At 45.2% G+C, this 103,772-nt stretch overlaps 2 protein-coding genes and 1 pseudogene across 6 annotated transcripts; 1 reads left to right on the top strand and 2 right to left on the bottom strand.

The window, feature by feature from the left end:
* Positions 1 to 4,163: 4,163 nt before the first annotated feature.
* iqsec3a (IQ motif and Sec7 domain ArfGEF 3a) lies at positions 4,164 to 92,956 on the top strand. 3 transcript variants are annotated; one of them, XM_028953730.1, is made up of 15 exons: positions 4,164 to 4,731; positions 22,785 to 22,862; positions 47,656 to 48,088; positions 56,314 to 56,625; positions 56,698 to 57,572; positions 64,810 to 64,971; positions 68,885 to 69,007; positions 73,175 to 73,341; positions 76,334 to 76,473; positions 79,603 to 79,728; positions 81,817 to 81,916; positions 83,457 to 83,618; positions 85,407 to 85,499; positions 86,417 to 86,460; positions 89,990 to 92,956. In XM_028953730.1, exons 1-15 carry the CDS (start codon positions 4,232 to 4,234, stop codon positions 90,467 to 90,469), a joined length of 3,795 nt encoding a protein of 1,264 aa, XP_028809563.1. In that variant the 5' UTR covers positions 4,164 to 4,231; the 3' UTR covers positions 90,470 to 92,956. The 3 variants fall into 3 exon arrangements, with proteins under 3 accessions (XP_028809563.1, XP_028809562.1, XP_028809564.1); XM_028953729.1 differs by having other exon boundaries at positions 56,314 to 57,572; XM_028953731.1 differs by having other exon boundaries at positions 56,314 to 57,572; positions 90,007 to 90,209.
* On the bottom strand, positions 15,463 to 15,581 carry LOC114765493 (uncharacterized; annotated as a pseudogene).
* A 1,013-nt stretch (positions 92,957 to 93,969) lies between the features above and the next one.
* Positions 93,970 to 102,609, bottom strand: LOC114764258 (sodium- and chloride-dependent GABA transporter 1-like). 3 transcript variants are annotated; one of them, XM_028953735.1, is made up of 15 exons: positions 102,275 to 102,609; positions 100,542 to 100,903; positions 99,844 to 99,975; positions 99,396 to 99,619; positions 99,086 to 99,195; positions 98,868 to 99,000; positions 98,309 to 98,443; positions 97,797 to 97,900; positions 97,585 to 97,709; positions 96,981 to 97,093; positions 96,403 to 96,534; positions 96,217 to 96,319; positions 96,037 to 96,137; positions 95,171 to 95,338; positions 93,970 to 94,889 (listed from the first exon to the last, which is right to left on the bottom strand). In XM_028953735.1, exons 2-15 carry the CDS (start codon positions 100,777 to 100,779, stop codon positions 94,785 to 94,787), a joined length of 1,923 nt encoding a protein of 640 aa, XP_028809568.1. In that variant the 5' UTR covers positions 100,780 to 100,903; positions 102,275 to 102,609; the 3' UTR covers positions 93,970 to 94,784. The 3 variants fall into 3 exon arrangements, with proteins under 3 accessions (XP_028809568.1, XP_028809569.1, XP_028809570.1); XM_028953736.1 differs by lacking the exon at positions 102,275 to 102,609 and adding an exon at positions 101,038 to 101,168; XM_028953737.1 differs by having other exon boundaries at positions 94,327 to 94,889; positions 99,519 to 99,619; positions 102,275 to 102,608.
* Positions 102,610 to 103,772: the final 1,163 nt, after the last annotated feature.

Raw genomic sequence — 103,772 nt, 5'->3', positions numbered from 1 at the left:
AACCCTTTGATCCTCAGACCAATGGACGCTTGCAAGCTGAACCTCAAATAAAATGTCATACGTGGTTTGTACACACGCGGCTCAATGTGTTTTCGATATGCTTGGGTATGAGCAGACAGGACGTGACTCCACATACAGACACATACGTGCTTGGATATTGTGAATTTTATGAACACAAAAATGTGCCTTGTTTTTTGTACAAGTTTTTTTTTTTTTTTTAAGACAAATGCATTTTTGAAGGATGTTTATATATAAACATATTAATGAGAGCCGTGCCATCCTTGGTATCATCGATTCGTGCCCTGAAATCCATCTCTAGTGCACATTCTTCTTCTTCTTCTGACACCCCACCTCAGGCATCCCTGGTTACCTTGCAGTTCTTTGTTCTTGGAAAGCTTTGCTGTGTGTCGATGATTTTCTTCTTGTCCTTAGCTTGTCAAGTCAAGTCAAGTCAAGTTTTATTTATAGAGCGCATTTAGACACCAGCAGCTGGCCCAAAGTGCCTAACAAGCAGAAACAATAAAAACAAGGATTTTCTTTTTTTTTAAAACTGCTTATGTGCTTGGTTCACGTTTCTCTGATTTTTCTCCTGTCTAATCTGTAGGTTTTGTGGTCTTTGCTTGTTGTGTTACCTGCTAAATTAACTGTGCTATTGTTTTGCCATTGAATTTAGAGATGAACTTCATATATAATGAATATCATGCAGCCCACATTCATGCACAAAGAGTTCAAGGAATTCAATGCTGAAAAGACTAAAGTGTCTGAAAAGACTAAAGCATCTGGCATAGCAGTGCGCTGAAAATGAATGATTTAATCAATGATACTCTGTACTTTACCTTACTTTACTTAGCAGACTTACAAGACTCCAGCAACCAATGACACCAGATACTCTGAGGTCATTAGACAATAACAAGACAGACAGTTTTTTAAATCTGATGTTTCTTTCAATATTGGCGTCCACTTTTGACTTTAAGCTTCACTGTAAAAATGCCAACTTGCAAAAAGTACATTTGGGAAATCAACAAAGACCATTTTGTTTGTTCAACAAAACCAGATAAAATGGTTATCAAAAAAGCAATGTTTTGCTGATTTTACTTAAACGTTTTAGTGCAAAGTTATAGCGAGCCATTTTAAGGCATTTTGTACACTTTACAAAAGAAAACAATTTAGAGGCCTGTAGCATGTGGGGGTGGAGCTTCACAGAATGATCCGGGTCGATACTACACAATTTAAAATCGGGGAAACCAGGGGTTGTTCTGATGGTGAATTGCCCGTGTGCTCAGTTCTGGAGGATAAAGGTACACTTTATATTTATCTGTTTGTAAATTAGTAATTGTTAGACATCAATGAGTTTGTTGGACGTTTGCTATGTTATAAGAATTAAGTTAACAGAATTTATGACATTGGTGCACTGGTGGCCACTAGTGGTGGCTTATGTGCATTTCCTGTCTTACATTCTGGATTGTTCTCTTTTACACTTAGTGTTGGTTTGTTCTACATTTACATTGTACATTTACAGCATTTATCAGACGCCCTAATCCAGAGCGATTTACAATCAGTAGCAAGTTCTCCAAAGGCCTTGATTTTTGTGTGGATTCTGCCTGTTTCTTCATCGTCTTAGACATTAATGTTGGTTAAAGTTGTCTTCTGTCCTCTTAGTTTTCTTGATGCTCTGAATTTGCCGAGTTTTGCATTGCGTTGTTCACATGTCTTGAGGGACCATAATAGTTGAAATGATCGCTTTAGCTTCCAGGTGAGAAAATCTGGTCTAAGGAGAAATAATTAACGACGTAATGTGTGGCGTGACTGTTCAAGGCCATTTTTGTGGAAAAAGAACCTCATATGAAGCTGCGAAGAGTGTTTTCTTTCTCACATCTTTTCTGCACTTGTCAGAAAAGGTAAAACATCAAGGACAGCCTCGAGGATTAAGCCCCACTGGTGCTAAAGGTGACCTTGTCACATGTATTAGAGGCAGCAGGATCAGAGTCGGGGGTCATAAGCTTTATCTGTGGCTGAGGTGACCAGGGTGGAGTGCAGGAGAGGAACGACGAGAACCAGGACTGTGTTCTCAGACACCAGCTGAGAAGTGTGTGTGTGTTTGTGTGTGTGTGTATGTGTTAAAGTGGTCTGTGTAGAAGATTTTTGGATGTCTTAATGAAAAACAAAAAGAGCAGCTCAGCCCCGTGAGTCATGTTCCCACAGATTAAGAGTTAAGCATTATTTATATCTTTCTTTTCACTTTCAAAAGTCACTGAGAACAAAGGCGACGCCTAATGGAGTTCCGGTCCTCCGCTCATGAATTTTCTATTATTTCAACATATCTGAATTCCATTTCATCAGCACATTAGCAGTGGCTGCGGCCACGTAGGGCTGTGCGCCTGCGATAGGATTGTGTCGCTCTTATTGTTGACTGACATCAATTAACGGCAGTTCAGCCATGTGAGAGGAGCGGACCCTCCAGGTTCAAACACAGCGTGCTTGGAATGAGTAAAGCCAAGGCAGATGGAGTAGAGTGCAATGCCGCGAAGATGCGAAGGCGGGATGCTGCGTCATTCTTCTGTGTATGTGTGCGTGAGTGAGTGAACTGTGATAGTCAGATTTCCCTGTGGTGGCCTAGCGGTTAGGGAAGCGGACTCGTAAATCAAATCCCAAACTGCCAAGGTGCCTCTGAGGTCCCCGTCCCCACACACTGATCCGAGGATATGTTTTTTTTTGTGTCCAGGCTATTTTGCACAATAATGAATTGTGTGCATGGTCTAGCTCTGCTAGTGGAGGACTTGGCATCATACTGGATGCTGAGCAGCAACGTGAGAATTAAGAGAAATCACTCCAGGGCCCTTATTCGTTTATTGATGAGGTTCTCAGCTATATCTTCTGAAGGACCCTTTTTTTTTGCAAACACACTGCATATCTTTAACAAAAAAGTTTGACAGATTTTTTATTTTTTTTGTCAGGGCTGGTGCTTTTGGTATGGAAGTGACAGTGGACCCTGACAGCCCTGTGTCAACTCATGAGGCTTTCAAGTTCTTGGGCAGCACCCCTTCCCAGCTCTTGAAATGGAAGAGGAAGAGTAAAGGCTGCAGAAAGAATCACTGTTCCATGAAAAAAAAAATCTATCTTTTCGAACCCCTCCATTCTGCCAGATGATACAGAGGTTTGCACAGCAGGACCATCTGACACAGGAACACAGTTTTTTCACCCTCGAGGATCGCTGACCAGATTATAAATTGATTAAAGTGAAGGGATTGTCATTGTGATACACAGCACAGCACACAGTGACACAACGAAATGTGTCCTCTGGTATTAACCATCACCCTTGGTGAGCAGTCGGCAGCCATGACAGGCAGTGTGTGGGGACGGTGCTTTGCTCAGTGGCACCTTGGCGGATTGGGATTCGAACCGGCAACCTTCTGATTATGGGGCTGCTTCCTTAACCACTAGGCCACCACTACAACAATTGGTTCTACAGGCTGTTATTGCACCCTGCTCCATATCCATTCCATACTGTATAGATATTATACACAGTACTGTTCAAAACACCAATACAGTGAAAATAAAACCACTTTACATCTAAATTGCAAGGCATTTTGTTATTAATCATTTATCAATCATTAGTATTTGTATATAATCATTTTTAATCATTATTAATCTTTAGTATTTATTAATCATTAGTATTTGTCTGTTTTACACTTTTCAATAGTCGCTTCCTGATCAATTTCACAGTTACTGTGGGGAAGATGATAAAACGTTTTTTATTAAACCTGTAATTCTACTGCCTTTTTCACAGTACAGTATATCGTGCTGACTAGTTTATTAAATTGTTTAATGCACAACGTCTCTAAATAAGATCTTAATTGTATGTTATGTGATTACCTTCTACGTTATGTATTTCATTGTGGACACCAAGGCCAGAACCAAATTCGCTAATAATAATAATAATAATAATATGAATAATAAATTGCATACATTATTGTTTACTCCTAAATCCCACACGCCCTGTAGTAAAAATTTAAGCGGGCTTTGCGCCGGAGAGGCGGGGCGCTCGGGGATTCGTTGCGCACACGTTGCCGTTGTTGCCTATGCGCTGACGTCACCCTCCTACTACCGCGCCTCGGCCAATCGGCGGCCGTGGGCGGGGCCGCCCCCGACGCTCCGCGCACCGCGCCGCCAGACCAGAGAAGCGCCGAGCCCGAGGTGAAGACGCAGCCCGGTCCGGTCGAGGAATTGCGGCATGGAGAGCCTCCTGGACAACCCCATGAAGGCGGTGCTGTACCTGAAGGAGCTCACCACCATCGTGCAGAACCAGCAGAGCCTCATCCAGACGCAGCGGCAGCGCATCGACGAGCTCGAGCGCAAGGTGGAGGAGCTGATCGGCGAGAACCGGCAGCTGCGGGAGCCGCATCCCTACCACCACCACCACCACCACCACCACCACAGCCCCTCCAGCCCGCAGGCGCCGGCGCACCAGCACCAGCACCCGCACCCGCCCTCCGGCAAGCCCGGCACGCAGCCGCCGCCGCAGCATCCTCCGCCGCCGCCGCCGCCTCAGCAGCAGCCGAGCCACCATCCGCAGCAGCTGCAGCTGGTGCCCGCCTCTCCGCCCTCGCCCAGGGCGGCTGGGTCCAGCCCCGAGTCGGGGACAAGCGAGGACAAGCGGAGCCCCTGCTGCAAGTCCCTGGTTCCGCAGACGCCCACGACCCTGTGCCGCTCGGTGGGACTCCGGAAAGCGGAGTGAGTGAAGCGCGCTCATTAACATTCATGTCGCCTGCAGGACGTTTTAATTACAGCGTAACAGTCATCTATAACGGTGATAATAATCATTATTATTATAACGATACGAACATTTTATTCAAAGGTGGAGCTTGTTTTTTTTTTTTTTTTTTTTTTTTGTGCTACCAAAACTCTAAAAGTGTCCCGCTTGGTGAAGTTCTATATCACCCCGGTGTCTGATCTCTGCGTTTAGGGATGTGGGAGCATCCGAGTGTGTCAGGGTGGCAGATCAGCAGTCGTGGGGATCAGATTAACAGCAGGCCTTTCACGTACATCTCATTCATTTGATGGAAGTCTGATAGGACCAGGGTCAGGTGCGATGCTGCTGTCGTCGATGCCCAGAGTCAGCCGGTATACCTGTTGGTTAAGTTTAAACAGGAAATCCAGACCTTCAGAGGTAACCTACTGACACGGATGACAGACATAATAAGTGCTGAATGGACCTATTTTATCTGTTTGAAAACGTGTCTTTTTAGAGACCAAGAGAAGGTCGTCCGGTGCGCATCTGGAGTCAGCGCCTGGCAGCGAAGCCGGTTTATAGCCCAGGAAAGAAATGGAGGGCATGGGTCGGATTAACCTGCCCGCAAAGGCTCTGATGAATAGTCAATGATAAATAACCATAATACACCTCGTTCACAGGTCAAAGCATGGCAGCAAGGAATCGCAATGCTGGAAATATAGATTTACTTTTTATTAGATCGAGAGGTGGACAGGTATATAGGAGGGTTGATTGATTGTTGCCTTATTTCTGAGTCACGGCCGTATTAAAAGTGTCCGTCTGCAGACGTTTTTGTTCATTCGCTTGACCTTCCAGTCTTAGATATTAGCTTTTGGAGACCACAAGGGGGCGATATAAAATCTAAGAGGCCTTGCATGGTCATGTGCACAGACTGTGCACAACTCGAGCACAGACTCTTCCATCTAATTATGCTTCTTTAGAACAGCCCAACAGATAGATTTCAGAAGTTTAGGTGGAGTCCCATCATCCCGTCCTTTCTCAGGGGATTTCTCAGGGGCGTCCGTGATTGGACGTTAATTTGTCTTGAGGCGTCAGGTCGCATCCCCGACTCTGCCACTCACTGGATTTGGGTTAGGGTGAAACAGGGCTTCCTGCGTCCATGGCAACACCGTAGCTGTGCGCATGAATATCTGAAAACAACCAGAATCAGTGCCGGGAAGAGATCTTCGCGACCCTGACATGACCCCAAACTCGAATGACACATGCATCAACATTCCTCGATGGATTTCTCATTCCCACCAACCCACTATACATCTTTCTTCCCACCAATCTCGCGGCGATTTAAGCGCTCGTTAATGAACAGCGTGCCGACAGCGGACAAGCGAATACGCCGATGCAGACGCGGCGGCCCTGCACGGCACACTTTCTGACAGATGGCGCGCGCATGGCTGTCCATGCATGGCTTGCCAGCAAACCCGACGGAGGCGCGAGATGCAATGTTTAATATCAAGGCGTTGGGTGACAATTAATTTATTCTCACGCTTCGTTTATGCGTCCCGTGGTCTTCAGAGATCTGAATTCAAGCGAAGTGATTGTCACATGTGATACACGGCAGCACAGCACACGGTGCACACAGCGAAATTTGTCCTCTGCATTTAACCCATCGCCCTTAGTGAGCAGTGGGCAGCCACGACAGGCGCCAGGGGATCGGCCCCTCACCGGTCCGCTCCGGAGAACGTTGACCACACGTTGGTGCATTCTAATGTCATGGTTATAACCTTTTTTAAATTTTTGTACGCGTTCTGTAAACGCTTCCCACGTTTAGCAGGTTTGAGGGGTTACGTTGGGTGCAAGGTGATCATGACGCAGACCCTTTATACTGAGTCCAGTTCTAGACCAGGACCTGAAAGCACACAAAGAGTAGAATGCGTTCTGTTCCAGAGGTGAGACCACAGTGGCCCGGAATCCGTGGTATTTGTCGCCACAACCCCGAGCTTTTGAGGACTAGGGCCTCCCGATTGTTCCTGAGAGCTGTCCATGAAGTGCCTGGCAGTGAAATCCAGTTGCAGGACTAAGCCGGCGTAGCTGCCGCCAGGGAGCGGGCAGATCTGCAGCGCCTCCTTCCCTCTGCTTAAGAATACAGAGAGATTTACTACTTCGCCACTCTCCATGAAAAGGACGAGTAATACACCTGCATGTCTGGTTTGGGGTTTGAGATTCGGTTTGTAATGTCCACCAACGCCGCTGTGAACAAGTTGTATTATGAGCACGGAAAACCGATGCTTATATAATGCTCATATTTTACTTTTTTTCGCTTCAATCTTTTTTGAAAAAAATTTGAACGATAGATAATTTAAACTATCCATCTATCTGTTAAAGCGCAATGAAAAGTGGGCCTGTGGTATAAAAGCTATTCATAAGTTTCACTCAGTTGTAGCTAAAGATCAGGTTTTGGTTGTCACGTCCATGCGGGCATGACGCGGCGGGTGAACAGAGAGGAGGACGAGGAGTGACGAGGAACTAAGAATGAAGGACGCTTTCACCTGACATCACGAAACCGGGGTTTAATTGGTGAAGCACAAGACAGGGGAGACATCCGAGACGTAGACACTGGTGAACATGGAACATAACGTTAAAGACCTGACGGCGAACAGAAACGAACAGGGCAGCTTTATACAATCAACACAGGTGAAAACGATTAGGGAACATTACACATGACAACAATGAAACTCCGGTCCGGATCCCAGACCGGAGTAACCCCATTTCGGACCGGATCGTGACATTGGTTTCCTTGACGGAATGAAACTATTTAAATTCCCCCCAAAAAACCTCGTTACCTCGCATCTTGTTAGCATCCAGATGTCTGGCCCCTGGAACTTTTTTTATTAGATCGAGAGGTGGACAGATATATAGGAGGGTTGATTGATTGTTGCCTTATTTCTGAGTCACGGCCGTATTAAAAGTGTCCGTCTGCAGACGTTTTTGTTCATTCGCTTGACCTTCCAGTCTTAGACATTAGCTTTTGTAGACCACAAGGGGGCGATCTAAAATCTAAGAGGAAGACCTGCAATGGAAACCCAGAGAGACGAGCTGACCGTTATCAGGAAATAAGCACGCGATGCACGAGGTTGGTGTGGAGTGACGCTAAGACTTGGCTCCTGCATGCTGGAAGGCAGGCCGGAGAACGACGGACGTACCTGACAGTAGGGGGCTGTGATCCTCTCAACACGAAAAGATCCTCGCGCTTGACGGGCTTCTTGAACTCATTATCCCCTCATCAGCCTTGGGAATTTCTATTTTATCGTCAGTGAGCAGTAACTAACCCGTGGCACCGCGACACACGTACACACTCCCATTTTCAGAAGGTTGTGGTGTTTGTTGCAGCCAGCTGCTCCAAACTGTGCATGAACACAATGGTATCATGTAACAAAATGTAATACATAAAATCATTTAAGGTGCATCATCAATTGTGTTAAAATTAGCCAATGTGGTGACTTTCCAATTCATTTCGTGGCAGCCCCATCTAGTGGTGCTTCCCTATATTACACAGAAGACAGAAAGCTGACAATCAGAGGCCTGTTATTTTTTTTATATTATATGTCTATAATAATCTGGAATGGTTTCTCATTATGGATGTGTGAAATTCCAAGCCCACTGGCAATTTACTAATGTTGCAGTCTGAAACTTGATAAGGAAACAATGAAATTAAATGAAAAAACCTAAAAGGGATTAAGTCGCTGAAATTACAGCTGCAGATGAAATATTTTATGGCGTTGTGAGTACCAATACGCATTTTCTTGGTTATTCAATATTTATTTAAGGTTCATGAGCCTGTTATCACATCGTTTGCTTCCCCCTAGTTGTAGATGCTCAGATGCTGTTGTAGAAACACACACTCGCACAGATGCACGCCACCTGGAAGTCAGTGTGTGTTTACCCTCTGCTGGCGCGACTCCGGCCCGTCCCCGCGTCCACCTCGGGCCGCTGCCAGGACAGAAGGACGGCGCAGGCGGCGGGGAGAGGGGGACGCAGCGCTGCTCTAATCAACGAGGAGATCCCCTGCCGGCGTCTCCCCATGCTCCGGCCCCCTACTCCTCCTCTTCCTCGAACCCCGGATTAACGTGGGCCCGGTCTGCAGGGCCGAGAGGCTGAAACGTTAGGGGCTAAAGTGGCATGCGGTGTGGACGCGGCGCCTCACCCTTTTACTGGCAGCCGGTGCGGACGCCATGCTTATCCTCCTCTAAGCAGGCATGAGTGAGGCGCCCGAGTCTGTCAGCTATTCAGAGCACGAGGGGGCTTTATCTGCACCGGCGTGGCGTGGCGCGTCTGTCTGCTGATGCCACGGCCGAGGCGCCACAGAAACTCGAATCCGCCCGGCTGCTGCACGTACGGTTTTAACGGCCGTGGACGGACGCGGGTTGCAATTGGCGAGAGGGAGTGAAGGGGAAGTGGTCAGTAACCACGGGGCAGGCGATGGACCCTCTGCGTCCATCTACAAAGGGACAGAGGGGGAAGAGCGTGAGGTAGCGACACAATCTGAAGGGGCCAGACGAATGTTTTTTCACCCCCCCTACCTGCCGTCATTAGAACGCATTATAATTCTGCGTTAAGCACGTCGTGAATAAGTAGTTGCTGATTAATGCACGGGGGCTGATTTTTAATTTTGATGATGAGAGCCACCGGGGCATACGTTCACAATCAGTCAGGAGTTGCGGCAATTCCGTACAAGCAGAAATTCTGATCTGTACGATGCAACAAAGCATTGTTCCATCATGCAACAACAATGCATGAGCTATTAAAAAATATATATATATATTTTAAATATCTGGGTCAATTAAGCATCATAAGAAGTCCACAAAAGGTTAAGTGTCACTTACCATCCATTTCATTAGTACCAATTTCTTGATGCAATCATCAGCAATTACCCATCTACGAGTGTATTCTAATGTAATCAGATTATTAGCATCATAGTTATTCATTCGAACTTGTCTGTCTGTATGACCAACACATCTGTAGTTGTGCATCATATACATTCCAAATGCAATTCAGTCGAATGTGTTTTTTTAAGTGTAAGGAGGAGTACTCATTACGAAACTTGTCTAGCCGTCGTTTATGTCAGTACTAGTTTATTCATGACGTTGGGCAAAATTGCGATTACAATATGTTATGAATGCAAGAGGATTTGCACATTGTATTGTACCAATACAGGCTTTTCTTGCACAACCACGACTACATAACATCTGCTGATGTGTGGTGAATTAATTAGAACAGCAGCTCTCCACGACAAGACCCTTTTTCATTCCACCAGGACGCCGTTCTCTTGAGAGATTGGCTCGATTTTTGCCCCTCAGTGGCCCCAGTGCAACATGTAGCCGCACCGTGTCTGTTTAGAGGCAATATCGGCTGATTGCATCAAAGCCGTTCTGCGAATACAAATGGACTGCAGCTTTGTTGTTATTCATATTTCCAAATTAAAATGCTAATTTGCTTTCTCCATGGCCGACGTTGAAATAAATGCACGTCTTATCGACTGACTCCAGTTCGAGTATGCAAATCAACGGGTAGGCATAATCAGCGCCTTGTCACCACGGCAAGAACACAGTCATTTTGCCGGGAGAGCCGCGATGCTCTAGACAGAAATCCCCGTCTTTTAAAAGAGACACAAATGTGTCTTCAAAAAAAAAAAAAAAAAAACCCTGAGACATGAATATCGTAATCTCCCCGGAGCACTTCAGAATTCCTTTAAGATGTTAGTGTCAGTGCACCGTATCTTCCGTAAACACTTCACTTGTCCAGTCGGGAGTCAGAACAGCTTGGGAGAGAGCGAGAACGTTGGAGAAAAACCTCAGACCGTTCATCGATTACGGGTGGTAGGCACTCAAGTCTTACCCCACAGCTTACTTTTCTTTTTATTACAGGTAAAGCTTTCTTCTAGAAATAAAACTACTCCATAAATTGTTGGGGTACACTCCCGCCTTCCAGCCAGACATGTGTCTTTGTTCAAACCCTAACGTTAAAAGTTTTTTTTTTTTTTTTTTTTTGCTTTTATATTGGTCTTAGTTTGGTCTGAATATCGGTCTTAGTTTTTTGAATACTGATTCTGATTCTTTTCCGAAAATCAGGCATGACTTGCAAAATAACAGCCACTTTTCGGCATCTGTAGCTTTAAATGATAATGATGAAGAGAAGAGGTGAGCGTGCGTTCACGGGAATGAAGTCATCAACGCTTCCTGTTTGGTGCAAACACAAAGTCATGTGTGCGTTTTTCCAGATAAAGAGTAAAAATTAACCCACTTGCATGATGGAACTAAAAAATGACATCCAATCACTGAGCAGATGCAACGCTTCGCACATTTTCAAGCCACGATGGTCGGAGGAGTTTCATTTTGTAGGGGAGGGGTGGTAAACGTGAGAAACGGGAGGTAACCTTTCCCTTAATGACGTCATAGGGGGACAAATTCCAAATCCGACCATCTGAACTGCCGCTCTCTGAACGGCAAAGTAGAATGACCAAAGCGCTCTTTGTACATATCGCCATTTCTAGCCACTGCTATTAATGTTAAATTATCTCACAAGTGACATTTCATGATAGGGGATGTTTAAGCTACAAAGAGCTGTCAATAGTCACTGTCATATAAAGAAGCACCACTAGATAGGAGGTAGCAAACTGTAATAATGCGAACGAGTCTATAGATTTCACCTTTTTGTTGTGTCATTTTAATATATTTAATATAAGTTTCAAACCCTTTTTAAGCCATGTACGGTGTAGTTTATACTCTGTGGAACATTTCTGGTGTGAATGCCACACTACTATGATGGTTCCAGAAGTCTGATGCTTTGGCAAATATTTTTTCCTCTCTGGCCTGCTGCAAGTGGAAAAAAAATCTGTGCTTTAGGGGCCGAAGGTCACATATGTACATAAATTTCAGCCTTAGTGGCATAAGTGAAAATCCCTCCGCCTGCAAATCCTGCCAGGCATTCTGTCCACTGGTCAACATTACATCACTCAGGCATTTCATAATGTATTTCTGAAGTGTAAAACATGCAGACTGACCTCATTTGTCTTAGCTCACCGCGCCATTCGGGCCGATCCACGCGTCGTGAGGCAGCGGCCGCAACCCTGGCAAAGTACATTTTCTCTCGGCAGCCCCAAGTGTCTCCGAGGAAATGTCAGGTAATATTATATTCCTGAGCGGGCCCAGTGGTGAAACCTATCCCCTGGGTCCTGTAGGCCACGGCACAGGTGATCAGAGCAGACAGAACACATCCCGACGCTTTTGTGTTCCTCACTGCAATGCACAGCCTCCAGCCAGATTAGAGGAATTTATTTATTTATTTATCCATTCGGCACGCTGTGTTCGGCCACAAACTCCTATTCACATATCAAGTCATCTATACAGCAATACGTTCTGACATACAGATATTAAAAAAAATAAATAAAAAAAAAAAAAAAAAAAAAAAAAATATATATATATATATATATAAACATTTTTAATTTTAATTATTTTTTTATGGCTCTTTTTCTCTTTTCTTTAAACATTGTAAAAAAACTCATTTGCACACCTTCACCCTACCAGTTACACATATTTTATGTTAAAGACGTAAAAGTGTAATATATGTTTGCAATATTTGCATATTGGTTCATTATTTACTTGCAACATTTGCAATACTGTGGTCTGTAGCAGTCGCAAAAAACATTTCATTGCACATCATACCGTGTATGACTGTGTATGTGACAAATAAAATTTGAATTTGAGATATGGTTTCACCAACATTAATGAGTTATTATTCCAATTTTAGAATTCATTAATAAATATACTTATATTTAGTATAATAATAGGCCATATATTGCATTGGACAAAAATGCTCTTATACATTTGTTGGTTGGTTGATCTGATCATATAATCAGCAGCACATCCTGTTGAAGAGGGGCTGCTGGGGACAAAAATTCCACTATTAACAGGCCTGAACCGGAACTCTTTTAGGCTTTTCATTAAAACACTGCGTTTATTGCGTCACATCTTTTCTAAGAATCACCCTTCTTGCTCAGACACCCATCTGCTGCAAAACCAATAAAATCTTCACGTCTGTTTAACTGCATAGATGGTGGTCATTAATGCGGAAACTATGCTGAATCTGCCATTTTTGACTGCAGGGAAAACCGCTCTCCTCCTTTTTCAAGACCGTTCCTGCCATCCTGCCATTTTCTTCCACGTGCATCTGATTTAAGACTAGAAACGAAAAAGCGCTAGATGTTGCCTTTTCTCTCTTACTCTCTCTTTTGTGAGAAGCACACGTTTATTGTGCCCGGTTGAGCCGAAACACTGGGCAGTAAATTCAATCCGAGGGCCGCACTAAACAATTTCACAGCAGGCAGACCATTTCAGAACCACACCTGGCTGCTAAATGTAACAAATTCGACCAATTTCGCACCATCGCCTGACCACTAAGTATTCTATTTAGCGACAATAAAAACATACTAAATGCCGAAGCGCAGAAACTCAGTAGAGCGTCATCTGGCTGGCGTTACAAAGAGGTTGCAGCAACTGCCCACCCCATTGCCACACTATTAGCCGTCAAGTTGTGTAAAAATGTCATTGTTAAAGCTTGCTCAAACTCCGCCCCTTCATGCTTGCATGTCTGTTCACATGGTAACGTTTCATCTGCAGAAAACACTGGAAATTTTATTTCATTTGTGTGGAGAAAGCACTGCTTGATCAGTTAAGTACGTGATCACCATACCTATTTTGCCGTGGAGCTATTGTTGAATTGCATTGTTTGTTAAAAATACAGCATTAATACAGTAGAGGCCAAAAGTTTGGACATTCAATGTGTTTTCTTTATTTTCATGACCATTTACGTTGGTAGATTCTCACTGAAGGCATCAAAACTATGAATGAAGACAAAAAAAAAAGAAATAAATGAAAACGTGTTTTATATTCTAGTTTCTTCAAAACCGCCACCCTTTGCTCTGATTACTGCTTTGAACACTCTTGGCATTCTCTCAATGAGCTTCAAGAGGTCGTCACCTGAAATGCTTTTCCAACAGTCTTGAAGGAGTTCCCAGAGGTGTTTAGAACTTGTTGGTCCAGCTCACCCCAAACCACCTGGATTGGGTTCAGGTCCGGTGACTGTGGAGGTCAGGTCTCCACTTTTTGTTAAGTACAGAACTCCACATGTGTTCATTCATAGTTTTGATGCCTTCAGTGAGAATCTACCAACGTAAATGGTCATGAAAATAAAGAAAACACATTGAATGAGAAGGTGTGTCCAAACGTTTGACCTGTACTGTACATTAAATGATTATTTAAACAATTAAAAATCCTAGGATGTATTTGTTCTTCAAATACTGCTGTCCGTGGTGCTGATTCCTCGAGTTATGAAAATTCTCAGACTCTTCCCCCTGTGGTCTCCTGCTCATTTATCTCATTCCGCCCCTTTCTGTGTCCCTCCCTCCTCTTGCCTAAATTCAAAGTCAGCTCTATTTAGCATCATCTGTGCTGTCCTGTCCTGGCTCACCTCAGCCTCTTCTGTCTAGCAGATGCTCACTCTGCTCAGATCCTGCTGAATCATTGCGAGCATATTTTCGTGCGTGAGGCTCTGCACGTTCGCTTTATTCACTTTCCCGTCGTCTCTTCCTGGAGAGTCGGGGAAGCTTATGCAATGAAAGTCATCTCGGATTCTCATGTCCCACCGCCATTCATCAAAAACCGAAAGGACCCTGTGTGCTCAGCAGTGGTGACTTTGCAGGTCACCGCGCCGGCTGACGTGCCTGTTCCGGTAGCTTAGCCAGGACGTCATCCTGCATGAGGAAAGATGCTTGGATGTGAGTCCGGCTTTGGAACTGGGTGGTTTGACAAATCACCTTTTCAATGTCAAGGTCAGGACACGGTAAATGAGTGAAAGCAGGTGGGAGGGGTCTGCCTGAGTGACCTGACATTGTAAGCGTGGTAATAACATTAAATAATATGTTACAATAGCTTTGATGGGAAGTACATTCATAACAGATCATCAAGACAAATGATGGGATGTAACTTGTCATTTTGGGCAAAATTGCATTTCAATGAAATCTGAAATATATACTGTGGTCATTTTGAGGTTGAGGCCTATAGAAATCATAGCATTTATATGTTTTACATTCAGCACATTCATTCCACTTAGCTGACAGTGGAATTTGATGGAATTCGGTGTGAATGCTACAGTTCAGAAAACACTAAAGCCTAACTAAACAGATTTAATTTGGAGCAAGTTGTAAAAGCACACACACACACATCTAAATATATAATGTTAAATAGAAAAAATATATACTATTCTATTTTTTTTTTATTTATGCCTTTTTCTGTCTTTAACTAGATGCCTCACTGAGTCAACTGCTCCTTAAACTTCATTGTTCCTTGAAAAGTGACAATGACAATAAAAATTTATTTTATATTATCTTTACATATATTACACACAAGGCAGACATATTTGCATGTTAACATAGGTGGACACAATCAGGATCAAAATTAATTGGGTCGTAGTCAGGCTCCCTTGTTACGTGGGCGGAGCACTCACCAGGCAAGGACAGAAAATGGCCGTAAGCAAGCCTTGCTTGAAAATGTTTGACCTTTAAAGGAAAAAAAAAAGGGCGGGAAAACAAATCAAAGATTGAAAATACCCCCAGACTTACTTAAGGAAAAAACTAACAAGGCGATTTAAAAAAGTAAAATTTAAAAAAGTTTTTCAATAGTTAAAGCTTATAGCACCTGGTATTCCCAGGCAATCTCCCATCCAAGTACTGACCAGGCCCAACCCTCCTTAGCGTCCGAGATCAGACGAGATCGAGCGTTCTTCGGCTGGGATGGCCGTAAGCAAGGCTCGCTCGAAACTGTTTGACTTTTAACAGAGAAAAAAAGAAAAAGAAAAAGGGCGGGAAAACAAATCAAAGATGGAAAATACCTCAAAGCTACAAATTTAGCTTCAGCAACGACAAATAGTTCCATCTGCGATCCAGCTGCTGGCGTGAGTCAGGTTGGTAGCAGATGCTTTCCGCTTCATGTTTTATAACAAAAAAAAAACAGGACAAACTGTGCGAAACGATATTTAATGAGAGGTGGTGTTTCGACATGTTGTTGTGATTGGATCTGTTTAACCAACTCAACTCCAAAGCAAATGATATGTGTTCTACGGCCTTTAAGTAGCGCAGGTACCGCACTCCCCTGCTGGTGTGGTTTAAGGTGCAATAAATGTGTTTAGGTAAGGGGCAGTTTGGGCAAATAAAAGCTACATCCCATTACGATGGCGATGAATAGAAATCCATTGACTGCAGATAGAGCAGTCAGTTAAAAACAGCCCAAGGATGGGTGTGCCTCACAATCCCTCTAAGTCACATATGTCAAAGTCAAGGCCCGCGGGAGGGGTTTTTCTGGCCCCCGGGATTATATAAATGTATTATTAGAACTGGCCCGCAGGTCACTGCACGCCAGCAGGATCCAGGTACTTTAAACGCACCAACAAACTACATTTGCCACAATTCATCATGAGACAAAACACGCGGACAAAGACAAGGATATGGACATAAAGCTTTTGTCCCTGTTGAAAATTAAAATTCACTGACAGCCATTAGAAATTATTTATTTATTTATTTGATCATATAGTAATAGATTTTTAGGTTTTCAGACTGTTTAATGGGGATCACTAGACTATATTTTCAATGAACATTTGATCAGTCCAAGCCCTTGGCTTGTTCCTAAATTTTTCATTTGGCCCCCTGTCCATTTGACTTTGACACCCCTGCTCTAAGTGAATCCCTGAAAGTGAAGTGATTGTGAAACACTGCAGCACAGCACATGGTGACACAACGAAATGCATCCTCTGCTTTTAACCATCACTCTTGGTGAGCAGTGGGCAGCCATGACAGCTGCTTTGCTCAGTGGCACCTTGTCGGTTCGGGATTCGAACCGGCCCATATCTGCAGCATGAATTGACTGTAATAACTGTAAGTATTGCAGCGGCGTTGGCCTCTTGACATTCACCTTGATTTACCGTCTTCGCTCCATGCGGGGTCATCAGTTTTGGAGGGATTCCTGGTGGTGGTCTTTTGCAGTGGCGCAGAGTAGCGTGACATTTTTAATGACTTTGCAGTTGTTTATATCCCTGATTTCATCTGCTCCTTTCAACGGTAAGATCCAATTTGGTTCTCTCTGCACTGTTCTACCACGAAACAGTTTCAATTATGTCAAGAAGGGATCATTTGTAATGAGAACCTAAATGGTGAAGAACTGTCTTTTAGCATTACGTTGTACACTTCAAGATTTCTACTCAAAGACTGACATTGTTTTGTCTAACCCAGCAGAATTAGGATGCATAAATGAGCCAACTTCACACAGTATAAATCATGGATATGGGAGGTAGTAGCCTAGTGGGGTAACACACTCGCCTATGAACCAGAAGACCCAGGTTCAAACCCCACTTACTACCACTGTGTCCCTGAGAAAGACACTTAACCCTGAGTGTCTCCAGGGGGAAACTGTCCCTGTAAGTACTGATTGAATGTCACTTTGGATAAGGGCGTCTGGTAAATGCTGTAAATGGATCGCCAACCCTGGTCCTGGTGGATCCATGTTCCACAAGTCAGAATATGAATTGAGCGTATGTTTATTACAATTCACTGAATTGTACATTTTGTAAAACATATTTTTGCATTTTAAGACAATTACGGAGATTAAGATGGTAGATACGAAGCAATTTGCTAAAAAGCATTCAACAAGCAGAGGAAGTTCTGAAGAGAAGTGTTATGTCCCATCACCGTAACATATTCTAAATGTATGAAGAAATGAAGAAAATGGAATTTTCATAGACGAGTGGCAAAGACAATAGATAAATCAAGGTTGTTCGATAACATTTCACTGTTGTAGGCAAACCGTACCATTTGTTTTGGTGGTAAGTTGTAGGCAAGTTTAATAAAGCAGATTTGCTCATCGCTCGCGGTTCTGAACCTTTGACCTTATCCAGAAATTGGATCTGGACCACCACCCCGGCTTTATAGCCAAACCGTGAACCGCTAATTGGTACATGAAATTCTGGTGTTGGGTAAATAAAATCTGTGCATTGCACGGCTATGCTAAGCTAGGCTCGCACTCTGTCCCCCGCTTGTGTGTCGGTCTCACATCTCACCTTGTCACCGTCAGGGTCATCCGCTGGTTACGCTGTTGCTATGGAAACTCTGCTCTTTGCTCATTTTTTATGCTGGACAGGAGGGTACAGGACCGAGCTGCTCATCAGAATCCATGAGGAAGTGTGCGATCAATCATACACTAAAATGCATCACCGCCCCCTTGCCGGCGCGGCCCTCGTGTCCTCATACGGCAAGGTCACGCGCGTGGGCCGAGAGCTATCCGAGAGTGGCGTTATGTAATGATGAGAAGGTAATACTGCCGCGATTTTAGTGCCAAAACGAATATATCTGGACCGTCCATTAAGGGAAATGCATTCTTTCGGTTATTTATTTGCTGCTTTCTTTCCAGCCTGGACACGTCTGTAGGAAGAGGACATTTTGGAAGACCTCACGACATGAAACTCTGTGCGGCAGATAACAGCTCCGAGAAAACAGTGTTTGGGGACGCCGGCGCTTACAGATTAGCGGCTCGGTTCCATCTCGACCGCCCACCACGACACAGATTACCCGGGACGCCGCGCCGTTAAGGAACGGGAGGGGCGGACGGCCTTGACCCCAGTGTCCATTCGGGGAGGTCAGGGGAGGACTGACTCATATACCGCGCAGTCCGCGCAGGAGCTGGATTTATATGCACGTGTCGGTTTGTCCCGCGGAGCGCGTTGGGATGTGTTTTAGGAGCGGACATTACTGCAGTTCAAAGATCCTACAAGTAAAACGCCAAACGTCCGTAGACATCACGCAGTATGAGTATTTAAATGATGTTTCGCTGGGGCTCGCATAGCATATGATCTGGTGTGACTCTTTTTCTTTTTTTTTTTCGAAGGAATAAGAGCTGACAGCCCTCGACCTAATCCTGTCTGAGAAGCCCTAAATATACTTTCACAGCAGCACTTTCCCCATCAAAATTCTCTGTGCGCTTCGGTAAGCTTCTGTCACTTAACAAGAAGCAAACAAGAAGTAGAAAAGCACGCTTATTATAAAATACTCAGTCGCTCATTCACATAAAACTTTCGTTATTTCATAACTTTTTGTTTTTTGAGGTTAATCGACAAAAATGTACTCATCACTAGTTTAGTTTTAGTCTAGTCTTTTTGTCCAGCTTTAGGCCATGAATGTTCATCCATTCCAGACACAGAACACTCTCGGATTAGTTCAGTTTTCCGACCACGCGTTCTGTTTCTTTTCACACGTTATTGTAAAGAAGATTGTGGCCAAAGATTGCTTCGTCATTTTCTCCCAGCCATCTGCTAAACCATCTGAGGATTGAATGAAACAGAATTAATGCCTCGATTGCGTATTGCGAAGGTGACATCATCTGTGCAACTGGATGGAGATACAAGAAACAGAAACCATGATTTAATAGCACAGTTAAACGAGAGGAAATAATATATTGTCTTGTTTTCGTCAACAAAAAAAGAAGAGACATTTTAGTATAGTTTTTTATCTTGTAAACCTTATTAAGTCTCATTTTTATTCAACAGTCTTACATGGTATATTTTGTTATAGTTATCGTCACATGACCAGCATTTATAGCTCGCCTTTATCACGTCAAAAAGGTTCGTTGACAAAGATATTTCGGCATAAATTTCTTGACGAAAACAACACTATACATTACTTAACTTAACGTGGTGCCAGTGAAGTTACTTCAATACAAATATTTTTGCCCTTGAATACAAATTGCGTTGGTGTTGGAAATTTTTACATCTTCAATACATAAAGTGGAAAAGAAAAAAATTCCTAATAAGCTCTGATCCATTGTTGGACTACACTTGCTGAACTGACCAGCGCTTTCATTTAGTTTAAATGTGTGTACGTTAGAAATCACTCAATCCAGTAACCGGTTCCAGTGTGGACACCAGTGACAAAAGCAGGTCATAGGGTGCAACACCAGCTCACCCAGGGCACACCACACACCCCCACAACCAATAAAGAGCAGCCAAAATAACCTTGCATGGACATGGACCCCAAACCTGAGACAGTATTACAGAAGAACGTTGTAGCACTGCTTGTTTCGTCGGCTCTATAAGCATCTTCAGAGCTTTAGTGTGCCGTTGCGAGATAGTGAGCACGCTCGGTGGCCTTTGGCCTTGGGTCCTGAAGCTTTTGTGCTCACTGACACACAGCGGCAGCAGATGCCAGTGTGCTGTCCTCATGAACACTAATAATGAGTCACTGGAACGTGGCGTTGTTCCTCCCTGTTATTCTGCCCACTGGTGAGGCTCAACGGTTGCCCTTCTTCGGCAGGAGCCGTGACTGGCGACTCCGGTCCCGGTCGATGGCATTAATTAAAACCAAACGAGTCATGTCGCACTTCGCAGGCAAGGCGAAAGGCATTGCGCCCAGAATTGAGTGTGCAACGACAGAAGGCGATGGGGGACGGCCAGGCGATGGGAGCAGATTCCAGGCACAGACGAGCTTTAAAGTGATAAAGACATTTTCAATTACTTTACCTCGGACACTGACGTTGCTCCTCCTCACGTTTCTAAAAGACAGGAATATGCTGGAATAACCATGCGTCCGAGGTCCTACACTGCCGAGGCTCGGTTTTGACTGGGTAGCCAAGTGAGTAAGAGACTCACCTATGAACGCAGGTTCAAACCCCACTTACTACCATTGTGTCCCTGAGCAGGACACAAACCCCTGAGTGACTCCAGGGGGGGACTGTCCCTGTAACTACTGATTGTAAGTCGCTCTGGATAAGGGCGTCTGGTAAATGCTGTGAATGTAAACGACTGCCTTTGGTAAGATTAAGCCAAAAAAGATCGACCTCTTCTACGTCTGTGAGGAACCACAACCTCTTAAAAGCTCTCTGTTGTGACGCGGCTATTAAAAAAAACATACAAAAATTTCAACAGCCACTAACAGGGAGGTAATTAATGAGGTGTTGTCCTCTAATGGGCTTCTTTCCCCGTCTCTCGCTCTCTCTGTTTGGTCCTGATGTAGTGCCGTGGGTTCCCGATCTGCAGTCTGGGGAGAGACAATGGGATGCGAACTCTGCTGAGTCGGCCTCTTGTTTACCCCCTTTGGACTTTTGCAATCTATCTCCTGTCTTTCAGCGTGCGAGGAACGGATGAGCCGCCGAAAAACAGGCACAGGGTGTCAAGCGAGATGGTGCCGAGTCTTCTGATATTGTCCATTTAATGGCTTCATTCTGGCCCTTTAACCCGAAAAGACTTTTTTATTTATTTATTTCCAGCGTAATAAAAGTGTGCCGCATCCATTAGGGGCGATGCAAGGTGTAGGCAAATAATGCAGCGGTGGTGAGAGGGGAGCGAAAGAACCAACTCCCGTATTAGCATATTGGAAATGCTTGTCTAATGCAAACACTGACAGCAATTGATTGATTGATTGAGGAAATATAGATTCCATGTTTAAATCGAACAAGTTTCTTTAAAAACTATCCAAATTCCCTGCTGTCGCTCATAATCCACGACCATCGAACACAGATCTGGGTGGTGGCCGGACACTGGGCCGGTCAGTGTGTCATGCGAGGTGTCATATAATGTCCTGTGAAATGGCAGTAATATAACAAGCTGAGCAGTAATCAGTGTTTCATTTCATCTTTAATCATGAACCTATCGGGGGACTCAAACAGCCGGATAAAAAGTGGGGATTGTTTTAAGCATTGTCTCAGCGCTGACTTCCATTGCACATAGATAGTGAGCCGTCTTTGCCGGAGAAATAAAATTTTGGCCTGATGAGTTCTGCCATGTTTCAGCCAATCTGTGTTTGGTGTCTTGTGTCCAACGCTTATTGATAAATGATTTTAATCTTGGCAAGAGTCGGGTGCTTCGTGATTTGTGTCAGAACTCGAGTCATCAGATAACTATACCAGGGGCTGACAGGGAGAATAAAATTTTAGAGCAACAGACTGTGTGTGTGTGTGTGTGTGTGTGTGTGTGTGTGTGTTGTTTGTAACAGCATATGGAGGTTTATGGTTAGCTGCACCCCAGCCGAAAGAGCCGCGCGACAACTCCACGTTTGAAGCTTTCAATTTCAGCTTCTCTCATTCTTACTCACACACACACACACACACACACACACACACACACACACACACACCGACACATATGTCTCTCGTTGCTAATAGATGCTGGCAATGCCATCTGCGGTCTCCGTCCAGACTGTGAAATCACGGAGAACCTCCAGCACACACACACACTCGCAGGAACACAAGCTCACGTCACACACCGTGTCGTCACCATCATTTTCCTCCCCCCGTCGCAGCCGTCGGGTAAAAAGGATTGGACTTCTGTTGAATTTGGGATTTTGGCCGTTGATGCTGTGCCAAAGTAAACTGGCTCAGAGAAGAAATAAAAGACTGACTTCAGATTTAAAATGCACAAGGCATCTGCCAGCACGCCGATGCAGATGTAAATAATAAATGCGATCGATGTAGGCTCCTTGCAACATGCAAACTGCACGCTTGCTTCGAAACACCCAACCAAAAAGATTTCAGCATTTTTCAGTACTGATAACTGAAAATCAAATAAAAAAATTATGTTCAAGCTGGTTTCTGAAAAACTTCTCTTTTGTGCCACGAAGTGGGTTAAATTAAATGCAACTTGCTAGGCTGCTTTGTGCACAAGGCCTAATTAATTTGGTAGGTCAACCGTGTTAGGCTAATGTTATCATCTAATGCGCATTTTGAAATGAAATGAATAACACAATTTATGCATTCAAAAGTTCAGCCATCCTTACATAGGCAGAAGCAAATTATTATTATAAAAACCCTCTTACTTCAAGCTTTTACACCTGTGTCCCTTTTGAAAACCTTTGAGATTTGATAATGAAAATTATTTTTTTTGCTCCAGTGGTATCGGGTACTATTATTTATGGTTTCTTTCTGCCGTGTGCCACGCCTGCATTCTGTAAATTCCCATGATTCTCTGCCCCCAGGAACCAGACGGTGCTGCACCAGTTCTGCTGCCCGGCCCCAGATGCTCCCGAGGCCGACTCCCAGGCCTGCGTGCCCAGGTAGGAGCGCTGCCTACTGACACCTTCGCCATTGCCGTGACAGCGAGTGTCCTCGCCTTCTCTGTAGCGGCGCAAGGCAACACAACTGCCCTCAACTGTCATGTCTGTGCTGAAGTGGTTGTAAGCCTTTTGTGTGAACAAGCAGAACTACTGCAAAACTCAAAAGTCCCCAATAAGCGCCATATTCCTCCTTGTGCCAAACAGGAGGGACACAGGAGCTCAGCACTCATATCTAAATTGAGTAAAATGGATGGCATATGTACAGGGTGGGCCATTTCTATGGATGCACCTTAATAAAATGGGAATGGTTGGTGATATTAACGTCCTGTTTGTGGCACATTAGTATATGTGAGGGGGAAAACATTTCAAGATGGGTAGTGACCATAGTGGCCATTTTGAAGTCGGTCATCTTGGATCCAACTTTTGTTTTTTCAATAGGAAGAGGGTCATGTGACACATCAAATTTATTGGTAATTTCACAAGAGAAACATTGGTGCACTTGGTTTTAACATAACTTTATTCTTTCATGAGTTATTTAGAACACTTATAAAGTGTGTTCAATGTCACCAACCATTCCCATTTTATTAAGGTGTATCCATATAAATGGCCCACCCTGTATATTGAGTCAATATTTTGTGGACATTGGCTATTAGTTTCGTCAAATTGCCCAAAAATGCATCACTACTGTGATGTTGTGAGTTATTAGAAGATAATTGCACTGCAAACCCCTATGGCCACGGCTGCAGGACACTGTGAATCCGACTGCTTGGATAACGTCGATAGCAATTAAGCCGACCGTCCGCAGTGTTTGCGCTGGGCCTTTGTGTTTGGAGAGGACCTGCTGCACAGCCGAAGATTCACACACATACGCACACACACACCCTACAGCAACACCAAGCGAGAAAAGCAAACTGATATTGATGCGGCTCTGCCCCAATGGAGCTGGTCACAGCAAGTGCTGATGGACCAAAACAGAAACACAATGAGCGGCCGCTCGGCCTCTCCGCACACTGCAGAGGCGTGCTGGTGTGCGATTCCCTGCATCGCGATACCGTACCATACCATGATACGCCGTATGTAATATTATATTACCATGATTATATTACATCTTCATGTAATATTACTGCGGGTGCGGTAGAGCGGCTCGCCGAGGGGGATTTCCCCAGTACCCACGCTGCTAAAACCTTCCTCAATCAGGTTGCAGTTACCATAGTCACAGGTTCGCTACAGGGACGTGACGAACGAAGTGATTAAGCATGGGGAAATTGCAAGACTAAACTCATTTCGTGATGATAATGCGGTAACGGCGCGTCTAATTGAACCCGGCCCGGGTTAAATTGGACGGCACGGAATCCAGCAGCCTCGCAAAAGCCAACCACTTCAGACGGATTCCCCCAAAAGCAGTGTGTCGGTTGCCGGGTTGTAGTTTCTTTCTTGCTTTTCTTTTATGGCTAAGTGTTACGTTCTTTTTCTTTCGGCTTTGATTTACATTTTTTTTTTTTTGGTTTGGTGTTTGCCAAAGTGAACAGTGAACTGTTGACCCCACCCACATTCACATCGCCATCCAAGCCGAACTCATCCGACCACCTCACATCCACAGCCAGCGAAGGCAGGATAATTTTTGTACCTGTTCCGTTAAACGAGGGGTCCCCAGACCACCGTAACTAACCTGATCCAAAGTGGAATATGGACGCAGGGGGGTCATTGTGTATTTTCACACAAGATTTTAACTTTTACATGGACAGCATTACCCAGAGTCAGTCCCAATCAGTAGTCCCCTCAGGGACAGTCCCCCTGGAGACACTGGAGGCACCATCGACCATCATCCACGCTTCCGACCCCTGCCTTTGTTTGAAATTTGGTCCAGAACCAGCGCTCCGCTGAAGGCCTCGGAGAGTAGCAGCGAGTGGGCACTGTCTTTCATGATGCAAGCGCGGCCAGCCACCCGCCCACCATAAACAAGCTCTTGTTAGCATATGAATAGAAGGCCTCTGCTGTTGTCCATACCCTGCGCTCTGTTCTTAGAGCTTATTGAAGGGCCATATTAAACACACACACACACACTCACAACGTTTTAAAGCAGCATATTAGTCTCACTGATGGCAAATGAGCTGGCTAATTCAAATGGCGCTAGGTGGGAATTGGATGAAAAGGGTGTGAGAGTTCTGTACTCGGTTCTTCTTGGAAGCCCACCCAGGCCCGTTTTAGATCTGAAATGAAAGTTTCTGCCTCTCTGAGGCTTCTAGCCTTCTTACTAGCTTCTTCCTACCTTTCAGACAAATGAGTGGAATTGCTCTGTGACTGACAGGGTCTCAAAAAGCCTCAATGGCCTTTTGAGACCCTCAGTGAAGGTGCATTATAGCCTGAGTGGCTATGTCCTGCTCTCTAGTTGTCCTCCCTGTCTGTCTGTCTGTCCTTTTTCAAGTTCCATAACTTGAGCATTAAATGGATTATGGGATATGTATTTTTGTGTACTATACTAGATCTAAATGCTTAGGCAGGCTTCCAGTCTTAGAGCAACATACTAGAGCCACACCAAATTTTGATTTGAAAAGAAAAGAAAAAAAAAAAAAAATATATATATATATATATATATATATATATATATATATATATATATATAAGAGAAAAAATATATATATATATATATCTTTTTTTCTTTTCAAATCAAAATTTGGTGTGGCTCTAGTATGTTGCTCTAAGACTGGAAGCCTGCCTAAGCATTTAGATCTAGTATGTATGCTTGTATGTATGCTTGTATGTATGTATGTATGTATGTATGTATGTATATATATAGTATGTGAATATTAATGTACAGGTAATACAAGTAATTACAAGTGTAATTGTATAGTAATACAATTATTATAGTCATAATTAATTAATGTCATAAAATAAAATAAAAAAATGTCAGAGACACAGACATTGTACTGGAAGTTCGCACTGCCGACAGTGAAGCGCACTCCTGTTGGCGGGACCGTAGAAAAGGAAAAGCCTTGCATAGGCGGGTGAGAAGCTGTTGAGGAGCCATTGTTAGCGCAGTATCTGTCGGGGTGTCAGAAGTGACGCAAAAGCAAAAAAAAAAAAATGAATACAAGGGATGAATCTGGGGGGAAGGGGGACAGGGCCAGGGGGCATAGAACAGATGGGTCTTTTTGGAAATAGAGTGACAAAAATAAATCATATATTTGCCGAGAGCACCAGAGGTTGTCAGTCATCTTTTAGTATGAAGGCAGATGTTCATGTTGTGCTTGTTTTTCTTGACCAAATATTAACACAAATGTTTGCCATGATGCAAAAATTTGTAGAGGCGCTGATATCTGCCCATGGGTTCCATGACCTATGAAATGTATTGAGTTATGAGGTGAAGAGCATGCAATGCATTGTGAAAATGTATTTTTGTTTACTTAAACTCTGCAAAAGGAGCAAACGGCACACATGCAATATTTATTAGGTATAAACTGAAACACTTTTGTTTTATGTTGACAATAATGGCATGAAATTAAAAACAATCCAATATCACAGATTACTACAGTACTACCACGATCCCACAGAAATGGATTCACAATACAGAAATGTCCAACTTTTATGGCAAATGTGGTTCACATTTGGACCTATTGATTGATATACAGTAGCATACTGTATTTAGATTTTTATTTTTTTGCTTGGGTGGTGTATTTGGTGCACTTACTGTCCTTTTAGGTTGTTGTGAGAATTCAGCTAAATTCAGCTCAATCGACCTAAAATGGTCAGATATGTAACCTAGATTTGGTTTTAACATATTTCATCAAATGTTGGCCCAGGCAGTCAGATGAAAAAAAATAATAAAATCCTGGACAATTTCAGGAAATGTATTAATCCTGCCAGACCAACATTTTAAGCCTCAAAATAAGGGCATATCTGAGGGAGAATGTCGGGTCATCCTGGTTTTATACCTGCTTTATACCAGGCTGCCAAACAGTGATTAGATTTCAGGAAAAAAAAAAAGAAGAAAAAATCAATGAGAGGAATTTTAACCCAGAGCTATTTTTTGGGGGGGGCTGAGAGCAAACACTGAATGAATAAGCAGTTCACGCCTCTTACATAATGACTGGAAGGAAGTCGGCTCTCTCTCCCTGGAGGGCCCGGGCGTGAAACTGTCTCTAGTTCCTCTCTTTTGGGATGCTCCTTTATCCTTTTTTTAAAAGACTCTCGCTCAGTCTAGCCATCATTTCTGCTGAACGTTATGGGCATTTAACAAGGTGCCATGTGCCAGTTTGCAGCGTGGACCAACTTTGTCTAGTGCATTTACATTTACATTTACAGCATTTATCAGATGCCCTTATCCAGAGCGACTTACAATCAGTAGTTATAGGGACAGTCCCACTAGGACACTAGGCTACTACCATCCTATTCGGACCTCCCTCATGTAGCACTGAGTAAAGGCACTATGGGGGTGCTAGTAGCCTAGTGGGTAACACACTCGCCTGTGAACCAGAAGACCCAGGTTCAAATCCCACTTACTACCATCGTGTCCCTGAGCAAGACACTTAACCCTAAGTTGTTCCAGGGGGGGACTGTCCCTGTATCTACTTACTGTAAGACGCTCTGGATAAGGGTGTCTGATAAATGCTGTAAATGTAAATGTAAATGTCTTTCACAGTGGACACGGTGCACTCTTGTTTGTGGCGCGGAAGTGAGCCCTGGACTATTTTCGTACGTTGCTGGCGTCATGAGTTTGCAGATGGGTCTGCGAGGCCTGCAGCGTCACACAGATTACTGTACACCTCATTTTTTATGTTTTTTTTTAAACACTTCACTTGGAGCAGCGACCCCTGTGCTTTCATTACGTGCCTAGCAGGCCTCGGACTGTTGACTCAAGGTTTTAAATAGCCTTCAAACCAGAGATGGGTCGAGGGCAGGAAGGCAGCGGAGAAGCTGAGAGGCCGTGCAATGACATATCGCTATCTGAATTTAAACCAAGGTTAATGACTATTTGAGGAAATCACTCCCACACAGTACCACATTAGTCTGGTAGAAGACCAAAAATTCACAGGTTCAAACCCCACTTACTACCACTGTAAGTGTCTGAGCAAGACTGATTGTAGGTTCCTGTAGATAATGGGTCTGATAAATGCTGTAAATGTCAATTAGCACATTTGTAGCATGTGATATTTATAAAAATCTAAAATTTGACGTATAAATAATCGCATGTCATTAAAGACTTGTATTAGCTTAAATTGGTAAAAAAATATAAGAAACAAGTTTAAAACCTCTATTAAATAAGTTAATCTGTCGAAACTGTGTCAGAACTAAAGCATATGAATAATATTTATTAAAGAAACAAAAACACTGAACACACAGAAGTAGTTGGTGATAAGAAGGAACCTCTGACATTTTTTGAGGTTTAAAAATAGTAGAAATCCACAAAAATGTAGTACAACACTGTCCTCCATGTCTTTAAAAAATCTGCTTTTATAAAAAAAGACAATCAACACACAAAATTAGACCAAAATATGGTGTGGGCTTTTTTGCGCTCCTGCATACCCCTCAATATTATTTGCTGGTAGACCTTGGAAGCCAATGTATGATGAGAGATGGTGGTCTGGGCTTCCAGTGATTCACCTGCACGATATCAGATTTTAGTTAATAATCTCCAGTTGTAAGCAGTGGGTTTTACTGCCTCACTTTGACAAACTTTGATTCTCTCCTTACCTTGTCCGCGCTGTGAAGTTTTGCCTATAATGAGGACTTATGATTCATAACTTGGCCATGTCCTATTTCAGGAAGGATCCCAAATATAAATCTCACCTCTGTCTCCGGCGCAGCCACCACTGCTGAAGACAGCTGTCAAAACTTGGTGAAGAGCCATTCGCTGCTCTTAACATCCAAAATTAATAAGGCCGGGAATTAAGCAGATCTTGCTGACTGACATGAGCAGATAAGGTGACCTCAGGAGGTTTTGGATGTGTCTTAAACACATTTTTAATTAAGTGCCGTATACGTCTTACACTTGCAGCCATTGCCAAAAAAAAAAGTTGAAAACTGAACAAGAAATTTTATCAAAGTTTTTAGTAAAAATTGCATGAACACATTTAAGTTTAGTTTGTCAGTTTGAATACATTATTTGTTCTTGTTCATAATTAGATATCGCATCCATGTCATACATTTTTTTTTTTTAAATAAGTAAGCTCAATATAAAGAAAGGCTTTTGTCAATTTAATGCATATTGTCAAATTAAAGCGTATTTAAAGGAGAATTGATCTGAAGTGAAAGTGATTGTCATTGTGATACACAGTAAGCACAGCACATGGTGAAACACAACGAAATGTTCTTTTAACCCATCAACCTTGGTGAGCAGCGGGCAGCCATGAAATGCACCCGCAGAGCAGTGTGTGGGGACGGTAGTGGCACCTCAGTGGCACCTTTATGGTTCGGGAATTGAACAACCTTCCGGTTACAAGTCTGCTCCCTTACCCGCTAGGCTATGGAATCAGATTTGTGACAGAGAATATAATACATGCTGGCCAATGAGGCGAAGCCCCGCCCACATGAGAACATAGTGCGTAGAATGGGGCGTAAAACGGGGTGGAGTGACTGAAAAGCCAGGAGTGAAACTGTAAAGACGAGCAGCGTAACTGAAAGTCTCCCAAACAAAATGAAAAAGAGCGAGATGTAAGCAAAAATGCATGTTTTATTTTACATTTCAACGTCGTATTTTCATTTGATTTTAGGAAAGTTTTGTTTCCAAATTTTGGCACAAATCTGATTCTATACTAGGCTACCACTGCTCCATCTGCATGTGACGGAGGCTTTTGTAGAAATAATCATTTAACTTTTAGAATGTATTGGTATTTTATGACATCCCCCAGTGGTGAGTGTATAAATGAAGATAAAGGACAGAGGCTTGTTTGTTTTCTGCTTTGTCTATAAGGGACACAAATCCTGTCCTTTACAGCATGTAAAGTTGTGAAAGGGAGAATTTAAAGGTCATCCTCAGCAGCACCAGACCCTTCTGGTAATGGAGATCCACCCTCTCTCTCTCTCTCTCTCTCTCGCTTGTTATCTGTGACTCTGTATTGCCTTTGTCTGGGGAAAGTGACCTTGGCAGTCGTCATGGGAACAGAGGCCGAAGCAGACAGACAGTAGAGAAGTCCCTTCTGCTGTATGAATCTGTACTTTTAACTTTTCCAGACGGAGGGATATTCGGAAGGGTGCGATTAAACACATCACACGTCGGACTTCTATTTTCAGGTTCTTGTGTGTGTGTGTGTGTGTGTGTGTGAGAGAGAGAGAGAGAGAGAGAGAGAGAGAGGAGAGAGTATGTGTTGCTGAAGACGACTGCGAGGAAGTGACCTTTTAAATTTGGAGTCTGAGTCACAGAGGAAGGCATCTGTTTACATTTCACCCTTCATTTCTGGTTTCACCTCAAACAAGCCCAGACTTTGGCCAATCCCCAGCGCGCGCGCTCAACCTACTCCCCTGACCAATCAAATAGCTGGGACTGTCTGCTGGGCTTTATGATTGACAGAATTAAACAGGGAGGGACCCGCCTATCTTTGCATTTTTCAATAAACATGCATTAAACATATTTCATATTTTTTGCATCAGGAGAAAGTGAAGTATGTTTGAGGAATCTGTCTTTCCAGAGTCGCCTCTTATTACCATAATTACCTTTGTTCACTATCGTCATCATCAAAAGTCGCTTCAAGAGATGCTCACTAACATGAGTGAATGATAAGAAGGTGTTCAGCATAAACCTTCAGGACAGTTGGAAACCGTCCCCGTTGTCCAACTTGATGGTGGAGAGAAGACAAGAGTGTGAAGTGCTGCTGTCACAGCAAGAGCTCCCTGATATGGAGAGACGCAAAACCTTCAACTTTTTGCCTTGCTTGCAATTTTTGGTTTATTACATAACCACACTTGTGATACTTCAAGGTCCTGCGTCTTCGGTTTTGTTCTGAAATGGGTAGGTATGAGAACACTTTTAACTGGTAGTGTAAATGTAATCAATAAGCACCAGTGATAGTCACCGGTTAGGGTCGTGGTAAGGTAGCGGTGGGTGGGTGGGTTCTCATGAAGACTTTGGGTCACCTCTCTGTAATATGATTGGTTCCTGATGCCGTGAGAACGGCTGATTGAATCGTGCTGCGTCCATAAACTCATTTCCGAACGGCTGCTGAATGCTAACAAGCCGTTTTTGCCCCCGAGGAGCATGAGGGAGAGAACGTATGGCGCCCGTGACAAGCATTGTGATACTCATGTATCACGTCTGAGTTGGAAGATGAACGCCCGGTCAGGACAAAAGGATCCTACGCAAACGCAGCAACTCGAGAGGTTCCCCACAGCCGGCAAGATGTTGTAAATGTTATCCGCGGGGCAGCGAGTCTTTCCCCGCCGCCGACTTTCTTTTTTTCCCCATAAAGGAAACGATGGCGGTGCACCATCCAGATCTCCTGCTTCTGCATATCTCAGATCCATCGACGCACTTTGAGGGGAGAGTGGATGAAAGGGAGAGAGAGACTGCCTGGTTTTGATGGGCCTGCCAACGTCCTCGCCTCGCGTGTTGGATTGAAGCGCCCTAGCTGGGATTTTTGAGGAGCTTCTCTCCTACTTCTTCTCCTTTGCTGTTTCTGTTGGGTCTTTACTCCCTGCGTCCTGTCGAGTGAATAAATCTTTCATCTCCGCGCGTCCTTTCATCTTGCCTCAGGATCTAAAAGCGCACCAGAAGTGGAATGACTTCCCAGCTTTATTTAAACTCTCCAGGTATGATGCGTGTTGAACGAGGGTTAACAACAAGGCTGGTCTAGTAATAGGTGAACTATCTAGATATTTGGCTAAGTCATTCAACTGGGGAAGTCGATCTTCTCATTATTTTGGATTTGCGAACGTCAGCTGTAGCTATGGCACGTTCTTCCAAAGTTGGTTCTGTCACTGCCATCTCACTGGCCCCAACAGTCCCCAAATTAAAGAGACAACCATGTTCCCAGAGCCGCCCATGGCTGAGAGATGGCTGTTTTGGTGCTAGTAGCCTAGTGGGTAACCCACACGCCTATGAACCAGAAGACCACAAAGTCACAGGTTCAAAGCCCATTTACACTTAACCCCGAGTGTCTCCAGGGGGGGACTGTCCCTTTAACTACCGATTGTAAGTCACTCTGAATAAGGCCGTCTGATAAATGCTGTGTATGGACCATCAGTGTATGGACCATCAGTGTATCCTACAGATGGGCACTGACCTTTGGCTTCATTGATTAATAAACAAATGAACCATGGGGATACCTGGAAAGTTCTTCCAACCTTCACTTTAGTTTGTTACCTTCAGTATATAATTTAATCAGCTTTGTCTCCTTATGAATGATGCACATCAGTGTATATCACATATTTCATAAGGTGAAAGTGTTGCAGACATGGTTGGTGAGTGAAGCTCAAGCTGCGGCTGTGCGGCAATCCAAAAAGCGGTTAAGGAAGCGGCCCCGTAATCAGAAGGTTGCCGGTTCGAATACTGACCTGCCAAGGTGCCACTGAGGTGCCACTGTGAAAAGCTGCTCCCCGGGCGCCTGTCATGGCTGCCCACTGCTCACCAAGGGTGGTGGTTAAAAGCAGAGGACACATTTCATTGTGTCACCATGTGCTGTGCTGCAGCGTTTCACAATGACAATCACTTCACTTTCACTGACCTCTGCCCTGTCAACTTCCGGGTCGGCATCAGCGGGGCCACGCGCTCTCTGCGGGCGGGAACCGTGACAGAAAGACACTATTTCACAGGCTTTCACATCAGAATGCAGACGGCAAGGCAGCTTGGTGCGGGGAAAAGGCTTTTATTGCAATGCAGAAATAAAAATGTGACATTAAAATTAAATGTCAGATTTATATAAAAGTTTTTTTTGTGGCACCAAGCTGCCTTGACCTCTGCAATATGAAAACTAAAGAACAGCTTTTCCAGGAAGCTCTCTGCACCACTTCCCACTTGTTCAAATTAATGGTCTTCTTCAAAAGATCCTGACGATTGTGGCCAAATAGAAAACAGAAATTATAAAAGTGATTTAACAATTAAGAAGGACGTTGGAGTCAATGTGGTCAAGTAGGCCAGCCTGATTTAATTTACCCATAGTTACTCAGTACATTTAATTCCTTTTTTACTGTGTTAGGTAAGTGTTTTAACAGTTTAAGTGCTTATTATTCCCTCATGATTTAGGCTCTGAAATTTTCATTCATGTGAATGATTCACGCAGCCCTGCATTAAAACAAAGGTAAGCTGGGTTAGTCAGTAACTGGCTTGTCGATAAGCGGCACCTTATGGGAAGGGGCGTGTTATTGTACACGAGCTTTAGCATTCTGTTGACAATATTGAGTGTTGTTGTACACTGTTACATTATGATCTGTGTCCCCCCCCAGTGACATTTCTTTGTGTTTCTTGATAGAAAAAATGGGCAAAAATCGACTCGGCCCCCGAGGTGTGGGAGTACAGTGGATGGTCCATTTACCACAACATCTTATTACTGATTCACATGGCCACAAGAGGGGGGAAGAAGAGGAACCCCCCTCTTTTTAAATTGGGTCCGTTGGTACAGTTCGTGACAGGAGCTGGAACGAGCGAGTCGGGAGTCATTACCATGCCCCGGTGTTCTTTGAATGTGTTCTCCCGCCTCCGTTTTTGAGCCAGAACCCTGCCGCAGTCCCTATCGCTTCATCTGCCTGAGTAGTAGATCTCTCAGACCCGGGCCAATCAATAGTCAATAAACTGCTGCCGCAGATGATGTCCCTAGACTCGTTCAGGTTGCACTAGTGCTGCAGAGATGTCGGAGTTTTGTTTTTATTATGGCTGTCAGTCGATTACGAATCAGTTCTTAAGACTAAAGCTTGCAATAAGATTTTTAATTATTTCAGGACGTAGAGGTGCGCCTGCATACCTGCTGCTTTAACAGCATTATTTTAAATATGAATTTTACAATATTAATTAAATATTTGACAGCCCTAGTTTTATTTTCATATAATTGTTCTTTCTAGATGTATTCTGCTTGATGAGTACATAAATATTTTTTTCTATTCACTAGTTTATTAACAGAGTCAACAGTCTGACTAATATTATGCCTTCTCGCTGTGACATATGCCATTATTATGCCACATTAAGATTTGCTTTTTCACATATTTCTCAGTTGATGTTCTTTACATTCTTTTAATCTTCTTAAAACATTTCCACATTTATAGAAACCAAAATGATTGAATATCGAATTATACAACAACAATACTAAAATAGGAAGGGTTTCCATTCCAACCATGAAGAAATTGAAGGGTTAAGTCCACAGCAGCGGTTCTTTCTTGGTTTGATTACATTTTGGTTGACACGGTCATGTGGTCTTAAGATAATGGACATAAAATGACTGACAAAAGCATTTTAAAAAGTGATTTCTATATATTGCAATATATAAATATATGAATATATATTTCATTCCAGAGTCTAAATTTACCTTGGTTTTGCGAGGGGAGCAGAATTACATGTGTGAGGTGTCGGCTGGCCCTGCCCATTGAGGCTCGAGCGTAATTATGATCAGTTAGAACATTGTTCCCCGATCGTAAATGCTTCTGTCTCGGGCTCCTTTGTGCTCCTTCCTCGGCCGCGGCGTGGAACGGGAAACACCTCGGCCCCGTCTCAGCTGTGCGGCGTTGCCGGCTGGCGCCGGGCCACACGAGGGGCAGAAATAATGAGGGCTGAGGGCAGATAGGCGACAGCTGCAAAGGGCAGTGTGGCAGAGCCGGGGAGGGTGGAGTTAAACAGGGGACAGGGGGGGGGACCATGTGCTCACATTTTTTCAAGACTTTATATATTAGCATGTACGCCGACCCCCTTGTTTGGCGGAACGTTTGTCCGTTCTATGGCACCAAATCGTCTCAACAAATGCTGTTTGCCCAAGATGGCTAGTTAAATTCATTTTTCTCACAATCCTGAGATATTAATGCAATTATCTGGGATATTCTACAAGGATAATGGTACCATTATAGCAAAACAATGAGAAGTAATGAAATGAGCTATATGAGTATTAGAGAACGATCAGTCAGGCCAGTGCACAGCATTGCATATAAAACGGGCATCAGTGCATCCAGCATGCAACGGCAGATCAAGCACAATGCATATAATGGCTTGGGCTAAGTATATAAAATGCATATAGCTCAATGCTTCCTTCTGCCGGTTGGCTACATATTTATAAGATGCATTCGGAGGGTAATACGTCCCTGTTTTTCACCGGACAGCCTTTTTAAAGACTTCTAAAGATTAGTAATATCACAGCAGAGATGCAAAGAGAATGACATTTTCTTGGGACTTTTTAAACCTTTTTAAAAGGTTTCTTGATTCTTTGAGTAATTTTTCATAAAAACACCACACCAGAAGGGTGGTTATGGGTGGATGAAACAGGCAGACGAGAGGATTCTCTTTTCGAAACGGCCAGGTACGCAGACAGGTACGGGTCGGCACGTTCCCTCCGAACAAAGTCACCCTGCTGACGTGCGAAATCACGCGTGACCTCGGACGGGCAGGCGCCTCCTTGGGGACGTGCCACTCGAGAGGAGGACGGAGTATGGAGAGGATGGAGACGGGCCACTTTCGGAGGAGCGGCCGTGGCTGACAGAAACAATTTGCTGCATTTTGCCATGTGCTGTTTCAGTAGGACTGTTGTTTCTGTCAGATATGGCTGATGGATTGATGGCTTATTTTATTAAAACTTTCATTATTTTAAATAAGTGCAGGTTTACGTTCACAAAAGACAACCATCCAATAACATTTGCTTTGATTATATTGCTTTTTTGGGGGAAGAAAAAAACCACTCTGTAATACCCACAACCCACCCTGCTCTCTAAATAGCAGCAACAGCCAGCAGCGGGATGGTGCAGTGTGAGGTTTTGGGGTGTTGTAGAGCCATGCCTAGGCGACCCCAGTTCTGTCACCACAGTGGAGCATGTTGATTTGGACCGTCGCTTTCTTCTTTCCCACCAGAATAATGAAAATGTTTCCCCATCTGTTAATATTCTGAGCAGGTGACATCTGCGGCGATCTGAGCGTCGCACTTTGCAGTCTGCTTCTCTCTCTCTCTCTCTTTCATTACGGACTGTCTGCTTCCGAACAGCTGGATTAAATGTAAAATGATGAATATTAACAGGTAAACTGCAGTATAATTGTGTTAATTGTGAAATATGGGTTCTTGTTGCACGGGAAATGGGTTCTTGTTCGGAACCCGAAATCTTTGCTACAGGAAAAGGCTCCAGTTCCCGTTTCTGTTGTGACCAGGGTTTGGGTGCATGCTGGGATATGCACGGCTGTCACATCAATGTCTCCCTATGCGTCGGCAGGTTTTTTGACGTGCTTTACGTGTGGCCGTGTTATTGCAGCCGTGTCATTTCCTGTCCTGTCACCGGGTGAGGTTTTGTCACCGGCGTGAGCTCAGACGCGCCAGTCACCATGGATCAGATCACTGCTGAAGGTCACGGAGACGGATTTTGGGTAAATGAGAGCGTTTGAAGTGTAATCGCCGGGTCAGACCGGGAATATTGTATATGTCAAGCATCCACTTTACTCTCTGGCACACAGACACACACACTCTCACACACACACGCATACCGATTTAATGTGTTTTCTTCTTCCTCATTCAGTATAAAAAAAGAAATTCCAAAATATTCCCATTTTAAAGGCCCCCTTACATGAAATTTCACTTTGTGAGACGATTTAGCATTAATACGCCTGTCTATGGTCCTGCAGTGGCCAGAAATAGAGATATGTATAAAGAGCACTTTGGCCGTTGTGTAACGTTGTTCAGAGAGCGGCAGCTCAGACGGTCCCCTTTCCCACCCCTCCCTTAAAATGATCTCCATCCACCGTCATGCAAAGCATTGCAGTTGCTCGGTGATTGGATGTAAAAATGAGCACAAATGTATTTTTTTTTTTTTAGTAACAAAACACGCGAGACGCTGAGGAAGCAGCGGGTTAATTACATTTTTTCTGTAAAAAAGGCGTCCTGCGAAGGTCCGCTTTCTGGAAACGAGGCCTGTTGTGGCTTTAACTCTTCTCACTGGTTGAAATTGCCAATGTATGAAATGATGACCAGATGCCACCTACAGCTTCCCAACGATCAGCAACGTCATTCCTCCTGGACTTCCAGCTCTGTAACATTAGCATTCCCTGTCTTTTTTTAACTATAATAAAATTGATGGATTCTGGGTATCATTTCCTCAGAAAGCAAGATAATGGTGTTTCCCAAGACGGAACCGAAAACCGCCTCCATGTTCTGGCCCTTGCTGATAAAACTCAAACTTTCTGGATGGTTCCTTCACAGCCACAGCCGGAAAAAAAAAAAAAAAAAAAAAGGACAGATTGTTCGAAAAAGTAAACGAGTGAAGAAAATGGAGGCACATTGAGGCGCCCTCCGGAGAACGGAAGATCGAGGAGGAGATAAAAGTGGCGAGGACTGAGAGAATGCATCAAGGCCCGACTCCTCTCTCGTGACAAATCAGGCATGAGATCATGAGCCATTGTGCGCACGAGGCTCCGCGTCTCCGTGCCGGCGCGCACTATTTATTTATGTGATGTATAGCGGCGGAGCGGCGGAGAGGGAGAAAGACGTTCTGTCTATATAGCGCGCCGGTGCCCGCCATGTTTCCAGACACCCGCCTCCCTCTATCCGTCTTTATGATTTCTTTTTATCAATCTCCGTCCGGCGTCCCCACCCCTCGTTTAGCACTGATTACAGTTTCTCTCGAACGCCGTGTCCCCCTCCACGTCTCACCCGGGGTGTCGACGTTGTTGTTCGCACATAGCAGGTATTCAAACCATAATTCAAAAGATCATTCGCTTTCAGAATATTATTCAAATCAGTGAATGTGAATTTATTAACCTTTTTACCTTATTCTACATTCTGTGGGGGTACTTTAGGTACAAATTCTGAATGTAAGGACGTTCTGGGAGCCAACTGTAAACCAGTAGTAACAAACAATCTAGACGATACAACAGTGTAAAACACGTCTGAGTACAGAACCTCTGATCTTCTCTTGACGGATGTTATTAAGCTCAACCCCCGCCACCCATCACACCCATACGTCACCTGAATCCTTGGTTACCAGAGCTCTTCTGGTGTAAAAACGAAACTCAGGCCACGCCTTCTGCCGGGTGTGTTGTAATGTGGCTGTGGGCGGAAGGTGAAGGACGTTGTCTTCCTCTATCCTGCCCCTGATGGGGTTCGACCTCCATGCCAATCTCAATTGCACGGGCGGCTTTTATCGGGGTGTAGAGTATGGGGTGAGGAAAGGAGCCCACGACTGACTGTTGAACCCGTGGCCGAGTGTAAAACCCACCAGGCTACTACCACACTACTGGATGAACCAATATGGACGAAATAAATATAACTGGCTAACTCTGTCCCTGAGAAGTTCTTTCTGCCAGAAGTTTAAAGTGATTTTTAAAGTGAGTTTAAAGTGAAGTGATACACAGCATCACAGCACATGGTGCACACAGTGAAATTTGTCCTCTGCATTTAACCCATCACCCTGAGTGAGCAGTGGGCAGCCATGACAGGCGCCCGGGGAGCAGTGTGTGGGGAAGGTGCTTTGCTCAGTGGCACCTCAGTGGCACCTTGGCGGATCGGGATTCGAACCTTCTGATTACGGCAACCTTCTGATTACGGGGCCGCTTCCTTAACCGCTAGGCCACCACTGCCCCTAACATAAGAGTTAGAGTTTTAAATATTAAAGCAAGCTTTAGTGTTTCTTAATACTAATAACAAATAAGTGAATTAAATGTAACTAATGTAAACCTATGGACAGTAATAGCAAAATGCACATAAATAAATGTTTTTATTGTAAGGAAATTTTTTTGGTCATCAGTCACCTGAATGGCCAGTAATGAAGATCCCTTGATTCGCTAGTTATTAGACCAGGCGATGGTGATTACCTGATCGATGAACTTTTAGCAGATGCTAGTTGGAGAGAAGGGCGCAGTGCATCATGGATGTTCGTGGGAAGAAAAAAAAAATTGCAGCTGAACCGCCTCTTCCTTGGGGCTGGCGATTTGTCGAGCGTGATTTAATCTGACAAATGCTGGCAGAATGCGCCGTGAAATCAAGACGGGCTTTTTTCCCCCCCTTTTTGAGCATGGTCCCGGCGTCCCCCTCCTCGTTTTTTCCCGAACTAACCAGCTATCCAGCACGCGAAATCTTCCCCTCTGCTGGCACGGCTGCTGCAGCTCGCTCCGCGTGTTGCGTGTCAATGCTGGGCTTGTTCAGATGTGAATTAATTGGAGACAGCGTGCCACGCAAGGTCCAAACTGCCGTCAAATTAACATTTAAAAGTAGGATCTTGCTACGTAGTAGTTACTAAGAAAACATCGGAAATTATACAATGTTAATAGGTTGGCGGCTTGGAGAAGTCGGATGCATTGATGAACTGGGTGGGAATCGATTTTTGCTTGTAATGCACGTCTTTGCCGTAGGCGCAGGGGATTTGCTCTGGTTTCATGCTTTCACGCATGCAGGTCACAGTGCTGCCGACCGAGCCTGTATTTTATCACCAGCCTCACCACTGTTCATGTGCCACCGCCCTGTTACACCACCTTTCTACACCGGAACCTGCAGCTATTCATGGCGGAAGTTCGTAGCATTAGTTCCTGCTATTTTCTATTAGCAGGTGAAAACTGAAGTGGTTGGTGAGACACACACACACACACACACACATACACGCAGAGAGCTGTGTGTGACCTTCACTCAGCTTCCGCTTAAGTGGCTTCAGGTTTCTGTCCCGTCCCCCCCGTCTTGAGAAGTGGTACGTATCAGCATTCATCAGGGGTGTCTCCCATCTTGCCCTCAGCAGGGGGGCGGGGACTTATTTATTGATAGACGCTAGATTGCTGTCCAAGCATCAATCAGTGCCGGCGTCCCTGCCTTAACTGGAAAGTGTAATCCATAAAGACGGGAAAAGGAGTAAAAAGGCGATTCCCTCCGGGCCAGGGAACCGTACTCTGCAGCGCCGGAGAGGTTCCTCGCAATCTGCACCTTATGATTTAAACATACGCCGCGGCTATATTTGTTTCTGTTTCGTGTCAGAGGCTTCTTTTTTTTCTCCTTTCATTTTGACCCTCGAGAATGGCATCTGGGTTACTGGAACGTTATATAATCCCCAACGCTGAGAGATGAGGCAAGGTGCAGAAAGAGACGTTGGGCCCACCCAGTGCAGGAATGAACAGGTGGAGGAGTGGAATGAGGGATCGGGAGACCCGTCTGGAGTCCTGGTGCGAATGTTCTGTATGAATGAGGGCGTCTGCGTGAACAGAGGTGCCCGTGTGTGTGTGATATTTACCGATTTACGCTCCCTTTACGTACAAAAATAGGGCCGTCTGTTTCAAACATCCGCTCGAGGTCAGTTCACCGCCCAAAGTGACAATAACAAACATAGTGACATTTCTTAACTCTCTTGATCCTTTCCCATTTGGGTACTAGCTGTACAGTATGAGATTTATGGGTTTCTTTCATTCTTTCTTTCTTTTCTTCTTCTGTGCCTGGCCTCTTGCCATAGCCATCCATCTCCATAACGCCGACCCTCACACTCAGCTCATTCTCACGTCGTCTCCCTCTCATCTAGGGCTTCACCGTCCGACTCCGCAGTCCAGGCCAGGAGGTCGGCAGGAATATTCCTCTCCGTCCTCTCTCCCCTTGGTTCTTGTCGTAAAGGCCTTGGAGGGAGTGAACAAAGGTGGGGGCGCGGCGTACGAGCCGTAGCGCGTCCCGCGGGGAGGGACTTTTCTCCTGCAGCACACAAGATCAGCGGAGAGCGTGAGGATGGCGCCGTTGCCATCAAAGGGAAAGAAACAAGCAAAAGGCATATTTTTTACACTTTTTTTTGAACCCCTGGTATCGCCACCTCTACTCTTGGCCCCACTGCTGGGTTTCTAACCCCAACCACGCGGGTTCGTTCGATACCACGCAGAATTCCGCAGAGTCCTTTTGTTTCTGTGTGCAGCGGATGAGAGCTGCGTACAGAACTCTGACGACGGTGCGCTGGGCCTCGGAATCCGTCGCTTCTGAAGAGCGGGAGGGTGTTTCGGCAGCGAGGACCAGAGGTCCGCTTCACGAGATGCAACGGCTCACTCTCCATCTCTCTCACGGTGTCTCTCTCCCGCTTCTCACTCCCAGAGCAGCCAAATGCACAGAAGAGATCTGCACACGCCTCCGCCACTAACTGCGTTCCGCCCGATGAACTGATTAACGCTCATCTCTTTAGCCGCGGGAGGATCACAAGGGCACAAAGGGAACGGGGGGACAGGGGATGAGCGAGGGATCGGCCTTTCGTCTCCAGAAATGCTGCGGAACGTACTGAAATTCTGCTGCCGTTCTCCCGACTCCCCCATGCGGCCCAGCGTTTGGAACCCAGATGTCCTGTGCCGCAGCAGCGATGGTGACACATCTGCTGAGCGCAGCCTCCCGTCACTTCCAGACTTTCGTCACAGGCAGCAATTATCCCGCCGCGCTGTGCCACCCTGACCTCTGTCCTCCAAGGAATCTGCAGGGTGATTAGCAAAAGGGATTGAAAAAAAAAAAAAAAAAATTCAAACAAGATGAATATCAGAAGATGAAAGGTAATTTGTAATTCAGTAAAAATACATATAAACGCTATATTCACTACATATAATGTGAAATATTCTTTACTTATTTTAATATTCATTATTTATAAAGAAGCCACCTTTTACACCATATTGAACATTTTCAGATGCAGTATTATAATGCTGATTACAGAACAACATACATTTGTAATTTCTGAATGGCTCTACACTACAGTCAAGTGCAGATGACAGCTACCTTTACATTTACAGCATTTACCAGACGCCAGAGCGTATCCAGAGCGACTTACAGTTACAGGGACAGTCCCCCACTGGAGACACTCAGGGTTAAGTGTCTTGCTCAGGGACACGATGGTAGTAAGTGGGGTTTGAACCTGGGTCTTCTGGTTCATAGGCGAGTGTGTTACCCACTAGGCTACTACCACCCTTAGATATCCTCCACAATCTAGAAGGTTTTTCTCCATCATACACTGGTGGGTTGGACCTAAACCTTACACTACACACACCAGTAATTGTAGAAAAAGACACAATCTGCATAATTTATTGCTATCATCTCAAAAAGCGCACTGTGTTGCTTACGGCGTCCACCAACTGGAATGCACCTACGGTTGCCAAGGTAACTGGCGCATCAGCGAAACACCAAACTCACCTCTGCGCGCCCCACAGAGCGCGAACACAAACCTGCGAACCCCAACACACACCCGAGGTGTGTTGGATCAGGCCGCGGCAGTCCCGTGTCACGAGGGGGAATTTAACCGAGGAACATGGCTGACAGGCTCGCGAACATCGGCAGAACGCGGCCGCTCGGAGAGCGATGGCGCCGAGGAGACCCGCTGGGTTCTGCCCTCTTTCCGCACAAAACAAGAATAAGAAGAAGAAGGAGAAGAAAAAAAGGGATTCTGGAATATCCGTCCCATTAATGCTGATTATTACGGCAGCTCCCGACGCCGGGAGCAGGGGAGCGGTTGATGTGTGCTCTTCCGTGGGTGGGAAGGCTGAATCATTAAAGAAATCTCTCCTTCTCTGGCTCTGGCGGCCGGGGGAACTGCGTTTGTGACAGTGTGGGGGAGGCAGAAGTGGCACATGCATGCGCACATGCATTCTAACACGATTTAACACACACTTACGCTGAGTGCAAAACACAACACACACACACACACACACACACACACACTGTCAGCGGGTGCTGCCTGATCAGGGATGATTTAAGCCTATGCCAGAACGTAAATGACCAAAGAAGAAGCCCCTTGAGCCAAATCTGCGCCATATAAGGCAAGATTATCACCCTGGTCACATTAACTATGTCACCTATCAGACCCTTTGAATTAAAGTGGCGATAATCTGCACATTGGTAGTGGGCGTGGTCCTGTTTGTCTGCAAGGAGTGTAGAGAATGGAGGGAAGTGGAGGCTTTAAATCATCCAGAAAGAGGAAGCATGGCATGTGACACTTGTCAGTCTTGTCTGTCATGGCAGTTTAACACGTGGTCAGGACAGAGCGTTCGCGCCGTGGCCTGGACCTGACGTCCCCAGCTTAGCGCGAGCCGTCCATCCATCAGCCGTAAGTCGGAGGAAAAGGGGTGTCGGTGTTGTAGCGTTGATGGCACTTTTAATGCTCATCGGGGTCCCTGAGCGGCAAGTGCGGGCCAACCTGCCTCTCTCCATCAGCCTGCGGAGCGAGGGAGAGATGGAGGGGGTGTTGTAGAACAGCTCTTCAGTCTCCATGTGGCCGAGTGGCAGTGCGAGACGGGCGGAGAGCAGAGAGAAGGGGCTGATGGGGGCAGATGGGGGACGACGGATGAATAGACACCAAAGCACTCTGGGATAAAGCAAGCAGAAGTCATCAATAATACACGGTTAGAAAACATGGTTCCATGTGGAACCGGAAATGGTGCTATAGCAGCAGTACATATTTTCCCACTTTCTTCTTATTTTAAGGTTCTTTGAAGAACCCTTCATACTGTGCTTTTTGCACATTGTGTCCTTTAACCTTTCACACTCAGCGGGCAGTGAGCAGTGTGTGGGGACGGTTCCTTGCTCAGTGGCACCTCAGCTGTGGAGCTGAGGAGCATTTTTGCTGCTATTATTATTTGCAGCTACAGAACCTGATTTTAGTTCCATTTAGTTTAGTTCCACATTTTCTTAGGATTTTCTATAAATCTGCGTTCCTGGGCTTTTATACTTTTTTTACAGAAATTAGTTTTTTTTACATTTACAACATTTATCAGACGCCCTGATCCAGAGCGACTTACAGTAGTTACAGGGAGAGTCCCTGAAATATCTTCCTCAATAAACCTTTACATATATTTTCTATACTGATCTGTAAACTGTGCATCATTGTTTTCCATAACTTTTTCTAGTGTCTCCCAGATATCCTGGTTTTTACATTTACAGCATTTACCAGACGCCCTGATCCAGAGCGACTTACAGTCAGTAGTTACAGGGACAGTCCCCCCCTGGAGCAACTCAGGGTTAAGTGTCTTGCACAGGGACACAATGGTAGTAAGTGGGGTTTGAACCTGGGTCTTCTGCTTCATAGGCGAGTGTGTTACCCACTAGGCTACTACCACCCCACCACAGTATACAAAAATATAGGCTCCCTTCTACCATGCCACCCTCTCCTCTCTGTCCCCACTGCCATTTTAGCTCTAATTGAACCTCTTGCCTTGGCTCTGGCTGAGTTGGAATCTGAGAGTGCCAGATCCAAGGAACTACAAGAGCGACAAGAAGAAAAAAAACGGCAGCAGCGGCAGTACGACCCTCTCAGCAGATGAGAGCCAGAGCACGTCCTGCTGCAACAGAAACGTGCGTCTCCGGCACACCTATTTTTACGGAGAAACACAGCGAAACACCTGCTGAGCCGAGCGGAGAGCTGCATTACTGCGCCATTCATTATTAACACCGTCTCCACTTTGGCGGAAGTCTGAAGGAGCAGCGCATCCTTTCCAAGGCTCGGATCTTTTATCGTTATCTCATGGGAATGAAAATCCAAATATTCACACACACACACACACTCACACGCGCATATATATATATATATATATATCAATGGGCTTTGACCGGCCCTACAGTTGACACCCCCCACACTTGACCCTTCTGCACACAAGGAAAAACTCCACACAAAAAAACCTCTAGGAGAGAGAAAAAAAGAAAGGAAGAAACGTTGGGAAGGAGTGATACAGAGAGGGACGCCCTTCCAGGGTAGAGTGAGCCTGCAAATGGTGTCAGTGCAGGGTTGGGGATGATATAATAATAAGTCCTACAGTTGTAGGGTTGGAGGAGTCCAGGATGTAGTCAGTGTCATGGTCTAGATTACGTGTCCATAATGATGTTACTGGTCCACTTGAAGATCCCTGGATCTGTAGTTGTAACGGTGGTGGTGGCTGTGGTGACCCTCTGGTTTGTTTCATGGTATGTCCTTGTTTTTATATATAAACACACACACACACACACACATACAGAAACAATACGAGGAAACTAATATATTCAGATGCACCAGGTTCTCCAGTCTTCTTTCATAAAAGCCCTGTGTTGCTTTTGTGGATGTGTAGATTGATGTGGCCCCAGAGTAACACAGAAATTGTGTTGTGTTGAGATCCGGTAATCACACAATATTACACCACTTGCATCATTTTCATACACATGAACCAATCTGCCCTCCCGGGTCAGGAAGTGATAAAGGGGATCTTTCATTGTCATATTTCACGTTGTTCTGCAACGACCCTTCACCCCTAATCCTGAGCACTATGGTCGGAACCTGTGGGGTTTGAACCTGTGTCTGGGCATTGGTGGGCATTTAAGGCTTAAGACGTATCATGTTGCTCTTGTCGAGAATGGAAGTGGTTTTTGTTTTGATGCTTTGGCTGAGATTCCATTGATATTCGTTTTGCCTTTGCGCTTTTGGCCATTTCTGCATTTATAACAACTTTTTTCTTTGCATATGTTTGTCTGTGACGCTGTAAATTTCACACCCGCCCGCTCCATGCTTATCACCTCGTCCATCTCAGTGGGAGCTGATCTTAATCTCGCTCTCGTCCTCGGGGCAGCAATCAGAGCGGTTGTCAGAGCGGAATACGGGAGAATCCGTTTCTGGCCTCACGTTAGAAGCACTCCTCGCACGTGTCTTGTCAGGGCTCGCTTCGATCCATATGTTCCCTCACACACACACACACGTACAGTAAAAAAGAAGATCTAGTCCGCCCTGGCCCAGTAAATATTGAATATCCTGAGGCCCATTAAAACAGCTTGGGCCCACGGTGTGAGTCAGGAGCTGCTTCTTTTGCCAACAGAAAGCCACAGACAGATTATGTCTTGGTGGAAACAAATAAACAAAATAATGTTTAAAAAAAAAAAAAAAGTGATGGAAAACCTGACAGCACAGCCGGAATTAGCGAGCAGTCAGCAGTGATGTCCTGCGCTCGGCTGGTGTCTCTTAATCACCGCATCACAGATGCATTAGTGAACATTAGCAGAGTGCAGAGATGCCATATTAATTAAAAATAAGTGCATTTTGCCTGATAAGAAAGTAATACAGCTTAAAACTTTAAATCCACTGGAATCAGCACTATAGGCCCTTCATTATTACTCGTTTAAAATGACATTACGCCTATGCATGATCACTACCAGGGTTGGGCGAAGTACTTCCATTTTGCACTGAAGTTGAATACACAGCAGTTGAATGTATTTTGTAATGTGCATCATTAGAGGATATGTTTTACAATGCATATACAATGCATTTTTGAGATGCATGCATAAAATGAATACATAATATGCCATTTTGTATTATATTTATTCAGTTACAGCCCAACCACGATTATTACTAAATTATACATGTATTGTTATAATGCGGTAATATGTATTTGTATGATATGGCGATATTAACAAGTCAGGATTTTCAAATTTCACCTGCCTCCAACCTGAGTTGGAGAGGAAAACACTCCGGCACTCTATAAATAGAGAGAATTTTCTCTAAAAAGAGAGAAAGATTGAGGCCCAGCAGTCCCACACCAATAACACCGTGGCACTGGAGAGGTAAACAAAGGCTCCACCAAGGGACAACCCAGGAGAGAAGCCATTGCCGGCTCGAGAAAATCACAGAGCCGGGTCCTGCTGAGCAGCGTACCCTCAGGACAAAGACTCAGTCCTGACCGAACGCTAAACATGCTGTATATTATAGGTCAAGATAAGTGAAAATTCTAATTATACCACATGACTTTCATGTATGAATGTTCTATATTTACATATGGCATCTTACACGATAAAGGAGTTTTATGGACAATACTTAGACAAAAGGGCATGGGCCCCAAAAAGGCAATTAAGCCTAAGCAAGCAATTAAGCCTAAGACTCATGTCGAAGCAATGAGCACCTTGACACATCACACATCTGACCCCATTCCCATTCATTCCAAAGGACAGAAAGAAATAGCGTGGAAAGCCAGTGTCACCGTGGAGATGGGTGTTTCCAGTCCTCAAAGCAAATTCCCTCAAACGCTCAAGGGTTTCGCGAAGCCATCCGTTACACATCAGTATGGAAATTCGTGACACAAAGACAGGGGCAACTAATAAACACAATAAAAAAAAGAAGCTCAGTGTCAATTGACAAGAGGGATGTGGTGGTCTCTAGTGGCGGGGTGCTGCTAGGGATGAAAATCAGTTGCAACGTCATTCCGGTTGGTAGCTTGAAAAATAAGGAATATTTAAGATTCTGCATTTATATGCCACACGGGCTATTAAAACGTTCTAATGAACACAAATGAAAAAGCCAATTGTCCATGTGACCAGTGGCAGGTGGCGGCCCCTAGTGGAAACGGTTGCACTTTGGTTTGAGCAACATCATTAATTCCGATGACAAAGAAAATAAGATATTTGACAAAAATATTTAAAAAAAAAAAGGGAATCACTACTGTAGATGTAGGTCCACGGCGCACCTCCCTGTCCACGTGTCGCTGCATGATTGTGTCCATCACTATTTTATGTTTTCTTCTTATTTAAGTCCCTGTGTTTTGCCTCTTGGTTAGTGTGTGTGTGTGTGTGTGTGTGTGCGTCTTTGCCCTGTCCGCTTGTGGCGTCCGCTCACCGTCTTCCGAGGAAGAGCACTGCCTGTTGTGTGTGAGAAGTAGAGACGCGCCCCCCCCGTCCTCCACCCACTCCGCCCGAGGAAGAGCTCACTGAGAGGGCAGCAGGATGCAGCCTTGACACTCTGCGTTTTCTCCTCCTTTCTGCAGCGAGGCCCCGCCTCCTGAGGACGCCGTCGAGGAGGTGAGCGCGGTGGAGGAGGCTCGGCTCGACGGAGGGAGCTCCGTGCCCGCCCCCGCACCTGATGAAGGTGGAGATGGAGGAGGAGGAGGAGGAGGAGGAGGGGAAGCAGTAGTTAAGCAGCAGGAGCAGGCCAAGCCAGAGGAGGAGGCCGAACTGAAGGAGGCGAAGGTTGAAGAAGAGACGGCTGAGGTGGAGGAAGTGGCAGTGCAGGAGGAGAAGACGAAGCCGCCGCAGCTGGAGGAAGATGAGGAGGAGGAGGAGGGCGGAGAAGGGCGGGGTGGAACGGGCAGGAGGGCCAGCCTCCACCACACGGCGTCTCCCATACGGGTGCAGCGGAACGGCGCCTGCTCCCACGCCACAGCAGACTACGAGCTCTCGCTCGACCTCAAAAACAAACAGGTAGGGGGCGCTGCGCACAGCAAACACTGCGGCCTGCTTGCGTCTGGGTGTGTGTGGCGTCTCCTCTGGTTGGCGTGTGGGAGTGTGTGATTGGCCGCAAGTTGTTCGGTGGTTGAGGCGGTTCTCGATCGGTTGTTTCGGGCCTTACCTTCAGTTGTTAAATATTCATTATCATCATTGACCATCCTCATCTTCATCGTCATGTCCATCGCATCACTCGACAGGGAGACATGGACGTCTCCAGACATTGGAGACATGTTGGGCCGTTCTCCCGCACCTCCGCAGTTATCCGCAACTTATCCAGAGAAGAAACTCTCAGAGGGAGAGATCTTGAGACGCTGGCAGTGCATAAAAGACTACGGCAACTCTGCATTGTCATGGTAACGGACAGGTAGTAGTAGGTAAGGGGTGGTAGTAGCCACTCACCTATGAACCAGAAGACCCAGGTTCAAATCCCACTTACTACCATTGTGTCCCTGAGCAAGAAACCTAACCCTGAGTGTCTCCAGGGGGGGGACTGTCCCTGTAACTACTGATTGTAAGTCACTCTGGATCAGGGTGTCTGATAAATGCTGTTTAGAATCTTTACCATTAGCATTCCGTCTTTTTACGTGCAGTCTGGGTTCTCAGAAACTAAGCCAGTCTGTGTGTAAGGTGAGAGGAAGGTTCTCACTCATTTCATCCTCCATCCATTGACCACTCGGCCTTGTTTCAATCCTCGAATGAATCCTTCTTTCAATACGTCTGTATTTTTTTTCACAGCAAAGAGTTCCTTAGGCGTTGGCAAGCAGGGAGTTCAAATGCCGCCGAATGTGTTACAGTCGATCTGGAGACGATTGGTCCAATTGCGAAATGTATTTTTTATTCATTCCATCTGCCACCAGCAACATTTCGAATAGAAATGTCATTGGCAGGGCTGGAAAGGGCCAAAACCCCATGGTGAGTGTGGTGATGATAATGTGCGTTTGACCGCCCCTGCGATCCCTCTGTGTGCGCGGGCGACTGGCGGGCCTGGGTCCTATCTGGTGTCCACGATTGATCTTCTGTCTGCGGAGACTCGCGGTGCCCGCCGTCAGGTGCCAGCGGGTCTGCGGGCACTGACAGCTCTGTGGATTACTGGCAGCGAGACGAAGTCGGGGGGACGACCTCACAGATTAATGCGCTGATTATTTTAACTCCCTGCAAGACATCCACGGGGGGCGCACTTTTTAACAGCGCCGCCCTTTCAAATTCTAATGCTGCTCCCGATTTAGCGACGGGTTCCGACCACAATGTTCTCGGCCCGGGATTAAAACCTGTTGTTTTCACCAACCCAATCTAGGACAGAATATCTTCTTTATGTTTGTCATGAAATGATAACTATAACAATATATATATACAAAATATATTGTTGTTTTGGGTTTTTGGCCATTATATACAGTCCAAAAGTTTGAACACACCTTCTCATTCAATGTGTTTTCTTTATTTTCATGACCATTTACGTTGGTAGATTCTCACTGAAGGCATCAAAACTATGAATGAACACATGTGGAGTTATGTACTTAACCAAAAGTGGAGACCTGACCTCCACAGTCACCGGACCTGAACCCAATCCAGATGGTTTGGGGTGAGCTGGACCAACAAGTGCTAAACACCTCTGGGAACTCCTTCAAGACTGTTGGAGAAGCATTTCAGGTGACGACCTCTTGAAGCTCATCGAGAGAATGCCAAGAGTGTTCAAAGCAGTAATCAGAGCAAAGAAACTAGAATATAAAACATGTTTTCAGTTTCAATTTCACCTTTTTTTGTTAAGTACATAACTCCACATGTATAGTCCACATTCATAGTTTTGATGCCTTCGGTGAGAATCTACCAATGTAAATGGTCATGAAAATAAAGAAAACACATTGAATGAGAAGGTGTGTCCAAACTTTTGGCCTGTGTGTGTGTCTGTGTGTGTGTGTGTGTGTGTGTATATATTTAATAAAAACTATACCAAAATGTACAATATTCTTATAAGGTAACAATAATATAATATGCATATAATATATGTGCTTGTACTTTATTGACAGGGTTAAATAGAATTGCATTACTAAAACTAAAACTAGACTAAAATGTCATTAGTTTGGGTTGACTAAACCAAGACCAAATACAAACTAAAATGACAGCTTGACGCAAAGACTAGACAGGCCGTCAAAGACAATTATACCTTCTACATTGGTCACATTGAGGTTAATTGAGTGTGTGTGGTTAATTCAGCTTATTAACCTTAGCTGTCATTTCCTACCCTAGCGAGGACTTGCACCAGTGGTGGTAAAACCACAGTCTCAAGGAAATATTACGATTCACACTTCATTTCTCAATCGACTCAAAAATAAACCGAACAAACTTGCCACTGTCTTCCTCTTCCTTCTTCCTTTCCACCAAGAAATACACATTGTCACCTACATGGCTGGGTTAAAAAACAACAAACTTTACAGTTCGCTTTCAACTCGTCCTCCCTCATGCTTTCGTGCCATGGTTCCTCATCTTCCCACTCACGTCTGCATGTTTGCAACCACATAGATGTCTCTTACCGACTCTCCACCCTCCACTAAGAGATTGATCAGGCTTCTGATTGGCTCAGCGCCTGCGTGTCTTACCCAATCACTGGCACCTAAGACTCCAACAAATCAATGCATTTAAGTGAAATGTGGAAGGGATGATGCTGCATTCATCACAAACCCCTGGTAAAGATTTAAAAATGGTCCGCAAATTTTGTGAAACATGGGTGATGTTGTATTTTAATAGTAAAATAGTGCAGTCTGGGCAAATGTCCGACCTGTGGAAGCCTCTGAAATACAGCCAATGTATTTATTTATGGTTTTGATTTAGAACCATAATCAATAATTTCATTAAGCCACCAGGGGAGGTACAATGAATGTGAAACGTAAAGGTAAAAAATGTCCATTCGTCTTGTCTCGTCACGCCAACCCATCGATCTAAATAAGTCAGGTGACCAAGTCACGGCTGTAAATATGTGATTTAGCTAATGAAAAAAGGTTATTTTAATCACAAACCGTAAGCAGAAGCACATTTGCACCTTAGTAGGGACTAAGAACAAACATAATTTTTCCTAGATTTTGTGAATATAAAAATGTCCTTATGTCTCTTTATGAACCCATAAAAGAGCTGGATTTAGAAGCACTTGTCACTTTCAACTCTGAAATATGCAGATCAGCACTAATGCAGTAGAAACCAGCACCCCATGAATGCTCTGTATAGATTTATAGCATTGCATGTTTTAATAAAACAAAATGATCTACATTCTGTTGTCTGTTCTCTGCATGATATTTACCATTATTTTAGTGAGTCTGATTGTGTGGTTGTGGCCTGTTTTCCATATATATTAACACGCATTGAATTGCCTTTATTCGGCAGATGAGTTTATCCAGACAAGCTGATTAAGTGAGCAAACTTCACTTCAGTCGCTTCAGTATCTGCAAAGTCAGCAGGTTGGAAGTAAAATGAATTTGAACAATGTGTTCTAATTGACCAATCCAGACTCCACCCGTCACTCTGCAAAAGGCACAAAAAAGTTGTCTTTGCACCCAGAGTTCCAGCATCACCCAGCCATATATATATATATATATCGACTGACCAATCACTTGCTTTGCTGAAAGCCTGCGGCTGCAGATTGGAGCGGCTGGAGCCAAATTTCCTCGTGCCGTCTATGATCAGCTCGTTCCAGTGAGCAGCCAATGAATACCATTTTTGTACCTTTCTCTCTCTCTGTAATTGCCTTTTTCCCAGCACCGTTGGGCTGTGCAGGCGGGACGTGAAGGCACTTGACTCCGTTAAATCAAACTCCGTTTATATATTTTTTTTATGTGGCTTGCCTGTTTTTTTTCCTTTCCCCGTGATAATCATAGAGAGGTACCTTATCTATTAAAATGAGGCTATTTTCACCAAAACCACATCCCAGAATATCTTTATGTAAATGGATACAGCGTAATCTGCATTCGCCCGAGATCTCCGAGCAGGGACTCTCAGAGGCCTGGCACCGCTCCGACAAAAAAAAAAAAAAAAAAAAAAAACGGTTCAATATATTTACTACAAACTGCTGATATTTAAAAGTGAAGATTAGTAAATTTGATGACTGAGTTTACCACATGTGCTGACAGCAGGGTTTTATGCAGTGCATCCAAAACGGAATTCCTTTGGCATTTTTGCAGACCCCAAGATTACCGTTCCTAAAAAGCGAGTTAATAAAGGCATTTGTGGCGTGACAGTTTTGCACCAGGAGCCACTCCTAATATGGCAGCAGGGATATAGTTTAATTTCTATAAACAACGTAGAAAAAAAATACAAAATGATGTAAAATTTGGCCCCTGTGCTTATCATGCCGCATTTCTGTTGCAATGTGGCATAAGACAGAGACAGGATGCACGATTAAATTACCTTAAATAACCGAAACTTTTGAACAATAGTGTACATAAACTATGCAAAATATAATTAGCTCCTCTTTTATCAACCCTTTTATCAACGCTACTACATTACATTTACGGCATTTATCTGATGCCCATTTCCAATCTTACAATCGGTATTTATAACAAAAAAGGAACTGAAAATGATAAAAATGGCAGTTTTGATATAAAGTGACTAATCATTACCAATGCTAATCATTTTTCATAATTGAAAAGCATTTTATTCAGATTATTTGTATGTCTATTTATAATAAAGTACTTCAGGTATTAAGTGTGAATCATAACACTTCCCTGCGATCCCCTCCAAGCCATAAAGCCTCGAACATTTCCAGATCATGTCGGCTAATTCAATCCCTGCTGAAATTACCGCTGCCCTTTCGATCGGCTCCTTTGGTGACTGGAGGCTGAAGTTTGGTAGGGGTCTGCGGGTCTGGCACCATCGGGGGCATATCTGCACCATGTGCAATTGCCACATCCTGATGGGTGCTTTTGATTGGGTGTTTCATTAGCTGGAGTGTTCTGGATTTGTGTGTGTGTGTGTGTCTTGGATTGGTTACTTGTCAGTGTGTTTCTTTTGTAAATTGGTGTTGTCTCCACAGCAGAGTGATGAAGGCTTTCCGCAGTACCCTTGTAGAATGAAATGCAGTTCTGGACCCCGACGATCACAATGGGGACCACAGCGAGTAATATCTGAAATGGCGAACCCCCTCCAAAATGGAGCACGAGCGGACTATGACCTTTGCATCTGTGAGGCAGAGGACTTTTTTGTGTTCAGGATGAAAACACCATTAGTTTTTTTTTTTTTTCTTGAGTGTGTGTGTGTTTCTCTCTGAACACTCAGTGGATGTAACCCGTCTCTGAAAGCCTTGGTGGGTAAATATGGTGGAAAAATAAATGGTTTAGGGTCTGGTGTAGGGTCTACACATCATTATTATTCCATGAGCCCCGCCGCAAGCATACGCCGTTGGCCCAGGCTGATAAAAAGGACACATTTTGCACCGAGGGGTGGTGGACAGGACCCCGATCTCGTTTATCTGTTGTACTAAGTAGGATTGTGCAATGACTATAAAGTCTTTAAATGAAACATCTTCTTCTGTGACCTTTAACTTATTAGCACATGTCCACCTTCACATCTGGCTCAAGTCTGTGTCCGCGGATGTTACTCAGGCCCTGATCCTTGGGGAGGGAGGGCGTGGACGTGCGGGGATGGGACTGTCAGTCTCGATTTGGTAGGCCGAGTGGAACAGTGCGGTGTCATCGCCGCTCCCTCCGGTGCCGGCGACTCCGGAATGATCTCCCTGCGTTGGCGCTTAGTGAAGTGATGAGGAGCAGAAGTGGCAGGCGGCTAATGGGAGAATTCGCAGCAGGACACTGGTCTCCCTCTGTCCCGTCTCCATTTCTCCTCTCCTTCACTGTTGTTCTCTTTGCTAAACGTTACCTTTCATCCTCACTTCAGCTCTCTTTCCTTCAAAAAAACAAAATTCACCGTCCGTTCCACCGTCTACTCCGTCTTTCTCTAAATCTCTTCCAACGCTACCTTTTCAGACTTTTCAGCTCTTTTCAATCTTTTTCTTTGCATAGTTCTCGATTATTTGTTTCTTGCTAAAGCTCCTTTCACAGTGAGGCTTTGAGTTTCTGAGGCAATCGCCAGGAGTGTGAGAGAGAGAGTTTGAAAAATGTATTGGTTTATTTTGCTGCTGTACATGCAAAAGACAAAATGCGACAATGCGACACCCACCAAAAAAAAAACTAAACTCACACACAGCAAATCTTAGAGCGTGTTTGACATGCCTGCCTACATTTCCCATAATTCATACAGGTTTATAAGTATACGTTTTTTTTCTCTGTGCTAATCTAAGGTTGCACAGCCAACATTCTGGATATAAGGACAGAAGGTAAATCAGTAGTTGCCATGGGTTTCTACAAAGACTGATTTTTTGGCATAAGGGATGTCCCTCGGAAGGTACCGTAAAGTTGAGGCTCAGTTTAGTATTCTGAGGATGCCTCGCTTTACTGTTCCAGGAACAAAAATGAAATGTAAATGGGGAAGATCGACCGCCTGATTTAGTCTTTTTGTGCTGCTTTAAGGAGCTATTTGTGTGATGGTCTGGTCCAGATGGCTGCAGCCATGCACTTACTGCTTGATTCGAAGGATGCTGGGCATTATGGCTGAACCCCAAAACACCAGGGGACGCCATGGCCAATGCTGATGGTCTATGAAGATAACAAGGCTGGTGAAAAGGTTGTTACCCTAAATAGGCCTGAAAAGCCTGTTTTTGCTCATATAGAATTTCATCACACCCCATTTTCCAGTAATAAGCACATTCATTTTGGGACACAAAAGTCGGTGAACCTTTAAATCCCCCCTCATATGCACTCTATGGTGCCTTTTTAGGCCCAGGTGTAAAACTGTGCACCAATTACAGCTTTTGTATGCCAGCATGTGGCTAATTTTCCTTAAAAACCTGCCAAACTGGGATCTATCGAACCTAATTAGCTACCTGCACCAATGTGCTCTTTGGGCTAATTGGCATGAGTGGTGGAGCTTCTTCAAAATCATGGTTCCTCCTCGATTTATCTTACCTTGCCTTCTACCATTCTTCCATTAAATTAGCTACCTAGGCAAGGTTCTCAAAGGTGATAAGGCGAGGCCCAAGTGTTCCTGTTGTCATTTGTTGAAAAGGTACTAATTAGTAAGACCGTCATATGGAGCCCTTTGCTCAGTGAAATTGCTTGGTCCTTGATGGAAACGTGGAGAAAATGAACAAAATGTGTTCCGACAACAGATGTCAAGGATAAAGTGAAGTGATTGTCATTGTGATACACAGCCGTAAAGGCACACGGTGCACACAGTGAAATGTGTCCTCTGCTTTTAACCCATCACCCTTGGTGAGCAGTGGGCAGCCATGACAGGCGCCCGGGGAGCAGTGTGTGGGGACGGTGCTTCGCTCAGTGGCAACCTTCTGATTACGGGGCCACTCCCTTAACTGATAGGCCACTACTGCCCCAAGCTAGGCCACCACGGCACCACTCCACCAGCACGAACCTCGCAACGTCACAAAGGCGTCACAAAGGAATAGCAATGCTGCAATGTAAAACCCTATTGTCACGAAATAAACAACAACTGTACACAATCTGAACCCAATCTGGTCACAGAATGGGGAACATTGGTGGGAAAACACAGACAATAGCTGTGACCTTCACATGTAGGTTTCTACGTGAAATAGGAGAATATTATCCCCTTCCATTAAGATATGAAGCTTTAACGAGACTGCGGGAGGGAACAAAGACGGTTTTGTGGTTCCCCCTTTCTCTCATCAGCCCAGGAGCAGACTCGAGGACGAGAGTTTCATCTAGTTTTTGAATTATGGCCAAAATCAGAGGGACTGTGTTATTTTGTTCACAGCAGAGTGTACGAGGAGAGTGTACCGCAGTGATTTATGGCTTTGCGAGGTGGAGCACCGTTTGGAGGAAAGCCTTAATGTTTTGATGTCTCCTTTCGGCCCTGTCATATATCACTGAGAAATATATCTGCCTGTCCTACAACCGGGATTGGCACTTTGATGCTCTCTTTCCCATCACACACGCTCACACCGTGCCATTTAATGTAGTTGCCGTCTAAATGTTATGCACTGAACCTGCCGAACGTTTTACGCGCTTCTGTTGCCTCGGCATAATTATGCAATCTTAGCTCTTGCAAGTCTCTTTTGTTTCAGGACTGTGCATAATTCTGTAATTGCATTTCACTAACCCACTCTCGCCTTCTCCTCTCCTCTGCAGATCGAAATGTTAGAACACAAGTACGGGGGCCACCTGATATCGCGCCGCGCCGCCTGTAAGATCCAGACAGCCTTCCGCCAGTACCAGCTCAGCAAGAACTTCGAGAAGATCCGCAACTCGCTGCTCGAGTGCCGCCTGCCCCGGCGCATCTCCCTGCGCAAGGTGCGCGTGCAGAACACGGAGGGCTTCTCCGCCGAGCGGGCCCTGGCGGAGGGCTGCGGCATGGCGGCCATCCCCCTGGTACGCTCCCCGTCCCTGCCCGCCACTGTCGGGGGCTCCTTGACTGACCTAGAGGACACCTTCACTGAACAGGTACAGTCGCTGGCCAAGTCCATAGATGATGCCCTCAGCAACTGGAGCCTGAAGACCATGTGCTCTTTGCAGGAAGGGGGTACGTACCAGTTCGAGAGCTTCGGTACGACTCCTGTAGGTCAGGCGGGAGAGGGGGGAGTCCTCGACTCGCCGGTCCTCCAGGGCGGCATGGCCGAGAGCCCCGACAGCGTTCCACGGAGTGCCAGCAAGCTAATGATGGCGTTCCGTGATGTGACGGTGCAGATTGACAGCCAGAATTTCCGCGTGTCCTCCTCCGTCATGGAATCCTCCACCTCCGTGTCCCTGGGGAACTGCGCCCAGCAGGGCGGCGCAGGCGAAGCTTCCGTGGAGCCCCCACTCCTGCCCAACAAGGATCGGGGAGCCACGGAGGAGGAGAGGCAGACCCCGCCTGCTCCTCCCCAGGAACCAGCTCCCCCAGCTCCAGAGCTGGAGTCTGGAGAGATCTCAGACGGAGATTTTCCCGCCCCCCCACCCAGCGAAGAGGAGCTGGGGGTGGAGCAGGAGCAGCTGCAGCAACAGCAGCCGGAGCACCAGCCTCCACCGCCTCCACCTCTGGCCCTGGAGAAGGTGGGAGTCCCTGCCCCAGAAACCACAGTGCTGGAGGAGACGCCCGCGGCCCCACCCCCTCCGGAATCTCCCCCAGAAGGGACGTCGGGAGTCCCCCCGGACCCCACTGCGGAGGAGCTGGAGGCCAAGCGCAGCGAGTCGGAGGCGGCCGACAACAGCTCGGAGCAGATGAGCAGCAGCAGCACCTCCACCTCGGCGCGGTCCGCCTCCGAGGCCTCGTCCAAGGAGGCCCTGCAGGCCATGATCCTCAGCCTGCCGCGGTACCACTGCGAGAACCCCGCCAGCTGCAAGTCCCCGACGTTGTCCACCGACATCATGCGCAAGCGCCTCTACCGCATCGGCCTGAACCTCTTCAACCTGTGAGTACGCTTGGGGATCTGGGACAAACGCTTCGTCTCGATGAGGGGGCTTCGGGCGTTATTTTAGGCCACTCAGTAAACACGGCTCCAGCACAAAGATTAAAATGTCCAACGTTTTCCGCTGTCAATCCTCTGCGGGTTGCGTCCCCTCTCTGCCTCCCGCTCTTTCCAGCTGGTTTGAGCTGCTGAAGCTTTGCAGGCCACGTTTGTGAGAAAAGCCACGTGTGGCTTTTAAGGGTCCATATGGCCCCGGGCCCCTTATAGCAAAGATGGAGAAACAAAAATCCTTGGATTACTGAGCCACTCCCGCGGCCATTAAAAGAAGCTGATATCTCTTGCACGTCATTTCTTCGTGCACAGAGAATTAGAGACTTTATCCCGTGCACATTTAATGTTGGGAATCTTCTTAGCCGTCCAGGGGTCAGTTTTCACTTTCCGCTCACAACCCGACGAGTGTGTAAATAAAAATAAAGTCAAATAAAGTGATTGTCACATGTGATACACAGCACACGGTGCACACAGTGAAATGTGTCCTCTGCATTTAACCCATCACCCTTGGTGAGCAGTGGGCAGCCATGACAGGAGCCCGGGGAGCAGTGTGTGGGGATGGCGCTTTGCTCAGTGGCACCTCAGTGGCACCTTGGCGGCTCAGGATTCGAACCGGCAACCTTCCTTAACCGCTAGGTCACCACTGCCTCGAGTGTGTAATGTTGCGTATTCAGTGGTAGGTGTCTCACTACCTGTACATCTTTGCCCTTTGAGAAAAACAAGGTGTCTGTGTCTCATTGCATTGGTTTTTAGGTCTTATCCAGCTTTATTCAGTAATATTATTTGAAGGGAGTATAAAACTGTACTTGCCTGGAAGTGACAACCTGTACGGCGGTGAGGAGGTGACAACGCCACAACTGTGTTGGCATACCCTTTGAAACAGTCGCACTCCACCGAATATATGCACGTATGCAGCGAAGATGGTCTCAGAAGGAACGTTGAGACATTTTCTTTGTTCCGTACGATTCCGATACGTCTCCTGCAGTCATGACATTCAAGCGCAAAACGTTCACAGATTACAGCACCGGCGGCCGAGTTGAACGTATCCGCACATTCATCACTACGTAGCTGTTAAATACGTTCAAATGAAATAAAAAGGAAGATTGTTCTGTCGTGTTATTTTGCCCACCAGGATTTACAGAAATAAACATAAAAAGACATAAACATAAAAAGAAACAAATATCCAATTGCAAATGCAACTTTTAATGGCCTTGTCAAACAGACAGGTTCTCAACGAAAGCCCTTGCACTCTGCCCTCAGGGACCGTTTTGAAGTTGCCGTCAGATAGTGAATTAAAGAGACAGTCTTTAAACGATGTTAATGGAATGTTAATACACGCCCATGCGTCCCCCCTCCCCCTCCAGCATTCATCCACGGAGGAGGTGAGGCCCGGGCCTTCCATTAATACCCGCCGCGCATTTATCTTCCTCAGCTGCCGAGCTCTTGTCCATTAAAATTCTGCTCCACTGCCGCCACTCCCCCACCTTCCCCGGAGAGGCACAGACAGGGCCTGATAAGCTCTCGCAGGACAAATGGTGCACAGGTGCATGATGGGTAGGGTAAGAACCCAGGGGAAGGACACAGGCCCTGGTCAGGACGTCGGGGACAGAGTTACCAAGCGGATGGACTGAAAAGCGTCCTCTGCATGCGCTTTTTGTCAGATCGGCAGACAACAGACAGAAACGAGGGATAAACGGCGCTTTTACCTCAGCCGTAAATAGGCAAGGCCTTGCATTTTCTAGTGAGTGCCATTAGCCGAAAGGTTCCCTGGCTGTTATTTGGCATTTTCAGTGGCCGAACATCGAGAGCGGGAGCGCGTTTGCAATTAGGAATTCTCTTAGAACTGAGCAACGTAATTAAAAAGTTGCCTCACCATGGTAAGATCAAGGGAATTCACAGATCATTTGGCGGAGGAGAGCTTTCTTGCTCTTGTTCTCATTACACATGTTTTACCCAGCCGCTCCTTCTGTTCTTATTAGTCGGTTTTCAGCCATAATCAAATGTTGGTCGCAGTATTGGGAGACAGGCATGCTAACTGTGTGGCTTTAGCTTTTTTTTGGGACCTGCCAGGGCCGGCCCATGGCATAAGCAGTATAGGCCAATGCTGGGTGCCACAAATGGATGAAGAAAAAAGTTAAGTAAAGTGAAGTGATTGTCACATGTGATACACAGCAGCACAGCACACGATGCACACAGTGAAATTTGTCCTCTGCACCTCAGTGGCACCCTGGCGGATCGGGATTCGAACCGGCAACCTTCTGATTACGGGGCCGCTTAGGCCACCACTGCCCCACTAGGCCACCACTGCCACCACCAGAACATTTCACTATTCTTAAAACTAGTTGGTATTAATGTGTCAGGACTGGCTGCAGCTGGAGACATCACCTGTGCCCAATCCAGACAGCGGATGAAAGGCGCCATGCAGCCACCCATCAGCGGCTGCGACATTTTTTAGTGGACCTGGCAACTGTGTAGTAGTGTTGTTTCGGCCATTGTGCCCCATTATGTCCCGCCTCTGCGCTTCCTTCATTCGTCAGCTCGCAGACGTGACATAATGTGTCTTAATATAAAAAGAACAAGCCCACATGAACTTACCTGCTTAAGAAAGCCTATTAAGAAGTAGTAGTAATAATAATAATAATTATATGTAACTTTCCTATGAGGCCATAATGCCTCGTCTCATTTTCGCCTCGTTCTTATTTCATTTTATATATCACATGTCACATGACAAGCATTTATGTTGCATCTCGTCTAATTTTTTCGTCTCGTCATAAAGGATTGAAGAAAAAAATTAGTTGGCAAAAACATCACTAACTAGAATTTACTGCAGTGCAAGGGGGTGCCACCTACAATATTGCCGAGGGCTCCTGGGACCTGCCATGACCTTCTCTCTTCGGTTACGCAACCCGTTCCTGAATCTGAACAGCGCGTGTGGTTTGGTGCCCAGGCGTTCATTAGTCAGCATCTGAGCAGTTTCTGGTCTCCGGCACAACCACTTAAGTTAAATGATGCTACCAGACAACATCCGACAGGCAGCGACTTCTCCACCGCACATTATGTCATCGCGTTGCTCTGCCTCGACCTCTTCTGCTCCCACGGCCTCTGCAGGGGGATTTTATTTTCCTCTCGTTCTTTCAATTTGGATTTCTCTCTGTACTTGACTCAGTTGATGATGATGTGTAGCCCTGTAATTGTAGGCAACGAGGAGGAAGACGAGGAGGTTTTATTCCATGCTGTGAGTGTGACACTTGACTTTGATTATATACAGGTAGTTCCAGTCTGGTCTGAATGAAGATTCTTGGCAATAAATGTCAATTAAAAGATCAGTATCCTAAATAGAGGCAGTATTTTAGTCCTCAAGTTTGATTAAAGTGAAGCCATTGTGACAAACAGCACATCATGGTGCACACATCAAAACCCTTCACCATTAGTGAGCCGTGGGAAGCCATGAAAGGCGCCGAGGGAGCAGTGTGTGGGGACGGAACTTTTCTCAGTGGCAGTTCAGAGTTTGAGCCAGCAACCTTCCGATTACGGGTACGAGACCTTACCCGCAAGGCCGACCACTGCGTTAGTCAGGAGTTACAGGTAATTTAACCGAGGATCACATTAACATCCATATTTCATTGTAAACAGCAATGATGCGTGTATTAATAGTGGAAGAGGAGTGTAAAATACACACAATATGAGGACAATAGCAGTAGATGCAGCAACAACAAGAACGATTGTATTGGACCAAATAGAAGGCCGACTTAAATTTAAGAAGTTTTATACTTTTGCCAAGTCAATTGGAGAAAGTTTGCTCCCATGCACCACCACCCACCCCAGTTTATCCATCAGCAGGACACAGGTCCTGGTCAGTCCATGGAGATAAGCCCATTTTAATCGTCAGTGCAGACCGATGCTTGGTTGGGATTGAAGGACAGGCGGTGGGCGGGTGGAGAGGGGTGAGACAGAGACACCACCTCCACCCCCAGCCAGAGGGAGAGGGCGAGGGCGACATTTCAGCTTATTAGTTCCAGCAGTTCATTTCCTTGCCTGATACCTTTGCTGCACCCCCCCTGCATGTTAAGCAGGGTGATAGTAAGTGTTCTTACTGTGTGTGTGTGTGTTTGTGTGTGTGTGTGTGTGTCAGAAAGCAGGATTTGGGCACTGGCTGAAACTACCCGGGCTTATTCTTCCGAACAGGTAATTAAGTCGAGAGGTTAGCTGTGTGTGTGTTTAGCTCTATAAAGCCATTATAGAAAGTGAGGGTAGAGAAACAGGTTTGACTTCTCAGAGTTTTCACCTGATGTGTGAACTGAATGGAAATCGCCTTCTCCCCCCCGAGGGGATCTGCAGAGCAAGGACACACAAACGCTGGCCTCCCCCACTAATCTCGTCTCGCCGTCCACAACTACTGGCCACGCCACAATGGCGTCTCCATCGCCGAGCTCCTTCCACCGATCTATTGATCTGCTCACATCATTACAGCCTCAGAGCCGGGGGTCTCCGCAGTCAAGTGGGCTCCACGCCTGGCGAGCTTCCCTCCACGCTCGGTCACAGAAGGAGATGGCCGAGCTTGGATAAAGCACGTTGAATAAAAGATGAGGGACTGGACAAGGTGATGGAAGGAGGTGTTGGGGAGGGGGGAGGGAGTGTAGGAAAGCTGCTGGGCGTCTAGCATGCTTTTCGTGCATCGGGCATAATTAACACGGCAGATCAGCAAAGCAGGCTTCAAACCCCCTCCAGGAGAAAACCTTGGGCCTCAAACCTAACACAATGCACTGAGTGAGTGTGTGTGTGTGTGTGTGTGTGTGTGGGGGAGTGTGTGTTCTTGCATGTGCATATTTCCTCAAGCATAAAGACCTACACTGGCACCCTTTTATTATGTTGTCATGTTGTAATAACATGGTAACAATACATGATTTGCTCTGCCCTCAACAAACTTGCAAAACGAACACAAACGAGTTGCTTTTTGCACCGATTCATGCGGCGTGACGATATTCCTTCAGGGATGGGACATTATAAACACGAACGCCTCGCCCGGCCGCTGGAGGGCTAGCCGTAATGGACTGTAGCTCCGCATGGCAGAGAGTAAATCACGGTAATGAATAAAGACGGACGTGACACCCAGCCCGGCGGCCCCTGCACTCCATGCAGATGAATGTTTCGGCCCTCGCAAACCTCCCGGTGCTCCGTGTGAGCAGCACATGCATCAAGACCATGCATCAAAACAAACCAAACAGCTTATTATTTCAGGAGGTCCTATACTATATTACTATATACTGTATTTTTGAATAATCCTTGTATTAAAATTAGGTTTGTATCATTCGTTCAGTTCACCACGGGTTTAATGTAAACTGGAATTATAGCTTTTGGAGACCGTAAGGGGGCAATATAAAATCTTGTTGGCATGTGCTTCCTTATGTGAATACAGATAAACCATCACAACTGAGAATATGTCATAAATCATCATCAATTTTCTTTCTATATTTCACATTAAAAAAAGAGAATAGAAAAGTCTGCCATTCTGGTTCAGCGACATTTTGCCAAAGGAAATAAATGTTACATTAAAACCATGAAGTTTAAATTAAACCTACCCACCTGTATATATACCGTGTGCACACAGTGCAATTTGTCACTTCACTTTATCTTCACTTTATTTGTCACTTCACTTTATCTTTAGGAGTGTTCGTTAAATGCTAATTGGGTCGCTGTCCATTCAGCACCACATCATGGCCCTGATCCTCGGCCCCTCCCCCTTTCCCTCTCTCCCCTGGTAAGCCTCTCTTTCTTATGTAAGTGCGACGGTGCCAGAGTCAGGCGGATTGGAGTGCTGAGCCGGCGCGGACGGCCTGGCGCTTTCCCTGCACGTTCAAAGCCGCTAAAAATAGCGGCTGGCAAATAGGCGGCATAGATGAATGGAGGGGAAGTCGGGGGCGAGCGCGAGCATGAGCCAGGAAACGTGTTGTGGGCATGAGGCGGCGGGCGGCACAATATGCTCGCACACAAATGTTCTCCCGCATTTGTCAGGACGTCAACAAGACTAAGCCTAAACTTCACCACGCCCCTAAACCCAGTTAAGTAAAGGCAAGTCTTCTGTGTTAGATATGCAGTTGGTAGAGTCTTTATGAAACAGTCCCTGTGTTCCTGTATTTGTGTTTTATACGTGGTGAATGCAGAGCTTTAGCAAGTGTAAAGACTCAAAAGTATGCCAGTCATAGGTGCGGATTATCCAGTTTGGCCTATTAGTGGGCGTGGTCCCAAGATGACATTAAAAGATGAACTCGCGCTTTACTTGAAAAACACCCAGGGAGCTGTCAATCATGCCTACGGGCTCCTCCGCCTGAAGATGTTGTTCGGGAAAATGTCATAAAAGTTCGTTTTCTGTGTGTCAGAAATAATTACACACCAACAACAAGGGCTGGTTGGGAAGTTAGTTCCTCCTCCCCGACATGCAGAGAACTAGCAAGCCGCCACTTCTGTTTATTTGAGCGAATCTGGAAGGTTCCCTTGGCGTGACGTGCCACGTCCTAAAAAAAAGCCGAGGTTTTAGGTTCGTTTAGGTTCCGTTAATTAAAGGAAATAGATCTCGAGGAGGAGAACAAAAAGACCAGACACGGCGAGGAGGATCTGTAGCTTGCAGCCGAAGAGGATGAGTAGTGGCAGGTAGACGCTGCGAGCACATTGGGTTCTAAATATACACCGAGGTCCGCGGTCTCGGGGACATCTGACCCCCACCCCCCACGGGCATTTCCGCCGAAGTCGGGCCCTGTTTGCATTCGTCTCCGACTCCTCTAATTGGCCCCGGGAAGGGCCGAGTGCTGTTGACTTTAGCGCACGCTCTTCGGGAAGATCTCGATTGGAATGCCGCGAGCGCGCCAGGCCGGCATGCCGGCGCGTGATGTTTAATCACTGCTAATGAACGTAATGATCCGATAGGAGATGAATATTAATGTCCGCCGAGATGGCCGCACCGCTGCGGTGCAGTCTGTTCCGGGCCAAGACGGGGAGCAGATCTATTTTTACTGCGGTAATTTTATTAAAGTCATCTCTCATTGTTAAGGTGTATTAGTGTCTCGGACGACCGTGGCCGTTTACTCTGGTGCTTTTCAATATCTGCTTTAATGTCCGGCGCATCAGGATTTTCTCAATATAACCTTCATGATTGTCCTGTCTCTGCCATAATTCTTTTGTGCCTTTTCCAAAGGAACCCAGACAAAGGTCTTCAGTTCCTAATCTCCCGGGGCTTCATCCCCGATACACCTATCGGAGTGGCTCATTTCCTGCTGCAGAGGAAGGGACTGAGCCGGCAGATGATCGGAGAGTTCCTCGGCAACAGCAAGAAGCCGTTCAACAGGGACGTTCTAGAGTGAGTATTTGCCCCCCTGCACTTTTTTTTGTATAATTTATGGCCAAATATGTTTAAAAAAACGTACATTTCACCAAAATTTTACTCCGTTCCTCACCTAAGAGTTATGGTTTCGAAGTGGTAGGTGGCCCCAAGCTGACATCTATCTCTTGTTCTTGAGGAGAGAGACAATAAATAGCCCTTAAAATTTCTCTCTCACTTCACCTGCAGCTCCCTCTCTGCACTTCCTCTCTCTGCACAGAGTTCGTTCCGAGGTCAGCCTCCATTTGGAAGCAATATCAGAACTGGAATGGAGTTGTTTTGTGCATCCTTGCACAGTTTCTCTCCATAGATTTGATGCATTTGAAATAAGATGTTTTTTGCGGTGCCTTGTAAGAGTGTTGGCTAATGTACAAGGGGTCTTTGGAGTGCAGAGAACGGAGGGAAATGGAGGAGAAAGGGAGGAGATGGATGCTGCGCTATAGCTGGGCGTGTGACAGCATCGACAGGAAGAGGTTTAAATCATCCACAATGAGAGCTGTCAATCGTGCCTACAGGCTCCACCCTTTTTAAGCTTTGTTTATGGATGTCAGAAATTATTACGGGTAGGGTCATTAGTTCCATCGACAGGTAGTTAGGTCCTTCTCTCCAACAGGCAGACAACAGTCCATTTTTTTCTGTAAATCTGAAGCGATCATCATCATATAAAGCGCCACAAAACCCAGGCAAATCATATGATGAATGCAATTGTCTTAATGCCAATCTTGCAACTATGATGAAAGTTCATGACTTTGCATGAGGATGTTTTGTGTGTGTGTGTGTGTGTGTGTCAATGCATTAATTTCATTAATAAACATGATGTTGATTATATTACATGACAATATGGTTTTGATGAGACTGATGAGGGCCGTGACAGAACGCAGCACCGGAATGATAGCGGTGACTAATTAAGTCATCATATTAATCAGATTTTAATTTGATGGAACTAAATGTCCTGGATAAAGCGTGAGGTCAAAATGTCCTCTCTGCTTAATTCAAATGCCACAAAATGCTCCTTTAATACCTTTAAAGTGATGGGTTTTAAAAGTGCCATGCCGGTGCCATATACTCCAGGTAACGCTGTGAATTATGTTCATATCTAAAAATCGAAAAACAAGAGCAGGACTGTTGAAAACGTCATGGCTATTTGAGACAAGTCTCAGCTCTCTCTTTTTAGCTGCAGTTGTAGAAAAATCTTTTTCAAAAACATTTTCTTTTGAGGCAGATTTTACACTTGCCAAATGCAGATTAATATGATTTCAAATTATATGATTTTTTTTCTCTGGAGCAGATGGAAAGAAAATTGATTTCCATGCGACGGTTTTAAATAAACACAAATGCAGATGATCATTCCAAACAGATGGCTGAAACAGCACTGGTGTGTGCCATGCAGTTTAGTGTGTGTGTTAAGGGTGTGTAAGGGTGTAAAAAGAGATGGCCTGAGAATGAAAAGGATCAACAAAGCCAGAGACAGGGGGCGGAGAAATGAACCAGCAATTGAAGCTTAAGGGTCAGATTGTGGCGATGGATGGGAACTGTGTAGTTTTTTTCATCGGTGCCTGCAGAAATGAAGGGCTACTGCATTGAGGACGTTGCATGATCAAACTGCACTGACATATAACAGCTAGCCCAGATCATCAATGCCTTTTCCATGCATCGATACTCAGAAGGTTTTCCAGAAGATCATCAATACACAGTAATGTGCGAAGGCCAGTGACAATATTCAACATTTTCTCTCAACTCAGATGCCATATTCACTTTTTAATAACTATTATTTGTGTGTTTTATATATTTATAGAATGAGAGAAATAAAAGAGACAAACCTCAGCTCTCAGTTGCTGAGGCGTATCCCTATCCGGTGCTGTAGAATGAAGCCACACTAGATGGAGCTGTGAGATTTTTACATTTACATTTACAGCATTTATCAGATTGTGAGAGCATCCTTCAGTTACTACATCTTTAACCCTGAACGTAGTTTCTACATTTTTTTCCAGAATCCCATTGGATTTCAAGAGGCTGAAAACAACCAGTGATAAATATCGCTAGTCATAAACTGCCTGTTTTATCTCAAGTTTACACTGGTTTTACAGTGTAAATGTAAATGAATGTTAACAGAATCCTCTGAGTTAGAACGTCCTTGTAGAACGTTCTCTCTTTTTTCCAGAATAGCCTGCAGTGACATTGTTCCTTGTCAGAAATCTGCTTGTACAGCGCTGTTAAAACGCTTAAACACTATTTGCATCTTGTAGCTTTTTTTTTTTTTTTGACAGTTTATGTAACGCTCGGCAGAACACTGATTGACAGCACCGGACAAGAGATGAAATGGACACGCTGACCGGTTTTAACACAAACAGAACATGCGGGTGTGGTTCGAGTCTCCTGAAATAGCAGCTCTCCCGTTTCACTTCTATCCTTTGCGTTTGTAGGTATTTTTAACATGTTTTTCTGCGGAATTACGGTGTTTTTTCCAGTATCCCTTGTAAACGCACGCTGCCCAGTGTTCAAAGCAGAAACAGGAGGAAAAAAATAAAAGGCCTTGAGAGTGACACTGCATCACTGCATTCTGCTCCTATATGTTATGGTGAAGTCTGGCATGAAAGCAATGTGCAGTGATAGGCTTTCAGCTCTGTGCTCCCTCGGATAGAAGCTTTTTCGAAACCTGGAATGTGTAATGGAGCTTTTTCCGGAAGAACCTCCAGACTGTGAAAATGGAGGATGGGAAAATGATTGAGAGGAAGATTTTAAGTGGACTCTGTTGTGTTTGCATGCCCTTCCTGCTCCAGTTTCTTGCCACTGTCCAAAGATCAGGATTTTATGTGGGTTGGTGATGCCTAATTGTGTTTTGTGTCTGAATTCTCGCCCGGCACCCAATAACCATAAAGCAGCATAACACATACATCATAATATGTGGTTTAGGTGTGCAAATTTTTCTTCTTTGGGTACCTCAGCTGCAAACAATGCCATTATATTTGTTCATTGTACTGCCATTACCTGCAGCTTATCAGAGAAAAGAAGGACAAATAAACTCAGGCAGCGAGAAAGAGAAAGAGAGAGAGGTATGGGCGGGGGGAGTGAAAGAGATTTTTTATTTATTTATTTTTTTCTGTGCCCAGACCCGCCGCTAATCTCCTTATCCGTTTTTCATTCCCAGCTGCCCACAATGTATATCCAGGCTGGGCCATCCAGAGGCCAGGCTGCAGTAAAACGTCTCATCTCGCTTCTTTTCAATCAATTTAGGCATAAGAAAGAAGTAGTGGTTCTTCATTAGGCAAATTATTCAGGCGCTCAGCTCACCGAGTGGAAGTGCAGGTCTCCAGAAGCACCTTGTGCGAGTTGCTTTGCTTGGTTTTCAGATTAGTCCCACCTCTGAGGCAACATTGCCTGCTGCTTGTAATTACTACTGTACTCAATGGACTGGGTGTGCGGTTAGCATAAATGTGTGCAGTTATAATGTGTGTGTGTGTGTGTGTGTGTGTGTGTGTGTGTGTGTGTATGTGTTTATTGAGTGAGTGCATGAAATTATCCAAGTGTGCAGAGCAGCGTTCCTCAAATCTGGTCCTGGAGGAGCTCCTGACAAAGATTTCACGCTGCCTACAAGTGGCCACCTTCATTATTAACAATTATTAACACCCAAGCCGTGTTAAGGTGGGGTTGACAGGGGGTCCTCCAGGAGCAGGGCTGGGAAACACTGGTGTAGAGCATGATCCTCATGCTGTCCAGGATCCTGATGCTAATGCCTACAGAGCAGAGGAGACAGGAGAGGCCGTGTGTGTCTCCTGCCTGGAGCTCTCCCCTAATGAGCCACGTAAGGACAGACGCCAAAAATACCTTCTGCATAACTGACTCACTCCTTGCCTTGTCTCCTTGCCTTCTCCCGTGTCTCCATTTTCTACAGCTGTGTGGTGGACGAGATGGACTTCTCTGGCATGGAGCTGGATGAGGCTCTGCGGAAGTTCCAGGCCCACATTCGTGTGCAGGGGGAGGCGCAGAAGGTGGAACGGCTGATCGAAGCCTTCAGGTGGGGATGCAGAGGTTGGAGTGTTCAGAAGTGTTCAACTTGCACTACATTCGCTTGCATCACACCACATTTTCAGGTCCAGGTCCGCTGCCTAATTTCTTCATTCTGTATTTGCTACAGTTATATTAGTTATACATTGGTGAAAAAAGTGAACATGCCTCTGCAACCTCTGTTGAAATCCAGCTCAGTAATGAACCTTTGCATGCTGTAACATTTTGTGTATGGTTTGCGTCTGATCTCCTTGACCTCCTAAATATAAAACTATAGATTAAGCTAGATTCGAAAGATTCATGTTTTGTTCAATGCTTTGTTGTTTGAGGTAGAAAGAAAAATGTTGTATAGCAACATACTTTCCACCAAGACGTTATCTAAGTGCTCATTTCGGTAAATGCATGGGACTTTCTTATTTAAGGTATGAGATATTCTTTTGTTTAACTGTCCTTGCGTCCATTTCATGTGTTGGTTGTGCAAATCATAAAAAAATTTAAAAAATGCAAGTAGGTTTACACAAATTAACGGTCTGCCCTCTAGTGGAGTCCTCCAGCAATGCGTTTTTTCCATATGTAGGTTTTTCAGGAACTACATTCAGGAAGAAGCTGGTTTTAGTGTATGAATGCATGGTTTAAAAGAAAGTATTGCTTCATATTTCATGTGATTTCATGTGATCTTACCACTAGTTAGATTCCCTGAATTTTTTTTTCTAATACACTGATTCAGTAAAAGCCGTTGTGTTGTGGTTTGTCAAGGGTTTCAATCAGTCACCACTGATTGTCAGAGCGTCTTCTATTTATTTTTAAAGCAAAATGTTATAAATGTCATAAATGTAAAATAGAAAGTGTAAATGAAATCAGGTCCAGGTGTGACTCGTCGTGCCAAAACTGATGAGAGACAAGGCTGCAAAACAGCCCCATTACACAACTAACGCCCTATTACACAAGTTACGGACAGTTGTTAACGGATAGATCAGGTGAAGCACTGCTGGTGTTCAGGGTGTGTCTAACCTTGCTGGTGCCAGATGCTACTCTTTCAGCGCTTCTTTTCGGGATAAACTATGACTTTGCCACCGGGTGAGAGATACACACACACACACACACATACACACAAGAAGCAAGTGGCCTGTGGAGCTTGTGCATGTGTGTGTGTTTTTAGGTAAAAACAGTTGGAGTACTTGTGACAGAGATGCCAGAACGCATCTCTTAGCATTTGTTTCAGTGGACAGAGCGATCTTACTAGCAAAGAGCTAATTCATGTGGCTCAATGAGCTTTTTTTTTTTTTTTTTTTTTTTACTTGAATTAGCCTTAGATTAGTGCCGTGGCATCGCATTGTAAGCAAAGGCATCTTTATCATCTTCATTAAAAGTGACAGAATCGTGCGCTGGCGGATTGTTCTGTGCGTGTGTGTGTGCGTGCGTGTATAAATAACTCTCTGGTTGCATAACCCAGGCCGTCTCCCAGAGTGCCACCCCCGCCGCAGCCTTTGAAATTTCAGAGGGAGAGATGAGAAAGCTGTGAGAAAAAGAAGCGTGAGAAAGACAACAAACCCAGTGAATAAAAACTCTTGTGTCTGAATGAAAGGTTTCCTTAAGAATGATCGACGCTCAGCCTTCTCTAAGAACAGTGCAACTCAAGGCGCTTTTTGTCTTTTGCAAAAAAAAAAAAGAAAAAAAAAAAAAAAAGAAAAATTAATCTTCGGCTGAGAGTCTGTGCGGGTCGGTGCGCTGCGTGTGATTTTTGGAGGTCTGTCACTTCCCCAGAATATAGACTCCAATCATCTGGCTCGCCGGACTCAGGACTCTTGGGTGGGTGGGGGGGTGCTCTACCTGGGATGATGATTTGTTGAGCTGATAGTTTTTTTTATGTGAAATTGCGGTTTTCACTCGAGTGTCTGCCTTTTAGGGTCTCGCACACACACCAGAGGTAAAATTCTACTGTAGGCTATTTCTTCCGCATAATGCGTGTTCGAGTTGGTTAACCTGGTAGAATGGCCCGGCAGGTGAGCGTTGAATGAATAGGAAGCAGAAATAACGGCGGTGGATTTTGAGTCCTGCTCAGCGCCCAGGTGGAATTTCATTATTAATCGCGTTGTCTGCCGATTTGATGACGCGATGGCTTAAAATCAAATCTGATCACCAGTGACAACCGTCTGAGCCAATCCGACGAAATCTGCTGAAGATTTTTGGGTTTTAGTCAGTCTTGGCTACTAATATATTGTAATAGCCTCGGTCTCAGTCAATTTTGAACAGATAGCGTCTTTTTGTCAGCTTTGAGATATAATTTCCCTTGAGTGATATTAGATCAGCTTGATGTTTTTATTAAATGTGAATTTTGGCTCTAGGCTCTTTTTTTTTACTTCACGAACTAGTGAAAATGTGTTTTTTCCCGGTCCAACACCAAAGATTCTTGTTTGGCTTTACTACGAACTGAACCTAAGGGTACCTGAGGGCAAGACGACGAAACATTGACATTGATCTCACCTGTGCGAATTCTTGAAGACCAGATGCATTTTTATCGTTATGCTTTTAAACCCAAGTGAAATGTTTGCATGGTCCATATGGGGTCTGAAAAAATCTGAATGCAGATATACTTCCCCACCTGTATTTTGAGCAATGCACAAGGCATAATAGGATGTCCTTTCCGATGCAGCTTGGGTACGCCTGGCTGCCTCTTCAGGACGATCGGCAGACCTTTTCTCGCGGCATCGCAGGATTTGGTCTTTCGGCCCATTTTCACTCACTCATAATGATGCATGTTCTCGCTGCCAGAGCTGATGTAGTTGGCAGAAAGAGCCCAGCTCGTAGTCGTCCCCAGCAGGTGTCTCTCAGCGTTAGATTCACCGAGGCACCAGGCCAGCACAATTACAGATGAGCCAGGCATTGATTTAAAGCCCCACTATTTGATCTACATCTGCGCTGACGTGAACTGTCTAATCTTCACCGTAGAAAAAAAGTGCGTGGGTAAGGGCTTTCGCGTTTTCTACTTTCCGTCCATACTGTTCATAAATTTGGGACGGGGTGCTTTCATCCCACCCCTGGCCTTCCGGTCAGTTAATGTTGGAGTAGTGAGATGAGAGCACCATCATAATCTTGCAGTGAATGATGACGCTGATGTCAAAAGTGACATGCAGCCGCAAAAATTGTACAAGTTGTTTCAACCACAGCTCCTCCTGAACACCTTCTGGTTATCTGTATGCAAGAAAACTGTACTTTTGGTATGTTCTACCAACAGAATGGCCAATATTATACAAGGTGGGGATGGGAATGGGAATGGTTGGTGATATTAATGTCCTGTTTGTGGCACGTTAGTATATGTGAGGGGGCAAACTTATCAAGATGGTGGCCATTTTGAAGTCGGTCATCTTGGATCCAACTTTTGTTTTTTCAATACTAAGAGGGTCATGTGACACATCACATTTATTGGTAATTTCACAAGAAAAACAATGGTGTGCTTCTTTCATGAGTAATTTACAAGTTTCTGACCACTTATAAAATGTGTTTTATGTCACCAACCATTCCCATTTTATTAAGGTGTATCCATATAAAAGGTGTATCCATATAAACCCACCCTGTAGAATGTTTCAACATAAGCTACAGATAGCTTTTTGTGAATTGCACTCCGTATATTTTCTCTGTGTCATATAGTGGTTCTGTAATGTCACCCATCCTACATATGAAACCTGATATCACTAAATCACCTGGAGTAAGCAGTGCTGTAACCTGCACTGTAACCAGACATCGGGGGCACTGATGTTCAGTCTGCAAATCAGAAATGAGATCTCAACTCATAAAAAAAAAATCCTATAAATATTCTTTATGTTTTTAGGCTTTTTACATCTGATTTTGTTAGATTAATTCTTTAATTAAAAACATTGGAAACATAGGAAAATGTATAACATCAAATTATATAAAAAACAGCATAAAATGCAACCGTTTCAAAATGTAAAAGATACTAACTAAGATTAATTGTTGAGAACCCTATTATTATTTCCTTTGCTCATTAGGTATTTTAACAGTAATCTCTGCTTCACTGGAGAATTACAGAGCTGCTGACTCGGAATTCTGGCTGCACATTTAGCCAAATTTTCTGCAATTAGAACGGAGCCCTTCTCAGGCGGGGATGTCTGTTGATGACTTTTTACGACTCTCTCGCTCTCTGTTTTTCATGTCTCAGCCAGCGTTACTGCATGTGTAACCCGGATGTGGTGCAGCAGTTCCACAACCCAGACACCATCTTCATCCTGGCCTTCGCCATCATCCTCCTCAACACCGACATGTACAGCCCCAACATCAAACCCGATCGCAAGATGATGCTGGAGGACTTCATCCGGAACCTCAGAGGTGGGGCATGATCTTCACAACTGCGCTGCATGTCTTAAATGGTGCCACGTAGAGTGGAAGACACGGGCGAACCTTTGTTTACATGGAAGCGCGTTTGTCCAGCGGCATCTTTTTTATTCGCCCGTCAGGACGTCCTCTCGGGAAGAACCGGCGAGATGCTGCTGCTGAAGAGAGTTAGGGAGGATTAGGGAGTTGCTGAAGGAAAGTAAACAGTCAGAGATGAAAGGAGGTAAACAGCCAGTGTTGAAAGGTACGACATGAAAGTGGAGGAGCAAGGTGGCGAGAGTCGGAACAAGTGTGGGAAGAGGTTAGCTTCCTCGAGCTTCTCCTGGCCTCATTAAAAACATCTGAGAGGTGACTATGCGTGCTGACAGACCGGTGGCTTCCCTGGTCATGGCAGACGCTGCGAAGGTGGCGACATGTCGCCCAAGCGTTTGTCGCGGGACTTAAACGTCAAGTTCTCGCATCAGCCTGTTGTGAAATTGCGACATCGTTGCGTTGCTCTCAATTCGGAAGGAGCATTCAGGAGGAGGAATCGATTCTGTGCGGGCTGTCTTCCCGGATTCATCTTCCTAACAATTAAATTTGATCATAAAGTCAATGCAGGCGTCTGAAACCAATTAGAAAATGGTAGATTCCTCCAGTTCCTCCTGATCTTTGCCTTTTCTTTTATGAGTTTTTTTTTTCTCTCTCTTTCCCACAGCAGGTGAAATCAGGCCACAATAATTCTCTTTCTCGGCCTTGCCTTTGAGAGAACAATTCTTCACTTTTGTAAAGAACAGTGTATAAAGTACTCCGCCAGTATAACTTTACTGCTCTATTGGCAGATACTGACGAATGTCTCTAGTTCTCTTCTTTCTGTGCCTACATCATTTTGACGTAAGGTTAACTGCATTATGTGCTTAGGTGGTCCTGGGTATGATGCAAAAAAATAATAATTTCCCTCAGCCAGATGTTCTGTCCAGATGTCATGGTGTTATATGATGGGAATGTCACTGCAGGGTCAGTAAAGGTCTGGCTAGTGGACGTTGCACAGACATCAGCAAGTTTCCATAGCACGTCCTTTGTTTATTGGGTGGAGTTTAGTGAGGGACCTTTTTATGTAATGGTTTGAATTGGCATCACAGCTCTTAATGAAGCTTTTAATTGGACCGGTGACTTAATCACCATCAAATACAAACTCTCTTGGTGTGTCTCTGTCAGGGTGTTAAAACAGACCGGACGTCCACAGGAAGTAAATCAACATGCAGGTCGATTCCCTCACCTCTCCTCCTCTCTTTTATACAGAACATCCTCCCTTTGTTCATCCCTACATGTATCAAGCGCGGAGACATCACACCAATATTTACTTGGCTAATTGAGTGGGTGAGATGCAATTAGTGAGGAGAAAGGTCCGTTAATGAATGGCACTTGAGTGCACACTGAGTTAATTAAAGGAGCACTGAGGTGTCCAAGGGTGAAGCTTGGACTGACCTTGTCCTGAAGACTCCAATGTCAAACTCATGCACCGCCACGCAAATATGGATTTATTATCCAAATATGGATTTATTATCATTTAGTAAATTAATAAATATACTCACTCACTCACTCATGATCCATTATCGCTATTGCATGATTGTAATGATTCAAAAACTGATGCGACAATTATTTATTTAGTTTTATTTTAAAATCATCTCCTTTGACAATGAAGCGATAGTCATTGTGAAACACTGCAGCACAGCACACAAAATTTGTCCTCTGCTTTTAGTGAGCAGTGGGCAGCCATGTAAGGCGCCCCGGAAACAGTGTGTGGGTATGGTACCTTGATCAAGGGGACCTCAGGACCACTTTGTTACCCTTCGAGTCCGCTTCCTTACCCATCCTGCCCCACCACTTCTCTTATAATGTTGGTGGCTTGACATCCCCTTTCTCCTGGAATTAGCACAGTTGAGAGCTCTTTATTAAAACAATTTATTAATGCATTTTATTAGCTTTGCTAATATAATAAAAACTTCCTACTACTCAATAAAAACACTTCTAGTATTTGGCAGTAAGTATGGCATGAATGAGTTGAGGACAGTCAGAAAAGGCAGTCATCAGATAGGAATTTTCACCATGGCCTCATCCAAATGGCGTGACCCCGCCACGGCTCCTCCCTGTTATGAATTTCCATCTTCTTAGAATGAGCGATGACCCAGCGCTTGCGACAGCGTTTTTGTGCTCGATATGTCATTACACCACCCTGCATCTTCATTTACCTAAATATCCCCGGCTCCATTGGGCTCGCAATGTCCCTTTCAGAAGGTAATGGGGTTTATCTAGAGGCCGTGGTTGCCATAAAAAAGCTCTCCTCTGTGGGGGGAGTATATTGCATACTAATGCTCAGTCACTTTGATGCTAATGCTGGAGCAGCCAAATCATCAACTTTTGAAGGTGACAGAGTTGCCAGTGTCGTGAACTCTATTACACTGCCTAGGACTCAAGTTGCGTGAGTGCAAATGAGTAAAATATCCAAACGTGTAATGTGATTGGCCAGCAATCCTAAAGTGTGTTTGTCAAATTACTGCGAGTGTATTAAACAGAGGTAATTAACGATGGCGGCGGATCTTGCACACCTTCTTAAAAAAAATGAAGCCATTAAGGGAAAAGTAAATGTGAGCCAGTTACAGCATTTCCTGTGACACAGGGGGGCTTGTTTATCACTCTGATTATCAAATAATCCGCTGGAATGAGACGTTCTATTCCTGTACGCGCGATGACACCGGGTTTTAAAACCAATTAAAGCAAGGATGCACTTTGACAGAATTATAGTCTCTTTTAATCAGGACGGAGCGTGGCAGCGGAGCTTGTGCCGCTGGTCGAGATGAGCTTTCTGTCAATGTCATTAGCGGTGACACAAGTCATCTTATTATCTGGCCGCTGCGACTGCGGCTGCTTTGAACACTCACAGAAATGGTCTTGAAAGGCAAAATTGAAAGTTTAATTAATCGCTCGGCTGGCTTGTTTTTGCCAGGCGTGGACGACGGCGCAGACATCCCTCGGGACATGGTGGTGGGCATATACGAGCGCATTCAGCTGAGGGAGCTCCGCTCCAACGAAGACCACGTCACCTATGTCACCAAAGTGGAGCAAAGCATCGTGGGAATGAAGACGGTGAGTAAACTGTCCGTGCTCTGTCTTCTTCATTTCCTACAATGTCCACCATCGGCAGAAGACTGTTGTTTTCTTGACCATTGCCCAGATCATCAAATTAGCCATTTACAGGCTCACCGTCTGTGTAGAGATGTTAATAAAACTCTTAAATGGTACACAAGTCGTATTTACGCGCTCATCAGCCTACATCTATCCTACGTCTGTCTTTGGCATCTCCATATGAGAACGTCAGGTTCTCGCAGGCCGACTGGGTCGTTTAAGGTGTGTGCAAAACAAAGTGCCTGCTGTCTTGTGTGTGATGAATGGTCTAGTCGGGGATGATGAGTAACAGTGTGTTCGAAGTGCCTCGCCGTTGATAGATAGAACCGGCACTGACCGTAGAGCATGTCTGTGAAGCAGGGAGCGAGAGAGACGAGTTCCGAAGAGAGATATTCTGTCATCAGCCAGTCACAAAATGCTTCACTGTGCATGCTGATGCCTTCCAGTATGAGTATGAAGAATATGAATATGTGTGTGTGTGTGTGTGTGTGTGTGTGTGTGTGTGTGTGGTAAATGTACTGGCAAGAACCTGGAAGATGAAAATACTGTATATTCAATGTATATTGTATATTCTGTATAGTCAGGGTTGGACTGAATACTGAATATAATGTCGTAAAAAGTACTTAGAAAACATATTAAATGCATTATTTAAATACACGTGTAAAACCAGTTATTTACTCTGGGTATGGTTTAATCACAGAGACTCCCAGCGTACGATAAGAGGGAGCTTGCATACCACAGTTTGGGAACAGATTAAATTGTTTAAATATTGTATTCTAATCATTTTAAATATGTTCTCTAAATGAATAATTTTCTTAAAAAAAAAACAACCATCGCTCTATTTCTCCAGTTGGATTCTTATCAAAGAGATTGACTTCCGTTGTCACCTCGAAGACCCCATGGACAACATTGGTGGACGATGGGGGACTCACCGATATAGTGGTCCCGTGCCCATCTGAGGTTCTCTCCATGTGGGACCTGCAGTTGTCCTGGTTTTCCACCATTAGCAGGGACAGAGTCCTTCTTCCCCAAGACTCAGATCTGGATAAGCGGTTTAGAATATTGGAGGAATGTTACGGTGGTAATGGACAGATTTGTGCCCCTGTTTAAATCTATAGTCCCCCGCACACACACACACACACACACACAAATCAGTGTGTATGATGGAGGAACACAGAGCGACGGGAGAAGGGGTGGTGGGTGGCTGTTAATAGATCATTTTCATAAAACATCTCCACCCCCTACCCACTACCCTCCCCTAGCTGAAATATCCTTAAGATTAAAAAGCCCCAATTAGTTTGAGAGCCTGTCTTTCCAACTGACGAGGGCATGTCATTCAAATCCAAGCCTGCACTCACCTCCCTTCATCCTCTGTTTTTTTTCTCCTTTCTTTTTCATTAGTTTACCTTTAGCTCATATCCCACAAACCCTGGAGTTTGAATAAACACACACTGAGCCCGGTGTTTTAAAAAATGATTTGTGTCATCATTGATTTAATATATTTTCCCCAAATCGCAGTGCCACAAAGGCCTCTAATCCCTTGGTGTTTCCCACAATGCAGCTGGAGTGGGGAGGGCCAGCTGGTGTGTCCAATGAGGATTAAAGTCATACTGTTTACTGGAGAGGGATGACCTGGGATAACAGCACATCACCATCTAATCTCAAACACAAATGCTTTCTCAGAATCTTTTTTATTAATTTCCAGAAAATATGTATCATCTGTGTTATTTTTCGGTCTTCATCTGTTCTTCTCTAATTGTCACCCTTATAAATTTACTGGGGCAGTGATGAGTGACCTGCCAAAGAGTCACTGGGGTGCCACTAAGCAATGCACCGTCCCCACACACAGGGTTGCCCACTGCTCACCAAGGGTGATGGTTGGGTGATGGTTAAAAGCAGAGGACACATTTCGTTGAGTCACCGTGTGCTCTGCTGCAGTGTTTCACTTCACTTTCATTCATATCTTTGAACAAACATGAAAAGTGGTTTATTTATGATATTGCACTACTATAATGTTAAAAGAGTTATTTAGAAATTCCCTAGTGTTTGAAAAAAGAAAACAACTGTTCAAAAATCCTGTCCAATGACTCTGTAGTTGGATGTTAACGAATTATCAGCAACAAATGCCAATGGAATTTTGAGTTTGCTAATGCAAGTCTGTTGCTTTAAAACCTTTGTTATTACAAAATCCTTTTTCAATTGTATTGCTGCAGCTGAGAACAGTTTCGCTTATTAATGGCGCAATAAAACTGGCCAAATTCAGAGTTGAGTATCTGTCAGCAAATGTGTGTTTGTCCTTATTTCTAACTTTGTCAATGACTTTTTCTTATTTAAACTCTTTTTTTTTCTCCATGGGAAAACAAGAACATTTCTAAATTATCTAAATGATCAATTAAACGATCTATTGAACCATACTAAAATCCCATGCCACTACTTTACCATTACTTTTGGTACCTTAATGGTCCTTACACCATTAACCCAGATAAACTGCAGAGTAAACCTGCATTTTGGTGTGGAGTTCTAAAGTCACGAAACATAACATGGTAGTAAAAAAACTGCTGTTTTTAAGAAACATTTTGTGCCTTTCTTCCCATCCCTGCTGATGTCTTCATTTCAGTACAATACAACAATGCATGGTCCCCAGAGGAGTAATTTAGAGGCCATCGGAGATGGGGAAGGGGAGATGCTTGGCTCCCAAGCCTTATACCCGAGACCCTTATACACACAGCGCTGGAGCAGCGTCCGATCGATGGGCTGCGGCCGCGCAGATCTTTCATAAAGGCGACAGCACCAGGCTTCTCGTTTCTCTTCCCCTTGATCGCTTTGTTTCTCTTTGCTTCGCCCCCCTGCCCCAAATAACTGAGCCCTGGTGGGCGTAAAAGCAATTCAGCGTTGTGAGTGGTGGCAGCCAAGCAGAAATCACCTATTACAGCGATGGCAGTGGAATGAACTGCCGAATAATCTGATTGGCTGTGGGCTACCTGACTTGCCGCGATATAAGTACAAAAGACGTGACGCGCGACGGTGAAGAAGAGCAGGACAAGTGCTTTGGAGGGTGGACTGACCTGTTAACCGTCCCTCTGTGTGCAGGTGCTGTCGGTGCCCCACCGGCGGCTCGTCTGCTGCAGTCGTCTGTTCGAGGTGGCCGATGTCAACAAGGCTCAGAAGCAGGCTGCCCACCAGCGAGAGGTCTTCCTCTTCAACGACCTCATCGTGGTAAGACGTTCACATTAACCCTTTACTGCCAGAGACGTCATAGGGTGCTATGGGTGATGTTCACTAATGTCACAGTTCATCTGTCTGAATACTTCTCTAAATGTGTGACATTAACAAACATGCCATATTCACAGTATTTTATGGATGTTGATAGGGGGGAAAGGCTCAAAATATCTGATCATACACAATAAATCACTCTATGCGGTTTCATTCTAAGGAAATTATGCTTTGGAAAGCAGAATTATGCATCTACTGTATGATATATTTTGGGGCTTTCCAAATCATGGTCCTTAATTTCAAGTTTTATTACTGCCTCTAAGTTGGGTGGGAAAGTGACCAATCGGTGACCTATCATAATAAGTCATTATTAAACAAACTGCCATGGAGAGTGGGATATGAGGGCTGGATTGTACTCAGAAGTGAGATGAAATGGACCAGAAAGAAAATAATGCACATAAACTAAATGGAGCGACCCTGAATGTTAACACCACGCCTGAACGGCCGGACAATGCTCCAGGAACCTATTAAAGGTTATTAGCCACGCCGTATTAATGCCACCAGCCCAGCATCCGATCTCCTGGCATCTGGAGCTGTTGTGTGGCTGCGCTAGTGTCCTCCAGGTGGAAGAAAGTGCCTCACTAGGCACTCTGCACCGAACTAGACCCCAGACACAAAACAGAGGGGTCAGTAAATGAAGCCAGACTGTCCGCACTGCTTGGATAAGTCATTAATTCGGTCGGCATCGCACAGAATGGGCCCTGAAATTAATCATAGATTAAACGTCCATTATAATGAATGCATCCATTAGGCCGGCTCAAAGGTTATCTCAGTGAAGTATTAAACTATTCTCATAATTACACGTTCTCATCTTAATCTTTCCATAAAAAATGGAGGGGAAGCTGTTCCTTTGTCCCCTGGATTGTGTGGAAAGTAATTGCGCCTGGGAGGGGACATTTTAGAACGCTGAATCGGACAATCTAGCGCGTCTCCGGGCAGAAACTGTTGATCCGGCACAAAAGAAGATGTCATTATTACTTGGATCAAGTATTTATTTTCTCAGAGCATAGCAGAAAAAAAAGTGAAAAACTTATTTTGAGAGTTCTCTTGAGCATCCTGCACTTGCAAATGATACGCTTTTTTTTACCCATTGATCATTATAGTTCTGTAAAGAACCATCTTCTCGCTTCTTCATTTCTGTGTCAGAGTGATGTATTGTTCTAATATATATGTATTTTGAAAAACCCAGAGGAGTGTGTGTGTGTGTGTGTGTGTGTGTGTGGGGAGGCGGGAGGCTTGTTAAGTGGGCTCTCTAATCGCTTTTGGAAGTGTTTCCTTTTTTTATGCTCTTTGCCAATCCAAGTTACTGTTTACGTTTTCTTATTATTTAGAAATGGGTAAAAAAATTATTATTATTCTGTGTTTAGTGTGTGTTTGGTTCCATTGAACATTGAACATTCTGACCACGTCAGCAACAGCTATTCATATATAATAACATTTAAACTGTAATATAAAATATAAACTGCTATTGAATGCTGAAGAACTCTTTTGTGTGTATTGTTGTTTAAATATTTCCTTACTGATTAATGTTCATGCATTATTAATCATAAACATCTCAGATATTTCTGAAATAACTAAATAGACAACTTTAACTATTAAACTGCAATGTACTTCAGCATCATATAAGGAAGAACCACTAGAAGGAGCTGTCTGACTGTGAACAAGAATTGGTCAAGACCTATAGACTGTAGATCACCCAATTATTGTCCCAGAGAGGTTTTACTGCATTTACATTACATTTACATTTACAGCATTTATCAGACTCCCTTATCCAGAGTGATTTACAATCAGTAGTTACAGGGACAGTCCCCCTGGAGACACTCAGGGTTAAGTGTCTTGCTCAGGGACACAATGGTAGTAAGTGGGATTTGAACCTCGGTCTTCTGGTTCATAGGTGAGTGTTAAAATACATTTCATCAGTGTTGCTGATGGCAGTTTTAAAAAAAATAGCCTGGATATTAACTTCATCACCACAATGATGCCCTCACACCCTTGACCACCATTGTTCTTTCCCTCTTCTGTTTCTGTCAGATCCTGAAACTGTGTCCGAAGAAGAAGAGCTCCGCCGCCTACAACTTCTGCAAAGCCCTGGGCCTGCTGGGCATGCAGTTCCACCTGTTCGAGAACGAATGTAAGCACTCCCCCTGCACGTGGAGGCCAGGGTGGGGTTGGGCAGATGCGAAGGGACGGGAAGCGGAGAGCATGTGATGGTGGCGAATGTCGGAGAAAGAGAGTGAGCAGGAGCGTAATGCCTTTTTTGTGTCACTGAGTCCGGAACACCCCCCCAGCCCCCCAGCCTTGGCAGCAGTAGGCCCTGGTTAAGCGAGTGATACAGTGAGACGCGCCGCACGCAGGGTGTATTAGCTATTTCACGCTACGTCCAGACAGATCTGCCCAGGCTGGGTTTGCCGTCGTCTGACTGCCGTGGGAAGGAGGGGGGCGGGGTCCTGCAGCATGCGACCTGGGTAGTGAGAGCAAACCCAGCTCTCACCGAGCTTGCCCAAATGACTGGAGCGGCCGGGGTAATTAGCAGCAACGGCGTCGTTATCCCATATTTCCACCGAGTGACTGGCTGGTAGACACTTTCAAAGGGAAACCAAGAAAAAAAAAGGATGACTATGAACTCATATTTCGACAGGGGCTATACAGTGTGTTATATGCATGCTGAGTAATGCTCAGTATGTGTGTGTGGAATGTTCTGGAGGTTTCCGGACCGCCTGGCTGGTTTGCATAAAGTCGCGGTTGTCACTCAGCATTCCGGTGATGTATGAAATATGAGATTTACCGTTACCAACCCGCTGCGAGGTAGGCTGACGCCCCCCCTCACACTCTCTCCGACACAAAAACCTCAAAGAGAACGAGCAGAAGAGGGAGGAAAATGAGAAACGATATCTTCTTCGTTATTTCCGTTCCCTCCACCGCAGCATTGCGGCGTTCCTCAACAAAATTGTTTCTCTGATGCATGGTTTGTATGGCAACGTACAAATAGAGTATATAGAGAATTTACATTTACATTTACAGCATTTTTCAGCCGCCCTTACCCAGAGCGACTTACAATCAGTAGTTACAGGGACAGACCCCCCCTGGAGACACTCAGGGTTAAGTGTCTTGCTCAGGGACACAATGGTAATAAATGGGATTTGAACCTGGGTCTTCTGGTTCATAGGCGAGTGTGTTACTCACTAGGCTACTACCACCCTTATTCATAGTCATGAATCTGAACCCTGAATCTGTTTAACTAATGTTCCTTGCCGAGAGCCCACAAAAAGATGATATTAAAAAGGCGTTATTGATAGTTATTAGTAGTTATGATACTAAATAGTTTGTGTGGCCCTTAATTTCCTTCACTCCTTCACTTTGGTGACTTTTTCCAGTTTGAACTGTCATCAGCATGCGAGAGGTTATATATGGGAAATTTGGCTCTGGTTCTGCTGTAGATTTCAAATAGAATATAGAATACCAATTTCCCCAACACTGTTGGTGAACTGCATTTCTGGTTTGTTCCTATAAAGCATATGATTGGTTACTAGAGGATGAGTGGACTAGATTTTCACTTCAGGACCAGGGTTGGTGTGGACAAGGCAGCATCTTCTCCACCGTCACCGACTGGAGGGAACGTCTAATTGTTGACCTGCCCTCCTGTGGTGTAAATATTCTCTGCCTCCCCCCAGATTATCCTCACGGCATCACCGTCCTGTCCCCGTACTCCGGCTCGGAGAAGAAGCAGGTGCTAAACTTCTGCGCTCAGAGCGCAGAGGAGCTGCTCAAGTTTGTGGAAGACCTGAAAGAGTCCATTGCAGAGGTGTCGGAGATGGAGCAGATACGCATTGAATGTGAGTGTGTGTGTGTGTGTGTTCAGTATGAACACGGCGCCACTACAGCACGTTTACTATGTTTACAATCACCTCAGGGATCTACTTAGCCTTTCATGCTCAGTGTGTGTGTGTGTGTGTGTGTGTGTGTGTGTGTGTGTGTGTGTATGAGAGAACTGACATGTGATGCCTGACATGTTAATGCACCAGCCAAGTCAGTTCCCTCCATATCTGGCTGAACTGAGCCGCTTCAGAGATAAAGAGCAATTAGTGATCTTTCTGTGCGTGTGTGTGTGTGTGTGTGTTTGAGAGAGAGAGAGAGAGAGAGAGTGTCCACCGTGACTTTTGAATTTGCGCAAGGGAGCGTAAAACGGCCGCAGTAATCAGGAGAATCAGAACACGTCAGAGGGAGAGAGTGCAGCGCATCCTGCAGAGATGTTACACACCCAGAAAAGAGATGAAAGAGAAGGGGATCACTCTGTGTGTGTGTGTGTGTGTGTGTGTGTGTGTGTGTGTGTTTGCAGACTGGTGGCTTCAGCAGATATCCACAGAAAAGAAGTTTATAGAGCGGCAGGAAGATTAGCTCTGCGCTGTAACACTCTCCTCTCCTCTCATTTGACTTTTTTTTTTTTTCTGGTAGATGACAATAAAAATAGAGATTTTCTTGTGTTTCCATTTATATGTAGGTAAGGAAAATGGTTGGGATAAATGTCATAGATGTTTATAATACATATAGTTCTTAGCATATGCTGCATGTTTTACATAACATATTTTGCATATTTTAATGAACATTTTGAGGGGTGAGAACCTTTTGGGCTTAAACTGAGACATGTACATATATACATGGAAACCTTTTTATCAGCTCTAACTACTGACCAAAGGATTTGAATAAATAGTACAATAAATACTAATTTTAGAGTTATTTATAAAAAAAACAAATGGCTTATAACACTGAAGACACAGAAGCAGTTGGTGCCAAAAAGGCACTTGGGTCAATCAAAATTTATTATACAATTTATTGCTTCTATAATATGGTCATTTTAGGTGTTTGCGTTCATGTAAAGTTGGCAAAATGTCTCTTACACCCACATGGCTCTCCCCCCTGGACATGTGTGTGTGTGTGTGTGTAGGGATGTAGAGTTCCGAGGTTGTGAATATTCAGGATATTTTAGTACACTGTCACTGGGAGTTTCTCTCTCTGTCTGTCTCTCTGCCCACCGACTGCTCTTTGTAAAAAACACACTTTCCATCTCACCCCTCCGCCTCTCGCACAGAGTCGTTCTGTGAAAAAGCAACTGCCACTTTCTCCGTGGCGGCGAAAGAAAAACAAATTTGCACGGATTGGAAATGGGACGTAATTATCATCAAGCCTGGAGTGTAATTGGAGTGATGCTTTAGTGCCTGATGACTGGGGTGTGAGGAGGCTGGTCCCACACTGATTCACTCCACAATGTATTGAGCGTGTGAGTGTGTGTGCGTGTGTGTGTGTGTGTGTGTGTGTATACATGCTGCTGACGGTGCGGGTGGGCATGTGTTTATGAGGCCTCTTTGCATGTGCGAAAGAATGGAGTCCAACTCACAACCTGGAACGTTGCTAACCCGCAATGTTAAAACAATAATTATATTAATAACTGTATTAATAGTTATTATTTTTATGTTCATCAATTTAAAGGAGACTGTTTGTTTTCTAAAATTAAGCTTAGGGTGCATGTTTACAGTGGTTACACATAATGCAAGTTGTACTGTGTGTGTGTGTGTGTGTGTGTGCGTGCATTGTCTCATAATTGCCGTCTCCTTCTTTTGGTGTAGGGGAGCTGGAGAAGCAGCAGGGGCTTAAGCTGCATCCAGCCAAGAGCAACGGAAGCCAACTGGAGATCAGAGGGAGGCAGGGTTCGCCTTCAGGTAGACACACACACACACACACACACACACACACACCTGCCAGGCACTGTGTTTCACATGCATGCCCTCATTAGGCCGCTTGCATTATTCACACACGTCAGGTACTTCACACAGGCACACACCTACGCACCTCTCCCATCTCTACCAAGAGATTGTGCAGGATACACACGCCTGCAAAAGAAAGGAGTAAGATGGTATCAGATCACAAAAATACTACGACTACTTCTGAAATTGTCACATGTGCTTGAACTCTACATGCCTTCAGTAACTTTAACCTCTGGAGCATGCTTCAACCTTCAATGACAAAACAGTTTAAACGTAATGTTATCTCAGATGTACTCGGAAATATTATATTTCCCTGTCTATCTAGCTGTGTTGATTTATGTAGAGCTCTTGACGGTCTCCGTTGTTTGATTTGTTCTGCTCGCGTGGTAAATTAGCGGTCAGCAAACACGAACGTCCGGTCTATACCGGCCTATCCTTTCCGTTTAATTCGCCGCTCGTTTTTTATTAAATGTTTAATGAAATGTTAATTAGATTTGCAATTCTCGGCCACTGTCATCAGGTGGTGCGTTCTAATTATCACGGATTAGACGCGAAAGGTGAAACGGAAGCTGGCTTCTGGTGGTTATGCTGTAAAGCCGCTCATTTCCCTGCACATTTCCTTTCGGTCTAGCGCTCATAGCGTGCAAAGAAAGCCAGGCTTTTAAAAAGCCGTGCAGGTCGGATTCTGTCTGGCTCGGGTCGGCTCTGTTCCAAATCAGTGCAACATCTGCTTGTTGTTTTCGTATTCGTTCGAATCTGTGGGTCCAGACCGGCGTGCATTTGCCGCAATTTTAAGCGTTTTTGAAACCACCCCGTGCCTCAGATTCTCTTGATTAATTACCTCGTTGTTCCTTCTGCGCTCTTAATCCTAGGAAAGCAGGGCGCGGATGAGACGAGTGGCCACAATGCTGTGGAGGTAAGTGTCCATTAATGTGGAGATGTCCACACAGAGGTAAGTCTCTCTGAGTCAGGGGACGCACCGGGGGGTGTGTAGGCCAGTCAAGTTCGTTTTTCTTCGGCCTGGTAACGAACCTGGATAAGGGCTGGCACTGCTGCTTTAGTGCCCTTATTAAACATACCCCCCAGACGATGCACTGCATGAGAGAGGGATCCGAGGCTCTGGCTAAAAGAGGGTGTTAGAAGTTCGTTTTTTTACCCGTAGAGGGTTCCGCGCGTTTACAAACTGCAGTTTATAACCAACCAAATGAGCGATAGCAGATGAGTGCACAGGGCTTCCTATGCTAATGGGCCGTGACGTTAATGCTTACATTACTCTTGCTCTCAGTGAAACTACAGTTCCCAGAGGGCCGTGCAGTTAACAACCTTCTGGTGTCACGTGACCTTTTACTTCATGCACACACACACACTCGGCCATCCCCTGGCAGTCAGTCGCTAATTGCATCATCATTTAGCTTTACTGAAGGTCACGGATGAATGTGGGGGGTGGAACAGATGGATGTTGGTATGGATACCCGCTGTACCGGTGGAGCTTTACCTTCCAACCGCTAGATCTGTCCATCTGCGGCGTCTCTGCTTTCAGCAGGCCCGTCACCATGGCGACTTTCACCCCTTCCCTGAGACGCGCTCGCAAACCCATTCCTTCCCGAGCCTCCACCCTGCACAGAAATGTGGGGCACTTACCCACCCCTCTCATGAAGAAGGGTACCCGGGTACGTGGGGTCTTCAGCATGAACCCACTTTTCATTCTACATGCGTTTCCATCCATTAAGGTCAAACGGAGTGGAAAACAGTGAGGGGGAGTATCCGCATATTATTCAGAGATGTGTCGCGTCGTTGCCGTAATTTTGCCCATTTCTTTCTGCGAATCGTCCCGACATTAGCGCCTGGGCTTAAAAGCATTGTGTCACGGGGGCGCATGAGCCTGCCTGAATTTTAAAAGAAACGTCCTCATCCATCCCTCGCCTTCCCTTCCGAGCGCAGTGATGAGCGTAATGAATTCCCCCTCGGCGGAGGCCTGGGCGTTGATGAGGACTGAGTAGTCGTCCCGGTGTTGGGTAAACAACGCGAACAGTAAATGAGATGCGGGGCCCTGGTGCGGCCGCCCCTTTGTGCAAAAAACGCGAAAGTCGTGCAAAATCTTGCGACTTTTGAAGCTAGTTTACTCTGGAGAGATTGGCAGGGCTGCTTTTCATTCGACACGTGCGGAGAGACGCACACATGCTACGAAAACCACGCTAATCATTGCATGCAGCGCCGCAAAGCAAAGAAAAAGAAGTGGGTCACGTTGCCAAGGTTCTGTTTGTTTGCTTCTGCTGCAAACGTAGTCCAGCGCTTTTCCATATTTCGAATGTGCCATCCAAGTTAAACATCAAATAAGTAGTACAGTCTGGGAAAGCTTAAAAACCTGCATAATGATGATGCCACAATAACACACGCAAATAATTGAAAGCCAAAGACGCGTTGCTGAGGTACACAGAGCCCATCAGACAGTTCGTCCCACGGGTGTGAGATGGCGGATCCCCGAGGCCGTATCTGTGGCGGGAGGGTGACTCAGCGCGAGGCGGGCCGCAGTCCTGCTGCTGCCTGCTCCCGAATCCAGGGCGCGTCCCTCGGGACCGCTGGCAGGAGCTTGCGCAATGCCAATCAAGCAGGGAGGGAGGGAGGGACTCGAGGAGAAACAGTACATGCACGCATCAATATGCTGCATTATTTCCTACGATCCTGGGCTTTTATTTACTCCAGATCGTTGATTCTCAAGCCGGTGGAACTCTAGTGGCATGCCAAGAGTCTCTCAGATTGTCCCCATCCCTCAATGCTGTATGATTAGTTAGATTGGCCTACACTATAGATTTCAGTGCTGGTCATGATTCAAGTTGGATTCTCATATAGAGGCATTTCTAAGGCAAGTTAAATTATATAACACATTTCTTACATGGGGCAATTCAAAGTGCTTCACAAATATGGACGAAACAAAGAGCAAAATTAGAACAGGTATGAATGGTGGCCAGAAATGACAGAACAGCGATAAAATGACTAGAAAAGATCCACAGGTAAGACTATTGGCTGCTCTTTTATCCATAGGCGTCATTATACGTTAATGTTCTGAGTCTGGATTTGACAACCTGTGACCTGCTACGTCTAATTAAAGGCATGACTGGCGACTCGCTCCTCAGTGACTCAGTGGAAGTGGTTTATCATCTCTGACAGGAATCTCGTCCCTAATGCATTCAAAGATTTGCAAAGCCAGCGTGAATACTTTGACATTCAGACGCCTAAACCCATCTTAGTGACGGATCACGTCCTACACAGAAACAATCAAAAACAGCCTTATAGTTCTTAGAGTCCAGTTTGCCTTCAGTCAGTGCCAGGAAGCAGCTGTGGACGGTTTGCGATTAAGCGCCTCGCCGGAGACTGGCTAAGGTCAGAGTTCTAATGGGCCGAAAATTAGACACTGAAGCAGCAGCCCTTCAAAAACCCGCCGCGCTTTTTCCTGGGGAGATTGATGGAAGAGACTGGGCCCGGTCAAGCCATTGCCCTCCGGCTGCACTAGGAACAGCTGCTTGTCCCTGGCCACGTCGCCCGCCGTCGGCCCTGCCCTGGCAGCTGGGGCCGCTGTGGTATGATTGCCTGGGCCTGGCTGCAGATGGAAAGCTCTCCAGTCCATTACAGGCTGTCCCCCATTCCCATTAACAAGTGCGGCGCGGCTGCTGGGATGTGTCTGAGGGTCAGATAGAAGAAGGCTTTTTGGATCAAAGGGAGAGGAAGGCTTATTACCCAGAATGGTCAGCCTACATGGATTTCAACTGGATTGGACCTCCCGACTGTTTTTTATATATGTATTCAATTGATTTTGAAAAAAAATTACCTCCCCAGCCAAGTTTGCAACTTTCTCCCTCGAATACCATATTCCAGCCAAGGTACAGAATGTTCTAGAGTGCGTCCTTAATGAGAAGGCAGAAAGAAGTGCCACCCGAGTCTCAGCGTCACTTACAGACCTTGTGGAAGGCCAAGGCTCGGCCAGAGAGATCTGCTTGTGTAATGAAGGCATGCATTCAAATGTGTGTCTCCTGTGACGTCTCTGGATGTCAACCTCTCGATGTCCTCCCGTGTCCCCCTCCCATCCTGTTTCGTCCATCCTGTCTTTCTGAACTCCCCCCCCCCCCTTCACCGAAGCACACCCCTTGTGTTTTGTACTATTGTGGCAAAAGGAGACACAGGGGCCCTCGGTGTCGCCTTCGCAAACACCTTACCCACAACTGCCCCTTGTAACACCCCTTTCCGCAACCCAAGCACAGATTTTCAGCTTCCACCACCTGGCCCGTCCCCTCCAGAGGTCCCACGACAGCATCCACCCTCCCTCCCCCCTCCCCGCAGTTGTCCACGCATGCCTGGTTGTGATGTGTGTGCACCAGAGGGCTTGATGGCTATAGATGGAGGACAGTCTTATAACATTTGATGCTGTCTCTGGCTGTTTTCTAAACTAGGTGTCAATTCACAACAGGCTTCAGACGTACCAGCTCAACACGCCACGGAGCCCCGAGAGCATCACCCTTCGTAACCACCGGGGGGAGCCCTTCCAGCTCCAGCCGCAGATACACTCGGCCTCCACCACGCCCGCCCACGCCTATACGCCCTCCGCTCTGCCCGAAATGCGCCCTGACACGCTCATCCAGTGCCAGCAGATTGTCAAGGTGATCGTCCTGGACAAGAGCGGCCATGGTCGCATGGAGGCCTTCCTCAGTCACAGCCCCACCCACCACCACCAAGTTATACACTCGGTCGTCTCCACCCCGGTGCGGTCTCCCGAGGGGGGCGGCAGTGGCTCGTCGTCGCAAGGGAAGGACGGCTCTCAGCCCCCACTGCCCCCTCCACCACCCCCCTACAACCACCCCCATCAGTACATCCCTCCAGACCCACGGCTAAGCTTGCAGAGGACACCCAGTGGCTCACGTAGCCTCGTCTGAGGGGGGCATAACTGTACTTATGTAAATAAATTGAGAAAAAACGAAGAAAAAAAACTCCACACATCTATATACATATATTTATTGAATTAAAAAACTATATATATATATACTTTAAAACTTTAAATAATCTAAAAAAAAAAATGTAAAAAAACACTTGGAAATATAGTATAAGAAATATCATGAAATAACAATAAGACTTATCTGTATTTTGAAATATTACGTAGTTTTAACAAATTTCTATTAACAGTTTTGTCCATTAGACAGTATCACATTTCATCTTGGCAGCGGTATCTGCTATTTTATGTCATTAAGACGTCGACATTAGGACACTACACCACCTCAAGAATTCTAAGGAAAGTTGAACTTTTCTTTGACAGGTTCCAACTTTTTGTGGGGAGGATTTTTACTATTCTAACGTCATACCTGTTGTGTGTTTGTGCGAGTGTGTGTGAATTTTGACTGACGGACAATGATCGTGCCAAAATATGGAAGAGTGGAAAAAAAAAATTAAATAAATCCTTTGCACTCTTGTATAAAAAATGCTTAGGGCTAGAAGACGCACTCATGCTTAAGGCTTCGGCAAACTGTCACAGCTCTGGGCCAGACGACCCTTTCAGTGATGCCATGGCGAAGTGCGTACATTAACAGAACCCACCTCACACACCCATACGACACCCTGTTCTGATACACACACCGTAGCCATTCAGAGTTCTCTCTGGACGTCGTTTTTTCCCCGCTGTCCCGACTGAAAGCCGCGTTAATTCCATTCTTGCTGCTGAACTTGGACCTTGCGTATTGTAGCATCTGTAAAGCAACGGACACTTTATTAAGGGGGAGGATCAGCCAACCGCCTGCGGACGTCTGCCGACCATCTGCTTTTGTGTTTTTTGACTGGACCCGAAAGCGCAGCTCTGGCCCTTCGTAACTCACGCCGTCCAGACTGACATACGCATTTTGCCAGGCCGCCTCATGATATATATGCTGGCAGTGTTTTAACCTGAGCACCGAAATGGCCACATGCTTAATGCATATTTACTCTGTGAACTTTAACTTCTGTATACCTGCGGAAAAAAAAAAAAAGAATAGAAAAGAAGAAGCAGAAGAAACCTTGGACATCACCAAATTCTATTACTGGCACTGAGTATTTTACATCTGAATGTCTGTCTAATTTAGTGTTATTTGCTGGTCCATAGGTTTAAAAAAAAAAAGTTCTTTTTTTTTTTTGTGATTATGTAAATATCACCTTTTGTGAACGACTGGGAATGAAGGCACTGCTTTTTATCAGGACATCTGAGAGAGAGAGAGAGAGAGCGAGAGAGAGAGAGAGAGAGAGAGAGAGAGAGAGAGAGATGCTCACCGGCCCCACTCTGGTGTAGCTTCTTAAAAAAAAAAAAAAAAAAACCCAGAGCTTCTGTTCTGCCCGCTCTGCTTCCTTTCATACAGTCTTCCGATAATGTGGTGAGTGGCACAAAGGAAGACGCCCAGCAGCGGAGGTCCGCTGCTGCTAATGCAAGTATGTGCTGTGCGGTGTTGAGACCTCCTGTGAGAACTCATTAGTCCACGTCCAGCTCGCTGTTTTGATGTAGCCCGCTGGGAAAGGGCAAAGTGCCCGAGCCCTTTCCCCGCCACATGATATCTTGTCCGTGGTGCCTGGGGAAAGGCAGCAGAGTGGCTCAGCACAGCCCCCCAGGATAACTTCTTGGATTAGCATGAGGATGACTTGTGTTAACAACTGGATGTAATGTCAGGGCCCTAAAACCCCAAATTAACCTTTCATCAAAATCAAAATAAAGATTTTGTAGCAAAATGAGTGGGTGTGTCCAGTAGTTGTACTCAGTAATCATTAAGTTATTGGGCAATTGTCACTTGATCTCAATCTCACTCAGTGTATAAAATGGGAAAATAAATCGTCTGTTTATTCAAAATTCAAGGCCACCCTACGGATATAATTTGATATAATCTGAATTAAATGTATTGCGCTACCGCACAGTTAAACTCACTAACAATTGAGAACCTGAATTTTGTAGCATCATGGAACTTTTCGGCTCTCAGTTGAAATGGACTGGGGCATGGAATTTTGGGAATCCTAGTCCCAAATTTGAAGACTATGAATGAATATTGAATGCAGCATTACAGCCCTCCTGTGAATGGACCTGGAGGTGATGAAGGTCTCTGGTATGAGCGGACTGTCTGGGTGGCCGATCTCTCTAGATGTTGCCTGTTGATGCGTGGACTTGTGTGAGTGATCAGCCATAAGGTCTGGTGTGGGACCTCCTCCTTGTCTCCCTGTAGGCGTCTCTGTGTTGTTTTCATCATTCTGAGCAAAGACTTCTGGGAAAAGGCAGGATTGTTTGGCATTACTGGACCCTCTGGACACTCTTTACTTACAAGGTAAACCATCAGTGACAACCACTTATGTTTGCTTTGAAACTTTCTTCTTTGTCTTCAGAATATATCAATGCTATTAAAATTATTTCAATCTACTCACCGGGCGTGACCTGTCTGCTTCCTTCAATCATCCACCAGACTGAACACAACTAATTAGATTGCATTTTTTTGCTTATTGCTTGGAGACGTAACGTTTGTAGAATTATAAGTGTGTTCATCATGCACGATATAGCAGCAAAGAGATTAGTTGTCACATGTGACACAGCACAGCACCCAGTGCACACAGTGAAATGTAACCCGTCACCCTTAGTGAGCAGTGGGCAGCAGCGTGTGGGGACGGTACCTTGCTCAAGAGGACCTCAGTGGCACCTTGGCGGTTTGGGATTGGAACCCGCAACCTTTCAATTACAGGTCTGCTTCCTTAGCCGCTGGGCCACCACTGCCGTGTACATCGTTGCAAGCAGACAAACTTCCTCTAACTGAACCAGAAAGTGCTAAACAGTTATCCTTCAGCAGTCCCACTCGCATATACAGCGCGTTCATTACATTGGCTCGACCTTTTGTCCGATTACCATCACCGGTGTCTACAAATTAAGCAAGTGGCTTATCAGCAGCCTTCCTAATTAGATGCTAATGCTCACAGTGCTCACTGATGATCTTGGTGGGTATCTGACCCTGTTGCTGACCTTGGTGAAATGACAGACTGCACATGATCCCTGCTCAACCCCTTCCATTAAACTGCCTCCTGGTGGCCAGAGGAGGTAGAACAGCCTCGGCTATTGCAGTCAAATAGGTCGCTAGATTTGCAAAATGTTATTACTATTGGGTGTACAATTATTATCTTATAAGAGAAATGGGCTCAATGGGCTCACAAAGAATGGGAGCCACCATTTAGCTGCTGGTATATATTGGTGAATATTCAGGGACAATAGGCACTAGTGACACAGCGTTGGGAGGGGACATGACAACCATGGACATATAAGACAGACGATATCAAAAATGTGGTCTGGCAGAGGGTCTTTTAGAACCATAGGTGGGCATCCTGTAGCTCTGACCTCTCTTTAACATTACTCCACAACTCATACACTGAATTAGGAACTGTGATAAGCACAGTATTGCATTTACCTTTATTGAATCGAAATTTAGTGTTAACAAAGCAAATATTCAGATCAAAATATACAAAACAACAACAAAAAACAGTCAGTACCTTCGTTCATTGCTTTCTGGGTACAAAACGCATTTTAAACATTCAATGCATCAACCCACTATTACTGGAAAGAAGCCCCACTTGTAGCGCATAATTCCTAAAAAAAACCAAAAAAAAAACCTGTATAATATACTGCACATGCAGAATATACTTATATACTTATACACTAGAAGCTTACTAGTCTCTTACTACAGTATTTACAGTGTATAAATGTACACGTTCCTGTTAAACATCAAGAAAATTCACAAATCAAAAATAAACATAGCAGGCAGGCCTTTTATTGGTATAGTGAAACTGATATGGGGACAGTTTTGGGTCAATTAGAATAATGTTTGCTGAAAGGCACCCTCCATCATTAGGTAACTATATAGATAGATTGACTAATTAAGGGCAGTGAAGACATACATTTGCTTTTTCCCTTTCCCCATTAATATAGGGATATGAGCTCTGCGGCAGTATTGTCACAATAAAAACAATGAATAAAACTCATAAAGAGCTTTTTCCATAACCTCAAATCCAGCATCCAGCTGGACGAGATGTTGGATGCCTTTTTGCACCAGCACCCTCACAACACACCAGCCACAAGGTGGAGAGGGGGTGAAAGATACATTCAGTTCGGTGATGGGGGTTATTAGGAGGCCAGATTTGACAGGGCCACATAGGTTACTGCGTAGGATGCATAATTCATGTTCTCTCCAGCTTTGCACGCTCTGGGTCAGGTCACACTGAGGCCTCGCCCAGTAAGCCTGTCTGGGGCCATTGAGGTGTGACTCCTTGTCCATTTGGCCTTTCATCATCTTGTCTGGTGGTCATTTTTTGCCAGCGCTGCAATAAGTTGTTACAATAATAACAATATAATAATTAATACAATGTATGTTAGAAATAGCAAATGATCTAGTTTTTTATATATTTTCTTTGTGATCATTAATATATATTAAATGATAAATATGAACATGCATGCAGTAAAATATTATTGAATTAATAAATATTCATTCATGCAGTTTGTAAAAGATTGTATTGTATTCATTTTTTTAATAAAAATATTTTTTTTATGGAAGGAAAAGGAGGCCAGAAGGCCAGAGTGGTTATTGTAGGCAGTAACTTGCTTTATGTATTCCACCCTTGGTGGTTAAGCACATGTAGATGATGTATCCTGGGATGAGCACCATGGATGACAGGGACATCAACCAGCCAATCCCCTGTCCCCAGGCAGGATACACATACTTCCCCAGGGTCAGAGGAGTCATCTCGATGGCACTGAAGGTGAACACCCCCTGCACACAGGAAACAGAGGAGACCAGAACACATGGGTCAGCAGGGCATCCGATCAATACATAACCCCGGGATGACTGGCTGCATTGATTGGCTGATGGATTACAGGTTAGAAAACACAACTGTGTGCGGTGATTTGTATGTGGGTGTGTGGACTGTGTGGCATGTGACGCAAGTAGCAAAGTGATTTAAAGTGGGTCATCTCAACGCATCACTCAATTAGTGAAACGCATCACTTTCGCTTCTCTTTAATTGTTTTTTTTGCAATTCAGCTGTTATCACTCAGTCAAATCGATGGGAACCTCCCACAATCCCACAGGACCTCTCCCATAAGCACTGATGAGCAACAAGCATGTGCCGCTTTTGAATAGACCTGTACCTGTACATTTTAATTATCTTTGTTTTGTCTTTAGATTTGAATTTTTCATTAACTTTGAAGTGCAGAGGTCCTTGAAGAGGGTGGTAATAGCCTCACTCGCCTCAGTAACACACTCGCCTATGAATCAGAAGACCCAGGTTCAAACCCCACTTACTACCATTACGTCCCTGAGCAAGACACTTAACCCCGAGTATCTCCAAGGGGGGACTGTCCCTGTAACTACTGATTGAGTCTTGCACAGGACGGCAGGCATGTTCTCTGCAGGCCATCGTTAGACACGTGTCAGAAATATTATTGTGGAACAAACAAGTGATACTTTACTATACAGATGACTGGAGTGAATATTATCCAGCACCACTTCCAGAATGCACAAGGGCGAAAGCCAATCATCTCTTCGATATTCTGATAGAATGTCTCTGCACCTGGAGCACATGTAAAAGGTATTGGATGAGAACATTATAATAAATTATACAGAGTTACTTAAGTGAAATAGTTTTTTACCATATAGCCAGGATATTGAGATGGTTTCAAAAAAGACAAGGAAGAGCAGACACATCCCGCTCGCTGAGTAGTAGTCAAACAGCTTAAAGACATAAAGACCTCCCTAGCATGTGTAAAGGCATACATCATGTGGTCAGTGGCAGATAAAAAAAATACAGATGTGCTTCTGTCGTCTTGCATTGTTACCTGGGTGATGTTGGACAACCCTATAAGGAAGGATATGAAGCAGACAATGAGGATGAACAACTTCTTCCTCTTCCTCAGAGCCATGGGGTACTCATCCATCAGAGCTGTGATGAAACCCTCCACGGTACAGAACTGAAAACACATCAGACAAGGTTAAAGTTGTAGCCTTATGGAGTCCTTATGGACTGTTTTTTACAATTATATTAAAGCACATGGCTTGACATGAATTGTAGATTTCAATCTAATTTTAAAGTTGTATGGAGCCAGTGGGGCAGTGGTGGCCTAGCGGTTAAGGAAGCGGCCCCCGTAATCAGAAGGTTGCCGGTTCGAATCCCAATCTGCCAAGGTGCCACTGAGGTGCCACTGAGCAAAGCACCGTCCCCACACACTGCTCCCCGGGTGCTTGTCATGGCTGCCCACTGCTCACTCAGGGTGATTGGTTAAATGCAGAGGACAAATTTCACTGTGTGCACTGTGTGTGCATCACATGTGACAATCACTTCACTTCAATGGAAAACGTACATTCGTAAAACATAAAACTATTTTGTGTCTGTGACAGTGTGAACCTGCACTCTGACCTGGCTGTCCAGCCCCAGCATCAGGAGCATTGAGAAGAACAAGATGGACCATAGTGAGGACATGGGCAGCTGGGTCACAGCCTGTGGGTAGGCCAAAAAAGCCAAGCCTGGACCTATAGGTCCAAAGCAAAGTCAACATTAAAGACAGGAATGGATGGTCCAATCCTCACTGATGATCAACAGGGCTCTGTCAGCCACAAAACGCTCCACCAACACCAAGTGAGATTTTTATGGGATCAGAGTTGTGCCAAAAATGTGAAACAAAGCTTTCTAATATCATGCAAAAAGAAGACGTTGTAATGTAAAATTAGCGGTCAAAATTTTTTTTGCTAATATCTTGTACTTTTTCATTTTCGCCTGTGAGACTTTCAATTTCGCTGCTAGATTTTCAGTGTCACTGCTGGCTTTTCAGTCATGCCACCCCCTTTTTAAGTTTCTGGCACAGATCTCTCGTGTGGGTGGGCCTTCGCCTCATTTGACATCAGGAATTCGAGTGACAGCTCCAGCGATATTCGTGGGCATCAAAAATCTGATTCCACAGATGTTTAGCCTTTAGTCACATTGAAAAAGGGTGTTGTTGTTGTCCTCAGGAATATTATCTGACCTGAGGCAGCCAGCTCCTGAATGGGCTTCTTGGTGATGGTGGACATGAAGCCCACAATGGAGAAGATGACAATGCCAGCAAACATACTGGTGAAAGAGTTTATGCAACACACAATTATGGCGTCCCTGTAAAAAAGCAAAGCTGTGGATCAGCGCGTGGCCACAGGGAGGAGAAGGTGAAAGGTTCGTGGTAAGTCAAGGAGAGTGGTGTACCTGTACACATTATTGTTGAAGGTGTTGTAGCTACCAAGAGCAATGAGGGAACCCAACCCCAGTCCATAGGAGAAGAAGATCTGAGTGGCAGCATCTAGCCACACCTGAGGGATCAGAACAGCGATTAGAAACAGAGATGATCAAGCTTAGGGGGCAGTGGTGGCCTGAGGTGACCGTCCCCACACACTGCTCCCCGGGCGCCTGTCATGGCTGCCCACTGCTCACCAAGGGTGATGGTTAAAAGCAGAGATGCAATTTCCTTCGGGATTAATAATGTATAAATAAATAATCTTTGTGAGTCCAAGCCCGTGTTTATGACAAGGTGTATGTAACATCCTTAGGTTCCTGTGACCTTCACCTTCGACCACTAAAATCTAGCTAGTACAAATAATATAAAAAAAAATCTCTCTCAGTGCATTGCTGAGTTATTGTATTTATAAGAATGGTAAAAATGAACTTTCAGGCCACATTTGTCAATAAAAAAAAGTCTTGCAGCGCTTTGTCCGTCCTACCTCCGATTTTGTGAGTTTCTGGAAGTCAGGAGTGATGTAGAAAAGCACCCCTTCTTTTGCCCCAGGAAGAGTGACCCCTCGGAAGAACAGGATGAAAAGCATGAAGTAGGGATACGTGGCCGAGAAGTAAACCACCTGCAGGAGAGCAGAACATGACACCGTCTCCCAGTGGCCCTGGTTCTCGTCTTTGTCTCGTTTCGCTCCTGCCTTTCCCTAATCATGTCCATCTGCTACAAGTCAGAGGGGAATTAATTTGCTGTTCACTTTAAAATCCAATTACCCCTGAAGAATCAGGAGATCGCGCAAGTGATCCCGCCGTCCCTAATAGCTGCGTTAATTCAAAACTGTCAGAGTTTTTATTTCTCCTGCGCATTAGTTCCGGAAATTTCATGTCACTGCGGAATAGCTATTTGATGACGAGAGGATTTATAAACGCATGTTTGTTGGACAAAAGAGACGTCTCTTGGCACCTTGTCCCAATTATGTTCCCCTCGGGAGTCCGGGCTCTCAGAGTTAAATATCGAGGAACGAGAGAAAGGAAGGAGGAGGACACACAGACCTTCCCGGTCCACTCTACACCCTTCCAGATGGAGAAGTAGACCAGAACCCAGGAGAGGGCCAGGGTGCCGACCAGCGGCCAGCGCAGCTGTCCCGGCTCCTCCAGGCCGTCGGTCATCTGATGCATGTTCCTCCTGGAGGTACAGACACGCGCTCAGTCACGACCGGCACCTACCCGCGGGCCGGCGGGCCTGCCAACGTTCTAACAAGGCGACGTACTCCCAGAACTCGGTGACGGCGCTGGTCAGGTTGGTGGTGTCGGTCAGGCTGTAGTTGGAGAAACAGCGGTCCGTGTTCCACGGGTTGTCGCAGCTCTGCCAGGGCAGCTCCTACACCGGAGAGAAGCAAGTTTCTCCTGTTTATCACTACTTCATTCGTGGAGCGCTTTCTTTCAGAAAAGATGTGCAATTGGGTGCAAAAAGAGAGACAGACAGACAGACAGAGAGGGAGAGCGAGACAGCAACAGAGACAGGACACGTGTAAGACCGGTAAGCGCGGAGTGGAAGAGTGGCAGGTTTTTTTTCTTTTCCTCTTTGCGGAGCCACGACATCCAGGGGAGCTGCTCTGAGTGACAGCGGAGAGGATCCGGTGACAGAGACGTCGGCGCCTCGGGAGGGCTGTCGCGGTCTCGGGCTCCCAGGCTGCCACTCACCGCTCGGAATGAACTGAAGAGGTAATAGATTGCCCAGGCGATGATGACGATGTAGTAAATGTTGAGCCAGAAGGACAGAACCACTGCGGCCAGGCCAACACCTGACAGGGGGAAGCGTTTGCACAGTAAATGCAGCGTTACTACTCGCTCGCTTAATTACACAGGAAATTAGACGCCGGGAGATTAGGGCTCCTTGAATTTCCTGGATGTACTCCGTCATCGGCACGGTTCCCCTTATCCTAAATCAGCCAATCTCGTTGGCCATTCTTTGGTTTTTATGAGCGCCAGCCTGCTGCCACAATAAAATGCAACTGTGCGTCGTCACCTTTCATCATGGGCATCAGTTTCCAGACTCCCAGTCCTCCCACCGATGTGTACTGGCCCAGGGCTGTTTCCAACAAGAACAGCGGGATCCCAGCAAACACCAGTGTCGTGAAGTAGGGGATCAGGAACGCCCCTGCAAAGAAAATCTTGTTAATTCTGAAGTTTTCCGGGACGTTGAACACGCAGCACAAATTTAAGTGCAGGTTTATATCATATGAATGCATTGTTATATTGCCTGGTGCCAAACTTTGTGCAAGTAACATTAATAAATAAAGATTTAACACAGCACACAGTTTCACGGGAAGTGTAATGTGTCTCTCAATCCACTAAGTGGTCCCTGGCATGAAAAATGTCATTAAGTAGCATAATTTTTATTGGTTACTTAAATGATTATTTGTAATGTCTAATTTCATACTGTTTTAATGTTCATACACACACACACACACCAAAGAGAATCAGCTTTTGTCCTTGGAATCATAGACAACCCTTTTATGTGGTTCAGTCAATGGGTTTATTAATTAAATAGCCCATGGGTCAGTGTCCTCTATTAGAAAACTGGAACCGGAGGTATTGGCAAGGCCCGGCTCGTTCAAAGCCCAAAAAAACATCCTGAACCAGATGTGACCATATTTCATCTGGCCAAATGAACCAAGGACAAATACCCTGCTTTCAAAGTCAGATGATATTTAGGTTCCTCACCGCCTCCATTTTTCCCACACAAGTAAGGGAACCTCCAGACGTTCCCCAGGCCGATGGCATATCCAATGCAAGACAGCAGGAAGTCAAATTTGCCCTTCCAGCTACCCCTGTCTGGCATGTCTTCTTTCTTTTCGTCATTGTTGTGAGGTGTGGAGGGGTCCATTTCCTCGAATGGGACAGCCTGTTTCACTTCTGATGGGGAGTTCAGGACCACAGTGTTCTCTCCAGTCTTCCCCATGGCTGGCCCTCAGACCGCTGAGACTGGGCCTACCGGTCCACCAGAGTCTGGTGCAACTTGTTATGAACCGCACTACAGCTGAATACGCTTCACAGCTCCTCTTCATGGGACGTTCTGTAAGGTTCTGGAACGGAAGAACAATGGAGAAAACAACCGGTTTGTGAGATCATCCTGATGTTAGGACAGCACATCAAATTCAAATGTAAAGAAGCATACACAGGTGAGAAAAATCTAGAATCAAGAGAACACAGGACGAACATGGAACTCTGATCTGAACCCCGGACCCAGAGTTCCTGACCGAATCCTGACACATATTGAAGAGTGTGGAGATGTTGCGGCCTGTGGCCTTCAATGCTGGAAATGTCTTTACGTTTGTGCTTTTCTCTTTGGAACTCCTGAGGGCCACTTGACCATCCAGCAAAACCAGCAAGGGTGTGTCCAAGGGGTGTGGTCTCTCCTGTTGAGGGCTCAGTAATGACTTTCATGACCAGGATCAGAATGGCGGCCTGTCATTGCCAAAGTGACTGCTGCAGGGTGGAGGTACCAGCGCTTCCATCCCATTCCAGCCTTCATTCGCTCCACATTCCAGTCCCAGAATAATCAGGAATAGACTAGACAGGCGACTGTCATTCAGTACACTGTGACCTTGTTATTAATCTCATACTTAATAATATTTATGAATTGTTGTTGCAATTGCAAGAGACAAACCGGAAGAGTCAGAGTTTCTGTGATGAAGAACCGGTACATTATGTAGCCGATGCCTGTTAATTATTCTAAAGACATGAATTTAGAACTCTCCCAGAAAGCCAATTAAATTGCAAGAATGGAACTTATTTAAATTATTTATTTAAATGTTGTCCGAATAGGTATGACGTTCAAAGTCCCTTGACGTTCAAAGTTCTCTTGACTTTTTTTGCAACAACACCAGTGTAGAGGGCAATGTCCTTGAACATTTTTGCAGTGAGCTGAGACTGCAGACAGTTTATAGCAGTAGAGTATAATATAAAGCATCTTGAAACCAGAGCACTTCTAACAAAGCCTAATTCGTTTTCCTGAAGTGCTCATTTTGCCAAATAACTTGACAAGACTCAATAATGTTCTCCTCACAAGTGGGCCTTTTTTCCCACTCAAGGAGACTTTATTAGGCTTAATGAAGCACTAAATCCGTACATCTGAGCACATTTCAGAATGAGAAAGTTAAGCACAAATTTAAATTCACATGCTTCTTGCAGAATTGTGGAAAATGCCACAATCTTACACAACGTTATAATGTATGGCACAAATTGCCCAAACATTGTTTTCCACATAATTATATCACAGCAACTTTGAAAACCGCATCCAAATGCAATGACAGTAAAGCCTCACCACAAGTATAATGTATAATTAACGGAAGAACAGAGGCGGGGTTAATTGTTGTTATATCTTGCTTTTTCCCCATTTTTTTTGCACGTAGGATTGGTACAAGACAGGAAATGAAGGTGAACTCCAGCCATACCTGTTAGCTTTGGATCAAACTTCCACCCGAGTGGTCTTCAGTCGTGGGCACAGTGTGACCGGCGGGAACGCGGTGATGGCAACGCGAGCGCTAACGAAGTCCAGCTACCCGGGGTGTCCATCCAGTCCGTCCCAGCAGAAGAATCTCAGGCAATGTCCCCGTCAGGGGCCGATAGAAAGTTTTTCCTGCCGGCTCGCCCGTGGCCGGTATTGAGCCGCAGATAATAAAGTTCGACCTGTTGTCTGATTGGATTGTTGCTCCGCTGCGATGAAAGCCGCTGGCAACAAGTTAGGAGGCGATCGACTGTTTCCGGCAGCGAGTGTGTTAGTGTGTGTGTGTGTGTGTGTGTGTATGTGACCATTTTAGTTGCCTGATGCCAGTGTGGTTGCCATGGGAAATCCACATAGAGGAGAGCCTCATTTGAGAGCTCTGAAAGGACTTGCTGTGATTCGAGAATGAAGCAGGCACAAGGCCTAAATCACCGCCTAAATAATGAATTAAAAACCTCTCCTGCAGCCATGACCCCGGCAATTAAAACGTCTTCGGTTCTCTCTTTAGCGTAACAGCGCAGTGGCGGCAGGACGTAAGGTTGGCACATGGGCTATCGATTTTCATCTCGTGAAGCATATGCCCATGATCCTCCAAACGCAGCCAGGCTACCATCTCCGTCTGCCCACACTCTCGTCTCGGCCAAATGGGCCGTGGCCCTCGGATCTGGAGGCAGCGACCGGCAGCGGGTGATGCAGGTCCGAATTCGGTGAATATTTGGTGAGGCTGGAGTTTGGCGTTTTCCGTGCAGGCCCATCTGGCGCTGAGATGGCTGTCTGGCAGGGCCTCCTCCGGCCTCACCACCTCTGCCAAGCCACCCACTGGCGCTGGTGTCTGCAACCTTGGACCAGACGGGACGCTTTGATAGCCGCAAGCGGCTCTTGTCACGGCTTCAAGCCGACTTTCTGAAAGTGGCCTCTCTGAGCAGGAGAATGAGGGCGTCATTCATGCTGAAGAACTATGCAACCCCGCGTTTTGATGTTGTCACCGCTGTCATTTTCCCCAAAGAGCGATTAATGAAATAATGCGGTGATTTTGGACCAAAAGCACATTAGACACCAGCCGTGCGCTCGTCTTGCTGCCGCTTTTCCTTTTTCAATTGTCTCATGAAAAGGAAAGATTAAAATCGTAATGGCGGTGTAATTACACCCACTGCACATTTCGCTGTCAATAGAGGCCCGGGGAGGGATCCGCATTCGGGTGTGTCATCTCTGCGATCGTTACGCAGCGGTCGCCGAATTGGAAATGTCAGAGCTGGTTTGCATCACCGGGACCGATTCTGCCCTTTGATCAATGGAGGCTAATTACGGCTTCGCAACGAGCTCCCGACCAAGGATGGAGGTAGACATGAACGCGAGGTCTGAAACAGTGATAAAGCTCATCACCTGCTCAGGTATGACTGAGCTGTAATCTGTGGACGTTTTGTCTGAAGACGGGCCCGACACCAGCC

The sequence above is a fragment of the Denticeps clupeoides genome, chromosome 15 (genome assembly GCF_900700375.1).
Source record: "Denticeps clupeoides chromosome 15, fDenClu1.1, whole genome shotgun sequence".
Lineage (NCBI taxonomy): Eukaryota > Metazoa > Chordata > Actinopteri > Clupeiformes > Denticipitidae > Denticeps > Denticeps clupeoides.
Note: the sequence above shows the minus strand (reverse complement) of the source record. Positions and strands in the feature narration are given on the sequence as shown.

Coding starts and splice junctions, on each gene's coding strand:
- LOC114764258 (XM_028953735.1), bottom strand. CDS start 100,779: ATGGGGAAGACTGGAGAGAACACTGTGGTCCTGAACTCCCCATCAGAA. Junction 97,710..97,796: donor TTCAACAATAATGTGTACAG/GTACACCACTCT, acceptor GCTTTTTTACAG/GGACGCCATAATTGTGTGTT. Junction 96,535..96,980: donor TGCTGGGGCTGGACAGCCAG/GTCAGAGTGCAG, acceptor ATGTGTTTTCAG/TTCTGTACCGTGGAGGGTTT.
- iqsec3a (XM_028953729.1), top strand. CDS start 4,232: ATGGAGAGCCTCCTGGACAACCCCATGAAGGCGGTGCTGTACCTGAAG. Junction 76,474..79,602: donor GCATCGTGGGAATGAAGACG/GTGAGTAAACTG, acceptor CTCTGTGTGCAG/GTGCTGTCGGTGCCCCACCG. Junction 86,461..89,989: donor GTGGCCACAATGCTGTGGAG/GTAAGTGTCCAT, acceptor TTTCTAAACTAG/GTGTCAATTCACAACAGGCT.